At 38.4% G+C, this 144179-nt stretch overlaps 1 protein-coding gene across 2 annotated transcripts; it reads left to right on the top strand.

Annotated features, from left to right (window-relative positions):
* Positions 1-59109: 59109 nt before the first annotated feature.
* On the top strand, positions 59110-143839 carry LOC127440519 (thymocyte selection-associated high mobility group box protein TOX-like). 2 transcript variants are annotated; one of them, XM_051697151.1, is made up of 10 exons: positions 59110-59523; positions 108837-108902; positions 115387-115494; positions 125312-125557; positions 133437-133688; positions 134851-135081; positions 137042-137122; positions 137850-138206; positions 141927-142075; positions 142297-143839. In XM_051697151.1, the coding sequence occupies exons 1-10, from the start codon at positions 59425-59427 to the stop codon at positions 142331-142333; spliced, it is 1626 nt and encodes a 541-aa protein (XP_051553111.1). In that variant the 5' UTR covers positions 59110-59424; the 3' UTR covers positions 142334-143839. The 2 variants fall into 2 exon arrangements, with proteins under 2 accessions (XP_051553111.1, XP_051553110.1); XM_051697150.1 differs by having other exon boundaries at positions 125309-125557.
* Positions 143840-144179: the final 340 nt, after the last annotated feature.

The following is a 144179-nucleotide window of genomic DNA, read 5'->3' as shown; positions in this document are numbered from 1 at the left end:
CACACATTAACTATATTATGTCAATAGAATCGACTGAAGAAAGAGATGACTGTAGTTATCAAATCACTATATGGCTGGTAGATGCGTTTTATCAAATCACGTGTCAATAGTAACGGCTGAAGAGCGCTGTAGTTAGTTAAATTGAAAAGCGCTACAGCGCCCTCAGCTGTCTATGAAATAAATAGCAGCATTCAGTAACACTGATTTCTCATTAGATACATTTACACTTCAGAAATGAGTGCAACTTCAAGGCTCACGAGGTTCATGCTTGATGAAAGATAACACTGAGGCCAGTATATATATATATATATATATATATATATATATATATATATATATATATATATATATATATATATATATATATATAAACCACTCTATCACTTATGTAACGCAGATGATAGTGTCACATCAGAGAGCTGAATCATTAAGTCTTTAATGAGGATGAGAACATTTATCGTGGATTATAATAATTTAAAGCTCTGTGCCCTCATTCCACCGCAGTTACGCTGGGTGAAGTGAATAAGGGAAGCTTTCATCTTCAAAGGCACTCAGTGAGCAAATCGTCATGCTCTGACATCATGGTGAATGGTTAATTGAGGTAGTCAACATAGTGTGTCACGCTAAATGAAGTGTTTCACTCCGGTAATCAGCAAGAAGATGCGCACAATGCTCATCAGACAGCTAATTCCTCAATCCTCTTGTCGTTATTAAGTCTTAATTAGAGGGAAATTATGGCATGGCAAATAAACAAGATACAGATGTTAATATGTTAATAGCTCTCCCTTGGGCCTGAAAAGGCAGATTATAGCAATCATTCATATATCCTATCACAATAAAATGGAACAATACATATGTGCAACAAGCGTGCACTCATGCGCGCGCACACCAGTGTTGGGTGTAATGCATTACTAAGTAATTAATTACTGTAATTAAATTACTTTTTCAATAAAAAGTAAAGGATTACTCTTATTTTTTCAGTAATTTAATTACATCTACTTCTGATGTAATTGTGTTAAATACTGTATAGACTATAGAACAATTCAATATAAAACAATTGTGAATTTAAAATGTAAACTTAATGTCTAATGTTAAAATGTATGTTTTGTAATTTAATGCGGCCCCCTTTAATTCTTTGGCCAGTTCATGAATAATTTATTTGATTTTATATGATTTATTTGAAAGAATTAAAAGAACAGTGTAATGTCTATCCTTGTGTTTTTCATCTGGTCAAGGTTGATAATCATTTTAGAAAGTATTAGTATATTAGTAATAAGTGATGCAATTACTTTTCAGACAGAGTAATTAGTATAGAAATCTAATTACATATGTAATTAGTAGTCAGTAATTCATTACTTTTTAGAGTAACTTACCCAACACTGTCGCGCACACACATTTACTCACAGTGGGCGATTTCCAATCGAAAGTGATCATCCCTATGCCCTACTCACTCCAGAGGACAAAGCTCTTGATGTGGGTACTCTGAAGAGAGTGTGGCACTACAGTTTGAATATACCCTTCACTAAAAGTCTTGTAAAAGGGCCCTTTGTGAAAAAAATTACTTTCTTACTTTTGTTTGGAACAACACTTTGAGTGGTGTCCCCTTCCTTCAAGGGTACAAATATGCTGTTTGGAAAACACCTGCTATCTTAATGGGGGACATACCATAGACTTCTATTATAAATCTAATTACAATATTAGTTATTATTACACTATTCCTAACCTTACCCCTAAAACTACCCTTTAAACTAAAATTCACAATATTATGAATCCATTTTCCAATTGAGAATGTCTCAAAATGTCTACAAAGTTATGTTTTGTCAGATTAGCTCAATTTTTGGTACATTACTCCACCCAGTCCCGGTTCTACGGGGGTGCTTGAGGGTGCTAAGCACCCTCAAACGAAACTTAGAGCACCCTCAACTGCAGACCAGGGCAAACTACTGCCCGCGGGTCGAATTTATCATGAAAGTTTTTTTATTAGATCTTTCATTTATCTGGCTTTGGGACCTATCGTGCATCCATAAGCATTTAACATGCTCAGGTTGCCAGATAATAAATGCATCACCCCAATCAGGGATTTATACTTGCACAAATAGGAAATATTTCGCCTTATGTCATACTTAATTTATGCAATCTGGCAGCCATACACGCGAGTGCACGTGCTTTCTCAAACAAACAAACAACAATTTAGCGCTCAGTAGTGCACGGAGGGGACACAGGAGTAAAAGAAAGTGAGAGAGGAATATATTTATTCTTTGTGTTCTTTGTAAAATGCTGAAGTCTCTCACACCTGTATGTGAATGTTACTCTGGCAGTAATCATTTCAGTAATCATCAGTGTCATGCAGCCTGTTTTATTCAGTGGTGTGCTGAATGGGGTGCCAAACATTGACAAGACCCACATCATGACCCATGAGCGTGTAAACAGGTTGATAATGTTCTGAGAATAAAACAAGTAAACGGGTCCACTTTGCGGCCAACATTAAAATAAGCTTTTAGAATCTCTTTCCCGAATATTTTATTTTACTATTAAACCAGACTCCTGATGTAGAGTGTTAAATTGAATACTAAATTACCACTACATTGAAGTATGGTAAAATAAACAATTAATAATTTTATTCAGCCTTTATTCAGTTTTACTAACACATGATAGAAAGTATAGCAGTAAAACTTCAAGCAATCGCAGAATGTTCCCATCAGTTTACACTTCAGAAAATTGTGCATCATTCATTGAGTGCATGTCTGGGATTAAAAGATACAACTATGCAGAACTTTTTATCTTCTCTGTTCCCTGTTCTACTTAACGACTGATGTGGCCCCAGTACCAAAATAATTGCACACCCCTGCTCAATTGAAAATGTAAGTCTAATACTGTAAATTGGCAAGCAGATTTCCTTGAATACTAGCAAACACACAAAAAATCCTTGCATTTTGTGAATGCACAAAATGCTGCATCAGAACTTATAAATGTGTATGATTTTGCAAATAAGTATGTCATAATCTGCAGGCACAGAATTTTGCTGTCATTTTCAGTGACAGATCATGGGGGAAAAAACCCCGAAGCAATAAATGTTTTGTACATAAAAAAACAAACAAACAAACAAACAAAAAAATAAATTTCTTTATGTTAAGTAGCATTTAAACATGATTTAATCTATTTAAAAATCTGTAATTATGATACATCTCCACTTTATACAGAGCACCCCCACTATTTTCAGAAGCACCCTCAGTGACTTTGAACTGGAACCAGGCCTGACTCCACCCCCAATAAAAAAAAAAAAACTATGGCTAAGTACGTACAGTACATGCACACAGGCCCTAATGCACATGCAGAAACACATGTACACTAAAAAAACTATGGTTTAGATTAGGTTTTTAAATATTCAGAACTTTTCCATGTATAAAATTAGTTCTAAAGCGAATGTAGTCTCTTTGCCATTTACCAAACTGTGTTGTTTAAAACTTGTAAATTTAGTTTCAAAAGTTCAAACTCATTAATTGTTATTAAATACTTCACATTTATTCTGAATTCATAATATGCACACAATTTGATGATGACTCAATTTAGTTTGATGGAAATTTGTCACACCATTAAAATGTATAAATCTTAAAAACAGTTCGAAATACATTTTTTGAGTGTACACAAGCATGTTCTAATGCCCACAAACATTCCTCATTGTTCTCTTTGACCAACATTATTCTCATACAATATTCTTTTCGGTGACTTTACAAAGGCGTGCCTTAAATAAATATATGGATTCTCAATACCCTGCTGTACAGTTGCGATGCCATTGTTGCGCATGAATACTCCAAAGCTCTTTAATGTGACAATATTTACCTGTAAGTAAACAGACTGATTGTGAACACAGACGAGGATGCATGAGTGAGGATCAGACAGTGGAATACATCCCTTTTGCCCTGAATGTCACTGTCCCAAATCTGCCCAATCCTGTTTTGATCAAACATTGTGCTGCCACGCAGGAACAGAAACACTGAAGTGAGTAACCTGGAATAATTCTATCAGCATGGAACAAAGCAGACAGGAATCTAAAGTCTGAACTGGAAAATATAAAGTCAGTTGATTGTGCTTCTTGCTCTACTCTTTTTCTTTGAATGTGAGGAAAAATGTTCAAAAGTAGCCCTCCAAGTGTGGTGTAACATGGCACATACACTTGCAGGATGATCAGATTTCCTCTGCCTAATGGGATTTTTCTCTGATAAGTGCTGTTGTTGACATGATAACGGTACCAGAGGACTGAAGGCGCGCTTGTAGCTGCTTTAATGAAACAGCAGGGGGAGCTCTGAGCACGCAATTATTTATGTGTGATTGGTGGAAAGAAGCGTTTTAGACACGGGCCATCTAATTGAGTGATCTGTCATGACCTTTCACGGTCAAGGGGGATATATCAATGATAAAGGATTATTCCATTTGACATTTCTATCATTTTCCTACAAATATTCACAAGGATAGTTTTGTGTGTGGGCTAGGGCTTTCATTTCAGACATGGCTGATGAAGTTTTTATTTTGTGGATTTTGAACTGGAAAAGTGTTCGATAAATTTTAATGACTTGTTTTTCAGTTTATTATAGTAAAAAATACTATAAGGGCACACTGTATGGACGTTCAAAGCTGTTTTCATTGTAAGCGACAGGACAGCATTCATTAAAACATGGCTATATTAAATTCATCTCTTCATTGTTCAGATCAGACATAATTGTGGTAAATCTAATTGATTTGTTTCCACTGCAGAAGATTAGGTGGACCTAGATGTACCCTGGAGTGCAGAGGTATCGCTTCCCTTCTTTTGTTTTGCATTAATTCACAAGTTTATTGATGTCATTGCCAGAATGACCTTTTGCTATTACAGCTTTAATACAAAAGCCCAAACAGATGGTTGCTTCATGGGTTGAGGGACAACTCAACGCCCTTGTAAAGCTGGTGCGTTTCCAGTCCACATTGCTACTCATTTTAGCAACAAAAATATACTGGATCTGCCACGATGGAGTCAGAGGGGTCCTTTTACATTCCCTCTGCACAGATATCAAATCACTAGTGTCTTTCTTTTTTCTTTCTTTTTTCCTCCTTTTTGTCTTTCTTTCTTTTTTTTTTCTTTTTTTTTGCATGTGAATAGTGAAGGACCATAGTTTAAGAGAGAGAGTTAAGAGAGAGAGAGAGAGAGAGAGAGAGAGAGAAAGAGAGAGAGAGAGAGAGAGAGAGAGAGAGAGAGAGAGAGAGAGAGAGAGAGAGAGAGAGAGAGAGAGAGAGAAATTCCTGGGATGGAGTAAATCCCAAGGGTCCCCAATGCCCCAGGCTACTACACCTCCATAGACACTCAGATGGAGCAGTATAATGGAAAAAAAAGGAATTAATGATAAGGTGGTCTAATGAGAAAGAGAGAGAAAAAACAAGAGAAGATTGAAAGAGACTGAGAGAAATCAGTAAACCGCTATAGTATCTGTAGTTTATCCCTGTTTGTAGACAGTTTTCTGCGTATGAGAGAAAATTCTTATGTGGTGAAGACCAGCATTTCACTGGAATGGGATTCTGAAAGGGACATAATAACAACAGATATAAATCAAACAACAAAATCTAATCCATTTCACCATGACCTTTGTGCCTAAAAGAGAGAATGTGTGCAGGGAAAGAGAAAGAGAGAGAGAGCAACAGAGAGAGAGAGAGGAATGACTATTGTTCCATTAAGCTGCTCTAAAAATAACTACCATCTCTAACCAATGAGCTATGGGTTGCTATAACGTCCATATCTTTATGCCAATGAGGGAGATATAAATGTGCAGTATGGAAGAAGAGAGGGGGAAGGGGAGAGAGAGAGAGAGAAAGAGGGAGAAAGAGAGATATTGATCACTCAATGCCAAATGGAATTGAGTGTGCTTGACAACACAGTGCTGGAGGTACACACAAGAACATGGCCTTGTAATTCTGCCTATAGGCAGACACATCTTTTTCTGCAAAAATAATTTTGACTCGTCCCTCCTTTATTAAAAAAAAAAAAGCAAAAATCGCGGTGACAGTACAGACTGATCTCACAGTGAAATCAAAAACATTAGGTTGACTTTTCTTTAGCCAAAATTGGTCTGTGCTTACCGAAATTAGAAACACTGCCCCCAGTGGCCAAAGCGGTAAGTGTAGTGTGACACACAGTGAAGAGGAATGCATATTTTATAAACTGTACCCCCCAACCCATATCCCAAACTTAAACCTAACCATAAGTGGAGTAAAACTGTAATGTTAGAGGGGGAAAATGCAACCTCCGAATCACGCTCTTCAATGATTATGCGAAGACGATTACTTCTTGGTTTCAACACAGTATGCAAACCCTGGTCTCCAACACTGCTGATGCATCATGCTTCCGGTCACGCAATAGGGGAAGTTAAACATGTTGGAGCCGACGCAAACATGTCTGGCAGGAGATGGTGCTTGTCAGTGAGTCGGCATAATGTGGCCGATCCTAAGGTACCGGAAGTATCAGAAACAACATGCCAACCTCCCGTGTGATCATGTTACACAGTAAGACACTTAAAATGGGGCAGTCCATAAACAATAAAATATATATTGTTTCAAAGGTATTGTAATGATTGGCTGGCAATGACAGGCAGATGATAATGATGAAGTGTAGAACCCAAGTGCATTGTTTAGTTACATCAACGTGAAATCCAGAAACCGTGAACAGAAAACATAAACATGAACTAAACTAGACTTGACATGACTTGACTTGACATAACATAACTTGACTTGACTACCAAACAATGTTACATAAACAATACCTGACAAGAGACAATGGCAAACATGAGGGCTTAAACACACAGACATGGGTAACAAGTAAACAAGACAACCAATCACAAGACTGAACTAATAATAAGACAATGAACCTTTGAACCAATGACATAACAAGACTGATAATGAGATAACAAGACAATGATCCAATGAAAACAAGACACATGAACATGGAGGGGAACAGGATATCACATGACCAGGGACACATGAGGAAACAGGAAATCACATGACATGAAACCACATGACCTGAACAGGAACAGGAAATAAAGTTAAAAATAAAAGACATGAAAACAAGAACAAAACACATAAACGTGACATATCCCCCCCACTAGGGGTGGCTCCAGAGGCCCCAAAACATAAACACAAAGTTCACTGTGAGGGAGTTGGGGGGGGGGGGGTAGGTGGCGGTGGTGACTTGACGTGGCTACATGGCCTGACTTGGCTACATGGTACGACAGGATCCTGACTTGGCCATGGTAGGCATGGATGCTGACTCATTGGCCGTGGCAGGCATGAGCGTAGGCCTGGACCATGGAGCGGAGGCGGGCCTGGACCTTGGAACAGAGGTGGGCCTGGACCATGGGGAAAAGGCTTGCTTGTGACATGGCATGGAGCAGACTGAGGTTCGGCTATGACATGGCGTGAAGCAGACTGAGGTGTTATGTGATGGGCTCAGGCATTGCTGTGACATGGCATGGAGCAGGCTGAGGCGTTGCTGTGACATGTCATGGAGCAGGCTGAGAAGTGGCTATGACATGGCATGGAGTAGACTCAAGCGTGGCTGTGACATGGCATGGAGCAGACTCAGGCGTGGCTGTGACATGGCATGGAGCAGGCCGAGGCGTGACATGGCATGGAGCAGACTCAGGCGTGGCTGTGACATGGCGTGAAGCAGACTCAGGCGTGGCTATGACATGGCATGGAGCAGGCCGAGGCATGGCTGTGACATGGCATGGAGCAGACTCAGGATCCGGGGCAGAATGTGGTGCAAGCTCTTTGACCATGATGTGGGACCCTGGCTCGTTGACTATGACATGGGACGCTGGCTCGTCGACCTTGACGTGGGACGCTGGCTCGTCGACCATGACGTGGGATGCTGGCTCGGTGGCCATGACGTGGGATGCTGGCTCGGCGGCCATGACGTGGGATCCTGGCTCGGCGGCCATGACGTGGGACCCTGGCTCAGCGGCCATGACATGGGACCCTGGCTCGTGGAATGTGGCAGGCATGGGACTGGGCTCATGGAACATGGCAGGCTTTGTGGGAGTGCTGAGTCCCTCATCAGCCACTCCCACAGTGAAAGGTGAACCGCTCATCATGTTACACAGTAAGACACTTAAAATGGGGCAGTCCATAAACAATAAAATATATATTGTTTCAAAGGTATTGTAATGATTGGCTGGCAATGACAGGCAGACGATAATGATGAAGTGTAGAACCCAAGTGCAGTGTTTAGTTACATCAACGTGAAATCCAGAAACCGTGAACAGAAAACATAAACATGAACTAAACTAGACTTGACATGACTTGACTTGACATAACATAACTTGACTTGACTTCCAAACAACGTTACATAAACAGTACCTGACAAGAGACAATGGCAAACATAAGGGTTTAAATACACAGACATGGGTAACAAGTAAACAAGACAACCAATCACAAGACTGAACTAATAATAAGACAATGAACCATGAACCAATGACATAACAAGACTTATAATGAGATAACAAGACAATGAACCAATGAAAACAAAACAAAAGTGGAACAGGATATCACATGACATGAAACCACATGACCTGAACAGGAACAGGAACTAAACTTAAAAATAAAAGACATGAAAACAAGAACAAAACACATAAACGTGACAGGTATAGCCACAAGATGTTAAAATTATACACATTAACATGATTTTATACCGATGAATTCACTTAAAAACCTTATCTTTGTAAAGATAAAACCATGAAACCCGTATAAGGTTAGTAAGACAATTTATCACACTAAAATCATGCTAACATGTATAATGTTTACGTCTTGTGGCTATATTTTTTAAACGTTTATGGACTGGCCCAAATCACTTGCATTGTAAGTGCCTTACTGTAACCACCTTCTTTAATAAATGAGGGGTGAGTTAAAATTATTTTGTGGTAATCAACATTATGCAATCAGTCATAAATGCTATTGATTGAGCTTAACGTCATGGTTACTTGCGTAACCTCCGTTCCTTGATGGAAGGAATGAGACGTTGTGTGTCGCGAGGAGCGTGAGGTCCAAGAACCACGTCTGGGTGGGCCAGTAGGGTGCTACCGGGACGACCTGCTCCTCGTCCTCCCTGACCTTGCACAGGGTCTGTGCAAGTAGGCTCACTGGGGGAAACGTATTTTTGCGCAGGCCAGGGGGCCAGCTGTGCGCCAGCAAATCTATGCCGAGGGGGGCCTCGGTCAGGGCATACCAGAGCGGGCAGTGGGAGGATTCTTGGGATGCGAACAGGTCCACCTGTGCTTGTCCGAATCGACTCCAAATCAGCTGGACCACCTGAGGGTGGAGTCTCCACTCTCCCCTGAGGGTAACCTGCCGTGACAGCGTGTCCGCTGTAGTATTGAGGTTGCCCGAGATGTGAGTGGCTCGCAGCGACTTGAAGTGCTGCTGACTCCAGAGGAGGAGACGGCGGGCGAGTTGTGACATACAACGAGAGGTCAGACCGCCTTGTCTGTTGACATATGCTACCGTTGCCATGTTGTCTGTCAGAACTAACACGTGCTTGCCCTGGATCAATGGCTGAAACCTCCGCAGGGTGAACAGAATTGCCAACAACTCGAGGCAGTTGATGTGCCAATGCAGTTGCGGGCCCTTCCACAAGCCGGCGGCTGCGTGCCCATTGCAAACAGTGCCCCAGCCCATTTTGGAGGCGTCTGTCGTGACCACGACGTGCCTGGAGACCAGTTCTAGGGGAACACCTGCCCGTAGAAATGAGAGGTCGGTCCAAGGGCTGAATGACCATGCGATGTTTCCCATGGTGCCATGCCCATCTCGGGGCTCGAGTCTGAAGCCAGTGCTGAAGTGGTCTCATATGCATCAACCCGAGCGGGGTGGCTACCGCTGAGGATGCCATATGCCTCAGGAGCCTCTGAAAATGTTTCAGTGGAACCGCTGTTTTCTGTTTGAATGCCTTCAAACAGGCCAGGACCGACTGGGCACACTCGTTCCTGAGGCGCGCTGTCAAAGAGACTGAGTCCAACTCCAAACCAAGGAAAGAGATGCTCTGAACCGGGAGGAGCTTGCTCTTTTCCCAGTTGACCCGAAGCCCTAGTCGGCTGAGGTGTGAGAGCACCAAGTCCCTGTGTGCGCACAACATGTCCCGAGAGTGAGCTAGGATTAGCCAGTCGTCGAGATAGTTGAGAATGCGAATGCCCACTTCCCTTAATGGGGCAAGGGCTGCCTCTGCGACCTTCGTGAAGACGCGAGGAGACAGGGACAGGCCGAAAGGGAGGACCTTGTACTGATACGCCTGACCCTCGAATGCAAACTGCAGGAAGGGTCTGTGTCGAGGTAGGATCGAGATGTGGAAGTACGCGTCCTTCAGGTCTACCGCCGCGAACCAATCTTGATGCCGGACGCTCACCAGAATGCATTTTTGCATCAGCATCTTGAACGGGAGTCTGTGTAAAGCCCGGTTCAGTACTCGCAGGTCCAAGATTGGCCGCAACCCACCACCTTTTTTTTGTACGATGAAGTAGGGGCTGTAAAACCCCTTCTTCATCTCGGCTGGAGGGACAGGTTCTATCGCGCCCTTCCGTAGGTAGCAGCGCGCAAGGTAGCAGCGTTTTCGTCCTTCACCAAGGTGAAGTGGATATCGCTGAACCTGGGCAGGCGCCTGGCGAACTGAACTGCATAGCCGAGTCGGACGGTCCGGACCAGCCATCGCGACAGATTGGAAAGCGCAAGCCACGCATCCAAGTTCCGTGCAAGGGGGACCAAGGGAACAACGTTGTCAGATGTACCGGCAGGTGGGGCCTCGCGGCGGGGCGGAGCTTGAGGTGCCACACCATGTCATGGCCGTGCTGAGTCTAGGGACATATGTGACCCAGGGAAGAAGGAAACCGCTCTTTTGCTGAACTGTTGGGTACCGCAGCCACTTGGGCATGCGGCGAAATCAAACAAAAAGGCAACAAAAGATTCTCCACCTGGCCCTCCACCCAGCCCTCCACTGGGGGATGGAGTGCTCTTCTTACCAGCTCCAGGTGAGTGGGTTTCTTCGACCCTGGGTCACCCGTCTCAGGGGCACTTTGACGACCTCTGTGTGTTCTTAGCGGCCCACTGTGAGATGGGTGGCGTCTGCTTCCTGCGGTGGGCTCCACGCCAGGGCCGGGTCAAAGGGGTGGGCTGCGGATGGGGTGTGGGATCTTGAGCCGTGCCAGGGCAGGATATGCCGGATAGCCTCCGTCTGCTGCTTCACCGTCGAGAACTGCTGGGCAAAGTCCTCGATGGTGTCACTGAATAGGCCAGCCTGGGAAATGGGGGCAGCAAGAACCGTGTTTTGTTGGCCTCACCCATCTCACCCACTCCTGGACCACTAATGTGGCCATCGTCCGCCCGAGAGACCGCGCCGTGACCTTCGTCGCTTGGTGAGCGAGGTCGGTCGCCGATGGCAGTTTCTGCATCAGATCTGGGGTGGAACTACCCTCGTGCAGTTCTTTTAGCGCCTTGGGTTGATGGACCTGCAGGAGAGCCATGGCGTGCAGGGCAGAGGTGGTTTGTCCAGCAGCACTGTAATCTTTAGCCATCAGCGACGACATGAACCTACAGGGCTTGGACGGGAGCTTTGGGCGTCCGTGCCAGGTGGCGGTGCTCTGCGGGCATAGGTGCACCGTATAGCCCCTGGCCTCCCCACCATCGAGGGTAGTGAGGGCAGGGGAACTGAGGAATTGGGGCCGGGCAGTAAAAAGTGCCCCCCACGATTTTGTCAGCTCCTCGTGCACTTCTGGGAAGAAAGGCACTGGAGCGGGACGTGGCTGCTTTGAGCGGCGCCGCGAGCCCAGGAACCAATCATCGAGCCGTGAGGGTTCAGGGGAGAGCGGAGGGTTCCACTCTAGCCCGACGCTCGCGGCCGCCCGGGAAAGCATGTCCATCATCTCTGCATCAGCCTGTGACTGTGCAATCGTCCCCTAGGGGGGGAGCCCAGATGAGGCTTCTGCGTCCGACTGGACAAGCCCACTCTTCGATGCTGCGCTCGAGAGCTCATCATCTTCATGGGCTCCGAACAAGAGGCCAGACTCGCCGTGAGACGAGCCGGTGGACTGAAGGACCGAGGCGGGGAGCCGCTGGGGTGGCTTTCTTACGAAAGCAAGCCGCGACTGCAACGTTGCCATGGTCATGTTCTCGCAGTGAGAACATGAACCATCCACGAATGCTGCCTCCGTGTGGGTCGCGCCCAGACAAAGACAGCGATCATGACCATCCGAAGTTGAGAAATAACGACCGCAACCAAGAATAACACACAGTCGGAAAGGCATCTTTAAAAAGACGCATCTTTAAAAAGACGTTCCGTGTGTGCCGCTCTTTTAGAGAAATATGCTCTTTTTTTTCTGCCGAAGTGCCCAGGGGTGTTCTCTGCAGTGCACCAGTGCAGAGGAGGGAGAAGCCACTGAAATGCGCCATCAGATCCAGCAGAGGTGAATGAACAGTAGAAATTCAGTTCAATGAGCATGACCGTTCAGCTCTGAAGAGAAAATCTGAATGAGTGGTTGCATACCAGCTCCTTTTATACCCGTATGTCCGGGGGAGTGGTATGCAAATACCACTCGCCAATTTTCATTGGCCTTTTATCAAAGACCAGAGGTGTCTCGGGCTCCCAAGAGTGACCCCTAGTGTCACTACATCGACACAACGTCGAGTGAGTGACAGATAGGGAACTTGTATTGAACCCAGAATATTCCTTTAAGATGAATAATGATGTTTTGCTGAATTGCAAACAGGATGGCTGACTTTTCAAAATTTCATGAGGAAAATCACGTTTGATTAGAAAAAGATAATTATTTTCATAAACATTATTTAGGAATCATGTTTACATAAATATTCTTCAGTGCATGTCCCACTACACTGCATTGAAAGATGTAATTTATAAAAATTCATCTTTGGAAGCTAAAGGTCTGCTTTTAAAGTCCATGCTTTAATCTTTCAGTATACAAAAAAAGTCTCACACCATGACATAATGTTATAAATACAATCACAGTATGTATTCAATGTACATATACCAGTTTCTCCAGGTGACAAAATCTATCAAACCCACACCTTCACGACAGGGGGTATTCATTATCACATGGATTCGCACTCTGGCCAAAAGCAGTGGATGCAAATGGATTGGCACTAGGTTTTAGCAGCCATTCCATGCAGGCAGCAGAGCATTATGTGGACAGATTGGAGTTGATACGTGATTGTGTGAGGGCAGGGACCCAGAAAATGGGCAGTTATTGAGACTGGGCTCTGAGGGGAGGACAATGTCCCATTCAATTGGTGAATGTGACACAAGTGTTGATGATGAAATGTGAAAGGGAGAGATTCGAAACTATGGAATTTGCTCCATGGAGCCTCCCAAGTTTGGAATTTCATCACACTCTAAACTTGCATATAGGCTCAGGTTTGTTATAATGCTCTATACAAACTAGTTAACATCACTCCTGATGTTCCCATATGGATTAGAGACTTTGCAGATTAATGCCACAAAATGGCATTCCCAACTGAGTCTTCATAATGTTCATTCTTCGTTATACAGTATTTAGAACCTACCTAATTAAAAACAAGCATTTGAAAGAGAGTCAAGTGTAATTAAAGCCAATGAGTGGTTTTGGAAGTGCATCGATTAAACATCACTGAAGAATAACTGATGTTTCTAGCCATACAGTGTTACATTAAAAATTAAAATGAAGTTCAAACCTAAACGTCTGTACATATAGCACTGGAAAGTGATGGGGCCCTGACAGGTCCCTGCTAAAGGGGGTCACTGTGAGCCACACTCTAACAGAGGCAATGACCCAGCAGAAAGAGATCATCAGTGCGAACTAGGTCTGTTGCCCCTCAAGTGGGCTGTGACAGTGGAATCAAAGGACCATTAGGATGGTATAAGATCCTCCACTGTCCCTGAACTCTGTGTCATTCCTCCTAAACTGAGCTTCCGGAACTGACCGAGCATCACTGAACCCACTGATTAGCTCATAACAACCTCTGATCAGAGGACCACCAAGATTCAAGATTCAAATAGAATAATAAACCCAAATACTGCACCTTAAGACACTGATGGTCTGTGCCCAAATCCATCCATTTATCCTCAGAAAACACACTATAAATGTTATTATAAAATGGAAAACTAATGCTAACTGTGCTAAAATCTTTTAATTATTAATGATTTTTTTTTTTTTTTTGCAATGTAAATTTGTGTATAATATAATATAATATAATATAATATAATATTCCAGCTTCCATCTCAAGTATAGATTCACCTCAAAAACTATGAAATTCAAGTTTAAAACAACTGGTTGTTTAAAAATTTCTTCTGATTTATTGAAATCATGATCTTGAAATAATGCCAGTATAATGTAGGACATCAAAATATTTGATGGTATTTAAAATATTGATGTTCCAGATGATTTCCTTTCCAATTCAACAAAACCTATTGTGATTTGCATTTCAGTTGGTGGACAGATGAAAGTAGGTTATATCAGGTCCTTCACTGAGTTCTCTGCCTCTTTAAAAAGTCAATGTTGTGAAATGTTCGTGTTTATTTACCTGGCTTTGCAGTAACAGACTCTCTTTTCATTTTTCGAGAAGTCAGCACAAGCCTTTTGGACACGAGAGAGCAAGACTATGAAACTCCACCAGCATTATGTATATTTTCATTGGTGAGGTTTGAACCTTCATGGAGTTTCACACCTCCTGTAAGTGCTGTAAGTTATGCTTGGGCTGTATTCTGTTTCACGTTCATAATGAGAAGGAATGGGAAAGAGGAATGTAATCACAGCTGCCCCTTATAAAACCCTCCTTGTGTTCTGCAAACCACATGCCACACCGGACTAGCTGTGCCAAGTCAAATAACATGCATTGTATAGTAACATTTACTGCGAGACAACAGCTTGATTGAAGATATTCACTTTAGACACAATCTTCCATTAGGGTTCGAGGCTCCGGTGGCTTGCATCAATGTATTGATCAGCAATTTGTCATTCTTTGGATTTGGTCTAGGCTCTCTGTTCGCTAGTAAATAACGATCATTAAAAACGGTTAATTTATGACGTTCCTCATTTATAAAAAAATATTATATTGTTTGCTTGTTCTCCACTCTTGCACTCTCTCAGTCTATAAATGTCAATGCTATTTCAGTAACATTAACAAAAAGCCATTGAAAATTGACTGATATGCAAGAATGTCATTTTATATTGAATCCTCCACAGAGAGAGGATAAATATTTGAGCTAGAAATAAGATTGGGCCAAATCTAGGTCATAAAGTTCATAAAAACAAGGAATGCTTATATTGTTTGATCAAACTACTGTGCACCCATTGATGTTCCTTCTTAGCCTATATGTGGTTTATGAAAGACCACATTAAACAAATTTTCGATACATAGACACAGTAAGAAAATACATGTTTCTCTTAAAGAGTATGCATAGTATTAATGTTTTTTTTTTTTCCATGTTGAGTTACATCAGCACAAGACTATTTTGAAAAAGATTAAATACATTTAATGTAAAAAATATGCTTTGTCTCAACACCTGGTCTGAACATACTTTACTTATCCCTGCAAATTATTTCTTTAACAAAATTCAGGTGGCTAGATCTGTGCTCATTTTCTATTATACAACTGCTCCACATACCAACTCTGCCCTACCCCCTCCATCACAACACAAAAAGAAGTGTGTGTGTGTGTTGGGGGGGGGGGGGGGGGACAAAGTAAAGTATAAACTGAAATACAAAAAAAACTCATCTTACATTGTTTGCTCTATAACATTCTGAACAGAGGATATCAGATGCACGGCCAGAGTGTGCCCAGGTGGAGTGCAGTGCAATCACTCCAGAAGCAATAAAGAGCTGAAGAGATTGAGGTCTACACTGATCAAATCACACTGTTTCTTCTCATCAAAACGAGCATACTAATATTAATCTCCAACATAAAAAAGCGTGCGCACCTGAACTATTTTTCTGAAGTCGTCACAGGCTATTACCAAATTCATTTTTCCCCCCTATCTATTTTCCTTTAATTAATATCAAATTGAATTTCTAGTCGTGCCCTAACAACTTGACAAATCAAATCAAAGATTTTCTGGCTTGATAATACAATACATCCACATCTCAGGGCCAGCAATATTTCTTGCTTCTGTTGTGTGGAAGTAATCATTATGCTGCTGCTGTCAACAGCATAATCAGATCAAATTATACATGTGACTGTGTTTTGCCCGTTGTATTGAATTTACATAGTTGTTTACAGATTTACAGTGCCGTCAGCTCAACACCCTCCCAACGTAATTTTTAAAGCAGATTCCAGTGCAGGTGCTGTGAACACAGCAGCTCTAATAAGGTGAGCTACACTGGCTAAGGTTTTTCCAATCCCTAGAGCATAAAGAGGATGGATATGAGCTAAATTAATACGCTATAAACTACAGCAGCAACATAAAATAGGTCTCTCCATGGCTGCCATCCTCATTGACGTGGATTTACAAAAACTATATAGAGTGGGGTCCAAAAGTATGGAATGTGAAGTGTGTGATTTTTTCCATTTAAACCTGGGAATAAAAAAAAAATATTAGGATTTTGACCAATTTAAAACAAAGAAATTACAACAAGAAGAAATATTTAGGATTATGCACTATTTAGGTCACTAATCAAATGTAAGCAAATTAGTGACATTGACCATGTTAACTTTGTTTCAAAAGGTCAGATTTATTGAAGCACCAAGATGTTCTTTGGGACATACTCAAATCATGTTGTGATCCTGTTTTTGGATTTTATGCCACCTTATTAAATACTAAGAAATTCTCAAATTCATATATATGTTTCAAGTCAATTTAAACTTTTTACTGAAATTTTTATGACGATTGTATAATTTTGATACATTTTCGTATTAAATTGAAGAATGCAAAATCAAAAGCATTTTCACTTGCACACTGTAAAAACATGGTAAACAGAAATTATTACCTTAAAGGAATAGTTCACTCATCATTTACTCACCCTTATGCCATCCCAGACGTGTATGACTTTTTTTCATCTGCTGAACTCCAATTAAGATTTTTAGAAGAGTATCTCTTCTCTGTAGGTCCATACAATGCAAATGAATGGTGACCAGCAGTTTGAAGCTCAAAGAAATCACATAAGTCAGCATAAAAGTAATCCATAATGGTCTCCAATGGTTGAATCAATGTCTTCAGAAGCGATATGATAGGTGTGAGTGAGAAACAGATAACTTTCACATTCTTGTTCTAGTGTTTTTTTGGTGATTCACATTCTTCATACATATTTCCCCCTACTGGGCAAGGAGAAAAACAAAATCTTAAATATTGATCTGTTTCTCACCAACACATATCATATCACTTCTGAAGACACAGATTTAACCACTGGAGTGAATAAGTGAATTTTGAGAGAATTTTCATTTTTGGGTGAACTAACCCTTTAAGGAGCTATTTCTGCCTGATCTAACCCTGAAAAATGTGTTTTATTGGTGTAACCTAATGTATTCAGGTTGATTCAGACATGTTAAATAATATTTTTGATAGAATGAAGCCAGTTCATTTTGATCATCACATGAAGCACATTTTTTACATTAACTTTTTTCCAGTGTACTCTAAACATTCATGACATTTATGCTTTAATATGTAGTAAACTAGCACCAAACTGATTGTTTGTCACACCACATGCAGTATGCTAGCATATGTTTCAGAAATGGGAGCATTCTGCACTTCAGAGGTCCAGCAACACCTGCATTTCACAATAGCACAGCAAGAGCTAGGTACCTTAGAGACAGACAGAAGTCTGAAGTTTTGAACTCATCACACTGTTTACTTTTGTCCATATGCTCAGGTTCCTTACAAGTCACGTGCAAGCTTATATTGCCTTTAGGCAATTCTGCCTCACTGTCTAGATGTCGTCCTTTTTCAAAATGGATGATACTTCACTATTTGCTAACATTTGGTATGGATTTAGTCCTGTTAAGGATTAAGTCCTATTCCACATTTTCTACTTTATATATGTGTATGGTTTAAAGCCATCTGTAAAGATAACAAAAGATTATTATATGTCTTGAACAAGAATTACATATGAATGCAGGCATGTAACAAAATAAGTTTGCAGAACAATTGTCTTACAAAGCTATAGCCAGATTTTTATTTCAAAGTAATGTAGTCTGTTAGGACAAGACACAGTGTTTGCTGCATGCTAATGTTCTTTATATCGCTCTTTAGTGATATTAAAAAATCTTTGGCACAAAACAGCTTCTTACACAATGCCGATTCATTCATTTACATTTCTGACTAAACCTATCCAAACATTGTGGCGATCTGTTTGTGCATAGTTGTTAGAGAGTGATAGAGAGAGGCAGAGTTGGAGAGAATTTAAGAGAGGGTAGAGCGAAAGGAAGACCTTTGATAGCACACCATAACAGCTGTCAGATGCTGAGTTTTATGCTGTTCTGAACTTTTTATTGTAATAGTAAAAAATATCTTTTAGTTCTGACTCTGTAAATGCAATCAGCAAATATTATTATAACAAAGCAATGCACCAGTTCTCTTACTTATTTTATTATTTGCGGTTCTCATCACTTTAGATAACTCCATCTATGATCACATAAAGAACTACTCTGCCATATAAGAGCTGCCAAATAAAACTAGACATTTTGAAATTAATCAGTGACATATGCACATGACAATTCAGTCTCTCTGCCTTATTCAAAAACTGCTTAACTCTACATTCTGTCCATTCCAAGCTATGCGGACATTATGAAATGAGCCCATACATAGAGCCTTTTATTCTTGTCCTATATGGAGCTAATTTTACCCCCACAGGATTTTGTTCAATGACAGAAAGTCCCAGCTAAGTCTCTCAGATTTTTAGCAGATGTTGTGAAGTGCTGATGGAATAAAACACAATAAAACACAAGTCACACAGGTTTTTTTTCTGTGTAAATGTTTTCAGAGTACATTCCATTTTAATTAAAGTGATACTTCACCCAAAAATGAAACTTATGTCATAATTTACTCAGTGTTGCTCCAAACCCATATGACTTTCTTTCTTCCGCTGAACAAAGTAGATGTTAGGTCACCACTGACTTTCATTGTATCTTTTTAAATACAATGGAAGTGAATGGTGGCTGATGCTGTCATTCTAGCATTCCCGAAAGTCATACGGGTTTGGAACAACATAAAGGTGAGTAAATTATTACAGAATTCTTATTTTTAGGTAAACTATCCCTTTGCCAATAAGCCCTACCATGGTAATCATAATTTCTGCCAACATACCATAGTTACCACAATTACTGTTACTTAAAGGAATATTCTGGGTTCAATACAAGTTAAGCTCAATTGACAGCATTTGTGGCATACTGTTGATTTCCACAAAAACATTTTTGACTTGTCCCTCCTTTTATATATATATATATATATATATATATAAAAAAGCAAATATCTGGGTTACAGTGAAGCACTTACCAAATGGGGGCCAATTTTTTAACATTAAAATACTCACTTTTTCAAAAACATTTAGCCACAAAACATAAACAATATGTATGTTAACACAATTTTAGTGTGATAAAATCACTTACTAACCTTTTCTGTGTAAAGTTATAACCAATTTTACAACTTCGTTGCCTTGACGATGTAATGTCAACAAACCCTAAAACTCTAAAACCCTAAAACGATGGTAAAAATTACAGCTCAAATAACATACGAGTTTTAACAGAAGAATTAATGTAAGTGCTTTTATAATATTATAAGCTTCACATTTCTGTGTTTGAACCCTCCAAAAATTGGTCTCATTCACTTCCGTTGTAAGTGCCTTACAGTTACCTCCATTTTGTTTTTTTATTTAAAGTGACAAGTCAAACTTAATTTTTGTGGTAATCAACATGATGCCACAAATGCTGTCGATTGAGCTTAACTTGCATTGAACCGGGACATTCCTTTATATCTGTGGTAACTATCATCCACCACTGTCGTGAAAAAAGAGAGAAATCAAACAAAATGAAAGAAAGATTCTGACAGCTTCTTACACTGATTGAAAGAGATCCCATGGACTTGGTGGAAAATGTGGTTACCATGGTAATTTTCTGTTCACAGTTTTTCAGTGTTTAACTTTGTAGCATTAGAAAATTAGCTTGTGTTAATGCTAACATCACTTAGCATGTCTTGCACTTTTGCATATGCAAACCATTGAGTCAATATGTAATGTAATCATACTGTATATAACACATGGTAGTACTTGTAGGGACACAATGAGCTTTGGATTCTTCTGCAAAACTGTAATCTTTTCACATGTGCCCAATAATTTTCCAAATGTTGTGGTGGATTCAGTAGTCAGGGACACTCTCTGTCTCTTTGGTTGCAAATTAGTCACCTTTAGCTGTCTGCTTTGATTCCGGCAAATGCAAAGTAAGCTTGTGTTAAAAACACACCCTGTCGTGTACAATTACAGATCTCCATGGCCATAATGTTTCTGTTTAATGTAATAATATCATGCGTGTGGCTACCGAAAATGACCATGAGACAATGCCCTTAAAGCACAACAGCAAACCAACAGCAAATTAAGGGTCATTTCACCTGCCTACAAATTTCCTCCAAACTAATCCTGACTGACCTTCAAATCAATTGTGGATTGTTTTTGTATTTATCTTCATAAAAATTCCCTCATGAATGTGAATACATTCAAATGATAGATAGAGCCAATTTTCTATTAATTATTTTAGAGAGCAGGAAAAAATACAGCGCAATGGCTGCCTTGAGAAGGTTTTTTTCCCCTTATAAAACAAGTGTAAACAGAGACTGAATGATGTCTTTGAATGAAGAGGAAACTGTGCTGCTGGCTCTGATCCCAGAATTACTGAAAAAGAAAAGAGGAAAATGAAGTCATATATTAATCTTTGGTAATTGCAGGATACAGTGAGGTATACAGGATAGCCTTTGGACATCATTTGAGCTGAACTCAATGGCATGTAAGTAGAGCACCACTTTTGGTTTTGGCAGTGCACTAGACTGTTAGAAATCCTGGAGGAATGTAAAACCACACAGTTTCTCTTTCTGTCCATTTAAAAAAGAGAGAGAAATAGGATTACAACTCTCTGATAGGTAAGGTAAAAGGTATTTGAAAAATTATGAAGGCTCATCAACATAAATACAGACTTTTAGATATTTTATCATGATCTGCACAGCGTTCCAAAAGTGTTTGGACAGTAAATTCTTTGCCTGTCTAGAGTGCTTTGACTACATTTAAAAGGGAAGACTGGGTTTTAACTCTGGAGACCCAAAAAATTTGATGTTTCCAAATTATTCTCTCAGTCAGAAAATACTATTTCCAAGATGAAAAACGTCCTGGTTACTTGCGTAACCTCCATTCCCTGATGGAGGGAACGAGATCTTGTGTCGATGTAGTGACTCTAGGGGTCACTCTTGGGAGCCCGAAAGACCTCTGGTCTTTGATAATAGGCCAATGAAAATTAGAGAGTGGTATTTGCATGCCACTCCCATGGACATACGGGTATAAAAGGAGCTGGTATGCAACCACTCATTCAGGTTTTATGCTGAGGAGCCGAGACAAGGTCCGGCCATTTCAGCGGGTAGTTAAGCGTTGTGGCAGGAGGGACACAAAGTCTCGTTCCCTCCATCAGGGAATGGAGATTACGCAAGTAACCATGACGTTCCCTATCTGTCACTCACTCTATGTTGTGTCGATGTAGTGACACTAGGGGTCCCTATACAAAACGCCGCAACTGACTGAACTGTGTTATGTGAACTGCCGATGTGTAATGGGCAGACAACTGTGTGCCTCATAGCCAGCGCACCAGGCAGATACGTAACCTCCCCCAACATAGTTATGAGTGTCAAACGGCCCTTTGGGGGCAAGTCGACTACCCAAAAGATAGAGACAGGCTAACCCAGTCGTGGCCTCTTTTCCCCTTCTTTTTTTCCACTCCCTAAAAAACAAGGGGGATTATCCGACTGGGCTGCCAGGTCTAGTCGGGGGGTGTCCCTCCCAAGGGGAGGACACCATGTAGACCACACCTCGCCAAAGAGAGGGGGGGATATTTAAGTGGAAAATACATCACATGGTCTTGCCGACCATGTGGAGAGTCTCATGGTAGATCCTACCCAACGGGGGAGGAGTTGCTACAAACATGGAGACTGTGGCAGAGGGGGCTCTGCCCAAGTAAGACACAGTTTGCCAACAGGGAAAAAAATTAGCAGAAGATATACATTGCATCTGGTTACCTTACAGGGAATCGCCACATGTGGAGCACCTACTCTAGAACAGGGCTCTTAGTTAGCACGTGTACTGGGCTGGCAGTGAGTCTCTCTGAAAACTCGACTGCCACAGGACTCGGAGGAAGTCAACCAGGGAACATAGTTTGTGAACACTACTGGGGTAATGGCGCATGTCTTCAGCTCAGAGGAGGTGAAAGGCGCTATGTGCAAGCGATACACCTGGCCAGCTATCCTGGTCTTATCCGCTTGTATTGCATGCCAATACCTGGGACGAAACCGGTTCCACCTGGAGGTTGTAGAACCTTGCAAAGGTGTTGGGTGTTGCCCAGCTTTCTGCTCTGCAAATGCTGTTAGAGAGGCACCCTGGCCAGGGCCCAGGAGGCCGCTACACCCCTGGTAGAATGGGCTCGTAGCCCTACCGGGGGCAGCACGTCCTGGGCGTGATATGCTATAGCTATGGCATCATTGAGCCAGTGGGAGATCCTCTGCTTGGAGACAGAGCTTCCTTTCCGCTGTGCACCAAAGCAGACACAGAGCTGCTCAGAGATCCTAAATCTCTGTGTGCAATCCAAATAGATGCGTAAAGCGCATACCGGACACAGCAATGACAAGGCTGGGTCTGCCTCCTCCTGGGGCAGTGCTCGCAGGTTCACCACCTGGTCCCTAAAAGGGGTCGTGGGAACCTTGGGCACATAGCACGGTCGGGGTCTCAAGATCATGTGAGAGTAGCCCGGACCGAACTCCAGGCACGTTTCGCTGACAGAGAATGCTTGCAGGTCTCCTACCCTCTTGATGGAAGTGAGCGCAGTCAGGAGGGCAGTCTTCAAGGAGAGTGCCTTAAGCTCAGCTGACTGCAAAGGCTCAAAAGGGGCTCTCTGTAGACCCTGAAGAACTACAGAGAGGTCCCATGAGGGAACGAGGCGTGGTCTGGAGGGGTTCAGCCTCCTGGCGCCTCTCAGGAATCTGATGATCAGGTCGTGCTTCCCTAAGGACTTTTCCTGTCCACTGTGTCGTGGTGTGCTGCTATAGCAGCAACGTACACCTTCAAGGTGGAAGGGGACAGCTGCCCTTCCAACCTCTCCTGCAGGAAGGAAGCACGATCCATTGGGAAGAACACCACTTAGCGAACAGACGCCACTTAAAGGCATACAGGCATCTCGTAGAGGGGGCCCTAGCCTGAGTGATCGTGTCTACCACTGCAGGTGGTAGCCCGCTTAGGTCTTCTGCGTCCCGTCCAGGGGCCAGACATGGAGATTCCAGAGGTCTGGTCGCGGGTGCCAGATGGTGCCCCGTCCCTGAGAAAGAAGGTCCTTCCTCAGGGGAATTCGCCGGAGGGGGGAGGGGGCTGTCGCAAGGAGCGTGAGGTCCAAGAACCATGTCTGGGTGGGCCAGTAGGGTGCTGCCAGGATGACCTGCTCCTCGTCCTCTCTGACCTTGCACAGAGTTTCTGCAAGTAGGCTCAATGGGGGAAACACATATTTGCGTAGGCCAGGAGGCCAGCTGTGTGCCAGCGCATCTATGCCGAGGGGGTCCTCGTCAGGGCGTACCAGAGCGGGCATTGGGAAGATTCTTGGGAGGCGAACAGGTCTACCTGTGCCTGTCCGAATCGACTCCAAATCAGCTGGACCACCTGAGGGTGGAGTCTCCACTCTCCCCTGAGGGTAACCTGCCGTGACAGCGCATCCGCTGTAGTGTTGAGGTTGCCCGGGATGTGAGTGGCTCACAGCGACTTGAAGTGCTGCTGACTCCAGAGGAGGAGACGGCGGGCGAGTTGTGACATGCAACAAGAGTGCAGACCGCCTTGGCGGTTGACATATACTACCGTACCGTTGCCGTGTTGTCTGTCTGAACTAATGTGTGCTTGCCCTGGATCAACAGCCGGAACCTCCGCAGGGTGAGCAGAATTGCCAACAACTTGAGGCAGTTGATGTGCCGACGTGCCCATTGCAAACAGCACCCCAGCCCGTTTTGGAGGCATCTGTTGTGATCACGACACGCCTGGAGACCTGGTCTAGGGGAACACCTGCCCGTAGAAACAAGAGGTCGGTCCAAGGGCTGAAGAGACGATGACAGACCGCCGTGATGACCACGCGATGTGTCCCACGGCACCATGCCCATCTCGGGACTCGAGTCTGAAGCCAGTGCTGAAGTGGTCTCATATGCAACAACCCTAGCAGGGTGGCCACCGCTGAGGATGCCGTATGCCCCAGGAGCCTCTGAAAGAGTTTCAGTGGAACCGCTGTTTTCTGTTTGAACGCCTTCAAACAGGCCAGCATCGACTGTGCATGCTTGTTCGTGAGGCGCGCTGTCAAAGAGTCCAACTCCAAACTGAGAAAAGAGATGCTCTGAACCGGGAGGAGCTTGCTCTTTTCCCAGTTGACCTGAAGACCTAATCGGCTGAGGTGCGAGAGCACCAAGTCCCTGTGCACACAATATGTCCCGAGAGTGAGCTAGGATTAGCCAATCATTGAGATAGTTGAGAATGCGAATGCCCACTTCCCTTAATGGGGCAAGAGCTGCCTCTGTGACCTTCGTGAAGACGCGAGGGGACAAGGATAGGCCGAAAGGGAGGACCTTGTACTGATACGCCTGACCCTCGAATGCAAACCGCAGGAAGGGTCTGTGTCGAGGTAGAATCGAGACTTGAAAGTACGCGTCCTTCAGGTCTACCACCATGAACCAATCTTGATGCCGGACGCTTGCCAGAATGCGTTTTGCGTCAGCATCTTGAACAGGAGTCTGTGTAAAGCCCGGTTCAGTACTCGCAGGTCCAAGATTGGCCGCAATCCACCGCCTTTTTTCGGTACGATGAAGTATGGGCTGTAAAACCCCTTCTTCATCTCGGCCGGAGGGACAGGTTCTATCGCACCCTTCCGTAGGAGGGTAGCCATCTCCACGCAAGGTAGCAGTGTATTCGTCCTTCATCAAGGTGAAGTGGATACCGCTGAACCTGGGCGGACGCCTGGCGTTGCCGAGTCGGACGGTCCGGATCAGCCATCGTGACGGATTGGAAAGCGCAAGCCACGCATCCAAGTTCCACGCAAGGGGGACCAAAGGGACAATGTCGTCGGATGTACCGGCAGGTGGGGCCTCGCGGCGGGGTGGAGCTCGAGGTGCCACACCATGTCATGGCCATGCTGAGTCTAGGGACATTGAAGCACTTACCTGGCTCCTTGTGACCACCCCCGGAACAGCCTGGGACGGGGGAGGAAGAGGCCTGTCCTCGCAACCCGTGGAGACTGTCACATCGGGGGTGGATGTGTGCCACAGCTGGGCGCGTGGGGGGGTACCGCTGCTGGAGTGCCAATCCTGCAAGGGAAAAAAGGTGGACGGTGGTTGTGATGACGACTGCGCACACTGGGTATGTGACCCAGGAAAGGAGGAAACCACTCTTTTGCTGAACTGTTCGGTACCGCAGCCACTTGGGCATGCGGCGAAATCAAATGAAAAGGTAACAAAAGATTCTCCACTCAGCCCTCCACCGGGGGATGGAGTGGTCTTACTACCTTACCTGCACTTTGACGACCTTTGTGGGTTCTTGGCAGCCAGCCGTGAGACGGGTGGTGTCTGCTTCCTGCGGTGGGATCCACGCCGGGGCCGGGCCGAAGGGGGACGCCCTTGGTGACGAGTAGACAGGGTGCGGGATCTTGAGCCGCGCCAGGGCAGGATATGCCGGATAGCCTCCATCTGCTGCTTTACCGCCGAGAACTGCTGAGTAAAGTCCTCGACGGTGTCGCCGAATAGGCCAGCCTGGGAGATGGGGGCAGCAAGGAACCATATCTTGTCGGCCTCACCCATCTCGACCAGGTTGAGCCAAAGGTGGCGCTCCCATTGGGGTCCCCAAATCACCCCCAGTGCTAGCCACGCTGGCCTCAAACTCATAGGTAGAAGGACCGAGGCAAAAGCAAGCCGCGACCGCAACGTTGCCATGGTCATGTTCTCGCAGTGAAAACATGAACCATCCATGAATGCTGCCTCCATGTGGGTCACGCCCAGACACAAAAGACAGCGATCGTGACCGTCTGAAGTTGAGAGGTAACGACCGCAACCAGGAATAACACACAGTCGGAAAGGCATCTTTAAAAAGACGCACCTTTAAAAAGACGTTCCGTGTGTGCCGCTCTTTTAGAGAAATATACTCTTTCAGGAAAATATACTCTTTTTTTTCTGCCGAAGCACCCAGTGGCGTTCTCTGCAGTGCACCAGCGCAGAGGAGGGAGAATCTGCTGAAATGCGCCGTCGGATCCAACAGAGGTGAATGAACAGTCGTGAGAATTCAGCTCAGTGAGCATGACCGTTCGGCTCCGAAGAGAAAATCTGAATGAGTGGTTGCATACCAGCTCCCTTTAAACCCATATGTCCGGGGGAGTGGCATACAAATACCACTCGCCAATTTTCATTGGCCTTTAATCAAAGACCAGAGGTGTTTCAGGCTCCCATGAGTGACCCCTAGTGTCACTACATCGACACAACGTCGAGTGAGTGACAGATAGGGAACCACACTTTCACCAGAGACATAAAAAAAGGTTTTGATGTGCAGAAAAATTAGGGCATTTATGAAATAATAAGATATTTAAACTAACACAGTGACACACAAAATCATCACAGTTCAGTGACACTTTCCAGGAAGGTTGTAGTATATGGTAAGATTAGTTAGTGCAATAGTTAACATAAACTATCAATGAACAATACAATTGCAGCATTTATTAACTTTGGTAAATGTTAATTTCTACATATACATTTTTATGTTAATATTAGCTAATAGACTTTGATTGTGTGTGTGTGTGTGTGTGTATTAATAAATGCTGTAAAACAATATTGTTCATAGTTCAGGCATTAACAAATCTTTTTGCAAATCTTATTGTGAATCTTATTGTAAAGTGTTACCACAGTTTCTTATAGGCTTATTTATTTAACTATTTATTGAAAATATAATTGAAAAAAATCACTATATATAAAGAGTAGTTTGGATATTGCAGTTGGATCATTCATCATTAACATCACCAACAGATGTTGCTAAAAACTGCTTTCATAACATTCATGTTTAGCTGTGTGTGTGTGTGTGTTGTGTGTGAGTGTGCGGGTTTGGGTGTGTGGGCAGGTTTAAGTGTTTTACGAGGACTTTTTTTTAGGTTACAAACCTGGTAATTACAAGGGTATTATGCTATAAATGTGGTTTATGAGGACATTTCTAGTGTCCCCATAATTTAAATCACTTAAATAAGCATACTAAATGATGTTTTTTGAAAATGTAAAAATGCAGAAAGTTTTTTGTGAGGGTTAGGTTTAGGGGTAGGTTTAGGGGATAGAATCTATAGTTCGTACAGTATAAAATCATTATGTCCATGGAGAGTCCTCATAAGGATAGCTGCACCAACAAGTGTGTGTGTGTGTGTGTATGTGTGTTTGTATGTGTTTTTCAGATTAAAGCTAATCTGCCATTTGACTGGCAGTAGGAAGTAGAAGTTCAATGTGCTTGCTGGTTTAACCCTTCAAATGAGGAGTCACAGCACAGGAAGAGGAAAAGGAGAAGTGAGCATGCATCCTCATTACTTCTAAAAGCAATTAATTATTTATCAATTCAAATTCCACTTCACATTGTCCTTCCTTTTCAAGAGAAAAAAAGGGAATTTTGTATAATATTGAGAGGGCTGTATTAATAAAACATCAACTCTTTGCAGTGTAGTCATCTTTATTCCTTCCATCTTCCACCAGAATATTCTCTTTTAGTGCCACAATGCACTCTATTGAAAAAGAGTGACAGGGAGAATTGCTTTTTATTCAGAGAACCGGGATGGAGTGCACCTCATTTGAACACACCTGGAGGCTGCAGAGCGAGGTTAGCGTCATTGATCAAAGAACAAACCGATTCGTGAACGTGAAATCTCTGACACTCTGTAGAGCCAGTGTATTCTATTTCAGGGACAAGGACTGCATTATAGCCTTTCCTCTCCAAAAAACACGACACAACAAACTGAGGAGCCCATCTTAGCCCAAGACTCAGCAAACAATATATATGCACTGATGAAGGTGGAGCGTTCAAATAACATTCCTGTCTGGGGTTCAACAGTACCAAAACCCTGCACAGGAAATGTCTATCTCAATTTTTTTTTTTAATCTAAAAGTGTTGTCGGGAGGAGAGAAAAAAAAAGAAAGAATAAGAAACCAAAATTAGCCTGTTGACAATAGGACACCCTGATACACAGATCCACTCTTCATGCATCGCTCTTCTCTTTTCATTGTACTCAATCAAAGCAACAATCATTCTGGAATATCAGTGTTGTAGGATCTCACTTAATTCTTTGAAGAATTACTGTAGTGAGCTGTGTAAGTTGAAAGTGGTGACTTCAGTAAATGAGGGTTAATACGCAGACTAGTTTTAACAGCCTTGAAATTTTGCCCAGGGCATTCAACATTTCAGAGCTCTCTGTAATGACATGACTGCTGCCAACATGAAAATTCAAACTACAATTTATTGGTGCTGACAGATGGAATAGACTGAGAGGAGGATGAGTTTCACAGTTCAGGGTAGCTTCTCTGTGCTTAAATTCATTCTCATCTTTTAACACTGTGGATTGCAACAAAGATAACAGTAGTGCACTGGAACAGCATTTATAAGCTACTGTGATGTGTTTCAGAAGCATGCAAGTTAAACCACAATCATGAAGACAAAGCTCATTGTGGCACAAAACGGTAGCCTGATTGTAGCATTGTAGACAAGCTGTTAGGAAATCTGGCCATTTGTGACTGTAGATGTTAAAGCAACTGCTGTGGTAGTCACACTTTTACCAATTTGTTTCTAAATAATAATAAAAAATAATAAAAAATAAAAAAAAGCAGATAAACAAATTTATGAGTGATACTATCAAGGCCAGGTTACACGCAACATTCATAACTGTGAAATAAGCGGGAGCCCAGGGCCACCCGAGATTAATAACATGTCCTGTAGCATTTTCAAGAGTTCACAAAGTTGAAAATAGTTTCTTGCTGTTTACAGAAATAATTAAAAAAGAGAAAAGACCATTTCATGGTTATACACATCATACTGTCAAGTTCATTTTGAAAACAAAGCCTGCAGAAGTAATGATCCCGACCATTTGTGAATTTCTCAAATCCATTTTGGTGGTCGAGAATTCACAGGGAGAAATTTAGGAAGATGGCCATTAGGGATTATGGGGAGGCTTCATTTATGTGTTATTGATTATTCTGGTGATGTTCTTTTCCTCTTTAAACATATTACATTCACATGAATTCGCCATTTTGATTCCCCCCTGTCTTTTATGTGTTCCTTTTTCCACAGCTAGCATTTTATGGTAACAATGTGGTGAATTTGCCAACTGAAAGGAATAGTTCACCCAAAAATGAAGATTCTCTCATCATATACTCACCCTCATGCCATCCCATGTGTGAATGACTTTCTTTCTTTTGCAGAACACAATGAAGATTTTTAGAAGAAATGTCACCTCTGTAGTTCCATACAATGCGAGTGAATGGGTGCCAACATTTTGAAGCTCCAAAATCCACATAAATGCAAAATGAAAGTACTCCAGACGATTCCAGTGGTTAAATCAATGTCTTCTGAAGCAATATGATAGGTATGGGTGAGAAACAGATCAATATTTAAATCCTTTTTTAACTATAAATTCTCCTCCCTGCTCAAACAATCTCCACTTCTGTTTCAGTTTCCCATTCTTCTTCTTCTGTTTTTGGTGATTTACAGTCTTAATGCTTATTGCCCCCTACTGGGCAGAGAGGAGAATTTATGATAAAAATTACTTAAATATTGATCTGTTTCTCACCCACACCTATCATATCGTGTCTGAACACATGGATTTAACCACTGGAGTCATATGTATTACATTTATCCTCCCTTTATGTGGATTTAAGAGCTTCAAAATGATGGCACCCATTCACTTCCATTGTGAGGACCTACAGAGCTGAAATATTCTTTTACAAATCTTAATTTGTGTTCTGCAGAAGAAATGAAATCATATACATCTGTATGTTGGTGCAGAAAGATTACAAGACAAAAAAACAAAAAAAACAAACCGGCAATGGCGAGTGGGGTAGCCAGTGGGGTGGCCAGGATTTGGTTCTACCCCTAGCTCCGCCCCTGGCCAGGAGGGTGAGTAAATCATAAGAGAATTTTCATTTTTGGGTGAACTATCCCTAAAACCAGGATGTGTTGGTGACATGAGTTCCAAAATCTGAGACCACATTGAAAGTCTGGGATTTAAAATCTGATTTAAACCTGGAAATAAACCAAAAGGTTATATTATTTTGAGAAATGTAAAACAAAGAAATGTTATGATGTAAAATGACGAAAAATAAGAACTATTTAAGATTCTGCACTACTTCTAAGTCACAAATCATATAAAGAACTTTGGGCATGTCAACTCCTTTGTACCAACATGATCAAACGGGAAATCAGCATACTGTTTCCGAATGTTCATGTACCCTGAAATTAACGCCATAGTGCCAAATTACTGACAAGTGCCATCCCCATCAGGCATTTTTGCATCTATTCAAATGTGATTGATTACCTTTCCTCACTGTGCTACTGATAGCATGTTGCACGTGCATTCTGAGACACAGGTTCTCATACCATGGAAACCAGGAAGTAATCAAGTCAAGTGAAGTGGCTCAAGTAATCAAGTAATCTTGCTCACTGCGAGACTTGCACTGCATTCGAATATCCATACTTCCCTACTATACTGTATAGTCTGACAAAAACAGAATGCCAATGGAGTAGTATGTCCGAATCCACAGTATTCATGAAGCAATAAGTGAGAAATACTCGGATGACCTACTATTTCTGGCGAGATTTTGAAGTGCGGATCAACTGGACACTTAACGATCTCATAATCCATCGGGAGCTGAGGTGACGTCATGTTCAAAACGCTGGATTTAAAAAAACAGCGGTGAACCGTGAGTCAGACGGCTCTTCTCAACTGTAAGTGCTATATATACCAAGATAATTGTACCTTGTGCTTAAATGGTGCTTGTTTAACAACACCAGAGCAGATAGTTTTCGGGGTTGTTGTTCTTACGTCATATGAGCGGGTCACGGTCAATGCCCACGTCTCTGGATGAAGTATGTCCGAAATCTATTCATATTACTCGCATGCATTCCTAAAAGAATGTACTGTTTTAGTGGCAGAGAAGTGCTTCCTTCATCAAATACAGTATATACTGTTAAAGTACGTGGTTTCGGACACAGCTATGGGTTCTGATCCCATGGAAACCAGAAAGTAATTGTGTTCACATAAATAATGTTGAGTGCGATTCAGAGGTTGCATTTTTGTTCTAAATTACATTTTCACTCCACTAATGGTCAGGTTCAGGGCTGTTTTTTTTTTTTTAGGGAGTAGGGTTAATAAAATATGTATTCTTATGTATTACGTCATTTACAATAAAATATGCAACTCTCTTTTGGTGCCATCCTGTGGACATTTCACCTCAACAACACTTCCAGCTTCGGACACTAGGGGCAATGGTTTCAGATTTCGGTAAGCACAGACCAATTTCAGCAGCAGAACTTTCGACCTCCTGTTGCTGAATTTACAGTGTGATCAGTCTGTTTGTACTAAAGGTCAGACTGCTTCCAGTGAAGCATAAAAGATGGTCTTTGGAACATTCTCAAATCATGCTGGGATAACATGGACCATCAGGTTTTGCATAAACTTGTGGAGTCAATGCCAGCTTGAGTGCATGTTGTCATTTAAGTAAAAGGGGGCATGCCAAATGCTAAAATATTCTGAAATTCATGTAATTTTTTACTCAAATTGTTATTCTGATCATATAATTAAAAAATGGGGAACAAATAGTGTTCCACACAGTTTTAGACCCCACTATATATTCCAAATTATCAGTACAATATCCTGTTTTCCATAAAAAGATGTTAAGTTAAGATTTGGATATTGTAATTGAAAACAAATTGTTTGTTAGACTTTTCGGTCACAATGGAGACAAATTGTGTGTGTGTGTTGGGGGGGGGGGGGGGGGGGGGGTTGATATTGTTCACTCATCTCATTTTAAATGCATGCCGCAAAGTAAACACAAAGCAGAACCACCATAATTTGAGCTATTGCGTATCCTGAGGGAAACTTTTTCACATAATCACTTAATGATGTAAAAAATAGTTCCTAAACTCATTCAAATTTTCTAATGCCTTGCATTTCTCTCTTTAAAGTTTTTTATGAAATGGTGATATGGTAATTTTAGGGTTTCTGTGGCTCAGTAATGACTTATTGTTAATGCTCTGTATAGTGGGAGTTCTCTCCCACTATAGACAAAACTGGCTTATGGGGACATTCATGCCATTGGCACCTTGTTTCTGTTATAATGAATAGAAGAAAATTAATGTCATTCTTCTCTTCTCTTCTCTTTCTCTTCTCTTCTCTTCTCTTCTCTTCATGCAATTCAACTACAGTGAAACAAATGCTTGAAGGTAGACAATTTATTTATTGTTAGTAGAGCTGCCTCTTTTTGTTATGAGAAATATAAATAAGTGTTGTTTAGATGGTCAATAAAAATGAGACCATGTGGCTGTCCTTTTGATGAGAAATTATTTTTACAGTAATATCACTTCTAGCACAGTTCATCAGTTATTAAAGTCCAGTTGTTCCTGTAACCATCAATGCTGCTGCACCTTGCATGTATTGACATTTGTTAAAGCTTGGGTTTTCCATTCATTTTCCAGCCATATATATTTTTATATACAGTTTAGTAAGTAGTGGAACATATGCAAGCCGGTTTCCGTCACACTTGAATAAAAAATGTGAATCTGTAATCTGTAATTAATGAGAAACTTTCTCTTAATTTTGATTTAGTATCCCAAAATAATGAAAAACATTCTCAGGATATTAGTTAGTATCTTGTAATTATGAGTTAATATGCCATAATATTGAGAAAAAAATCTCATAATAATGATTCAGAATCTCCTCATAATGACTTATTTCATAATAATGAGAAACTTTCTCATAATAAAGACTTAGTATCTCACTGTAACATTGAAGGAAGTCACGAGAGCAGGATCTAGATGCAGCTTAATTTAATGAAAAAATAGACAAAGTACAAAACAGGGTAAACACTGGAACACGGAAAGACTAGGAACTGGGAACTAAAACAAAACTACATAACACAGGATCAAAACAAATAACATCTGACATTGACTGGGTAGAAATCAGGGTATTATATACACAGGGGTTAATGAGTGAATGAAACACAGGTGAGAACAATAGGGAACAGATGGCCGTGATGAGGGCAGGGAATTATGGGAAGTGCAGTCCAGGGGAAACATATGATAGGGGAAAAACACAAGGCAAAACAACAGTGAATCATGACACTCATAATAATAGCTTAGTTTTTCATAAAATGAGAAACCTTTTCATAATAATAACTTAATATCTCATTATAATGAGAAACTTTCTCATAGAAATCACTTGTATAAGAGCCTGCTTCCATATAGCTTCCCTCACTTCTGTGACAGTTCTTCCAGAATCTCTCCATCTTTATATTTCATAATGCCTAAATCAAATCTCAAAATTCTGTTTCTTTGCATTATTCAGATTGTACAGGGGAGAAAGAGCTCAAGCCCAGTCCCGTGCTTGAAGACATGCATATCCAGAACTCTGGATCAACCATACTAATGCTAATCTGAGATTGAGATAACTTTTATAGCAAACTGTCAGCTCCAAGACACAGCAACATGTGTCAGGCTCATTAGAGTGGTTTGTTCAGGAATCGGACTACACTGGTTGCGCTGTTTGTTTAGCACTGTAAATGTGTTTTGATTCATTAATTAGAACCGTTTAGTATTCAGTATTTTTTGTATTCATTTTTTTTTTATTCTTGAATGAATCACTCTTATGAGCTGGACACATGTTGTTGTGTCTTGGCGCTGTCACTTTGCCATTATAGTTATCTCGATCTGAGATGAACAAAATCATAAAATCTGTTGCATAGGTAGAGTTTGAAACAGAGATATGTCTATGAAGCCATGAAACATTTTTAATGTAACGGAGGGGCTCGCACTCAGGACTAAGCTTGAGCTCTTTCTCCCCTTTACAATCTGAGTAATGCAAAGAAACAGAATTTTGAGATAATAATTGATTTATGCATTATGAAATATAAAGATGGAGGGATTCTGGAAGAATTGTCACAGATGAGAGAAAAGCTATGGAAGCAGCCACTTATACATCCTTGAAATATGACTGGCAGGACTAGATCAAGCTCCTCCCTAACTCACATTTGAAACTTCATTTAGTAGACTATTATGATGAAGTCATTATTATGAGAAACTAAGTAATTATTATGAGATACCAAGTCATTTTTATGAGATACCAAGTCATTATTATGAGAACGTTTCTCATTATTATTAAATACTAAGTCATAATTACAAGACACTAAGTCATTCTTATGAGATACCAAGCCATTATTCTGAGAAAGTTTCTCATTATTATTTAAAACTAAATCATAATTATGAGATACTAAGTCATTATTATGAGATACCAAATCATTACTATGATAAAGTTTCTCATTATTATGAAATACTAAGTCATTATGAGATACTAAGTCATTATTATGAGATACTAAGTCATTATTATGAGATACCAAATCATTACTATGATAAAGTTTCTCATTATTATGAAATACCAAGTCATTATGAAATACTAAGTCATTATGAGATACTAAGTCATTATGAAATACCAAGTCATTATTATGATAAAGATTCTCATTATTATGAGATACTAAGTCATTATGAGATACTAAGTCATTATTATGAAATACCAAATCATTACTATGATAAAGTTTCTCATTATTATGAGATACCAAGTCATTATGAAATACCAAGTCATTATTATGAGATACTAAGTCATAATTATGAAAAAGTTTCTAATTTTTATGAGATAGTAATTCGTTATTATGGGATAATAAGTCATTCTTATGAGATATTAAGTCATTATTTTGAGAAAGTTTGTCATTATTAAGAGATAAGTCATTATTATGAGATACTAAGTTATTATTATGAGAAAGTTTCTCATTATTATGAAATACCAAGTCATTATGAAATACTAAGTCATTATGAGATACTAAGTCATTATTATGATAAAGATTCTCATTATTATGAAATACCAAGTCATTATGAGATACTAAGTCATTATTATGATAAAGATTCTCATTATTATGAGATACTAAGTCATTATGAGATACCAAGTCATTATTATGAGATACTAAGTCATTATTATGATAAAGATTCTCATTATTATGAAATACCAAGTCATTATGAGATACTAAGTCATTATTATGATAAAGATTCTCATTATTATGAGATACTAAGTCATTATGAGATACCAAGTCATTATTATGAGATACCAAGTCATTATGAGATACTAAGTCATTATTATGATAAAGATTCTCATTATTATGAGATACTAAGTCATTATGAGATACCAAGTCATTATTATGAGATACTAAGTCATAATTATGAAAAAGTTTCTAATTTTTATGAGATAGTAATTCGTTATTATGGGATAATAAGTCATTTTTATGAGATATTAAGTCATTATTTTGAGAAAGTTTGTCATTATTAAGAGATAAGTCATTATTATGAGATACTAAGTCATTATTATGAGATACTAAGTTATTATTATGAGATACTAAGTTATTATTATGAGATATTAAGTCATTAATATGAGATATTAAGTCATTATTATGAGAAAGTTTATCATTATTATGAGATCCTTAGTTATGATTCTGAGAATTTTGTTTAATGTTATGATATGCTGTATTAATTCAATATTATGAGAAAGTTTCTCATTCATTTGAGATACTATCTCAAAATAATATATTAGTATCTCATTGTTATTGCTTACAGAATAAACATTTTTATTCAAGTATTGTGGAAACCTGCTTCCATAGGGAACATGATAATAGGCAAGCTAGAGTAAAGTAGTCCATTAGCAACACAAATAGAAACCATCAGTAATGAACATAAAGAACCATTAGTAAAATAATTAATAGTCAGGAGATGTAGAACAGTAGTGAAATAAAAGCTGCCCTGTAGTGTATTTGCTGTCTCCAGGACAGAAGGAATAATTTAGCAAGATTAAGAAGATAACCATTTCACAGAAGCATCCTTCACAAGCCATTACGGCTGACAGCCTATTACATTTCAGATTGAGGAGGTGAAATGATTAAGAACATTGTACAATGTTGCCATGACAGCGTGCATTTTTTTCATCTTAAGAGTGTAATCACTATAGTTTCAATAATGTACAATCAAACCAGATGATAATAAGCAGTGGAGACATGGAGAAATTGGGTTTGGAGGGATGTTTCCATAGCAACTGAAATAATAATTCCCATGATTGATGTTTTCTTTTGCGTTTCCCCTTTGTATGGCTGTAAGATTCAAAGCCTGTTTTTTCCCCCTGTTTTTCCTCCTCCATTGCAGCTTCATATAGGTTTATTAGTCTGTCAGAATAGTTTATGAGATGTTGTTGCAAAGGAAATAACCAAGTTCTCCTGCTTAATAACATACCGCATTTTCTGTTTACATACTCTTTGGGTATAAAACAAACATCAATGGATTCATCTTTCTCAAATAGATTTTCCAGTTGCATCCTGGGTAAACAATTTTGCTGTCTATTAGCATCCAGGTCACACATAAATGTCAGGCAGATTGGGTAGAAACAAAAATAACAGACACAGAATGAGTTGCCACTATTTGTTTATGAAAGATGTTAAAAGTGTGACACCCAATTACTCAAACAATAATTCTGCAGTCAGTTATTCTTCATAAATAAAAATCAATTTTCTCTTCATAATGAAAATGTGATCAACTTGAAATAAGGTTAGATAGTGAACATGTTGTAGAATTAGTTATTTGCAAGTGTAGTGCTGTACTGGGACTTTGTAAATAGTACAGTAATTAGATACTGTATGTATTTGTTGTGTGAAGTGTGGGAGCTGAGATATAAAAGAACAGATGGCTCTTTCAGTGTTATGCATGATGGTATATTCTTGGTTTTAGGAGAAGATAAAACTCACCTGGCATGGAACAGATACGGGGCCATAGTGAAAGACTTCTAAGGGACCTCAATCTGAAACACTCTTTTAGATTAATTCTATTACATATTATCTTCAGTTCATTTCACTGTAGTTTAAAGGGCATAGCTCTCCAATGTTCAGCTATGAATTACGTATGTTAGAGTGAACGCTGTGTACTCTGCACAGTACTATATGGCACGCTAACATACATAATGCAGCATGCATGTTATCATTAAATTTGGTTAGATATTTTATATTACTCCTCAACAATATAAAAATGTAGCATGCAGATTAATGTACAGTTACAATAATTTAATCAAAAAATTTAATAAAAAGCATCATAAAAGTAGTCAATTCAACTCATGCGCTACATTCCAGGTCTTCTGAGGCCACATGATTTGTACAAGGAACAGAGCAAAATTTAAGCTGTCATTAAAAAACCAATGGCATTTTATATAATTAACATGACCACACTGATCTCACTGTGAATTTGGTGATAGGTCAGGGCTATTTAATTGGCATCCGCGGGCCAAATATGGGCCTCCAATCTTTTTTATCTAATTTTGATAAAATGCCCTCCCGGTCTAATCATCAGAATACTCTCTGTGCAAAACTCAGTGGTAATTTAACAACAATCAGTGGCTTGCGCACCGGCATTTGGCAGTGAGTTTAACAACATTCAGTGGTGCGTGCAGCAGCATTTAGCTGTTGTCAGAGCACAGATTTGGACCGGAGCACGCTTGTTTACGTTTCCCTGGCCATCGTTCAGTGACACTACATTCCAAAACATGAACCAGCACAGGTGAGCATGTTAGATTTTGACTTAAATGCATTTATGCAAATTACTTAGCTGCGGTGCTATAGACATAAAAATATTCACAGCAGTTGTTACAAGTGCCGTCAGCTCATATGCACAATCATATTTAACAAATGAGAAATTGATGATCAAAAGCAAACCTTCAAAGAAACTGCACAGAAATGTTGCTTTTATTCTCCATGCTTCACGTGTTAAGTCGGCATGAAATGAAAATTCACCCTATCTATTTTCTAAATGCTTGTTATTGATCTTATTGTGAACAATTCATCCATGCATATGTTTTTTTTTTTTTTTTTTTTTTTTTTTTTGACCTCGTAATCTTTAATAAAAATGTCATAACTCGATCTTTCAGTGAAACGACAGACTTTTCACTGGTGACGTATGCAGGACTTCTCCAATCATTTCGTTGAACGAAGCGTCAATCGCATGTTGGTGAAGATGGCAAGCAGTATTTTCGTCTGCTTTGAATTTCTTCAAAATTATCATTCCTTAACCCAAAGTTCCTTAGCTACGGGTCAGCTGGCTTAAATTTACATTTAAAATGAGGAGGAATAACGGCGAATTTGGTTGTGTTTGAGACATTTCACGCCTGAATTGCTGAGGTGATCACTAATGAGTACAATGCTTCGGATGCCTCTGGAGTTTATTTATATTTTTTGGGATGCACAGCACGAGTAAGTGCTTTTTTCATTTATATTTAGTGTATTGTGATTAAAAACATTTAAATGTGGTTATCTTTTACTCACTCGTTTTTCAGCGACTTCAGCCTCTTCGTAAGCAAAGACCGCGATGTGCTCGTGCGTTTATGTTGTCAGTTTGATCATAAATCTGTTGAGATTGCTCCTCAATTTCACCGATAACAGGCTCTGACATGAGCAACACGGTGGTAGGGGTGTGTGTGTCCACTGCAAACTTGCATTCACAATCCATATTTCACTCGGAAATACCTCACAATATGGAAGTAAAGTCGTTTGCAACTTCCGTTTCATGCCGACTTTAAACAGGCTTGTCTCATTTGTTCATAACCTGTAGAGCTCGTAAAAAGTGTTAATGAATGGGTTGATATTGTCAAAGATATGGGCTTTAGCAGATCTTAATATTCCTCATCATTTTCATAGTTTGTAAAACAATAGCCCTGATATGTTAAAATAATCAATATGTTTTTATTTTTAAAGTAACGTTGATCAAAATGTATTTGTTAGTTAAGGTTATTAAGTCATGTTTTTTCTTCAGCCAGATCAATAAGTAGGAACTTATGGCCAGACCTTATAAATGTTAACTGAATATCCCTAAATATTTAAATGTTAAAACACATAGTATTAATGGTGTTTAGTTTTGTTTTATATGTTAACATGTTCATTACAATAACAGTGCTGGATAAGATAAATATAGAAAAAAATGTTTGGACCCCATCAAGTTTTAATTTGGATAATCTGGCTTTCTCAAGAAACTAACTTAAGAGTCCTGGTGTAGGTCAAAATTTCTTCAGCTGAAACTTGTCTGTGCTTATCGAAATTTGAAGCACTGCCTCAAGTGGCCAAAGCTGGAAGTGTTGTTGAATGTATGGGCATGTATGAGCTCGAGTTTCCAGCTAAAATGTCAACAGAGTGGCACCAAAAGCTTATAGATTTTAGTTTCAAATCATGAAATAGTCACCAGGAATGCATATTGTATTAACATATGCACTAATCCAAACCCAAACATCTCTGCATTCCACAGACATGAAGCAATTGGTTCTTTCAACCCTATACAGATTGCATGAGAGAAGAGGGGAGGGAGACTTCTTAAACATTTATGACTAAATGGAAGAAAAATGTGTTGGGACATGCATTGGAAAATAAGAAGCAAATGGTTTTGAAAGACTATTAAAGAGTCTCCTCAACCCAAAAGACATCATGCATCATTCAAAAGCAAAAGAAAACAATTATTTTAACTGTAAAACTTGTATTATTTACAACTCTAAATAGATAATGCTCAAACCATAGTAAAACACTGCTTCCAAAATTGAATTGATCTTGATTATGATATATATTTAAATAGACTTATATATGAGATTTATACTTATCTTACTTCTATATATATATATATATATATATATATATATATATATAAACTCAGCAAAAAAAGAAACGTCCCTTTTTCAGGACACTGTATTTTAAAGATAATTTTGTAAAAATCCAAATAACTTTACAGATCTTTATTGTAAAGGGTTTAAACAATGTTTTCCATGCTTGTTCAATGAACCATCAAAAATTTATGAACATGCACCTTTGGAACGGTCGTTAAGACACTAACAGCTTACAGACGGTAGGCAATTAAGGTCACAGTTATAAAAACTTAGGACACTAAAGAGACCTTTCTACTGACTCTGAAAAACACCCAAAGAAAGATGCCCAGGGTCCCTGCTCATCTGCGTGAACGTGCCTTAGGCATGCTGCATGGAGGCATGAGGACTGCAGATGTGGCCAGGGCAATAAATTGCAATGTCTGTACTGTGAGACGCCTAAGACAGCGCTACAGGGAGACAGGAAAACAGCTGCTCATCCTCGCAGTGGCAGACCACGTGTAACAACACATGCTCAGGATTGGTACATCTGAATATCACACCTGCAGGACAGGTACAGGATGGCAACAACAACTGCCCAAGTTACACCAGGAACACACAATCCCTCCATCAGTGCTCAGACTTTCCTCAATAGGCTGAGAGAGGCTGGATTGAGGGCTTGTAGGCCTGTTGTAAGGCAGGTCCTTACCAGACATCACCGGCAACAACGTCGCCTATGGGCACAAACCCACCTTCTCTGGACCAGACAGGACTGGCAAAAAGTGCTCTTCATTGATGAGTCGTGGTTTTGTCTCACCAGTAGTGATGGTCGGACTCAATTTGGAGGTGGAGGGTCTGTCATGGTCTGGGGCGGTGTGACACAGCATCATCGGACTGAGCTTGTTGTCATTGCAGGCAATCTCAACACTGTGCGTTACAGGGAAGACATCCTCCTCCCTCATGTGGTACCCTTCCTGCAGGCTCATCCTGACATGACCCTCCAGCATGACAATGCCACCAGCCATACTGCTCGTTCTGTGCGTGATTTCCTGCAAGACAGGAATGTCAGTGTTCTGCCATGGCCAGCAAAGAGCCCGGATCTCAATCCCATTGAGCACGTCTGGGACCTGTTGGATCGGAGGGTGAGGGCTAGGGCCATCCCCCCAGAAATGTCCGGGAACTTACAAGTGCCTTGGTGGAAGAGTGGGGTAACATCTCACAGCAAGAACTGGCAAATCTGGTGCAGTCCATGAGGAGGAGATGCACTGCAGTACTTAATGCAGCTGGTGGCCACACCAGATACTGACTGTTACTTTTTATTTTGACCCCCCCTTTGTTCAGGGACACATTATTCCATTTCTGTTAGTGAAACTTGTTCAGTTTATGTCTTAGTTGTTGAATCTTTTTATGTTCATACAAATATTTACACATGTTAAGTTTGCTGAAAATAAAAGCAGTTGAAAGTGAGAGGATATTTCTTTTTTTGCTGAGTATATATATATATATATATTTGTGAGTAAAAAAAAAAAAAAGGTCTGTCACGTTTGCAACAGTAAAATCTCAAGTTCAACACCAGAGGTCATTGTGCCCTTGAACTGTATGGCATAATGGTTTCAGGTACTGCCTACACATGTTGCTCGCTGTGTTTAATGATATACTTTCTTCAGTACTCAGGTTCTTTATGATATCTTGTATTTGTGTTATTGCATCTAGATTTGTCTTCTCCATGTGCTTTCTATTTGCTGTTCCACATCCTTGTTACCTGATTGTATGTTTGTACATTGCGCATAGATTTGCTCTACATTCATCGTAATTGGACCTATTACCTGTGTTGCAAATTTATGAGATTTAGATTATACAGTATGGTCTGATAATTAAGTGGATCCTGCTGTCACAGAATTGTAATTGTTCAAAATACCAGATGGAAGTGTGTGAACATCAATACACAAATCATATATTTATTTTTCCTGCATATGCATGGTCACATCATCAATTATCACAGCTTTCTGATGGATCTAAGTACATAGACCATACATCTTATTGTCCATAGAAACATCAGAATTTTATTAGAACAATGAGAATAGACAATAGAGTTTTGAAAAATTCAAATGGATCTTAACTAATAGGCTATCCTATAGGTTTTTTGATCAAATGATCTCATTGATATCTCACTGTAAAATTATCTCACATGGTAGCTTATCTAGGAATCTTCTCTATCTAATATCTGGGTAATTCCTGTAATGCAGTACATTTCAGCTCTGTCTCTTGGGTTAAGAATGAATATGTCTGTGTTGTATTTAAAGGGAGTATTTCTATGAAAGGGTACACCTGACATTTAGAGCAAATATACTTAAACTTTTTTAATTATAACTTGATTATTTACACAATGGCAAGAAAATTAACAGGATGCCTAACAGGGAGGAAATAAAAAGCTTAAGTTAGCCACAACTTCGCAATGGATTGAGAGTTAGAGGGTGTACACATCAAGTTAATTTCGATATGTTTAGCTATATTTTGGAATTTTGTAGTTTAAGGGAATTTTACAAAAGACTAATAGGATGGGAAGTGAAACTGAGGACACATGAAAAGTATATGAAAAAAAAGAAGTTAAGTTTGCTTGTTTTTCATGTTAAAAGTTGTTAGTAGAAGGCAAAAATTATGCCTTCACCACTGTGTTCACTAGATTGTGATAATGTGATCAGAGAAAACTAACTAATATGTTTTACATCTTTAAATTTGTCATAGCAATATTTTATCCCAACTCATCTCAACACATTAATTAAATAACTGTGCTACTGTCAAATTGTTGTTGTTTTTTTTTACTTTTTATCTGTATATCAACATTTGTGAAATGTATTTAATTGAAACAGTTTTGCTGTTAATTGATCTAATTTTGTGTTATTGAAAAACAGTGATCTATGACATTCTATTCTATTGGATATTAAAAGTTTTTGTGTCTATTTGTTAAAGGGGGATTGCAGTAATTGCAGTAATTTAGATTTGTGGAATACAAAGTTTGTTTTTATTTTTTTATTGAAAGTAAAAATCTAAAGTTGGCCCATTGGGGTAAGATGCCCCCCTCAGAATTGGGGTGGAAGGCCCCTAGTGCCAGGTTGTATCTAGTGTTATTATTATTATTTTGATTTTTTATAATTAATATAATTAATGGGATTATTGCTGAACAATTCCATGCATTAGATGTACATTTCAAACATCTTCACTTTAATTTTTATTATAACTTACAGGCTAATTAATTATAGTCTTAATTCATACTATTGCTATTTTGACACCCCTTCAATAAATAATATGAGTGTCTAAATATATATGTATTCATAGACCTGGACATTATAATTCAGAGAATAGGTTTACCTTATAGAGGAATCTCTTTGACTGGGATTCTGTTATTTGATTTGTCTGTTATAATTCAGCTATTCAATTATTCAACTAAATTGTGAAAATGCATAATTACACAGAATATTTGATTTAGTATTTGGGGGGCATTTCATTTCATGCTATGACAACTAAAGCAAAAGTTTCTATTATTTCCTGTGATAATACATTCTAGGCTTAATCTAAATATGCTGCTTTTTAAAAGTAAGTGCACATTGTTATCAAGGGGGCATCTTCCCCCTATGATGGGGACATGAAAATGTACTGCAAAACAGAATGATCCGTCTATCTAATATCTTAGACCTCTGTATAAGGTTTTATGGAGTGTATTTTTAAAATGGTTGAAATACACGAAATAATTAAGCATTCTATCTAAATTTGACTTAACATTACACAGAAATTCAGAGATTTTGTTCTACACTGAGAGGTTTTTCCAGTTTTAATCAAGGAAGAGCACCCAGAGAGGACTGGGAATGTATTTGAATGTATTCAGAGGAATGTATTTGGTTTGAGACTGTGAATGATGAAGAGAGGATGCCAGACAGAATCTATTTTCCATGAGTCCCTGTGACATTATTTAATTTAATGATGATGTGCCCGCTTTAAGAGGCTGAATCAATCTCATTGTGTCATTGTGTTAGAGCGTTCAAGCGTTGAGTGTGTGTGTGGTGTACCAAGTTTATTTGTTTGTGTGTCTACATGTGTGTAGTCACTGTGCTGTGTATGTATGACTGTATGAAATGTGGTCTGATGTTTGTGTATATGTGGGTTTGTGTGTGGTATGCTCGTTTTATTGGGTGTGTATGTGTGTGTGAGTTTGACAATGGGGTCAAATCAGACTGTAGAGGATGGAATGAAACCCAGTGGAACAAACTGCTGATGAGGCCATGCTACCTCCTCCCCCTGCACAGTGTAACTCAAACACTGGCTATCATACATCAATACTAAACCCACACCTCATGCATACTTTCATTGTCTTTTCATTGTGAGATATCTTTAGAATACAAGATAAATCACTTCAAGAATTCCAAATTAGCTTACTTATGTCGACTTAATCAGGAATTGTATATGAATGAGGACCTACCACAGAGAGCAATGGTTGATAATGCAGTCTATCTATTAAGAGCAAATGAACCAATGACAAACTTCATCTCTACAAACTTCATTATGCATAGGGTGCTCCACTGGGCTCTGATTCCTAATGTGTGAAGCTACAGCTACTGACCATGTACACTGTAAGAAGTAACCTGCAATTGTTACCTTGCTGAGCTATTTTTACCTCACCTAACTCTTAGATTAGATTGAAGTCAGTTTGATCACGACATGCTAAATAACACTTTTTGACTTGAGTCAAGCCAGTTAATTTAGATGTTATCACATGAAGCACATTGTTAAGTTATTTTTTATATATATAGTGTAGTACATTGCAATTACACAATAAACAAAGAGCACAGCCTCAATTTTCCAATGTTTATAACAATGTATATATATATATATATATATATATATATATATATATATATATATATATATATATATATATATATATATATATATATATATATATGTATATATTTCACTTATATTACACTAAAAAATTTGCTACATGTGGTCTTAATTAACTGGTTTTATTCAAGTCAAAAATATTATTTCAAATCGCTGAATCAACCTGACTTCGTGAAGTTATTACAATAAAAGTGATTTAAATAATTTTTTGATAATTTTTACCACTAAGAAATACAGTTATGCTCAAAAGTTTGCATACCCGTGGAGAATTGGAAATATATGTACTATTTTTAAAGAAAAAATGAGTGAGCAGGCAAAACACATATCTTTTATTTCTTATGGGATTCATATTCAGCTGTAGGTTATAACAGAATGGCACAATCATAAAACAAATCATGGCAATAAAGAAAAAAAATGAAATGACCCCTGTTCTAAAGTCTGCATACCCTTAGTTCTTAATACTGTGTATTGCCCCCTTTAGCATCAATGACAGCGTGCAGTCTTTTGTAATAGTTGTCTATGAGGCCCCAAATTCTTGCAGGTGGTATAGCTGCCCATTTGTCTTGGCAAAAGGCCTCCAGGTCATGCAAAGTCTTTGGTCGTCTTGCATGAACCGCATGTTTGAGATCTCCCCAGAGTGGCTCGATGATATTAAGGTCAGGAGACTGTGATGGCCACTCCAGAACCTTCACCTTTTTCTGCTGTAACCACTGGAGGGTCAACTTGGCCTTGTGTTTAGGGTCATTGTCGTGCTGGAAAGTCCAAGAGCGTCCCATGCGCAGCTTTCATGCAGAAGAATGCAAATTGTCTGCCAGTATTTTCTGATAACATGCTGCATTCATCTTGCCATCAATTTTCACAAGATTCCCCGTGCCTTTATAGCTCACACACCCCCAAAACATCAGTGAGCCACCACAATGCTTCACAGTGGGGATGGTATTCTTTTCACTATAGGCCTTGTTGACCCCTCTCCAAACATAGCACTTATGGTTGTGACCATAAAGCTCTATTTTGGTCTCGTCACTCCAAATTACAGTGTGCCAGAAGCTGTGAGGCGTGTCAGTGTGTTGTTGGGCATATTGTAACCAGGCTTTTTTGTGGCATTGGTGCAGTAAAGGCTTCTTTCTGGCAACTCGACCATGCAGCTCATTTTTGTTCAAGTATCGTCGTATTGTGCTCCTTGAAACAACCACACCATCTTTTTCCAGAGCAGCCTGTATGTCTCCTGAGGTTACCTGTGGGTTTTACTTCGTATCCCGAACAATTCTTCTGGCAGATGTGGCTGAAATCTTTCTTGGTCTACCTGACTTTGAATTTTCCACTTCTTAATAAGTTATTGAACAGTACTGACTGGCATTTTCAAGGCTTTGGATATCTTTTTATATCCTTTTCCATCTTTATAATGTTCCATTACCTTGTTACGCAGGTCTTTCTGCTCCCCATGGCTCAGTATCTAGCCTGCTCAGTGCATCCACGTGAGAGCTAACAAACTCATTGACTATTTATACACAGACACTAATTGCAATTTAAAAAGCCACAGGTGTGGGAAATTAAACTTTAATTGCCATTTAAACCTGTGTGTGTCACCTTGTGTGTCTGTAACAAGGCCAAACATTCAAGGGTATGTAAACTTTTGATCAGGGCCATTTAGGTGATTTCTGTTATCATTATGATTTAAAAAGGAGCCAAACAACTATGTGATAATAAATGGCTTCGTATGATCACTATCCTTAAATAAAAGACAGTTTTTTTTGCATGATCAGTCATATTTTCAAAATCAAAGCCAAAATTTCACAATTTCTGCCAGGGTATGCAAACTTTTGAGCACAACTGTACATCAGAATATCCATTTGATATGCAAACAAGTGACATTTTTGTGTTGCTTTCTTCTTTATTACATTATATGACCAGCCACTGTTGTTTTTCTAATACAGGAATGGGATGTGAAACAGAGTTGGCCTGTGAGGGGTACACATACACACAAACATGCACACATTCTTAAGCAAGCACACATACAGACATGTACACACACACCCACACACTTACACACAGTGTGGTTTATGCCGACAGCAGTGCACACATAAGTCAGTCACCAAAAACTGTCAGTGACATCATGTCATGGAAAAAAAAGTCTCATGAGCTTTAAAGTGGTATCTGAGCAATGTATGATAAAATGATGTGGAACACGTGAACAGAAATGCAATGGAACTAATGATCACAAAAAACATTTATAACAGAGATAATATTACAAACAAATGACAAATAAAATATCTGAAGTCTAACTTTTCTTATGCCACTTCCTTCCTGCTGTTTTAGATATTATTTTAGAAATCCATTAGCTCTATATATATTACTCTATGCCTTGGCCTCAGGTTTTGAAAATACAAGAGGACCCCAGAAATGAAGTTCCCACTCTAGTGTAAAATAGCAGCCCTGTCATATTCTTAAGTCTCCAGGCAGTATCTCCAGTCTACACCATGTGACAGGCAAGAGACTTCCCAATCCAAAATCAAAAGCAAAATTGAATTTGATCTGATTGATTCAAAATAATCTGGTTGTCTTGGTGACGGATGTGAAAATCAGAAGCACAGGAGTCAGAAAGTATTGATATCAACAGAGAACTGGACAGCCTGTCATTCCTGGCAATCAATTTTTATCTGACACACTACACGCACACACGCACGCACACACACACAAATGTATGAAGTGCTTGCAAAATCCAATGGACTTCGGTATTCAGAATTTCCCTGCTTTACATGCAAAGGTAACTGTCATTGATGTCATGAGGCTTGGTAACACAAACTTCATAAAATACATTGTAACATGACAAATAGATTAATGAATAAACTAAATATTCATCACAAAAATTATAAATGATTTTGTCAGTTAATTCTAATTTGAATGTAATGTAAGTTTTTAAGTCAATAGTTAACATTAACTATCAATGAAAAATACTTTGACAGGTATTCATTAGGCCTGATTAAAGAGAAAGTTAATTCAAAAATGATAATTCTGTCATCACTGTTCCATACCCGTATGACTTTCTTTTATTCCCAGAGCACAAAAGGAGATGTTAGACAGAATGTTAGTCTCAGTCACCATTCACTTTCATTGCATCTTTTCCCATATAATAAGAGTGAATAGTGACTGAGGATGTCATTCTGCCCGCCCCCCGAGAAACACAAAAAGGCCACTAACACAACACAAGCCTCACATGCATTTTGCAGGTCTGAATGAGAGAACTGGTGTAGCACTAACAGCATATTCAGCAAGTTAACTAAAGTGTTCGGGAAATGGACCAAATCAAGCTTAAAATAATATGATGTAAATATGTCACTGAATTTGCGAGAAAATGCTCTGGCAACAAATGCATTAAATAATGATGAGATTTATGGAGAAGGAAAAGGGTTGAAATTCCAAATGCAAAATGACCCCTGAGCAATGAAAGCGCAAATGTATTCAATGTATACTACTTGACATTCATATATTGAAAGACAGAAAAATCACCATGCAAGTGTGTATATGTGTGGGTGGGTGAGGGATGATTACATTTGGTGTTAGATAAATTTTTTTTATGTAACAGAGCTCATCATAAACAGGAAAATAGAAAAAGAAGAAGGAAGAAAGGAGAGAATACATTTGAATGTGTGATATGATGAATTCAGCCTGATGCAGTGATGATACACATGCCAGCAGGTGAGATGCATACACTGTTTCAACGGATTAAGACGGTATCATTATGAAAACAGGATCCTACATAATATATCTGCAGCAGCACACATGCATTCTATGATTTCATGGTGAAATTTTGACTGTCAGTGATTGAATGATAAAATGCTGATCCTGCCAATTCAGCTGAATGACACTGAGAATTCATATGCAATTTTTAGTGCATGATGCGCACTTTTAAAAGTATGTGTTATGTATAAAGGTTAAGATATCTAAAATGTGTCTCTGTATTATGTGTATAGGGAAGACCGGGGCTAGTTGCTACGTGGTTGTCTCAAGGGCTTTATCTTAGTAACTAGCTATAAGGTTTAGAGTCAAAGGTCTAATTACACAAAGGTGCTTTTTCTTAAGCTGTGGTTTTGCATGTTGGTTTGTATGTTTTATATTGGTTTTTTCTATGTTGGTTTTCAAAAGTGTCTTCAATTAGGATAAAATTAGAATTCAATATAGATAAAACTCAAAATAAAAAAGAGTCAGTATCATCATGTTTTTGTTATAGCGGTTGGGTGAATGTAATGTATTTATAATAATAAAGTAAATATAATCAAGCCACACTAGCATACATAATATGGGTATTTTTTCATGCTTTCAGCTTGGGGCAAGTTGTCACATTTTTTTTTTTTTTTAATCTCATAAATAAAAACTGTTTAATAATCAAAATATTTGTTGGCCAAAACAATGTTTTGATATTCTTATGTTATTGTTATTTGCTATTGCTATATATTTTTGCTGTTTCATTATTATTTTGTATGTGTGTGTGTGTGTGTTTCATAATTGTTATTTTTTTTATTTTATTTTATTTTTTAAAGAAAAAAAATGTCTAGGCTGTTTAATGGCAGGTTTTATTACCTATATATTGTGACCAGTGCTGGTTGTAATTTAATTATAAAGTAATTAATCACTGTAATCTTTTACACTTCTGATTCACTTTTTTCTTTTTTTTTCTTTTTTGTTTTTACAAAAAGTAGCGCATTACATTTTAAAATTCTTGTAATTAGATTACATTTACTGACATTTAATAAAGTTAACTACTTTTAATTAAGTAACATGAATTATTTTAATATGTACAACTTGCACTTTGACAGCGATATGGTGTGCACCCCATTACAAGTCAATGAACAAGGAGGAAAAACAAAAGCTTTTCTGTGAAGTGTTTTGGAAAGTAACCTGAAAGTATATTAGAAATGTGATTACTTTTTCGATGAAGTAATCAGTTAAATCTGTAATCTAATTAGCATTACAATATTAGAAAAGTAATTTGTAATGAATTTTTTTTTTTTAAGTATCTTACCCAACACTGATTGTGACATCATGCCCCTTGAATTTGTACATGAACATTAAATTTCCAAAGAACACTTTTAGATAAGAGATACAGGGCACTTAAAGGGATAGTTCACCCAAAAATGAAAATTCTCTCATGGTTTACTCACCCTCATGCCATCCCAGATGTGTATGACTTTTTTCTTCTGCAGAACACAAAAACGATTTTTAGAAGAATATCTCTGCTCTGTTGGTCCATACAATGTAAGTGAATGGTGATTAGAACTTTGAAGCTCCAAAAAGCACATAAAAAAGCATTAAAGTAATCCAAATGATTCCAGTGGTTTAATCCATGTCTTTAGAAGCAATCCAATCATTTTTGGGGAAGAACGGACCAAAATGTAAAGTCTTTTACACTGTACATCTTGTAATTGCAGTCTCTTGGCACGATTTCAAGCTCGATTACACTTCCTAGAGCTTGACACATGTGCAGAGTGCTAGATAACACTAGGAAGTGTGATCAAGCTTGAAATCATGATCGCCAAAGAGACTGCTGATTACAAGATTTATTAGGCAAATAAATTTTTTTTAGGCAAAAAAGTCGTCACATTTCGGTCTGTTCTCAACCCAAACTTTATTGGATCCTTTCAAAAGACATGGATCAAACCACTGGAGTCTTATGGATCACTTTTATGCTGCCTTTATGTGCTTTTTGGAGCTTCAAAGTTTTGGCCACCATTTACTAGCATTGTATGAACCTACAGAGCTGAGATATTCTTCTAAAAATATTTGTTTGTGTTCAGAAGAAGACAGAAACTCATAAACATCTGGGATGGTATGAGAGTGAGTAAATGACAAGAAAATGAATTTTTCGGTGAACTGCTCCTTTAAAATCATTGTTTCACTTAGATAGTTTTCCATCTTTCTAAAAAATGTTAAAGATCTTTTCTGTCAGGCATTACCAATTCATTTTTAATACATTCCCCTGCATCTCACAGATAATTTAAAAACTGTTTGAGGTTTTTAAAAAGCGTTTTTCTAAAATCAGCAGTTCCTCGAAATCAAATAGAAATGTGCTATGTGTGAATGTATGATTTATTAAAGAAAGAAAAAAGATTTCTGTGAGTGTGTGAGCAAAGGTCTGTGAATGTGCCTATGAAAAATAATTTAAGATAGCAGTTAGAATAGGTTTGTGTGTGAGCGTGCGTATGCGTGTGTGATACTGTACATATTTTTGACTATATATATTTTCACATAGATCAAACTGCACAGTGCATGGGGGAAGGTGAACATTTCTATAGGGGGAAGGGTGTGTGTGAGGGGGTTGTTTGAATGTACTTAAAAGGCAATACAGTGGGGGATGGGGAGTTGACATTCAGAAGATGGCTGTTTCTGAGGTAAAGTTATGATTCCTAGTACATGGAATCATAACTTTACCTCAGAAAGGTCAATTTCTGAACGTCAACTTCTCATCCCCCCACTGTATGTAATGTATGATAGGCATATGGTGTCTTATTCATTGTGAAACTGTGTTTTCTTAATGGCATGAATCGTACTGAAAGACATGTACAAAACCCCAAACATCAGAGAACCCTGAATGTCTGTACAATTCTGCTGTGCAGGCAGTATGGTGCAGAAGTTTGTTTAACACTGGTAGTTATATTTGATGCTACAGTATTAGATAGTATAGATACCATTGATTTTTGGTTGTGTATACATCAGTTGAAATAACATATCGACAACAAAGGAACTTCCCCATGGACACAACCTCCAACCACTCCAAATTCCCTGCCCAAACAAAAGCCACATTGTTTTCTTCCACAAATAGTTTGGGAATAAAATTTAACAAATTCTTAAAATAATGTGCTAGTCATTTTGCATTGTTCACCTCTTGTCCTACATTTGATTAATTACTGTAACACTGTGTCAACCAATTAAGTCTATTTAAGAACTCTCTCGTGATGTGTGTGATGGCTAAGAGTTAGTCTACCAACACAATGCTTTAAATGCCAGCTGATACTCAAAGGTTAATGGAATAGAAACCTCATTGTACATTTATTCACCCAATGTGGGCAATGAATTGTTCTTTAACAAAATGTCAGCATAGCTCAAATGTTAATGATTTCCAGAAAATCTCTTCAGTTCTGAAATTGTTCGCTGTATATGTCAGGCTACATTTTCACAAAGTGGTATCTGTACTGATTAGAATTTCAATGTGTATGAGAACTGAACATACAGTACATGTTGAAATCATCTACATTGTAAGGCCTATCGATGATCCCCACAAAAAATGTTATTATTACTATATGATGTCTTAATGAAAATCTAAAAATGTAAAAAAAGGCTTTTGTAAGGGTTAGCCTAAGGGGCAGGTTCAGGGTTAGGGGATATTATAAACTTGATATAAAAACAGTTGAAGCCAATGGATAGCCCAGTAGTGTAATCCATCTCTTTAATTATAAAATAATAAACTTATGGCTGACAATGCCAGGATAGTCTTTTTTTTTTTTTTTTTGGCTGCCAGTCACACATTGTTCAGAGATTAACAGCCTTTGGGGGGGAAATGCTGACATGAATTTGACCACAAAAAAAGCGAGCTGTTGTGTGCACCAGCATTCAGCGTTCAGAGGGTCCACATCAAAACAGAACCAGAGAAGACTTTGTTTTACTTTGATGCAGAGAAGGCACTATAATGATACATTCTGATTTGGTACATTTGTTACCAAAAACATTATACCAATAGCAACACAATGCCATCTCTATCATCATCAACTCACCATCATCATCATAATCATCAATGAAAAATGATGAATAATGCCAATTTCTCCAATGTAATTGACAAGAAATAGGACCACCTGCACCCTGTTCCTCTGTCCTCTTCTGCACTCTTTCATTTCCATTTGTCTGAGGAAAACATGCTCATTTCCCTCCCCGAAAGCTTTATGCTCTGTCATGGCATTATTTTTGTATTTCTCTGAACTTTTGATAACCTAGTTCCCCAAGAAATGAACGAGAGAGATAATAATCTAGACAGAGATATAGATATAGACATATATAGATAGATAGATAGATAGATAGATAGATAGACAGAGAGACAGACAGATAGATAGATGTGGTGCAATAGTGCCAGTCAATGTTTATTTAAAGAGATGTAAGGCAGGCCTGTAAAAACTGCCTGTGAAAGAATGCAAATCTTGAATACTGAGTGCAAAACTAGAATCCAGAATAGCTCAAGCCCATCTAATAAGCCTGTGCACAGAGCTGCTTAATAGACTGTGAGCTGAGGTCCGAGAGTGAGTAAAGCCTGTCAGCTTTCTATTTTAATTCTGTAAAAGCAGCTTTGGCTATAGCTGCCTGTGCTATGAATTGCTTTGATTCATCTTGATTGATTAAGCATATTTCTCGAGATTGCCTGATATTTGAGACACTGCTCTAGACTGCATTAGAACAAACTATGTAAGGAACTATTATTGATGTATTTTCTGAAGACCCACACCCTACCGTTATATCTCAAAAACATAAGTCACATTCACAAAGTCAACGAATGTTTTGGCTGGTTTTTTAAGGTAGAATCAACTGCTTGACTATTTTTACCTGATCTACTCCTTAGTTTTGTTTTTTGTAACCTAATGTATTCAGGTTGATTCAGAAATGTTAAATAATAATTTTTGTCTTGAATCAAACAAGTTTGTTTTTAGATGTTACCATAAAGCACATATATTTTAGGAAGAAAAATGTCAGGGCATGCAGGCATGTCAACTGTTTAATACCATATGAAACATAAACCATTTTCAAAGGCTGAGATCCACATAAATATACACAATTCCAATTTTAACCTACAGTAACTTGATTCAGCATTGCCATTGCTACACTATAAAAAGTGGTAACCTGCAATTGTTACCTTAACCCTCCTATTGTCTAAAGAAACTGCACCCTCCTTTTGTCCTTCGGGTCATTTTTGACCCATAATGAAAACCTTTCAAAATGCATAAATTTTTTATTAGTGTACAATGGCACTTAAGTCCCCCCTAACAAAAATCTGTTTTGTTGTGGTCCCAAAGAGTATAATGATAGGGGGAAAAAAGACAAACTGTATATTGAATATTAATAAGGTAACATCATTATTTAAGAATTATATAAAATTAACATTTTTAATTATTTCATTAAAAATTGAAAAAAGGATTTATCAATTTACATTTATTCAAATCATTTTTAGCATTTTATAATATCTTAACTATTTTAACAAATTTCTGATTCATTCTGCTTGTACATTTGTACATTTTAGGGTGTACCATTTTTCAATTTTAGTATATGCCTATTTCAGAAATAAATCTGTGTTGCCTTTTTTCAATGCAGCAGTCAAAATGGTACCACTTTGCAAGTCCATTGCAACAAATCCATTCATTCCCACTATTTGTAGCAGTTTTACAGGGGTTTAGGAAGGTGCCATAATTGTTCTTTCTGCCATTAATGTTTTAGGAGAAAATTACATCCAACAGGTCCAAAGGTAAAAGGTCACAACACAATACAGGTCAAAATCTAACCGTTAAGACAATGGAAGGAACAATTTGTTAAAAATGGTTATTTCTCTTAAACAGTTATATACATTATATATTATATATATATATATATATATATATATATATATATATATATATATATATATATATATATATATATATATATAAATTTCATTTTGTTTTGATGATTTTGACAAATTACAACATTAAGTTCCAAACTATTAGCTATTTATAATGTATATTACCTGTTCCAGCTCCAATACAAGTTAAGCTCAATCAACAGCGTTTGGATCATAATGTTAATTACAACAAAAAAACAATTTATACTTGTCCCTCCTTTTCTTTAAAAAAAAAAAGCAAAAAAATAGGTTATAGTGAGGTTCTTACAATGAAGGCAAACAGGGCCAAAGGCAGAAATGTGAAGCTTATAATTCAAATGATTAAAGCACTAAAATATATTCTTCTGCTAAAACTTGTGTATTGCTGTAAATTTGTTTAAATTGTCGTTTTTCCTGTCGCTTTATGATATTAGAGTTATTGTGTTATGCCGGCAACAAAGTTGTAATATTGGATATAACTTTACACAGAAAAGGTTAGTAAACATTTTATCACATAAAAAAAAAAAAAAAAAAAAATCATGTTAATACTTATAATGTTTACGTTTTGTGGCTATTGACCTGTTTCAGTGACGTCACATGACCATTAGCAGGAGAAAGTAATGACGGTCGATGGAAAAACACTTGTAAAGCAATATCAAGAAAAAACATCAAAACTAGCTTTTGATCCATGCCAAGTCACAGGAAAATTGTATGCAGGTCTCAAGTCAGTGCAAATACCACCAAATTTGACTTTTGCGGACATTCAAAGGGTTAGTTCACCCCAAAAAAATTAAAATTCTCTGATCATTTACTCACCCTCATGCCATCCCAGATGTGTATGACTTTCTTTTATCTGTTGAACACAAAGATTTTTAGAAGAATATTTCAGCTCTGTAGGTCCATACAATGTAAATGAATGGGTGGCAAAATGTTTAAGCTCCAAAATCCACATAAGGGCAAAATGAAAGTACTCCAGATGACTCCAGTGGTTAAATCCATGTCTTCAGAAGTGACATGATAGGTGTGTGTGAGAAACAGATCAATATGTAAGTCCTTTTTTTTTTACTATAAATTCTCCTCCCTGCTCAGTCAATTTCCACTTTCACTTTCTCCTTCTCCTTCTTGCATATCACCCCCTACTGGGCAGGGAGGAGAATTTATGACAAAAAATGACTTAAATATTAATCTGTTTCTCACCCACACTTATCATATCATGTCTGAACATATGGATTTAACCACTGGAGTCATTTGGATTACTTTTATGCTCCCTTTATGTGGATTCAACATTTTGGCACCCATTCACTTGCATTGTGAGGACCTACAGAGCTGAAATTTTCTTCTAAATAGGGATGTCCTGATATCGATACTGGGCTTATGTACTGGTACTCGTAAAAATGCTCCGATACCAAAAACCGAGACCATCTGATGAACGAACGTCATTACATAAACATTCAGCCCACAAATTAAAATCACATTATGTCCTAGTTAGATTATTTAACCGCAAAAGCTGCGATTTAATGAGAGAAATATATAGTTTGCATGTAATTTAAATGTGAGCGTTTGTGAATGCGTGGAGACAGTGTGGTGATGATGCCAGCTTCTCGTACATTTTCAAGCTCCTCCAAGGCTCATACAGGGAAAACACCATCATGAGCATCGATCGCTCTGTTTGTAGCAGATGACAGTAAACAGAGTGCAAATTCACATTGTAACGTGAGGCAAATAAAGAGTACATACTTATTTAATTAAATAGCAGCCTTATGCAGTTTTATAATCACTTTGGGTCATGTAGCGACCAAATTTTCCAGAGTGGGAATCTGCCGTCATAATGTCAGAGCTCCTTGGTCAAAACAACACAGAAACACTTCAAAATAAAAGCTCCGTCAAAATTAAAGGTAAATTTATAGGAAAAAAGTATGACAGAAATATATCATTACTGTAAAGTTATGTAATATTCACTTTAATACTACTACTACTACTACTACTACTAATAATAATAATAATAATAATAAAAAATCAGTAGTAATTGTATTATACTTTAGCAGTATCTAACATCTGTGATGCTCTGTTCTGCTGCACTTTATTTGACAAACTATAACTCCAATGTTGTATTTTGTATTGTGCTGTGAGGTTCTGTACACAGGCAATTTATTTGATAAAAATAATACAGTATTATGTTGAAAATTGTTGTATTTTCATTTGATTAAAGTTTTAATAAATTCATTTATTGAAACATCATTTTGATGATAACATTTAAATAAACTGTTGATAATATAATAATAATAAAAAAACAGGTATCGGACTCAGTACCGGCGAGTACCAAAAATGAAGTATCGGTACTCCCCTTCTTCTTAATATCTTAATTTGTGTTCTGCATAAGAAAGAAAGTCATACACATCTGGGATGGCATGAGAGTGAGTAAATCATGAGAGAATTTTCATTTTTTGGTGAACTATCCCTTTATATATATTATTTCCACAATTTATCTCCGTATGCTGTGAGTCTGATGTGTGACCCTGGGTGAGTACACACACGCCCCACTTGTACATCATTGTAAACATCTCTCATTAAGAAGTTACAAATGTTTTTGTGTTGTTTTCTGGTCTGATTTGGTCAAAATATTACAAAACATCTGTGATGATCATGTCTGTATGAATGTAAGAGCTGCTTTTAACTCATGAAGAATACACAGAAAGCAGCCGAGGCATTATCAGGGGTTTTCAAACTGGGGTCCGGGGACCCCCAGGGGACCGCAAGGAAGAGCTAGAGGGTCCACAAAAAAAAAAAAAAAAATCAGAGAAAAAAATTGTACAGTTGTTGACATTATTTGACATTATTACTGTTTCATTCTGAACTTGTTAGATTGATCACAAATATTTTATCATTTTGACAGCCATAGCAAGAAATAAAATACTACTATAAACTAGTATATAATTTCATATATTATGATAATAAATCTTATTTGTAAGAAATTAGTGTTGTAAGGCACTATTCTCTGTAAAGCTGGTTTGAAATGTGTTTGCTTTGTTTTTAATACTTTTCCTGATTAATTTATAGCACTTTTCACAATTAATATAAATAATTTCATATTATATATTGTTCTTTATAATATATTTACTTGAATTGAAAATGTTTCTCTTTGGGTTTATACATCTATTACTCCAGATAAGAAAGATACACTGTCACCTTAATAAAAAGTAATTATTTTCCAGATAATATTTTAACAAATTATTTTGGCTTCAGAACAATATAAAAGCCAATTATTTAATTTTGCAAGACAAACTCTTCATAATATCATGTTTACTAGTTTTATCAGGGGGTCCCAAGCAATGGGATCATTAAATTTGGGGGTCCTTGGCACCAAACATTTGAAAACCCCTGGTGTATATGATTAATATGTTTACATTGTAGTCTAGTGGTGTGAATAAAGTCTGCCTTATAATCTTTGAATGTGATGTTTATTGTTGTTTATTTATTAAAAAAACATCTTCCTATGTGCATTTCTCATTTAATTGTATCCGACTCGATTATGTTATAAACATAACTGACACGTGTATAGATAACTGACATGTCTGAATAAATGAGCATCACTGCTTGACTTTATCTAAATGAATGTCACTTAAAATATATAACTTTATTGAAAAAAAGGAAAAATTTGGCCTCTGGTAATTTTGCCTCTTTTTATAAATAGAAACTTAAAAAAAAAAAAAATCAACCTTTTGTTGAAGTATATGAATATGGAAATTTGGTTACAAACATGGCGGCAAATTCATACAGTGAATTCACATGAAACAGACAAATACTTCTGAAACAGTGTGTATTTTAATGCTTATGGATTGGCCCCATTCACTTACACTGTAAGTGTCCCACTGTAACCCAGATTTTTTTTATTTTATTTTATTTTTTAAGAAAAGGAGGGACAAGTCAAAATTAAAAATTTTGGTTATCAACATGCAACAAATGCTGTCGAATGACCTTAACTTGCATCGAACCCAGAATATTCCTTTAAGGAGACACATTTCTAACCCTCTATAATTAGTTTTGTTGGTGTAACCTACAAACCTAGTTTTGTTGTTTTAGTCAGGTTGATTCAGCTATGTTAAATGATCTTACCGAGTTGTACCAAACTAGTTAATTTAGATTTTACCACATCATGCACATTTGAAAGAAAACGTGTTTGTAAGTGTGCTCAGTACACTCCTTTCTGCTGTTTTCTATCATGTAATCCATTCTAATGAGGTGAAAGAAAACTCTGTCAAAAAGATGATTCTATCGACCAGAGACAAAGGCACAACTAAACGGACTCTTTCCGCCACCATATGTTCAGACAGTATCATACGCAAAGTGATGCAAATCCAGAAGTAGATGCGCACATCACAGCGCCACCTATATGCCGCTCACAGCCACAGCCGCGTGTCTTGCGAGTCTTTTGTGTGTGTGAACACTGGCAAAGCGCTCGCTTCTCTCTATAGTCCATACAGCAGTTACACTGAGCTACAGCTGCACTGAAGAAGATACACATCTCTACTCTCAGCAGTTAACACAGACTCACCTGAGCGCTTTCTTCACCGGTGTCTCACTATTGTAAGACGGCTGAGATAGAGGTTCATATAAAAGTTTTTGTGAAAACCGCGGAACGGATGTGAGGCGCAATAGAGTGCCTCAGTTAACACCTACTCTTATTTGCGTTGCGATTTCTGAGTAAGCGAGGAACACGGTTTCAAGTGGAAAGGCAATAGGGACCGGTTGATGTTTCTTCTGAAATGGACGTGAGATTTTATCCTCAACCACCACCACCATCAGCAACAGATCCTTCCCGACTGGGACAGTCGCACTATTCGGACTCTCCGTATTGCAATAAGGTAAAGTCTTTCATGATGTTGTTCTTCACGAGCGTGTTTGTTTGAATGTAAATTGTTTGTGTTTTGCTTGGCTGAACTTGAATGAAGACTACTGTTTAGGACTTGAGCAAAGTTTGTCCTTAACTGACTGTCACAGTAACTCTGAAAAAAGAAGCGAATGAGCGCGGGACCAAAAACGTTTCTAAACTGGGATCAGTTGGTGACTATTTCGTTATTTTGTTTTCGTTAAAGTTCTCCAGAGAAGCATTTAATTGTTAAAAGCGAGCATCAGCGCATGTTCACGTGCCTCTAAACTTAAAAGCGCTGTTATGGGATGTCACAGCCAAGCAATGCGCGCGTATAACGTGATAATATGGCAACAATTAAAGATCACTGTAATGAAGTTTGTAGCTAGTACTGGCGCGCGCGCTTACTAAGCAAGTACACCTGCTCATCACAGGCCCAAACTCAACATGGGCATCAGCAAACATACACATACAATAACATAAGCAACAAATGACAAATGTTTGTGTATGTGCATTAATTGGTGGTGCACATCATCCTTCACATTTGTGTTTTGTACCAACAGCATCATTTATTCTCCAGTTCCCTGTGGAACAACAGAGATATTTGGGGTTTGTATTCCGCTATCTCTCCTAATGATGGTGCTGTTACTGTGTGTATAGTGCAAGTGGGTAGGAGAAAGAGAGATGGGGAAAAAGTGTGTGTGTGTGTGTGTGTGTGTGTGTGTGTGTGTGTGTGTGTGTGTGTGTGTGTGTGTGTGTGTGTGTTTGAATGAGGAGGGGGGTAGGGTTACTCTGGGGTGATAGAGTGGGGGTTGGGGTTGTATTATTCCTTTCAATGCTTCTTGATTTACTGCCATAGGTCTTATATCTATGTCTAAGTGTAGTTACATACACAACGAAATGTTTATGTATGAATCACACATTTTTGGAGGCACTATTATGACAGCCCTAATTTAAACAAGGGGGAAAAATACTGAAAGCCCCATTTCACCAGCACTGTTTCAAGGATTCATTTGTTAGATGTAATTTTGATGTGCAGCAATAAATTGTTAATATCTTTGCTGAGTTTATAAAACCTTTTCAGTAGAAAGACGGAGAGGGGTAGAGGTTGGTGGGGGTAGGGGAGGAAAGGAAGAGGGAGGGGAATGGCTTTCAGATATAATCTATATAGTGTAATTTTACTGCAGTGGCAATAACTCCACTCGAGACTTTTCATCTTAGCAATTCAGAAACAGTGGGAGGAGGGGGAGCAAGAGTTTGGAGAGTGAGAATGGGGTGGTGGTGGTGGGGACACAGCAGAGCAAACAAGTGAGATTGTGACAGTGGTGTGTGGTATCTCTAGAACAAATAGACAGAAATTGATGGTTTGTGGCTAAACGGGGTTCACACTGCCACTGGGGATGATTCAGTCTGTGCACATAGCCCCCATCTGATTACCTTTCTCCATACCTGCTGCACTGCTCTCCATAGATCCCCAAAGACAGGGGTCCGCATGGCCCCATTTGAAGCGTATAGAAAGATATAAAAAAACAAACAACATACTGTATCTTTATTATTCATATGGTATGGATTTGAGTTCCTCCCAGTTTACAACTCTGGCTTGGAGACGGATGCTGGTTTAAAAGCTTTCAGTTGCCGTACACTTTGTTGTGGATTTTCTGCAGTTCAGCAAAACGTGTAAATGCAGGAAGGTCTGTGTTTGTGTAGTGTGATGCTTTTTGTGCTGTGAAAGGTACATGTTTCACACCTGAAGTTACTCTACTGGAAGATTCTCTGCGCTATTGCTGCTTGCAAGGAGAAAAAAAACAAACTCAACTCAACTTTGAACACACTCACTGTCTAAACTTAATGCTCCACACTTCCCGCACTATACAGTATGATCCTTATCGCTTGGTAGGAAAATGTGTGCCAAGCAACTAAATGCAAAAAAAGCAATTTAAATGTGAAATTCAGGAACTTGGACCCCATGGAGGTGGCACCACTGATATATGTTTTAATACAACAGTCACTGCTGTTGAGGAAGTCAAGAGTGGTCTTGAGGAGTGCTTAAGAGAGGTGCTCCGGAGAGAGAGAGAGAGAGAGAGAGAGAGAGAGAGAGTGCGGCATCATGGGTAGGGTCAGATTGGATTACAGTCTGTTTAGGATTATGAAAACCGGCAGAGATGCAGCCCCTGACCATTAATAGCCAACAAAACAACTTGGCTGAAGCCGACCCATATCAAAGTCAATGATTTATTTCATGCTTAATGACTTTCAGCTGGTGTTCACGTCGCTGCCTTAATGGAGTTTGCAGGCTTGACGTTATTACAGCCAATGAGATAATGCAAGCAAGCTGTTAACACTACACATGACTCATTGTCTTGTAAGCTTGTCGTTGATGTGGTTTTAAGGAGTTGTGAGACAAGGTTTGTTCTCATACGTGCCCAAATTTCACAGTCTTTGCTAATTAATGACCAAATAGGAGTATAGAGCTTGGTATTGATACAGATTTCCCAATTCAATTCAATTCAATTCAATTCAATTTTTTTTTTTTTTTTTTTTTTTTTTTGTGTGTGTGGATTTTTCCCCTTTTTCTCCCAATGTGCTTTTAAGTCCTCATGGTCGTGTAATGATTCTCCTCAGTCCGGGTGGCGGAGGTGACGAATCCCAGTTGCCTCTGCCTCTGAGACTGTCAACCTGCGCATCTTATCATGTGGCTTGTTGAGCGCGTTGCCCCACTGAGAACGAACCACATTATAGCGATCACAAGGAGTTTTACCCCATGTGACTCTACCCTCCCTAGCAACCAGGCCAATTTGGTTGCTTAGGAGACCTGGCTGGAGTCACTCAGCACGCCCTGGGATTCAAACTAGCGAGCTAGCAAACTCCAGGGGTGGTAGCCAGCATATTTTACCACTGAGCTACCCAGGCCCCCCTCCCAATTCAATTCTGATTCACAAGCTCTCGGTTCGATTCGATTCTGATTTCAATTTGATATTGATTCATATGGGTACATTTCAGTTACAATGTCCCTTTTGCTTGCATATGAAAGAAAATCTCTCCCAGCTAATGTTGTTAATTATACAGGGGACCTTCTAACTAGGTACATTACAAAAATATTAATTTGACTAATTCAGTTGTATTTGTTTTTTGTTATTTTGGTCACATTTTAGCTCTTTAAAAATGAACAAACTCATGTATTCAATCAATAAATATATGATATTGTATATATAATTTTTTGTATTAATAAACCTGTTTATTGTTTAATTGCATTATTTTTACTTTTTACAGGTATTTAAATTGATTTGTTGAACACGTGCTAAAAACCAATACCGTAAACATAGTCCGTGAATGGGCGCATATAATTTGTTCAATGTATGATTAGAATTAAATGTTTATTTTTTGTTGTTTTTGATCAACAATTGACTGAAAAGAACAGAAAGGGTATTAAAAGAGACCGTATTCAATGACAAATGAGATGCATTGATCTCGTCCTTGAACACAAATTACACGGAACAACTTTTACTCTCAACGCACTGTGAAAGGATCTTGCAGCTGAATACTCCACCACTATACTACACTATCACCGGTGAGTGAAATCTAAACATTTACCTGCCAGTTGCCAAATATATTCACTTTAGTCGCATAGCATGAAATTTGGTTGCAAATGCGAGTGATTTCCTCTCATTGTATTAGAGGTTTGAGCTTAAAGTAAAAGACTGATCTTAGGATTTAAGAATCGATATCAAGATATTGAGTTCAAATGAAGATCACGATGCATCTGAAAATGAATATTTTTTACCCACCCATATAGGAGTAGAAGCTGTCCTGCACACAGTGCAATTATATGCTCATTTATAATTGAGGTACTGTGAGTTTTTGCATAGTTTAGCAACAGCCTTCATCTGTCTGTCCAAGTAGACATGACGCAGATATTTTAAGGAGAACGTCAGCTGAGAAAGTGTTCAATACACTTTGTCCATCACCTCTATTTTTCGGAGCATGTGCGCAATGCAGAGGCCAATTGTGGTCAGATTAACGTGTATACATGCTGGACAAAGCCTAGCTACAATCACATTATCTAGTTCTCTTCGTCCAACTTCTTTGCAAATTATTGGTGAGTTATTATTTAGTCCGACGGAATTTGTAGAGAATTTGTAACCATACTGACTGTCAGTTCTATTTAAATAATTGGGCCTGTGTCATATAAAAGAGGTTTATGGGTATAACTTATATCTTATTTTGTACCTGCAAGGTAAGTGATGTATGAGTAAAGCTGACACAAGAGGATTTAAAGGAATGTTCTGGGTTCAATACAGGTTAAGCTCAATCGACAGCATTTGTGGCATAATGTTGATTATCACAAAAATAATTTTGATTCATCCCACTTTTTCTTTAAAATAAGCAAATATTGAGGTTACTGTGAGGCACTTACAATGGAAGTGAATGTGGCCAATTTTTGGAGGGTTTAAACACAGAAATGTGAAGCTTATAATTTTATAAAAGCACTTACAATAATTCTTCTATTCAAATTCATTATTTGAGCCGAAAAGTTGTTTAAATTGTAATTTTTACAGTTATTTTAGGGTTTTAGGGTTTGTTGACATGACATCGTCATGGCTGTAACTTTCCACAGAAAAGGTTAGTAAGCGATTTTATCTCACTAAAATTATGTTTAAACACATATCCTTTATGTCCTGTGGCTATACTTTAAAAAAAAGTGAGTATTTTAACGTTCACAAATTGGCCCCCATTCACTTCCATTGTAAGTGCCTCACTGTAACCCAGATTTTTGCTTTTTTTAAAGAAAAGGAGGGGGAAGTCAAAATAGTTTTTTGTGGTTACCAATATTATGCCACAAATGCTATCAATTGAGCTTAACTTGTATTGAATCCGGAATATTCCTTTAATTGTGAAACAACAGCACATAGGCTAATAGCTGACAGTCTGGAATTATTACATAACAGACATCTCTGAACATGTCATTTGTCAACAGAAAACCAAAGCAACTCGAGATGAAACTAAATTCAAGTTTTTGAAAGTAAATTTGAATTGCCATTCGCAACCCATTTAAATTTTGTAATACTCTATGACATTTTTTTCTGAGTGAAACAGGATATTCAACAAGAAGGAATTTTAGGTTAAGACTTTATTTTATACATCTGGGATTGATTGGATGGTTCAAAGTGATATTGCACACCAGAAAAGAGCCAGACATGAATGTGAGTTTGCAAAAACAAACAAACAATGCAAACACATAAGAAAAGTTGTTTCAGATGAAGAATACATTTTTTGAATAACATGCACCAATCAATCATTCTCAGTCTGTATAGGTTTACAATTATAATCGAGCTAGGTTTTTGCGTAGTCGTGCTGCAGTTTTCCTCTGTCTGTCCAAGTATACATGACATAATGCATACTCAAATATTTAAAGGAAGGATGTCATCTTAGGGAGTGAAATACATGCTGTGCATCACCTATGTCTTTTTAAGCAGGCGAGCAACGCATGCTCTTAAACATGGAGCAACACGATGGTCAGCTGTGATCCGATTAATGTGTATACATGCTGAACAAAGCCAAGCTACAATCAAATTATCTTGGTCTGTTAATCTGACTTTGCAAAAATCGGACTTAAGTGTTTATATGATATTTTAAAAAGACAAATTATTGGGGGCCTGGGTAGCTCAGCGAGTAAAGACGCTGAATGAAACTGCTATCTACCATTTAAAATACAATATTATTTGAATATTTTTTTTTTACAAAGTTTTGTGTGGAATTGAGTGCTAATATAGTGCTAAATAAGGATTTTTTTAAATTAATTTTTTTTTTTTTTAGCAATTTTATGTTTATGTTATTTACTATATTAAATTGTGTGATATACTGGCATTGCATCGGCCTATTGGCCACCCGCTCTCTAGATATCGGCATCGGCTATTAAAAAACCCATATTGGTCGACCACTATTTTAAAGTGCATGTATACAAACTCGATAAGACCAGGAACATGCACTAAGACAGTAAGTAGGGTCCATTTTACATTGGTTTGAAAAATATTGACAACTGTGTAGCCTCCAGAATAATTTTCTATGTGTGTTTGTGTGAATGTGTGTGTGTGTACATGTGTATACTACATTGTGGGGACCAAATATCCCCACAAGGACAGTAAAACCTGAGACCACCTACCTTGTGGGGCCCAGCTAGTGGTCCCCATGAGGGAAATGGCTTATTAAACATACTAAACTATGTTTTTTTTTTTTAAATATAAAAACGCAAAAAAGGTTTCTGTGTGGGTTAGGGGATAGAAATTATTGTTAGATCGGTATAAAATCCATAAAATGCATGGAGAATCCCCAAAATGATATAAAAACAAGTTTGTGTGTGTGTGTGTGTGTGTGTGTGTTTGAAATAGTCAGAAATGACTCTGTGGAAAAAAAAAAAATGGAAGACTGTTAATACATTCCAAATGTGATTCCTGGTCTTAAGCACATTACATTAAAAACGGATGAGAAATTAGATATCTCAAATTTGTATTGCTGTCATGGACCATACGCCATAATATAAAGTCTGCAGTGTGTGTGTCTTAGCCACAGGCATTTTCAATTAAGTAGAAATTACTGAGATTTTTGGTGGTGCTGGATGTCAGAGGGTCTCATGTTGACCTTGAAATAATAAGCTGTCTTTTGTGTTTGTTAGTCAAGCGCAGTATTTAAACCCCACTCTGAAACTGCCCAGCACCCCCAAAGACCTTAAACTACAGCTGCAATGAACATTACATGCTAGAGGTCGACCGATAGTGGATTTTACCGATACCGATAACTAAGTTGTGCAGTACCTGCCAATAACCAATTAATCAACCGATAGTTTTTAAAATTGATACTGAATGAAAAAAATAACATTCAAAGTAAAATAGTGCTGAACTTTTTACAAAAATAAACAGTACTGACTGAACCATGAAAATGCATTGTACTTTTTTTAAATGAAATAAATATGAATATATATGAACTAATATTTAAATTTTTAAGTCAGATGATTTTTAAATTGACGTTGTTTCTTTAGTCCACAAGAGGGCGCAATAAATACAGAAACCATACTACACCATTATATTATTGCATAGAACATTCCTATCCTGACTGTTAAATAAAGAGCATTTCATTTTAACTAATGTGCATGAAATAAATAAAAAGTTTTAGTCAGTCCATATTCTCAAATATTAAGTCAAAAGTAAAACGAGGGGGGAAAACACTTCAATTGACAGTTCACATGGTGTTACACTTGCACTGATTCCTACTATTCCAGACTCAAGCTTCATAATAACAGCGAAATAGCACATTGTTTTTTATTCAGTACAGTTGTATGTAGGGTAGCAATATTCACAGATAGCAGTGTTATTCGGCTGAACTCGGTGGTGAAGCGGCTCAGACTATGAGCCCAGGCCAGGGGCTGTTCAAACAGATGGAACATAACAGACTGGAACCGAACGCGAGGATCTCGAGACACATTTCCAAGTTGAACATCTTTCCTGAAAAAGAATTTAAACAACTCATTGCATAATCTGAGAAACGCTTATAAGAGAGCAAGACGCAATGGCCAAAGACCTCCACCAACTGTATGGGGCTGTTCACACCGAATGCTTTTGCAACCATCCGTTTGTTTTTCTATGTAAACGCGTGCTAGACGAACATCTTTGTTTCCCTTTGTTTTTGTTTATTCAGCATCTCATGCAGGAGTGCTGTTTTTTAGATGATGTGTCTAATTAAAAATAACTTTAAAAGCATATTGAGACAACTGCTTTCTGTTAAACTGTATTTGTTGCGCTGTGTCTACCTTTTTTATCGCAAGAATTTGATCTAATTTTGCAAGTCATTGTATTACAGTGAGGATAAAAAAACTGAATTGAAATCAGATGCGTTTCTGATTTGTTTATCTCGGCTGCATGAAGATATTAATTTGCTTTCTCACGTCACTAGCTTTAAATATGCAATAAAGAATGCATAAATGTGACCAGCTGGATATAAACTAATGCAAATAGATGGTAATAGATGGTAACAATCCTGACATTTAAACATTTGGCTAGGACTTGCTTGTATTTTTGTCACATTGTTCTAACCGCTTGAGGTTAGCTTTAATGTTAGCGTCCTCTCATCCTTGTCGGCAAACATACTGCTGTTCTCTACTAATGCGGCATCTAGTCAACAAATGAATGACTTTATAATGATATGACAACATGTACTGTAGTGTACTGTATACATACCTTTTTGTTGTTGATGTTTTAAGTCTTCATCTGAAGTGTTCCGCTCCATGCAGAGTGTAGTCTCGTGTGTCAAAACAAACACCACAAGGCATCAGTGAAGTGATAGTTTTTATTTCGTCTCTAGAGGCCGCTCTCATACTGTATAATGACAGAAGACCCTTCCCAGCCGCTCCAGCACTGGACGCAACAGGGAAAAACAGTGTCAGTGTAGATTTTTGCCGAAAACGATAGTTACAGAAATCTGTTATCGGTGCCTATTAATCGGCAAAACCGATGTATCAGTCGACCTCTGTTTCATGTATGTGCATCTTTAACAACGGAACTAACGGACTTATCATCAGAGCACTCAAAGTGGAAGCTGATTTGACTCAGAGGGAGAAGGAAAGAGGAGCTTGCTCTGGTAATCTCTGTTTACCAGGTCACTGCTCCTCAGAAAGTGATGTGATGACAGGATGAGACTTGAGTGGGCATTTCATTTCTGCCCCCTCCTGCCTATGCCTTTAGAAGACTGATCAGACCACACTCCTAAATGTGAGAGGAAATCAATGCATGCAGTAGTCTGTTTGTATTTCATAGTGTATCGGTCACATGATGTCATAATTGTAAGTGGTTTGGTGTAAAAAAAAACTCTGAAATGTTTATTGTTCTGGGCTCAAACAAAGTCCCTTTCAAGGCAAGTCATTTCATCTTTGGAATGCTCCCGGGCAAGCTGGGCTGCTATTTTCTATGGATACAAGTGGCAAATAAGTACAGCTCCTATCTACTTGAATGGGGAAAGACCGAAATCTCCAAAATGGTTGGTCAAGATTATGATCAAACAACATATTTTATGTTGTAAAATCTGACAACAATGGTATCATAAAATTGTGCTTCTTTAACTCCTGTGCCGCTAATAAATGCTAATTTTCAGGCTGGTTCAGCTAATGTGCAAGCATGTTGATTGACAGGTGATGTCTATATCTATAAGTTAATTGGCTCTTTTACCTGGAAGGTGGGACTTCCTTTTCTACATCCATTGGCTGTTCCAATTTCTCCCATTCATTTTAATACCAGTGGTCCATCTCGGGCTGAAGCAAAAGTTATGTATTGTTATGAAGAAGAGAAGTAAGCAATAGGAGTTGTATCACAAAAATTGTATCCCTTGTTGGTGTTTAGCACTAATATTTTGATGCAATGGTCATGCAGGTATGCACATGTATGTTTTCCCCAGTTTCCTAAATACTCCCCTATTTTCCATTGGTTGGACAAACGGATAGTTCCAACCCAAACTCACGCCATTGGTTGAGCCAATGTTGCTATGTCAGGCTAGTTGGGATGCTCAAACAAACAAAGGAATGTTTAATAGCACCACAGAGACACAGTATTTATTTTATTTATATTTTGTACTTTTGGGTTAATCCACCTACAGATTGTTTTTAAAGTAGTTTCTGCATATTAAACCTGGATACGAGAATTTATTTTAACATAAAAAAAATAACACATTACCTTTAACAAACTCAACTGTAAGACCTCCATGTTTAATACTTTTGAAAGCATTGTACTGTAGCTAACACTCAAAATGTCTTCTGCTTCGGCTTTAAAGAGCGATGCTCTTCCTGTGACGGATATCTGGAAGTTTTTCCTGTGTCAACAGCTTATGTCAATATTACACTGGCCAGCCACACATGGGTGGATTGTCATAAATGTGAGATGTTTACCAAGACTGTGATCTTTGCTCATGTTTTGCCTAGGTCAAGATCCAAGCACAACAAGCCCCAGGCTGCACATCATGGATGTGTCTTTTTGTTTTCCTGATGCTTTTCCATATGATATCTTATGCATTGCAGATATATTTGTAGGTGACTGACATTTTCTGTTGTTCATAGATGTGGATGTCAGAATGGCCAGCAGTAGTCACAGCAGTGTCTTGTGACTACAGATGCACATTTCAGCCCTAGAACAGCAGTGTAGTTTACACATGGCCAGTAGCCCTTATGTCTTTAGAGAAAGCCTGCTGTGGTCATAGATTAGACTAAAATCGTATTCAGTAAATAAAGTGCATTACCAAATAGAAAAGCTCTGAGTTAGTCCATTGCATAGGCATAAGCATGACAACTAATGTTGCATGTTTGAAACATAATGCAAGTATTAGGTAGGTTTGTATTTGCACGATATAGGTGTAGTTTCTAATATTATTAGGTATATTTTCTGCTGTTATCATTGCAGTAGGTGAAAGAAAAAGCCAACACCGCAAGATCCAATTAATATCCAATATGCACAAAATCCATATATTCTCATTTAAGTTCAACATAATTGCATCCAAATTTGGTCTTGCTGGTAACAAAAGCCATTACTGTTTGAGTTCCTGTTCACTGGCTAGCTGGCACGGTCCATTGGCTACTGTCAAAAAGGATTTGCTTCTAATTGACAGCCTCACTGGAATGTGAATGGAGTTTTTAATTGCATATCATGTTTGCATATCTAAAAAGACAAGCTCTGTGGTTCATTACTACTCAACAGGTCAACGTACAACTAACTAATACACAAACACACTCTCATTATATGAGAGCATTTCATAGTGGCTTGTTTCACCTCACATCCTTTCGTGTTGTCCATTATGTGGTATAAAATCTACTAAATTTGTTTGGTTTGTCTTTATGGACATGTCCAAGTATCATCTTCCTCCATGTGGAAATCATATACAAAATATACTGTACAAACACACAGACTGGAACTGTAGCACAGCACCAATTATTTGCTCACCACATTTCATTTTGTTCTTAAAGGTGCTCTCAGTTTTTTGTTTATGCCCAGCTAACAAAAAAAGGTCCTCAGAACATCCCCTAAATGGCCTCTACGAACGTCCCAGGAACGTCCATGTGTAGGGTCCTCTTGCCGTCCTCCGGATGTTCAAGGGGACGTTCACAGGATGTCCATTCTGGACGTTTAGGGGACGTTCACAGAGGCCATTTAGGAGATGTTCTGAGGACCTTTTTTGTTAGCTTGGACTTTCACTTAAAGTCCTTTGAACATCATTTTATTTTACTTCTCGGCTAACCAAAGAAAACAGACACGTGAGAAATTGTAAGGAACAAAGTACATTTATTTTATTTTGAACAATTGTAAAGGTGCTGTGCTCTTTCTGTGTGTGTGTGTGTGTGTGTGTGTGTGTGTGTGTGTGTGTGGCATCCGCCAGCGAACGTTACAAAGCGGACCAAATGCGGACATCCTCGGAATGTCTGCCTGCGAACGTTACAAAGCAGGCCAAATGCGAACCTAAGTGGACGTTCGCAACGTCTTGGGGACGTCCCCTGTTTGCTGGGTGTTGGGCTGGCCAATATGAAAGTCGTCTTAGATTTATAATGACATCTAAAAGGAAGCTATTATTAATTTATTCTGAGTGAAAGTGACTGATAATAAGGGGGATATCATAATAATGCAAATAGTCAGCCTGATCTCATTAATATACTTAGCTATTTGTACGTTAATATTTGTAACATTTAAACTTACATTTTGTACATTTGGATAGATAACGTACAATATGTAAGATTTGAAAGTATCTAAATTGTAAGCATTTTTACCTATTTACAGCTTTAGAAACGTAAAATATTTACAAATCCATTACAAATATATTTGAGTACATGAATCCATTATAAATATATTTGTACATTTTTACTGTTTTATAGATATTTTAGATCATTTAGATCATTTAACCCTACCCTGACCCCTAAACTCAATTTTCAAAAAAATAAAAAGATGTAACAGACAGATTAATGTACAGTGACAATACTTTTTGTTGCAATATATTACATTAAACATATTGTACAGCTGGTAATCCCACACCTACCTCTAAACCTAACCCTAACAATTTCTTAACCATAGAAATAAAACGTAACAGGCAAATAAATTTAATCACAATAATTTATTCTGAAAAATTCAGTACAAAAGTAGTCCAAAGGGTGATGCGCTGCACCGATGTGCTCCCTGACGGCATACAGTAGCTTTATGTGAGGTAGAGAGTAGAATTTAAATTATTAATCGCTGTAAATTCTTCTCCTGATGCACTCCATAAAGGCACAGTCATTTCTCATTCAACCATATACATCGCAGAATACAGCATGTCGCAAACGGTCACAAGAGAAGTGAGAGCCAATAAACATTCGACATCACTGCCGTAAAACTTGTGTCATAATGCTTGTTGAGTCTGCAATTTTTTTGAAAATAATTTGGATGTACTCCTCATACAAAACTATCTGAAGATTTGGATTATAGCAAACAAATAAAATGGAGTGCTTTTATGATTGTTTTATGGTGCTTTTGTGGTTTATTTTGTTTTTGTTTTTTTTGGCATATTCTGAAAACTCCTTTTGTGTCCCTTGGCAAACAAAAATGAAATGCTTAGTGAATGATTAAATGGTTACAGAATTTTTATTCATTTTAACATGTTTAAAGTTTTGTCTTGGTTAAAGTGATATAAACCTTTAAAATGTTGAATAGGGCAGCACAGAACCGAATGAAACCGTTATAATGTCAAATTAGATAAATGCATCAGCTGCGTTAAATCTGATGTAACTTTTTCAGCATTAAAATAGTTTCTTTTGTCTCATCTTAATATGTAGAGACAACTATAAGTAAACCATTCGTAGGTTAATTTTCTCGAAAAATGTAAACACTGTGTCTCTGTGGTGCTATAAAAATTCCTGTGTTTGTTTTGAGCGACCCACATAGACCCGCCCCAACAACATAACTCAACCAATGGCCTTGAAGGTGGGTCATCTGACTGTTTGAATAACTGCAGGCGAGGGACGTATACAGAAATCTGTTTTGAAAACACTGTTTATTTTTGCAATTCTGGTCAGGGGCGCTAGTGTCACAGAAATTACACACTTCAGCTTTAAATAAACATGATTGCATTTAACTAATCTCATTGAATATAAATGCAATGACATTAACTGATTCAGTATTCATCGATTTAAACAGTATGCATAAACATTTGCACATTTCTAAAGGTGTTAATACTTAAAATGATGATGTTTTAGATGCTGTCAATACAACATTATTGTATGTTTCAGTATCGAAGCAAGTGTAAGAAAATGTACGTTTGCTAGAAGCAAACTTTACTTAAAGGAATAGTCCACCCAAAAACGAAAATTTTCTCATCATTCACTCACCCTCATGCCATCCCAGATGTGTATAACTTCTTTCTTCTGTAGAACACAAATTATGATATTTAGAAGAATATTTCAGCTCTGTAGGTCCATACAATGCAAGTGAATGGGTGCCAACATTTTAATGCTCCTAAAAGCACATAAAGGCATCATTAAAGTGATCCATTCGACTCCAGTATTTTAATCCAAATCTTCAGAAGTGATATGATAGGTATAGGTGAGAAACAGATCAATAAAGTCCTTTTTTGCCAGAAATCCCTGCCCAGTAGGGAGCGATAAGCATAAAGAATGTGAATCAACAAAAACACAAGATGAAGAATGTGAAAGTTAGCAGGGAGCAGAGAGAAGAATTTATAATAAAAAAGGACTTAAAGATTGATCTGTTTCTCACCCACACCTATCATATCGCTTCTGAAGACATTGATTTAACCACTGAAGTCATATGGATTACTTTTATGCTGCTTTAAGTGATGTTTGGAGCTTTAACATTTTGGCACCCATTCACATTGTATGGACCAAAAGAGCTGAGAAATTCTTCTAAAAATCTTGATTTGAGTTTAGCAGATGAAAGTAAGTCAAGCAGATAAAAGTAAGTCATACACATCTGGGATGTCATGAAGGTGAGTAAATGATGAGAGAATTTTCATTTTTGGGTGAACTATCCCTTTAAGTATACATATGAATTCTCATGAGATCACGTTGAAACAGTATTAGTGATCTCAACATGTTGGCCAGCATGAGGCAACCTCTAGAATGTAACACCCCGGTTGCCGAAAGTCTAGCGAGAGTTGCATGCGATATTCACACACTGTGTTTATTTGGAGTCCCACAGAAACCCTACACCTACCCCTAAACCTAACCCTAAACTTGACCCTACCGTTACAACTAATCCTAAACCTTACCTTGTTAATAGCGAATGAGTCTCTCACGAGACTTAGGCTTCTAGACGCTGCCAGGCAATGTGCTCCATGTAAAATAAATAAGCAGAAATTCTGGCCTGAGTTTTCATCTTTTGTGAGAGAACATTCTTCAAAAGTACTATTTATTTCAGGGGTAAATGTATTAAAGAAAAGAGGATGACAAATACTGTATACTGAGTGCACCTTTAAAAAAATTTCAGTCTTACCTAGAATGATCTCTGGCCATTATCTCCAAACTCACAAAAATATGTTTTCTTTTAGTGTTGTTAATTTATGCCAAAAGAATGATTGTTGTTGTAATTGCTTATTCCACAGATCCCAATGAGGAAAACTTGAATAACAGATTTGAGAAAAATAATTTGGTAACCGCAATCAGCCAGGGTGGCTTGGGAAATTTTTCAGGAATGCTATTACTTGTGAATGTCAAAGTAAGATCTGCATAAGTGAAGTATCTTGTAAAGAAGTGAATTTTTTTTGCCTAAGTTAGATAGAAGTGGTGCTAGGACTGAAGTGCTAGGACACTTTGTGAAATCAAAAAGACGTCACTTACTGTCTAGGGATGAAAAGATGTAATTTTGCTTGGTTATTATGCTCCATTTTTGTCAGTGTGGAAAATCTGAGGCTGTACACATGAGCATTCCTGCGAGAAAGACAACATTCAGTTGCGTTTTACAGGCTTGGTTTTTAGTGACATGTTTATGTCGGTGTCTGTGTTTACGATGTTGTTCGTCAGTCCCAGCCCTCTCCAATCTTTGCATCTGCCTTTGCGTGTAATTCAAACAAATATGACAGCATTGCAGCCATGATTGTTACAGAATAAGATTATTTTCTCAATATAATTAGCTTTCCGTCTCTGCCACCGTATCAGCCAGTGCAGTGTGTTGCATAAAATGCCAAAAGATCAACTCATTAAGTAGCTGAACATAATGATAATAAAATCTGGACATGTGTTCACTTTATTTTGGCTGGGGGATTATATTTTATTTATTTTTTCCAGCCTGCCATGTGCATCGAGAAACTCTGGCACAAATCTGTGATTGCGATTCATTGGAGGCATCTCATTTTTTGGGGGTTTGCTTTGCCCAATGACAGTCTATGAATAGCTGATTAGGCTCCCAGTTTGAGGAAACATCCAAACAGATGGCTCTGTGAAAACCAATCCAGAATAGCTTAATTGTTTGGTTTAATCTCACTACGAAACATATTGCAATCATTTTCACATAAAGGCTTTTTTTCTCATAATGTAATGAAAGTTGTGGTGCAGATCCAGGATTTTTGGAGCTGCATGAAAATATTCCAAACCTTTTCTTTTGCCATTAGTCTAATTGCTAATATCTTCAAAGTCCTCTCACCATAATAATTCATTTTCTGCTGTTGTTTGTAGCATTTGAGTGCATTAACAAACAAAGCAAAACTGTTTTCCTCTGTTTATGTATTCACTGTCAATTGTTTTATGGCATCCTTCTCTGTTTTTGTATGTGTAACAGAGGCCAGCATCTGTTAAATACGTATTTGTGTACGAGTGTTTGTTTGCGTGGTCTGTGTTATTTTGGACACAACAATAGTGTCAGCTTCTCCATTGTGTGGTGCTGTTGCGTGGAGTGATTTCGCCCCATTGACTCCCAGCCACACATCAGGACTGAGACACACACTGCAGCTTTGAGAAGGAGCACACCCTGGCCTTTGTGGGCCCATCTGTAGGTGAACTAATGGCCTGTTGCGTTTCCTCTCATTCAGCTCAGTCTTTGGTGTTTAAGTGGCACCTGTCAGCCTTTTGATGCCTGGCCCCATCCTCCTGTGATCAGGAAGGACACACTGCGAGTTCCCGATCACTGTCTTGTGACAAGTGTGAGATCGCATTTCAGCGGCAGTAGAACAGGTGGGCCCCACACCTTTCTCTTCTGGAACATGATCATCAAAATGGACTCCACGCTCTGAGGCTTATCATTAGCTGTAATCAAAACCTATAAGTGCAGAGAGTAGGGTGCTGCTCATAACATCAATATTGCACTAAAAATGATGTGGTTTCAACATGATGGGAGAATTGATGAAACCTTGTTTTATATTACTATAGCTAAAAATATTTATTATGATTATATGTGATATCATGTTATGTTATATTAATAAAAGTGAAGTGTATATTTTCTTCGACTAGTTTCACCAAACGGAATTGTAAAAATAGTGTCTGTCAAGTAGGCTTATGCCACTGGTTGGGCCAGTGTAGTCTCATGACTCGACAAATCGCAAGATATTGTACAACTTGGCTCATATGAAAAGGGACAACTTTTATTCTCATTGAGACCAACCATTTAAAAAAACAGAATTTCAAATCGATACAATACAAGCATAAAAGTTCAGCTAGCGTCCTATCCAGTACTGAAGAAAGGAAAAGCCCTGATGTTTTCTTTTTTTTCTGTGGCAAACAAACAATTTATTTTCCTAATAAAATAATGCTTAGGTTTAGGGTTTAGGTAAGGGGCTGGACTTAATAGTTAAGTTTGGGGTTTGGGTTTGGGGTTAAACTTGGGTGAGGAAAAATCATAGGAATGCTCGTTCAAAACCCTGATGTTTCCCTTTCTTCCAGTGATTTGCATATTAGCATCATGGTTATATTTAGGTTTGTGTTAGGGGTTAAACTTTTGAAAAATCGTAATAACAACGTTCGTTGGTTCGCTTATCTTTCTCCATGGGATTAAAAGTCGTATGTTTCTGTATAAGCCAACTCCTACGATTTCACCATCTCAGAGACGGTTAAGCCAATTTTGCTGTGTTGGGCTGGTTGGGATGCTCAAACAAACAGAGTAAGGTTTTGAAAGCACCATAGAGCCACAGTGTTCGAGGAAATAAACTTACAAATGTCTTGTGGTTGTCTTTGCATTTTAATCTGGTATAAGAGAAAGTATTTTAACATTGAAAAAATACTCTTCACCTTCAAATATAGTGTTGATGTGAGTCATAGGTTTATTAATTTGGAAATGATTCATAATAAACACTTGGGTCTGTCTTTTTTTTGTTTATTATATTGCAATATGTATTGTTTTGTAAATTACAATTGGCATCTGAGTTGTCTGACGAATTTCCCAAGGTTAATACACATTATTACAGTTTTGTATGGTTGGGACTTTAATAAAGTCATAGATACATGCTTTAATTGAAATGTAAAAAGTTTGTGTGCTTATTCTTGAAAGTCCTTTGGACGTTACTCTTACATGCAAAATTCAAGAGCAAAAAGCATGAGATGTTTTCAACAAACATCTCTTTTATTTTTTCGCTTTTTTTGTCCTCACTGCGAGCAGCTGTGTTTGAGGTCAAAATCGACCCAAAATAACAGACTGAAAAGTTATAATTGCATGCTTGACTTTCAGAGAAACTCCCCTCAGTGCTTGTTCATGGTCTGCTGAAAAGCTTTGAAGCAAGTCATTTACCCAAGTTATTATTTGAGGGGTTGAGATTGATCGATGTTCCATATTTTGGGTGTTTACACATTCTGCCAAACGGACTCCATGCACCTAAAATAAGGCATGAAAATATGCGTTGCTCTGACTTCAACGTACAAAAGGACCATTAATTTTAGCATGGCAAGTACGTACACTTCAAGCCTATTCTGCATAAGAGTGCAAATGAGCCTGTCATGACAAATATTACACCAGATCTATAAAACAATTCATTAATTTTAGAGGCCTCGAGCCATTCAGTTTCGTGCCTTCCCTGTTTGTGTAAATGCAAATCAGTATTACACAGGTGTTATATGTTTTTTAAAAGATGGAAATAGGTCCTTTGTCATTTTGATAACCTCACAAATTGAAAGGTAGAGGTAAGCTGAATCACAAAATCGTCCCAATTTCAGCACCTCTGAAAGCGGTGGACACAGTATTTTGCTCTCTGCAAACAAGACCCTGAAGAGAGAGATAAAGAGAGAGAGAGAGAGAGAGAGAGAGAGATACACGTACACACACACACACACACACACACACACACACACACACACACACACATACACATACACACATTCAAATATATGACCCCAGTGTAAATGAGGAACAGCTGCACCATTGTAATTAAACATGGGCAAAGAAAACTACAAAAACAAATGAAGCTCACAGCCGTAGGTCCTGAGGCACATTAAGGGGATTGGAGAGAGGGAGAGGGAGAGAGAGAGTGTCACAAAGCTTCCTACAGGTGGTTAAAACGAAATTGCTTCTTGGAAGACAAATGAAGCACCCTATAAATTTGTCAGATAGGAAGTTAATGCTTTTAGTGCTGTTAACGGAGATCAGGCAAGCGCACTAGCATTTGACACGTTTAGTTTCACTGGGTGGTAACACAGTGCTCAGCTGTAGTGAGATTAATCTAAATATTATTTTAAATCATTCTTATCTCTCAAAATGCTGTTGAACATCATAACAGTAAAAACTGAGATGCAAGCAATGTGAGCAGATATTTTTCTCTTAGTTAGGGTTATTTTTAATTAATTGATTATTAAATATAAAAGAGATTGAGTGAGCATGTATGCAAGAAATACTCTTCCTACAAGACAGATGGAAGTGTTCAGATGAAATTACTTTTACTTCTGTTATGGTTGTAATTCAGCAAGAATGAATGTGACATCAAGGTTTTTGTGAGCATTACTCTGTTTGATTAATATCCTCATACATCATGTTTTCCTTAGGAAACTTCTAAGTAAATTAGGAGCTCAAGTTCACCAATCAATACTGTAAAATGAGAGAGATATTTTTGTCCTCTTAGTAAATACGCCAGCTATTTGCAGTCAACAGTTCAAGAGATGACTTCCAAGGCACCATTATCCAAGTAAGAGAAGAACGAGACAAAAAGTCAGGTTTTGTTCTTAGGTTTACTCCTAATCAATAGTTTTATATACAAAAATACAATTGCAGAGCTGCTGTTGGCATGGCTAATAGGGAAACAGGCCTGTGGATGTCATGGAGACCCGTATGATGCTGATCAGTCCAAATCTCATTAGCCAGGCCAGATTTGTGCAATTGCTCAGGATGCTAAAATCTCACACCAAACGGATCTGCTGGATGCTTGTCATGGCAACAGCATGTATTAATAAAGCAATCCTTATTTCCTGACAGGGAACAAGACCTGCATTCTAATAGAGGAGCTGTTGTTGCATCGTAGCTCAGGACCACGGCATAACCGCTGTAGTCAAACTAGATTTAACCCATGCATTTCTCTGTTAATGTGTGGACGTCGACAACAGGCTTGATTGACACATAATGGGATGTTTGTGCCCAGTAGCATCTGAGCTTGTTTTTCCGTGTATGTTTTTAGTGGCAGCTCATTGGTCAGGCTTCATTAATTCCTATGTGTTTTCCTAGCAGGGGAGGTAATGAACAGGAAGTGATTGTGGTCATGAGTTCAGACAGGAGAGCTTGTGTCCCAGCATCCCTGATGCTTATCACCCACCACACCAGGGCGGCAGCTGCAGAGGAAGTACAAAGCGGCATAGCAACAGCCCAAGAGATGAGAATTCAATTTTTTAAGCATCAAGGCTCACAAAAATTTGTCTCAGGTTCAGCTTTAGTTTCGCACAAAACAGGGCAGTCAAATCACTCATTTGAAACTTTGGTAACATTTTACAATAAGTTTGTAGATTTTAACATTAGTGAACACAATAATTAACATTAAATCAAAATTAACAATACTTTTACAGAATTTATGAATCTTGATTAAAGGAATATTCTGGGTCCAATACATGTGAAGCTCAATCAACAGCATTTGTGACAAATATTGATTAGCACAAAAAAATAAATTTTGACTCGTCCCTCGTTTTCTTTAAAAAAGCAAAAATCTGGGTTACAGTGAGGCACTTACAATGGAAGTGAATGGGGACCAATTTGTGAACGTTAAAATACTCACTGTTCCAAAAGTATAGTCACAAGACATAAATAATATGATTATGTAAACATGATTTTAGTGTAAAAAAAAAATCACTTATGGTCCCTTTCTGTGTAAAGTTATAGCCAATTTTACAACTTTGTTGCCATGATGATATAATGTCAACAAATCCTAAATCCTAAAACGACGGTAAAAATGACAATTTAAACAATTTTATAGCTCAAATAATACATGAGTTTTAACAGAAGAATTAATGTAACTGCTTTTATAAAATTATAAGCTTCACATTTCTTTATTTAAACCCTCCAAAAATTGGCCCCATTCACTTCCATTGTAAGTGCCTCACTGTGACCTTGATTTTTGCTTCTTCTTTTTTTAAAGAAAATACATTTTTGTAGTAATCAACATTATGCCACAAATGCTGTCGATTGAGCTTAACCCGGAATATTCCTTTAATGCTATTTTCTACATATACACCGATCAGCCACAACATTAAAACCACCTTCCTTATATAGTGTAGGTCCCCCTCCTGCCGCCAAAACAGCTCTGACCTGTCGAGACATGGACTCCACAAGACCTCTGAAGGTGTCCTGTTGTATCTGGCACCAAGACGTTAGCGGCAGATCCTTCAAGTCCTGTAAGTTGCGAGGTGGGGCCACCATGAATCGGACTTGTTGGTCCAGAACATCCCATAGATCAGGGGTCAGCAACCTTTTGACAAGCACATGTATGTGTAAGTTTGAGTCCACACATATTTTGAATTTTTCCTAATTTAATTATTTTTCATTACCAATGATATTATCAGCATAACAGTTTGAGTTAAAAATGTGTGCAAAGCCTGATGATTATGATAATAATCCTGCATGTGAATTTTCACAGAGCATCTTGTAAAAGTGCTTTAATGAAAGAAAACCTGTCCTTTTGTACAAAATGAATTTGATTACTGATCACAAAACTGTGTGGAATCTTAAATATTTCTTATATTATGTCATTGTAATCTTGTAATCACTAGCACGCAAGCAACAGTGAGAGAGGATCGGGCTATTTATTTATATTAATTTTTTCGCACCTGCAATCCAGTCTACATCTTGATGTAATCCTCATGATCACGCAGCGTGTTTTCATCAGCTGAATGGAAGACTAAACACTATTAAAATGTGACGAAACTCACGCTGCACATGCAAGCCATTCACGCATTACAAGCCAATCAACTATTTAGCCCTATTCGGTGAATTGCACCTGCAAAATCCTAAAACTTTATTTCCAGGTTTCATTTATATTTTGAATAGACTCTGATTTTTGAACCCCACAATGTGAGTTTATGTTTTCTCTTTTAAACGTTTAATGTAACTTTGAGTGTGACTATGGTTTAAGGCCGGTGGACCTGTGTGCTGGGTTGGAAATCTCAAAGATTAATAGTGACATTTTCCGTATTACATGACTTATTCTTCTCCTTATTTGTTCTGAAAGCAAAAAGAAACAAATGAAACACGGAATATAGGCTGTCATCCGCGCAGTCTGACCGAAGCAAAGCGGACACGTTTACTCGCGTGATTAACTGAAAGTGAAGCGCTGCCAGCATGTGATGCGTGAATGGCTTGCATGTGGGTGTACTGCAGTCTCGTCAAATTTTAACTTTTTGTTTAGCCTCCCATTCAGCCATTAAAACATGTTGTGTGATCATGAGGAAGGATTACATCAAGATGTAGATTGGAATGCAGGTGCGGAATTTATATAAATAAAATAATCTAGCTCTCTTGCCGTTGCTGTCTTGCCAATGTTGGCACACGTGCCGTAGGATGCCGACCACTGCCATAGATGCTCAATCAAATTGAGATCTGGGGAATTTGGAGGCCAGGTCAACACCTTGAACTCTTTGTCATTTTCCTCAAACCATTCCTGGACAATTTTTGCATTATCCTGCTGAAAGAGGCCATTGCCATCAGGGAATACTGTTGCCATGAAGGGGTGTACATGGTCTGCAACAATCTTTATGTTGGTGGTACATGTCAAAGTAACATTCACATGAATGCCAGGACCCAAGGTTTCCTGGCAGAACATTGCCCAAAGCATCACACTGCCTCCGCCAGCCTGCCTTCTTCCCATAGTACATCCTGCTGCCATCTCTTCCCCAGGTAAATGATGCAAAAGCACATGGCCGTCCACATGATCTAAAAGAAAATGTGATTCATTAGACCAGGCCACCTTCTTCCATTGCTCCAAGGTTCAGTTCTGACGCTCACGTGCCCATTGTAGGTGCTTTTGCCGGTGGACAGGGGTCAGCATGGGCACTCTGACCAGTCTGCGGCTACGCAGCCCCATACGCAGCAAGCTGTGATGCACTGTGTGTTCTGACACCTTTCTATCATGGCCAGCATTAAGTTTTTCAGCAATTTGTACTACAGTAGCTCTTCTGTGGGATCAGACCAGACGGGCTAGCCTTCGCTCCCCACGTGCATCAGTGAGCCTTGAGCGCCTATGACCCTGTCGTCAGTTCACCGGTTGTCCTTCCTTGGACCACTTTTGGTAGGTACTAACCACTGCATACCGGGAAAATCCCACAAGACCTGCCGTTTTGGAGATGCTCTGACCCAGTCGTCTAGCCATCACAATTTGGCCCATGTCAAAATCGCTCAGATCCTTACGCTTGCCCATTTTTGCCCTGCTTCTAACACATGAAATTAAAGAACTGACTGTTCACTTGCTGCCTAATAAACCCCACCCCTTGACTGGTGCCATTGTAACGAGATAATCAATGTTATTCACTTCACCTGTCAGTGGTTTTAATGTTGTGGCTGATCAGTGTATAGCTTACATGTTTAACATTGAATGTGGATGTGTTAACATTAGTCATTCACCCACCCTCATGTCATTCCAAAGCTTTATGTATTTTATTTCTTCTGTGGACCACAAAAGGAGATGTTATGAAGAACGTTAGGAACTGACAGCCTCAGTCACTATTAATTTTGATTGTGTGGAAAAAAGATGCAATGGAAGTGACTAGTGATTGAGGCTTACATTTTGCCTAACGTGTCCTTTTGTGTTACACTGAAGAAAGTAAGTCATAGGAGTTTCGGAATAGCAGGAGAGTGAGTAAATTAAAACATAATTTTAATTTTTGGGAGAACAAACATTGAAAAGTTACATGAACTAAAAATATTACAAATAAAAATCAACCATATTTAATAAATGTTATAATAGTGTTTAATGTTAATTCATGATACCTAATGCATTAAAAAATGTAAAGAAGCTTATCGTAAATGGGAACCAAAACATTTTCTAAAGCTCTCACATACACGGTAAAATGTGGTAACTTCCAAATGTTACCTAAATGAGCTATTTTTACCTGTTCTAACCCTTAAAATAGGTTTTGTATTAAGGTTGATTCAGGGACTTTAAATAATGCTTTTGTCTTTGTTTGCATGTTACCACATGAAGCAAATTTTTTAGGTTAATCGTTTTTTAAGTGTAGGGTTGTAAACGTAGCACTGACATAGACTAAACAATAGTGCACTGGTATGAATCTAATGTACGAGCCATAGATTGAATGGAACAAATGTGGAGGAGATGCTTAGGATTTTTTTCTAAATATGTCCACTGCTGGTAGCATTGCTTGTCTCTCGTGTTGTGTTGCTGTAATAGGCAGGCCGGCGCTGGGGATGCGTAGCACTGCTATGCTGTTGACTGAAGCCGAGCTGAGAATGAGAGCACAGTGGTCCATTGTACAGTGTTCAGATACTGAGTGCGATGTGTGAATCTGGTCAGCTTCTGCGGGGAGCTTTTGTCAAGCTACTACTTTCCCCCTAAATACTTGTGTTTCTGTGGGAGATTTGGGGAGGGGCCTCTCGTAATGAACATGCCTCTTTAGATTTGCCATCGCTGCCCGCTATGAGCTGCACGTCGCCACATGTGTCGGCGTAGTGTCAGGTTAAATGATGGATTAGTGGATTGATTTTCTCAGTTATTCCACTTAATTGTCTTTCATGTTTTGAAAATTAGCAGGAAAATGACTGAACATGACTCTCTTTGTGGCTTTTTGTGTTTTCAGCAGATGGTAAGACCTCTGTTATTGATTACAACACTAAGTTAGACTAAAATTAATGCAAACAGCAGAGTTCATAAATTTTTCAAAAAGTGGCATGTGTACATGATAAAAATAGCTTGTTAATTGTGCCCAAATGCGATGAGTTACCATCTCCATGTCAATCAGGTGTGATAAAGTTGCTTCAGAATTCAAAGTAAGGCAGATTCATATTTTAATAAGCCATGTGCATGGCATTCAGCCATGAGGTAAGAGAAAAGAAAAAAAGTAAACCTAACAACTGAATTAATCGCGTTGGAGTTTCAATTCAATTTCACGTAATGGGACTTGGCACAGGATTTTTTACCCCCTGCACAATAGCTGAAATTGCAGCCCTTTCAGCTGGTTCTTGGCAGCCATCCACCCAGGTCATCCTGACTCCTGCCTTCTTGTTTTCTTCTTTTTCCCCTTGTGTATAAAGATACAGGCAGAAAAATGTTAATCCTTTCTGTGTATCGCACCTGTTGACATTTTTTGGGGTCTATCTGTTTGGCGATTACCTTGATTTAGTGTAGCTTACTGCTCTGTACCAAGCAAGGCAAGACAATTCTGGGGTTTTTTTTGTCCATTTTCTTGATGCACAAGGACAAATTCTTCAGCCTGTTGAGAGTGATTAGATTTCTCAAGGGTCCTTGTCTCAGAAATACTACCCTACATAAATTACTCATGCTCTTCACTCATGTGCTCAGAGACCGCCTGCCAGCACTGGAACATATCAGCCATTTGCCTGTTGTTTGTTCAAAGGTTTGGTGTGGTAAATTTAGTTAATTCATACAAAATTTACCACTTGCCTTTAATGCACAACTGCCACTAACACAAAAATTATGCCTGAAGATATTCAAAGTAGTAGTAGAATATATTGTGAGTTAAAGGTGAAGTGTGAACATTTATAGATGTTAAAATAATTGATCTTGTCCCACCTTAATATGCAGCTAAACTACAAGTAATTTCAGCCTGATCTCACGAACATTACATGACCTTGTGAACATTTTTGCAAAGCGAAATTACGTGCTTTATTACACATTTTGCTGCAGTTTCCCAGTGAAATGTCCAGCAGGAGGCGCAAAGCGAGTGAAATGATGTGGTAATCAGACAAGATTTTTACGTTTTTCTATTTTTATTAGATAGAGGTTTTAATGAGTAAAACATACCTCCCTAACCTAAAACTTTAACCTAAACCTTACCAATAGTGTCCTAAATGCAAATGAGAGGTGAAAAACAGACATCCTTACCCTAAACCAACTTTTAAGTTAACCAATAGTGTCCTAAAAGCAAATGCAACATGAAAAGCACATTTTCTGAAGCAACCATGTTATTTCATGTCACTTCTATGACACTTTCATCAACTTACTTGGCTGGGCTTGAACTGCGGTCTTCCGAGTCTGAAGTCCAACACTCTATAGGACGAGCTACCGCTAAAGATAATCACATTGGAGTAAGTGTGTAAATGTAGGTGAGTCTGTAATACATGCGTTAAAATGTGTCATTGTTTAAATGATGTGTTATAGTAAAAGTGTTTTGACATCATAACATGGCAGTGTGTGAGTAATAGTGTAACAATTAAGTGTTTATAAAGTCATGATCAGCCATTGTAGTCATGATTTGTGTGAAAGTTTATAAAACGCACAGTTGTTGAAGCGCCTCTAGTGTTCAATTCATTTCACCTGGAAACTGTGGCGAAACGTTAGAAAGCACCATGCAAAGTCACTTTTTTCCCACCAAAAAAGTAAACACTGTGGCATTGTGCCGTTAACAAAACATTGCTCTGTTTGTTTGAACATCACGATCAGGACGACACGTCAACATTGGCTCAACCATTGGTGTGAGTTTGGGGCGGCACTATCAGTTAGTTCAACCGATGGAAGAAGGGGGAAGTGTCGCTGAAAAGTCATTTTTACTATTGTTTGGTGATGCTAGTTGAGCAGAAACTATACAGTTCACCTTTGTTTTTGTTGTTTCAAGACATTACTTTGCTACCTGAACAACACGTCATGACTTTGATGTCATGTACAACACTGTGTATGTAATGGTCTGTGCTGGTGACAGTGGTCTGGTCACTATGTCATGAAGAAGGTTTCATGTCTATCTCTGCTGTGGTTGAAGCATTGAGGGACATTGGTGTAGACATATGTCGGACTACATCCCAGACACCATTGCAGCCTTAAAAGTAGCACACACACACACACACACACACAAACACACACATTCACACACACCACTCCTGTTGAGATAAAAAATAACTTGACCTACCTTACAGCTGCAAACATCCTCAAGTGAGCAGATACAGTTAAACACTCTCCCACACGAGTTAAACATTGTTGACCTTGCACAGCTACACCAAAATCTGCACCATTTATCAAAATATAGAAATGAAACCGACACCAAAGACAAACAAGGAGAATAAATGTTGTCTCTGGGCTTTCGATGCTGGAAAACACTTGTTCACACAGCCTTATCAAACCAAATTTCCCCCTCAACCAATCGTAAAATATAGCAATTAAGTGGTCATGTCACCATCTATTGGTCTCTAGTGAAATATTCCTTAATTTACCTCCATCGGGATTCCTGAGGCATTAAATTATGATACACTGTAATTTTGTCTCACTGTGAAAGGATATTTAACAAGCCACTGGCTGCTCACTCTGAAACTTAATCATTTTTATCCCCCATCCTTTTTTTTTTCAGGTCAGCTCTGTTTTTGATGAGATTCAGTGTTGAAATATATCTAAAGACCCAGTTAGAGGAAACAGACATTAAAGTTCTCTAATGGTTTAAAAGCTAATTGATGGCCCCTCTTTAATTGTGTTGGCACCAGTGAATAAGACCATGAGCTGTACAAACTTGTAAAGCACTTAGAGTCCCCATGAAATCAAAATGAAAGTTTTGAGGCTTTAGTTCTTGTCTGTTAGCTTTGAGGCCATCTACAGTATATGCTAGTGACCTCCAAAACATTGATAAAATATATTAAAACAGGAAAGAACATTTGTCAAGTGATTTCATGGGGTTTTAAGAAAGAAAAAAGTCTGGCCAAAATGTTTGTTTGAGGTCGTTGCAGTTGTTTGTAACAGCTTGCCAGTGCAAACTCTCAGGAAAACTTCGTACCAGCTGTTAAACACCTTCTTACTGCCACTGATCCACGTCATCTGTGGGTGTGACTTGGTGCTCCACCTACTTTGATGCCAACCTCTTTTTTTTCTGGTTAAAGGGATAGTTCACTCAAAAATGAAAATTCTCTCATCATTTATTCACCCTCATGCCATCCCAGATATGTGACTCTCTTTCATCTGCTGAACACAAACAAAGATTTTTAGAAGAATATTTCAGCTCTGTTGGTCCATACAATGCAAGTGAATTGTGAATTTCCAAAAAGCACATAAAAGGAGCATAAAAGTAATCCAAATGACTCCCAGTGGTAAAATATATATTTTCAGATATTATAGGTGTTGGTGAGAAATAGATCTATATTTAATTCCTTTTTTACTATAAATATGCTGAGCTGAAATATTTTTTCTAAAAGTCTTTCATTAGAGAGAAAGTCATACACATCAGGGCTGGCATGAGTGTGAGTAAATGATGAGAGAACTTTCATTTTTGGGTGAAATCATCCTGGTTACTTTCGTAACCTCTGTTCCCTGATGGAGGAAATGAGACGTTGTGTTGATGTAGTGACACTAGGGGTCACTCTTGGGAGCCCCAAACACCTCTGCTTTTTGAAAAAAGGCCAATGGGAATTGGTGAGTGGAATTTGCATGCCACTCCCCCGGACATACGGGTATAAAAGGAGCTGGTATGCAGCCACTCATTCAGATTTTGTGCTGAGGAGCCGAGACAAGGTCCCGGCCATTTCAGTGGGTAGTTCAGTGTTGTGGCAAGAGGGACACAATGTCTCGTTCCCTTCATCGGGGAACGGAGGTTACGAAAGTAACCAGGACTTTCCCTATCTGTCACTCACTTCATGTTGTGTCGATGTAGTGACACTAGGGGTCCCTATACAAAACGCCACAACTAGCTGATCTGTGTTACGTGTACTACCGGTGCGAGACGGGCAGACTGCTGTGTGCCTCGTAGCCAGCGCACCAGGCCATCACGTAACCACCCCCAATGCTCTTATGAGCGTCGAACAGTCCTTCGGGAACAAGTCGACTGCCCAACAAATAGGGACAGGCTAGCCCATCCATGGCCTCTTTTCCTCTTTTCTCCCCAAAAAGAGTGGAATTTGTTAACCGACTGGGGGCCATAAATATCTATGTTGGGGGGGGGGGTGTCACTCCCAAGGGGAAGACACTGCGGAGACTACACCCTGCCCAGAGAAGGGGGGGGGGTATTTTGAGTGGAAATACATCACATATTCTTACCAAGTCTTGTCAGAAGTATGTCATGTGGAGAAGTCGCATGGTAGGTCCTACTCGAAGGGGGAGGAGTTTCTACAAACATGGTGACCAAGGGCAGAGGGGCCTCTGCCCAAGGAAGATGCAGTTTACCAACAGGGAAACGATTTAGTGGAAGATATCACATGGGGTCACCTACAGTGAACCAGCACATGTGGAGCACCTACCCCAGTACAGGGCCTAATTAGCACACGTACTGGGCCAGCAGCGAGTTTCTCCGCAAACTCGTCTGCCACAGGGCTAAGGAGGAAAGTTATCCAGGGATCACAGCTTGTGAACACGACTGGGAGTCAAAAGCGCACATCTTCACCTCAAGGGAGGGGAAAGGCACTAGGCGCAAGTGGTACACCTGGCTAGCTGTCCCGGAAATACCTGCTCGTACCTGACAATACACAGGACAAAACCGGCTCAACCCGGAGATTGTAGAACAAAGGTGTTGGGTGTTGCCCAGCCCACTGCTCTGCAGATGTCTGCCAAAGAGGCGCCACTGGTCAGGGCCCAGGAGGCCGCTACACTCCTAGTAGAGTGGGCTCGTAACCCCACGGGGGGCGGCACGTCCTGAGCGTGATATGCCATCACGATGGCGTCAACGACCCAGTGGGCAATCCTCTGTTTGGAGACAGCGCTTCCTTTCCGCTGTCCACCAAAGCAGACAAAGAGCTGCTCGGAGCTTCTAAAGCTCTGCGTGCGATACAAATAGATGCGTAAAGCACGTACCGGACACAGCAACGCAAAGGCTGGGTCTGCCTCCTCCTGGGGCAGTGCTTGCAGGTTCACCACCTGATCCCTAAAAGGGGTTGTGGGAACCTTGGGCACATAGCCCGGTCGGGGTCTCAGGATCACGTGAGAGTAACCCAGACCGAACTCCAGGCACGATTCGCTGACAGAGAACGCCTGCAGGTCCCCTACCCTCTTGATGGAAGTGAGCGCAGTCAGGAGGGCAGTCTTCAAAGAGAGTGCCTTAAGCTCAACTGACTCCAGGGGCTCAAAGGGAGTTCCCCGTAGACCCTGAAGGACTACAGAGAGGTCCCACGAGGGGATGAGGTGCGGTCTGGAGGGATTCAACCTCCTAGTGCCTCTCAGGAACCTGATGATCAAGTCGTGCTTCCCCAAATGCTTACCATCCACTGTATCGTGATGTGCCAAAATGGCGGCCACATACACCTTCAAGGTGGAGGGGGGCAGCCACCCCTCCAGCTTCTCCTGCAGGAAGGAAAGCACCGATCCGACTGCGCATCTCTGAGGGTCTTCGCGTCAGGAAGAACACCACTTAGCGAACAGATGCCACTTCAAGGCATACAGGCGCCTCGTAGAGGGAGCCCTAGCTTGAGTGATCGTGTCTACCACCGCGGGTGGTAGGCCACTTAGGTCTTCCGCGTCCCAGATAGTGCCTCGTCCCTGAGAAAGAAGGTCTTTCCTCAGGGGAATTCACCAGAGTGGGGCTGTCGCGAGTAGCGTGAGGTCCGAGAACCTCATATGGATGGGCCAGTAGGGTGCTACTAGGATGACCTTCTCCTCGTCCTCCTTGACCTTGCTGAGGGTCTGTGCAAGTAGGCTCATTGGGGAAGCAAACAGGTCTACCTGTGCTCGACCGAATCGACTCCAAATCAGCTAGACCACTTGGGGGTGGAGCCTCCACTCTCCCCTGAGCGTAGCCTGTTGTGACACCACGTCCGCCGCAGTGTTGAGGTCGCCCCGGATGTGAGTGGCTCGCAGCGACTTGAGGTGCTGCTGACTCCAGAGAAGGAGACGGTGGGTGAGTTGTGGCATGCAACGGAAGCGTAGACCACCTTGAAGGTTGATGTACGCTACCATCGCCGTGTTGTCCGTCCGGACCAACACGTGCTTGCCCTGGATCAACGGCCGGAACCTCCGCAGGGCGAGCAGTACTGCCAATAACTCGAGGCAGCTGATGTGCCAACACAGCCGCGGGCCAGTCCAGGAGCCTGCGGCTGTGTGCCCATTGCATATGGTGCCCCATCCCGTCTTGGAGGCGTCCGTCGTAACCACGATGCACCTGGAGACCTGCTCTAGCGGAACCCCTGCCCGTAGAAATGCAAGGTCGGTCCAAGGGCTGAAGAGGCTGTGACAGATCGGCGTGACGACCACGTGCCATGTCCATCTCGGGACTCAAGTCTGAAGCCAGTGCTGAAGCGGTCTCATATGCATCAACCAGAGCAGGGTGGCCACCGCTGAGGATGCCATATGCCCCAGGAGCCTCTGAAAAAGTTTCAGTGGAAACGCTGTCTTCTGTCTGAATGCCTTCAGACAGTTCAGCACCGACTGTGCGCACTCGTTCGTGAGGCACGCCATCATCGAGACTGAGTCCAACTCCAAGCCGAGAAAAGAGATGCTCTGAACCAGGGAGAGCTTGCTCTTTTCCCAGTTGACCCGAAGCCCCAGTCAGCTGAGGTGCGTGAGCACCAGGTCCCTGTGCACACACAACACATCCCGAGAATGAGCTAGGATTAGCCAGTCCTCGAGATAATTGAGGATGCGGACGCCCACTTCCCTTAGCGGGGCAAGGGGTTCCTCTGCGACCTTCGTGAAGACATGAGGGGACAAGGACAGGCCGAAGGGGAGGACCTTGTACTGATATGCCCGGCCCTCGAAAGCAAACCGCAGGAAGGGTTTGTGTCGAGGTAAGACCGAGACGTGGAAGTACGTGTCCTTCAGGTCTACCGCCGCGAACCAATCTTGATACCTGATGCTCGCTAAAATGCGTTTTTGCGTCAGCATCTTGAACGGGAGTCTGTGCAAGGCCCGGTTCAGTACTCGCAGGTCCAAGATTGGCCGCAACCCACCGCCTTTCTTCGGTACTATGAAGTAGGGACTGTAAAACCCCTTCTTCATTTCGGCCGGAGGGACAGGCTCTATTGCAACCTTCCATAGAAGGGTAGCGATCTCTGCACGCAAGGTAGCACCGGTCCGGGTCAGCCATCGTGACGGGTTGGAAAGTGCAAGCCACGCGTCCAAACTCCGGGTGAGGGGGGCCAAGGGGACAATCACGTCGGATGTACTGGCAGGTGGGGCCTCACGGCGGGGCGGATCCTGAGGCGCCACATCGAGGGGGCTCAAACCCCATGGCCGTGCTGAGTCCAGAGACATCGAAGCACTTACCTGGCTCCTGATGCCCACCATAAGATTGGTCGAGAGGGGGAGGAGGAATATCGTCCGCGCAGTCCGTCGGAACCAACCCAGTGTGGGCATGTTTGTGCCACAACTGGGCGCACAGGGGCAGGGGGTCCGCCGCTGGAGCGGCAAACCTGCCAAAATGGGACGGTGGACGTGACGATGGCCATGCGCACCTGACATGTGACCCAGGGAACAAGAAAACCACTCTTGTTGAAGTTTTGGGTACCGCAGCCTCTTGGGCATGCGGCGAAAAATGAAACAAGATTCTCCTCTCGGCCCTCCACAAATGGAGAGGCAACTTTAAAAAGATGCTCTCTGTTAATGCCACTCTTTTAAGAAGGGAAAATATACTTTTTAGCTGCTGAAGCACCCAGGGCCATTCTCTGCACATCACCAGTGCAAGAGGGGGAGAAGCCGCTGTAATGCGCCGTAAATCCAACAGCTTTTCGAGATGAATGGATCGGCAGAGTAATTCAGCTTGCTGAACACAACCGCTCGGCTCCGAAGAGAAAATCTGAATGAGTGGTTGCATACCAGCTCCTTTTATACCCATATGTCCGGGGGAGTGGCATGCAAATTCCACTCGCCAATTCCCACTGGCCTTTTTTCAAAAAGCAGAGGTATTTGGGCTCCCAAGAGTGACCCCTAGTGTCACTACATCGACACAACATCGAGTGAGTGACAGATAGGGAATTCTTTAATAGTTTATCCTTAAATATGGCCAGCAAATTAATTTTCACTTTCTGCATTTTGGTTTTGTCTTGAATGTTATCCCACTTTCTTAAACAATTTAGAAACAGTGCAGGCCTAAAGCATGAATATAAACATGCATTTGTAGAACTAACCCTTTCATTTCTTTACTCGGTTGAGATGAGTCAACATGAACATACTGGAGTGCAGAGTTGCCGAGCTGGTGCAAACTCACCTACATCTGTACAATTGTTCTTGGAAAGACATTTTCCAAGAACATGTTATGTGATTTATTTATTTTTTGGTGAAGACCAGGGACTAAAAATGGTTCAAGGAACAAAAACCGAAAACAAATGGAATTTTTAGCAGAACGTAACCGAAAACGGGAACAAAGTAATTTTCTATTGTTCCAGAGTGAAAATTTTATTTTATTTTATTTTTTACTAATTTGGAATGCCCAATTCCCAGTGTGCTTTTAAGTCCTTGTGGTCACGTAGTGATTTGCCTCAATCTGGGTGGTGGAGGATGAATCCCAGTTGCCTCCACGTCTGAGACCATCAACCCACGCATCTTATCACATGGCTTGTTGAGCGTGTTGCCATGGAGACATAGCGCGTGTGGAGGCTTCGTGCCATCCACCGCGGCATCCGCGCTCAACTCACCACGTGCCCCACCAAGAACGGACCACATTATAGTGACCACGAGGAGGTTACCCCATGTGACTCTACCCTCCCTAGCAACCAGGCCAATTTGGTTGCTTAGGAGACCTGGCTGGAGTCACTCAGCACACCCTGGGATTTGAACTAGCGAGCTAGCGAACTCCAGGGATGGTAGCCAGCGTCTTTTATCACTGAGCTACCCAGGCCCCCGAAAATGTTATTTTTAAAGTCTGTTAACTGGTTATAACCGGATAATTTCTTTCCAATAATTTTTTTCATTACAACATTATTTTACATGTACACGTACGGCTAATCCAGATGTAAAAACTACATTTCCCAGTTCACTGAATTATTGTTAGATATGATGCATTAATACAGGTTTTGACTGAGAAGCAAATCTGTAATAAAAATTATACTTGAATTAACTGAATGATTTTTATTATTTAAATGCTGATAAATTCATCACACCATAAAAAAAATGTAATGGCTTATTTTTACTTATTTTGGTGAGGAAGGAGGCTTATTTTGCGCTTTTTCCAGACAACATTGCTTGTTTCTCTTGCTAGATCTGGTGACACTGGTAATGTCGCAATTTAAATTATGAGCAAATTCAAGTGTTTTTTGACCTTGGATGCATGTAAATCTATTGTATGAGACCTTTAAAACAAAATTAGGCACATTTAAAAACCATATTAGCTGCTCTTTAAAATACAATAAAAGATGGTAACTGCACATTATGGTAATGTGCAACCCGATCTCATGAAAATTGTTACATAATTTATGAGTGGGCTATTTCGTATGGTCTCGCACGATGTTGTTCACATAAAGTCGTATGACTTCATCACGTGCAAATTCCCGGATGTCTAATGTGGAACTAAGCGCGACAGAAGCAAGTAATTGTTGTGTATTAGATGGAAACGATGTCCATTGACGTCATTGGCTGTAGTGAAAGTCATAGGAATTAAAACGTGTGCAGTCGCACGATATCATACGAATTAGCCAAATTTAGAAAAGTGGTACAAATCCTGATGATTTCGCCGTGAGAGTGTGTTGCAGTGTGTTAGCATTAGCGCCATGAATGCATATTATATACTGCATTTATTTTACTTAAAATCATCATCAAGTGGTTAAGACAGCTTTTAATCATCTCATGTGTATTCTGTTCATATAATGAGACACATAGTAATTGATAACACATTTTATGTCACATTGCTTAATGTTTTACATATAGTCTGTTGACAGGACAATGAGCATCTCAAATCTACATGATCCTCTAAACGCCCGCCCCAGCGACATGGGTGGTGTCCGAATATTCGCAAATTGTATTCCGTTGCTCAGCTGTTTTGACCATCTTTCTAGCTCTAAGCGAAGAATGAAGAAAAACATCTTGAGTGTATTGCAGCCTTTTGGCTTCATAGCAACAATAAGCATCAATGTTAGCAAGCTGAACATCACCCAAACGCATATCAACAGCAGAAGTAAGCGAGGAGAAAAGCAATATGTCATCATTCGTGAATCATTAAACCAATGAAGTCAAAATATCTTCAGCTGCCAATGTGCCCGTCCCTCGTCTGGAATAAGGGAGCTGCGTCATCGCGCCATTCCCCCCTTTTACAAATTACCATTCAAATATAAACTGCCATACTTCACAGATCTATGTCGAGCCATTGTGAAAATAATTGTAATATAGGAGGGTGGTTTCTCATCAGCATTTGTCTCTCAGCATGGAGCTTTCACCTATGTTCAATCAGCAATCAACTGATAGAAATGAATACATGCATTACGGCGTAATATATTCTAAAATATATCCGCACAACAGCTTGGAGGCAAAGCGCAGGGGAAAAGCCCAACACGGTTTCTCAGCTTGACATGAAATCGTACCAATTCAATATGAGCTAGGCAGTGATTTATACTTCATCCTCATCTCTGGGCCTAATATCAGAGTGCCTCTATAGGTAGTCATGAAAGTCACTCTAGCTCCCTGTAATAAATTACAGTGGTGAAACATGGAGGAAGATGCTTTCAGTTCAGCTTCAGGCTCTCAGAAAATTGCCATTTTGAGGGGTGGGGGGGGTGAGAAAAAAAAAATCACTTTGTGCCGTAATGCAGTACAGACAAAGGTTATTCATCAGAGGAATGATTTGAAGTCAAATATGACTGCCACTCTTGATATTGAATGCTAGGGAGCAAAGAGAGAACCCCCCCCCCCTCTCTCTCTTTTTCTCTCTCTTTTTCTCTCTCTCTCTCTCTTTGCCTCTATTTCTCTCCATGACGACCCTGACCCACTTTTGTGGCTGCTTATTATTCAGACTACGGTTTATCCATGGAAAGAATGTGTGTAATTTTGTTTGACAACAAACCCCTGCATGTTCCTCTCCGAGAAGTGGTTGCTATCGACAGTGCCTCCTATAGAGTAATTTTTACTTTCTTTATTTTAATAGAAAATAAATCATAATGTACTCATAACTGGGGAATAAGCTATAATTTTCGACACAGGAACCGTTTGAGTATGCACCTCACTTAGAACTATTGCTTTTAGTAACTGCATTTGACCTTTAGATTTCAGCTGAAATGAAACCACAAGGAAACCTCTCCGTTTTGGCGATACAGCCGCTCTGCTGCATGCCATTATTTTCAAATTTTTCTTACCCCCTCTGTGTTTTATAAACGATGACATGTTTAGAAAGTGAAGTTTTACCAGTGACTAATTACACCAGGGAAAGCGAAGGTGTACATGTGGATGTTGATACTATTCATTGCACCAGCATCTGCTGATCAGAAATGAAACGGAGAGCATTTCTGGCATGTCTCCAAGAGAGCATTAGCATCTTGTGAGAAGGGAGAGGAATATTCTTTATTGACTTACATAGTGGGGCTTTTAAGGTCCGTCCATGTTGACATAGGAAGGTCGACAAAAGGTTGGAAAGGCCACGTGGGTGCAGACATTTAAGTTTAAGCTGATACAGAAATGTAGATAACGAGACAACATCATTAATTATTTCCCTCTGTTTCCCAACAGTCTAATACAGGAGTAAAATGGTATTTATGTAATATATCATCCCCTTTATGTTTTGAAAATGGGGGGTTGGGAATAGCTCTTCAGAAGGAGGATCTTAAATATAACCAACTTGGAACAAAAGACGTTTTGTTTTCTCTCTTGGTTTAAGCTCAGACAAAACAATATCCACCACCATGTAAAAATATTGTTTTTTTGCTGCACAATTGTAATTCTTGCCACCCTGCTAGTTTTAATAGACTCATGCTACTATTGTGTAAAATTAATTTGGATGCTATTGTGTTTTTACTCAAGTAAGAAACTAACAAATTGCATGAATAATAATTACAATATCATGTTTGCAAGTCCACATTTTACACACACACAAACAAAATGTTAATGTACCAGATGTGCTTCATGTGGTAACACCTAAATTAGATGGTTTGATTCATGTCAAAAATATTAATTAACATCACTGAATCAACCTGAATAAATTAGGTTACACCAACAAAAATTATTTTAAGGGTTAGATCATGAAGAAATTGCTCCTTAAGGTAACAATTGCAGTTTACCACTTTTTACAGTTTACGTGGATAGCCTACTTTTTTCTTTCTTTTTGTTTTTTAGATGATTCACATTTTCTTGCATTTCATTTTGCCTTTAACCAAACTGAACTTCAGTTATACTTTTTATTTCATCTTTATATTAGAAATGTTAAAAATAGAGCTTAAACTCAAGTTGGTATTAAAGACATTTTTAGCATTTTAGATGTTCCAAGGAATAAGACCTAGACATAAAACACAGCCCTAATATATTTCACATTAACATGTTGAAAAATGCATTATATCCATTTCTGTCAGTTCAAGAGCTTTTTATAATATACATTTTAGGGAACCTATATATTCCAGCAGCTCAGAGTCCAACATAAAAGGCTACAAAAATGAGCATGGTGCTGAGTAGTGAGTGCATTTAAACCACAGGGTGTGGAAAGAATACACACTCGCAGTTTGATTTTCCCATACCCTGACCTTCCATAAGAAACTGATGAGGAATGAAATTGGTTCCAGTCTCCTGAAAAAAAGACCTCTGATTCACATCTGGACATCAGAGAGAGAAAGACACACAACCACACACACTCAAAATGTCCTAGTTGGTGCAGCAAAAACGATTCCTTACTTTCAGACAATGTGCACTTGCGATGTGAGAAAAGCTGTCTTACTAACAATCAGGACCTGTTCCACATTCCTGCCGAACAACTGCGTTTAATGACTAAAAGCTTTACTGTGCTAAAACATTTGCAGGGAAAAAGATGATGCCATTCACATCTGCATCACATGGAATGAGTACAGCACAGCAATAAAGTCTGAGCACAGGTGCAATGGCAGAAATAGGATTCGTTCTATTTGATTACAGTATGTATCACTGAGCAGGAGATATGTCACTTCTAGACATATCATCCAGTGCCAGAGAAGCAAATGCATAAAGCCAATTTGACAAAGGGGTCATTGTACGGCATCCAATAAAAAAGAAATCTACACGATCTGCCAAGTGCTATAAACATCAAAATAATGGCCCCACTGTTCAACAAATATATTCAATTGGCTCCTCTTTTCTTATTTGTTTCTTGGGTCATTTTATATTTTTTGCCATTTACAAAGTCGTAGTAGTCAAACATGATACATGATGGTGAAAAGTATGAAATTTCTATGATGATACGTTAGCCAGGTCTGTACAGCAGGCAATCACAGGACATGATGCGGGGCTTATTGATTGCACACAAGTTGCATGATTATGTTGCACTCCTATCTCATTACCTCTCTTCCTGAATGGCAGCCATTTTGATAGGGCGCCACTATACCAGATACATATACCATCTTTATATGTAGTTTCACCAACATGGAAATCATGCGAGCTTTGAAATTAGGGATGGGGACGGCTTTAAAATGCCCTTTGTTTATAATGCCTTGTTGCAGTTAAACCTATTCTGTCACCAGTACGTCTGCAGCATCATATTTCTCTCCCTGGTTCCCTTCCCCCTCTCTTATGATACAGTTTCTGTTTATATTGGATCTGTACAATATGAATAATGTAGAGCAACAAATCTCATTACCATGCTCAGATATAGAATACAGATTATTGTATAACATTTGCATATAATTATGGCTCTCTTGTTGAGGGAGAGAGAGTGTTTCCTTCAGGAGTTGATTTATTGGGTTCATTTATGATGAGAAAGATTAGGTTTGAGTCACATAAAATTGGCTTGAATGTGAAATTTATGACACTTAAGTTGAAATTCAACACTTTAAAATTGTAAGATTTTAATTGTGGAAAATTTTAGACACATTTCGGTCAGAATTACTTCATAGGAGAATAATGCACATAGAATTTAACCATCATTAGCACTTCCAAAATGTAGTTGTTTCATAACTTAGCACATGCTTATATTTTGCAGCACCTTCTTTTGCATAACGCACGCATTTTAAAAAGCCTGACACAGGGTTCCCTTGGATCCTTAAAAAGTCTTAAAACGTCTTAAATTTAGTTTTCCAAAATTTAAGGAAATAAAAAGTCTTAAATATCTTGATACAAGATGATACAACAAAAGTCTTAATTTTTATTTAAAGAGGTCTTAAATTTGGGAACAGAAAGATAGGAATCGTGATATGACCTAATGTGATTATCAAACTTTAAAAGAATACGATTTAATTAAATAAATGCATGCGCTGCGTCCTTCAAAGTGAAAACGTGGAACTGTTGTATTTTTTCCAGTTGACTGTTTCCAGCTGTTGCAGAGCAGTTCACAATCATTAAGCCATATTGGAAATTTATGACAAGGGATTACTAATGATCAACTGTTGATGATGATGAAGTAGTGTTGATGAAATATGACAGTGTTTACTTTTAATTGTTTATACTGTAGTGTGTTGTAGATTATTGTAGGAGTACACATTTTATATCCCTTATTTGTTTGAATGAGCAGCTGAAAGCAGTGAAGCGCAAACATTTCAAAATAAGGGTCCCATGTGTATTTCAAAGTTAAAGTGTCTTTAAAGTTAAAAGTTCCATGCTATGAATCAATGGTTTGTTTTGGTATGGGGATACGGTAGTCATTTTATTTGTTCAGGTCTTGAAAAAGGTCTTAAAAAGTCTTAAATTTGATTTTAAAAACTGCAGCAACCCTGTGACAGATGATGTATGCTTCTCATATAGCAAATGCAACATTTTATAGCTGTTATAATATTTTACACAATATAAAAACATATCAGATGGAATTCTTCTGGAAATGCAATATTTTGATGCCTTTATAGGTGTTTCTCTGTCCAATTATGTTGTGTCTGCTTTTCATATTTTAGTCTGCTGTGCATAAATCAATAGCATATCATGTTGATATTACAGCCCATAATTTTGGTTTGGAAAAACAGAGCCACACTGTCAAATACATTTCTCTGGATGGTTTGGGACAGTTTTACATGAATGCAGAACAATGTAATTAGGTGGAGTAGCCATGAACTTCACTCAGGGGCATAGACTGGTTATAACATAAAACAAAAGGGTTCAACCTCATCCCAGCTTCACAGATTGTTTTCATCCCGGAGCCTTTCAGAAGTCCTTGCCCAGCTAAGTACAAACACTTAATATTTGAAGATCAGAAGTTCCACATATATTTTAATAGAGAGTTGTGCAGAGCTTGTTTGTGCTTAGTGTTGGCAAGGTGCTCTGATACCTTCCTCTTCAATAGCTGGTACTCTTATATAATGGTGGATGCCAGAAAAAGAGTTTGTCAGTGAGCAGGAGAGCTTGGGGGATGGTGTACACTTATAGAAGGGATATATAGGTTTAGCCAGAACATTTCCATTTTATCTGTGTACACACTATAATTATGAGCAAGGCAGGGTTTTATTTTTAAAATTTTTTTTTTTTTTTTTTTTCTGTTGACCTCTAGATAGCTCATAGTGGAATACACTGATACTAGCTGCTCTCAGACTGCAGGTGCTGTAAGGTATTACTCTCTAGAGCAGATGTCTCAAACTACCAGCCCCTTGGGCAAATTCATGCAGTCCCTCAAGTGTTAAAGGGATAGATCACCGAAAAATGAAAATGTTCTCATAATCTTCTCACCCTCATGGCATCCCAGATGTGTATGACTTTCTTTCTTCTGCAGAATACAAATAAAGATATTAAGAAGAATATCTCAGCTCCGTTGGTCCATTTAATGTAAGTGAATGGTGACCAGAAGTTTGAAGGTCCTAAAAGGACATAAAGGCAGCATAAAAGTAATTCATTCGACAGTGGTTAAAACCTTCTCAAGCAATATAATAGGTGTGGGTGAGAAACAGAAACATTTATTTTATCTGTCCTTTTAAAAAGTCATTTAAGTGTAAATCAACACTTTTATTTTCACTTCCACATTCTGGTGTGGAAGTGACTTTCACATCCAGCTACCTACTGGTCAGGGCTGGTCAAAGGTGGAGATTTATAGTAAAGAAAGGACTTAAATATTGATCTGTTTCTGAACCACACCTATTATATCAAATCTGAAGATATGGATTAAACCACCGGAGTCAGATGGATTACGTTTTTGTGCTGACTTTATGTGCTTTTTGGACATTTGAGTCACAATTCACTTGCATTGTAAGGACCTACAGAGCTGAAATATTCTTTTAAAAATCTTTGTTTGTGTTCAGCTGAAGACAGAAAGTCATACACATCGGGGATGGCATGAGGTTGAGTAAATGGTGAAATATTTCTTTAATAGTTTATCCTTAAATATGGCCAGCAAATTAATTTTCACTTTCTGCATTGTGGTTTTGTCTTGAATGTTATCCCACTTTCTTAAACAATTTAGAAACAGTGCAGGCCTAAAACATGAACATAAACATGCATTTGTAGCCTACAGTAGTTGACAACAACAAAAAAAACGTGTTTGCTCACATCCGTCAAAAAAGCTTGTGTATAAATAAGGGTGGGCGATGTAAGCAAATAATTATATTGCGATATACTGTATTTATATATTTGTTCCATGATGATATGTATCATGATTAGGGCTGCCCCCGACCAAAGATTTTCCTAGTCGACTAGTAGTCGTTAATTTAAACCATTAGTCGACTAGTCGCACGTTTATGATATTAATTTAATTACTTAAATATATATATTTTGGGGGGCATCAGAAAATGGTTTGAGTTCCAGGGCTTTGAAAGAATGTTATAAGTAACATTGCTAACACTGTTCTACATTAAAGAGAAATACTAAACCATAATAATGAGCCTTTCAAATATACATTTTACAAGTGCACGCACAAAGCGAACCGCAGCGACACTGGCAAAAGCGCTAATGATTCTGAATGTGTCAGAAAAACCAGCAAGGAGACTGTCTGAACATTTTTTTAATTTATAGAGAGAAATGCATATTAAGTTAAACATGCAATGAGCGAGGTACTAATTTAGCTAACCCACTCCCCACGAACACTTAGCATATTTATCTAGGTTATCTAACGAGCGAGCAGCTATGCTAAGTAGCTAATGTTAGGCTAATTACATGTTTCAAATGATAAGCCATGTTTGAGGTCGGTGAATGATAGGCGAACGTTTGCCTGCAGAATTTGCATGTCACCTTCTTGGGGTCATCCTTTACCCTCTCGAAATGATCCCACAATTTGGATTTCCTACCTGATATAATTAATTACCTCATGGACCAGCCATGTAAATGATCTTGTCTGTCCATCACTGACTGCGTGACTTCGCCACTTCCTGTGGAGTTTTTTTTTTTTCTGCGACCAACCGACCAATCAAAACTTGGTCGACCAAGAATCTTCTCATTGACTAATGGTTGGTCAACTATTAGGGGGCAGCCCTAATCACGATATACACATTTGATCAAAAGTGATTCAAAAACTTCTGAAAAATGTAATGATTTAAAATAATGTCCAGAGTAATGGTCGACCTTTCATGTTCATTGCAATGAAACAACTTTATTAATAATGGCAATAATTGGCATCATTTAAAAAAAAAAAATTAGGATTCTCTTTTTTTAGTTGAACATACATATAGTATAAGTGTTTACTTTGATTCTGAAGCAAAGCATGCCATCATTTGTTTGTATTTGTAGCCTTCATTTAGATACTGGAAGCTTTTTGTTGACTATATAGTAGATATAAATTGACATTTGATAAAGGTGTTATTTAATCATTCCTAAGATAATTTAATCAGTGAAGTCACTTCTCTCTCTGTGTTTGCAGCAGAACAGAAAAGCTACAGTATCAGTTTTATTCTGTATATTGCCCACATATGCACCAAGGTGTATGCTAAACTGTCTAGCCTAAGCCGGTTTTCTGGTCTTAGCTGTTTTAAACTTGTCAGCTAGCTGGTCTTCCTGTCTGACCAGCTGGAAGTACCCAAATCCCTTCTAAAACCATCAGCCAGTCTAGGCTGATTTAAACCATTTTTGTCAGCAGTGTGCCACTAAATTTAGCCTATATAGTTAAAATTCATGGTTGTAAAATCACTTTTACCTGGCCACCAATGGAGAACACCACCTTGCTTGTGGCCTCCAGGTAATTTGAGTTTCAGACCCTAGCTCTAGAACCAACCCTGATCCTGGAACAGCTTACTGTATCCCATACAGTCATCTACTGTACATGTTAATTAATTGAGGAATCTTGAAACCACTCTCAGGTCAGAATCAAATACAACTTTTTAAACACCTCGCTTCAACTGAGCGTCAACACTGAGACCCTCTGGTGTCACTAATTAGAATAAATTAACTGAAAACGCCTAAGATAAATACGGGTATTAGCAAATGAGCACATTTCTGGCCACAGTTCAGTCCCCGCACACTCTATGGCCCTTAGGCCTTGTCGCTCTGAACCAGGGGAGTCGTTTAAGGATGAACAGTTTAATTACAGCACTAATAAGTGTTGCCACAGACTTTCTAATATTATTCTGGAGAACACTAGCATGTCATTACCCTCCTCCCCTAGAGAAGCGTTTCCTATTAATCATAATGAGGGATTTGTTAGCATGTGGTCATGTCAGTTGGGATCAATTTCTTTTACCTAAGCTTCCTGTGAAGCTGCCAGACGCTAGGGGCGGAGTGTGGAAGGGATCGATTTACAGTCCCACAGCCATTAGACCCTGTTTTGTTTTTGTTGTTTTTGTTATTTGATATCTCATTTGCATCACCGCAGCAGCTGCTGAACGTACATTGTAGTCATTTGTTGACCTGCTTGCACAGATACCTTCTTTCTTTCACACTAAAAGTGTTGTTTATTTTAGGATGTAGCTGATTTCCGTGGCCATGCAGCTAGATGATGGATCTTGTTTTTCATCAATAATGTAATAATTTGTGCAAGTAGCTTATGCAATCAAGCTGTCAGATTTGAGAATCAGAATCTACACTAGGTGTGGTTTTATTGGTCGTGTAATGGCACCTCAGGCGTTGAATGAAATGCTACAGTGACATAAAATGGCTTCCAGCTTGCCACAAGATTGAGAGATGCTAGTTCACACAAATCAAGGAAAACTTCAGTCACAATCACCTGTACAGCTCGCAAAATGGAGTTGCCAAGGTTTGCTCTGAAAGCACATTCGGCATGAAGGTGAGGAAGGGTGTTGGCCAACTGTTGCTGGATGGATTTGTTGTCAATTTGTTAGGTTTAGCTCTGAGGTTTCACTTTTTCAGCTAAGACTGCCTCACACTTTCCACTGGCACATTCATATGCAAATAGTGTCTGGTAGAGGGTGAGAGCTAAGCAGAAAGAACAGTGCATGGACACAGAGAGAGATATGTGAAAGTTCACGACAGTGTGAAAATAGAAAGAATCTTTATATAAATAGATATGGTATGAAAGATTCTCAAACCTTCTGCTATAAACAACTGGCTGCCATTTGAGTGGGAGACAACGGCATTGAAATGAGGCATGAGGTTTTATTAATCAACATAACCCAACATAGGCTGTTGTGTGCTTCTGAAATTACTATAATCGTTTGGCAAATCGGGGTCAGTTGTTTCAAAAGTATAGCCACAAGACTAGAGCCCGACCGATATTAGATTTTTGAGACCGATACTGATTTTAGAGGGGGAAATTCATCGATTACTGATATGGTGGCCGATATAGTTTATTTTTGAGCTGGAATGAAAACAGACCTTTTCTATGTGGATTGTTCACCGATTTTGCACCAATATGACTATGCAAAGGTAGACAGTAGGCTGCTTTCTTAAACAAATATTTTTATCAAAGAATATTTGACATTATTATTATACATTGTCAACAAATTCTAGAAATGAACACTGAGAAAATAAAGAATAAATAAAAATATAATAAATAGCTTAAAAAACATCAGTACTGTTTAGTATGTCAATTGCTGACCATTAAAATAAAGAATAAATACAAATAAAATAAATAGCTAAATAAACATCAGTACTATATGTTTAGTATCAGTCAAATGCTGACCATTAAAATAAAGAATAAATAAAAATAAAATAAATAGCTAAGTAAACATCAGTACTGTTTAGTATAAGTTAATTGCTGACCATTAAAATAAAGAATAAATAAAAATAAAATAAATAGCTAAATAAACATCAGTACTGTTTAGTATAAGTCAACTGCTGACCATTAAAATAAAGAATACATAAAAATGAAATAAATAGCTAAATAAACATCAGTACTGTTTAGTAAGAGTTAAATGCTGACCAATAAAATAAAGAATAAATAAAAATAAAATAAATAGCTAAATAAACATCAGTATTGCTGTTTAGTATCAGTCAAATGCTGACTATATTAATACTGCCAGTCAATTATTGACAGGTTGTAAAACATGAAGCATTTACACCTGCTGAGACAAGAGAAAAACAGTGGCAGTGGTGTTACACCATATTCTGCTATACAAGTTCAGGGGAAACTTTCAACAGTGGAAAACCAGACTTTAAAACATTATATTTTATAAATGCAACGACTGGAATTGTTCGGTTGAAGGGGGTACCAAACTGTGAATCCTGAACAAAACAGTTTGGTGAATACATGTTTACACATTAGCTTCCACTCAGCTGATAAGCAATGAAAGTAGCTACGTGGTTAGCTAGTTAGCTATAAGCTCGTTGTCACGGAGAGTAAAAGATGGACCAGCATTGCGTCTCACCAACTAGGCAACAGCAAAGCAAGAATTCAACACTCAACAGACACAATCCACCACTGCACCGTTGTCTGCTGAGCTGCAAAAAGATGCTCTGATGTTTACCTTTCAATCTGCTACATTACTGACAAACTATAGCTGGCTAACAGCAAACAGACATGAGTGACATGTTTGTTAGGGACAGGGTTAACGTTATATTAGTTATTTTGAAAAGGGAAAATGATGGGGTTATTGTTTATTAACTTTCCAGTATGTATTTCACAAACTAGTTAGCAACAATCGGCCGACCGATATTACAACTTTGTTGCCATGAAGACAGAACGCTGTAAACCCTAAAAATTACTTTACAGCTCAAATGTAAATGTAAGTGCTATTAAAAACATACAGTACTGTGCAAAAATTTTAGGCACTTGTGAAAAACTTTCAAAGTGAGGATTTCTTAAAAAAATAATGCCATAAATAGTTTTCATTAATCAATTAACGTCATACAAAGTCCAGTAAACAGAAAAAGAGCTAAATCAATATTTGGTGTGAACACTTTTGCCTTCAAAACTCAAAAATTGCCCCAATTCTCCTAGGTACTCCTGGACACAGTTTTTCTTGGTTGTTGGCAGATTGGATGTTTCAAGCTTCTTGGAGAATTCATCACAGTTCTTCTATCTATTTAGGCTGTCTCTATTACTTCTGTCTCTTCATGTAAACCCAGACTGACATGATGTTCAGTAGGGGGCACTGTCAGGGCCATGCCATCTGTTGCAAGGCTCCCTGTTCTTCTATTCTAATCTTTTCTATTTGCAAAAGTAATGTTTGGGAGTATAAAATGTATATTTCCTATTGACACACTAAAGTAGCAGATATAAATAACCAGCTTAAGACAAATGCTTTTGTTAAACATCTTATGTGCCTAAGACTTTTGCACAGTACTAAAAGCTTCACTTTTTTGCACAAAAAACCCTCCAAAAATTGTCTCCATTCACTTTTATTATTAAATGTCTCACTGTAACCTCGTTTTTGGCTTCTTTTTTTTTAAAGATAAGGCGGGACGAGTCAAAATATTGTTTGCGGTAATCAACATCATGTTACAAATGCTGTTGATTGAGTTTAACTTGTATTGATGCAATAAGCCATGAGAGAGTGTGCGTTTCAGTGATTTTACCATGGGTAAGGGGTGCACGACGTGAAACAGAGTGCCAGAATCCCCCTTAACCTTGGTAGAATCACAGTAACGCACAGCCTATGATGACGGAAACATCAATATGATAAAATGTTCAATAATCAGCTACTTTTATTATTAATTGGGCCTTATTATCTGAATAAATAATTACTCCGCCAAATAATATGGTTAATTATCCCAACTGTAAGCTATTTGTGGTTGCCCAGCAACATAGCAATTTGGCTAATTTTAGTATGTGTGCTCACAGGTGTGTGTTTATATTCATTTTACAACAGCTTTGAACGTAGCTCATCATATCAGAATTTAGAGTTGGGACTATCCATTTTATAAGCTAAATAAGAGTATGTGCCTGTAAGATATTATCATGGGTCTACACAAATGATTGCAGCTTGGTTGAAAAATGATGACACGCACTTTCAACATTTTTACAGCAAACATTTTTACCAACTTATGAACAGAGTCTGTTACACTCATGCCATAGGTTGCAGTAGTGTTTCAAAAAGAAGCACATTTCAAAGTTTAAGAATAGCCACATCTTAGATCAACCTGATCACATTAATCACAATCAATAAGCTAGCATGAAATTAACTGTCATCCCTGCGCAAAAACCAATCATATCGGGCCATCAACTTGCACACTTAAAAGGTCGAAATGTGAAATGCCATTTTATTTTTTATAGAATTATCTCGAGCAAGCATAATTAAATGATGTGCTGCTCAGGTGAACAGAAATACAAACATTGAGCCATTGACAGGCCTCAGCCATGTGTCCCTGAGTCTGTCTCTCTTCCTTCATTTTGATGCTCTCTCTCTCTTTCATAACACTCAAAAAATAGTCATGGATTTGCATTAAAGACAACCCTGTCCAGGAGAGTCCAACTTCAATGACACATATATATTTTGCTTAAATGTAGTGTGTCAAATAAACATCATACATTCAAGACTTCATTGACACACAACCCTGTTTATATATTACACATTAAAACTTAAAACTGTACTCACTAAATTCTGTGACAGTGTTTTTGCTGATGTTTTCTATTGTCACTTTTAAGCAACTAGTTGGCCTTGAAAAACAGATCTAGTTTCCCATACCTTGGTCCTCAATATGCATTAGATGATCCTATTTTAATAAACCAAGCAAAGTTGCAACTCCATACACTAGTGGATATATAACAGGAGCAGGGCTCATTTCATTCCATTTTAGTTAGTGATTTCACTGACTTGATTAACTTGACCTCAAATCAATGTTGAAACTGACCTTTTCTGGGAGGGTTTGGGGCTCTGGGACCCATCCGCCCTTCAGCCTCTGCCCCCACCACCACCAGTCGAACACTTTGTCCAGGACCTCTATATAACTGAGCTGAGAATGCCTGTACGAAAGTCCCCCATTCACTCATAGCCAACTGAAAACATATCTGATTTTTGCGTTTCATATTAATCAGTCATTTTTCATGGGTTTTAAAAAAGTGGAGCAGATATAAATTGGTGGCTATTTGCCAGGCCCTTTTGTTAGGCATGCGCGTCAGCAGAATTCGCTCTGTCTGCGTGTGTGTGTGTATGTGTGTGTGTGTGTGTGTGTGTGTGTGTGTGTGTGTGTGTGTGTGTGTGTGTGTGTGTTGCTGAGTGGACTGTAGCAGGCGGGCAGTGTGGGCTGCTGTAATTTCCCAGGTGTGCTGCACAGCTGGGTCATCATGGGCTCATCCTTTATCACACAGTTAACATGCACTGACTCAGCTGAAGCTGGTTATGTCTAGTGTGAAAGACACATGACCGTCTGTGTATGTAGGATGAGCTGATTTTGCTGTATGTGTGTAGGTTGTTGATTCATGCTGTCAAAATCACCAAAATACTGTATACAAACATAAAAAAATAAAAATGTAACCTAAAAAATTTGCTTCATGTGGTAACATCTAAATTAACATGACTGAATCAACCCGAATAATTTGGGTTGCACTAACAAATTTGAAATGTCAGATCAAGTAGAAAAAGCTCCTTCAGGTAACAATTGCAGGTTACCACTTTTTACAGTGTACATGGATTTGCAGCTGTCATACAAAAATACAAGAAAATGCAGTTAGTTTTTTATCTATTAAAGCTGAAGTTTGTCATTTTTTGCGACACTAGCATCACCCAAAGGAGCTGCTAAAAATAAACAGGTTGCGAACACTCCCCATGTCTGCCATTGGTCAGAAAAAACATAGTCCTGCCCCAAACTCATGGCATTGGTTGAGCCAATGTTGCTGTCCTGGGCTGGTTGGGATGCTCAAACAAACAGAGCAATGTTTTGATAGAGCCACTGAGGCAGAGTCTTTAAATGTTTCTGGAAAATCAACCTATGAACCTACGGCTTGATTATAGTTGTCTCTGCAGCTTAAACTGGGATAGAAAAAAAATACACACTTCATCTTGAAATTTGGTGAGTTTATAATAAAATGAGTCTAAAATTGTATGTTGATTTAACAGGCTAATCGTATAATGAGTCAAAAGGGTGATCTAACAGGCTTTTGTTGGTTTAGATCCAGTGAGTGTAAGTGCCACCTGGGCCCATCCTTCACTCTCAGGTCTATCCATGTGTGGGCTCATCAAACTCACTCATGACTCCCTCTCTGTTTTGTTCCACTGCTCACATTAAAGGATTTCATTCATCCCCCTTCAACCAGCCACTTTAATTACCACTGTACTAATTACATCAAATCACTGACATCTCCATCTGATACGGCAGAGACTTCAAAGAATAATTGTCTTAAAAAAGAGGTCTGCGTTTTGGGGAGAAAGCAGTGAACGGCAACACAAACCACATGTTCTGTCACTCTGCCTTATTCTACGTCTGGGATTGTGGGTTAACTGAACTTTTTGACTGTTTATTAATTGTTTCTTCCCTTCTCTTTCTGTCTGTTTGCAGTACGACAGTGACAACATGTTTATGAGTATGCCAGAGCCCAGCCAGGACTTTGTGCCAGGGAACCAGGTGGGTTAATTACTGCTCTCTCCTTTTGTTTTAAGTTGTAATTAAACAAATTGAAGCCAGTGCATCGCAAATTAGTGCCGCTATCAGTCGCCACTGCAATCAGGGACTATTATAACATGTAAACAAAGCATTTAAAGCTTTGTCTAGGCTTAATGAAATGATGCTTTAATGCATATTGTTACCAGCTTTCATTTCCTCCATTTACACGTTCATTAAAAATCTGCTCACAGTATGGGCTGCAAACAAGGCCACAGGTCTATAAAAGGCAGCTTCTGAGCAACACTCCTCTAGTTACGGTCGTTACTCACTGAAGGAAGTTTATTTCAGGATACTTGCACTTGTTTCGTGTTCGAAGCAAGATAAAAGGCTGTTTCATCAGTGACTCAAGCTTTGCTCGCTGGATATTTCAGCACATAGATTTTTAAAGATGGCTGTCTTGCTATAAAAAGCACAGCTTCTTTAAATATTTAAAGTAAAACATGGAAGTCAGTGCATTAAGGTCAAGGGTGAACATGCCTGCTTGAGGAGAGCACATTGTCTTGGGGGACCTTTTACATGTTTGCCTAATGAATTGAGGCTACAGATTAATTAGCGTCCCTGAGGACACCTGCTGTGTTCTGTGGCATGTAAATGAATGTGGCAGGTGGTCGGATTCTCAGTAGATGGACTGATCATGTGTGCATGTGTGTTTAATCAAAGCAGTACATGTAATGCATCACAGTAGAACAGTAAGGGGTGTAAATAGAATTTAGATATATCACAAACCAAAAAATATTACGAAATGCAAAACTCTATATTTCGAAATTTGCAACATTGTTTTCTATCCATTTGATCGTGACTGAAATGACCCACCAAACATCATAATCTCTCTATCACTTGATTTTACCCATACTGCGCTTTTTTCTACACTGATACAGGTTCGCACAAGGTCCTTGAAGTGCTTAAAGCACTTGAATTTAGCTTTTAGAAATGTAAGTACAGGAATACCTTGAAAATCACCTTGATTTGTTGAAAAGTGCTTGAGATTAAAACAGAACATTTCTTCTGTGTAATGTGTGTCCATCAAAGATGAGATCCACACACTCCACTTGAATTGAATAATGTCTTTTAATATTCTTTCTGTTCTTTGCTGTCAGATACAAAAGTAATTTAAAAATATACTTAATAGTATATTAATAATATAAAATTATGAGCACACATACAGTTGAAGTCAAGTTTACATACACTTAGGTTGATGTCATTAAAACTCATTTTTTTTAACCACTCCACAGATTTAATATTAGCAAACTATAGTTTTGGGAAGTCGTTTAGGACATCTACTTTGTGCATGACACGAGAAAATTTCCCAACAATTGTTTACAGACAGATTGTTTTACTTTTAATTGACTATATCACAATTCCAGTGGGTCAGAAGTTTACGTACACTAAGTTAACTGTGCCTTTAAGCAGTTTGGGAAATTCCAGAAAATGATGTCAAGCCTAATTTAGCTTCTGATAGGCTAATTAGAGTCAATTGGAGGTGTACCTGTGGATGTATTTTAAGGCCTACCTTCAGAATCAGTGCCTCTTTTCTTGACATCATGGGTAAATCAAAAGAAATCAGCCAAAAACTGTGGACCTCCACAAGTCTGGTTCATCCTTGGGAGCAATTTCCAAACTCCTGAACGTACCACGTTCATCTGTACAAACAATAGTACGCAAGTATAAATACCATGGGACCAAGCAGCCATCATACCGCTCAGGAAGGAGATGCATTCTGTCTCCTAGAGATGAACGTAGTTTGGTGTGAAAAGTGCAAATCAATCCCAGAACAACAGCAAAGGACCATGTGAAGATGCTGGAGGAAACGGGTAGACAAGTATCTATATCCACAGTAAAACGAGTCCTATATCGACATAACCTGAAAGGCTGCTCAGCAAGGAAAACCCCCATAAAAAAGCCAGACTACTGTTTGCAATTTTACATGGGGATAAAGATCTTACTTTTTGGAGAAATGTCCTCTGGTCTGATGAAACAAAAATTTAACTGTTTGGCCATAATGACCATCAATATGTTTGAAGGAAAAAGGGTGAGGCTTGCAAGCCAAAGAACACCATCCCAACCGTGAAGCATGGGGGTGGCATCATCATCTTGTGGGGGTGCTTTGCTGCAGGAGGGACTGGTGCACTTCACAAAATAGATGGCATCATGAGGAAGGAAATTTATGTGGATATATTGAAGCAACATCTCAAGTAATCAGCCAGGAAGTTAAAGCTCGGTCGCAAATGGGTCTTCCAAATTTACAATGACCCCAAGCATACCTCCAAAGTTGGGGAAAAATGGCATAAGGACAACAAAGTCAAGGTATTGGAGTGGCCATCACAAGCCCTGACCTCAATCCGTTAGAAAATTTGTGGGCAGAATTGAAAAAGCATGTGCAAGCAAGGAGGCCTACAAACCTGACTCAGTTACACCAGTTCTGTCTGGAGGAATGGGCCAAAATTCCAGCAACTTATTGTGAGAAGCTTGTGGAAGGCTACCCAAAACATTTGACCCAAGTTTAAAGGCAATGCTACCAAATACTAACAAAGTGTGTGTAAACTTCTGACCCACTGGGAATGTGATGAAAGAAATAAAAGCTGAAATAAATCATTCTCTCTACTATTATTCTGACATTTCACATTCTTAAAATAAAGTAGTGATCCTAACTGACCTAAGACAGGGAATGTTTTCTACAGATGAAATGTCAGGAATTGTGAAGAACTGAGTTTAAATGTATTTGGCTAAGGTGTATGTAAACTTCTGACTTTAACTGTAGCACAGATTCAATAAAGAATCCGAAGAGACTTCTCTCTCGTTTTATAAACTGGAACACTGTGATGCAATGTTTAAAGTGACAGTACCATTTTAGCGCTTGTTATTCAAATGAATGTAAACTCAGTGTTATTACTTGTAAATTGTAACACATTAGATCAGTGAGAGCCCATATCATTATTATATATACAGTTTCATGATATAATATAAATTGATAGAATGTAGAATTTTCATATTTTTAAAAAGTTAAAATGTGATTATAATAATTATGACAAACATATATATATATATATATATATATATATATATATATATATATATATATATATATATATATACACACACACACACATTTGCATATTTTTAGGGACAGGTTCTGTTCAGTTCTATTTAGGGTTGCAGCGGTAAACTGGTTTCACGGTATACCACGGTATTAAAATTGACAGTTATCATACCATGTACATTTGCTTATCTATGGTATTGAGAAAAAAAATGCAACCGGACGGAGAATCTCACCTGCGCATTCGCATCTCCTTTCCTGCTTGACTGCCTGTCAGACTCGTCAACTTGCGCCACACACACATGCAGCGGAGAAAATGTCAGAGAGAAGCGAAGCGAGGGGTCTGACATGAGTGTGTGTGGTAGTTAAAGCAGTGTTTCTCAACTGGTGGGTCGCAGGTCTATTCGGACTGGGTTGCGGACAGCAGGGAAAGAACAATGACATGGTTCTCTCATTGAAGATATTTCGGCGGCCGCCCAAATGATAGCCTATTTAGGACTGCCAAGGCAGATTTAATGATAATCTCGCAATCGGCTAAAGGCTTCTCATCTGCACTTTCGCACGAGTGTAACGGAACCAGCTCGTGATCATGATCTGCTCTTCTCTCTGGTGCATACGTGCAACAACCGGGCTTCCCTCGATATTGCGGAGCGCTGACTTCAAAACTGATGTGACCCATTTCAATTCTAGTGAGACTTTTCTAGTTTAAAGCGTTACGGAGGAAGTCAAGTCAAACAGTAGGCAGCCCTGACATGCCAAACAGCACTGAGGAGGAAAAGAGCAACAATGTGCTCATTACACATCATCACCTTTACAAAATTATTTCACGATTTTACATGAGTTAAAGTAACTGTTACATTTTGACAAAATGTTAGAGTTTCTTATGAAATAATCTAAAGGTAAAATCTATTAGACCTCATTTTATATCAACAGTGGCAGTTATAGTTCAAGTTTCAAGATGTTTCAGCTAGCACTTATTTTTTCATAAATACTATTTTGTATTATTATTATTATTATTATTATTATAAGACTAGCTACACTGACCTAACCATGGTAATGAGGAGCCTTTCCTCCTGTGTAATATGTATGTTCTGTTTGAATTATGTTTGAAATTAGAAACAAACGGGATAATAATGGGCTCATATAAGTAAATATGCTCTTCCGTTTTTAAAAGGGGGGAGAGAAAACCTCCAGCTGCTTTTGTTGTTGACGTCAACAACAAAAATAATGTCACTTGATGCATGTCCTTGTACTTGAAAACCATGAACAAAACTATGCAACATAAAAGGAAATGCGACCCAGGATACATTAAATATAGGTTACATTTTTACTATGGTAGGTCGCCACTTGATTCCAATGTAAAATCTGTGTCCTGAAGCAAAACCAGCTGAGAACCACTGAGTTAAAGGTACAGACAGGAGCAGTCTGGCTGCGCTCTGGCGCACCTACAGTATATGTTAATGTTAAATGTTAATAATCACAGGACATTACTTTAATAGCTCATTTCATTTAGTAGTTAATTTAACATCCTATGCTAACATGTAAACTAACATGCTTTAGTTATATAATTATGTTATAGTTACATGCTATTTTTATCATGTTTATAATTCGGTTTATTATTATAATTCTGTTAGCTTTCTTATTTATTCAATTTATTTTATTTATTTCCAAAAGGGAGATTTTTTTACACATACTTCAATAAAAAAAAAAAAAATGGTTTCAAGTTTAAATTATAATAAAGTGTTTGCTCAAGCAAAAAAAAAAACCCCCAAAAAAACAACCTTCTGTTTTCACTCCTTTAAGGGTCATTGTAACTGATAATAGTAATTGTGTAATACCGTATACCATGAAACCATGATATTTTCTGAGACTCGTACCGTGAAAATCTCATACCGTTGCAACCCTAGTTCTGTTGCATGTTCATACACCTGATGAGCCTGAATGTAGCCCACTATTTTTGAACCATTCTTTGTTTGATCTTTTCTCATAGAAAAAGATTAATGAACAACATTTATTTAAACTTTGAACATTTAAATTGTTTATAAAAGAACTTTATTTTGAGAAGAAATTGTAATGTGCATTTTGTTCAAAGATTTTTCAAAACATAAACACAATTTTCTGTCATACTTTTTCATTTAAGTGTTGTAATCAAATTAAGATGATTTAGAATCGTAAACCTCATATCGTAGATCGACCCGGATCATGAGATATCGTCCAATTCCCACTTAATTGTGATATTGTGATAATAAACAACTAACTAATGTGATTTCTATCTTTAAAAATGTAGTTGAATATTTTATTGAATATATTAAGACTATATGATGGGGACTTGAAAATGTGCCTCAACAAAATAAGCAATTAAATCTCTGAATGTGTTTATGATTCACAGAGTTTGGCCTTTAATGTTAGGCATGTAGATGTTATTTAATAGCTCCCTCTCTAAAATAACTCCCCCACTCCACCCCTCCATATCTCACTTGTGTTTTTCACATTGCAAGTTACGAAAGTGTTATGAATAATAGTTCCATTTGTAAAAGTAAATGTAATAATAAAACAATAATAAAAAATAAAACAACTGTCCAAATGGTTTGGCACCCTGCTCTCTGGTCTCTGGCCTGGTCTTTTGGTTTGACATAAGTAACGTTTAGTAGGTCTCTGTTCTCCGGAAACTTGCAAGGTGCAATTCACACCTTTCTTACGCATGTCGAAAATTTTATATTTAAACCTAATCAGAACACATTGCAGCTCTTTATGAACTGGCAGAAGTATAATCAAGTTTGTTGGGCAAAGACCTGCCAATCACATCATCTTGGGTTATGCTTTTTAAAAACACTGCATACTGATCAGCACATGACATATACATAATTTTATGTGATTCACCCTAGTCCTAAAAGCTATCAGATAAGCATTCACAATGTGTTGTGATATAGAGAATTAGTGGGAATTACAGTTTAACCTGAAGGCAAGGATAGAGACTAAGCCCAGTGGTGTTATGGCTCTCAATAGCAAGAGGAAAAATAAATAAATGATATTTGAGTCATGTATTATTCAGCATGTTCTAGCAAGGAAAGAGCACTAAATTACAGGTCACTTGTTTGTTTCAGAGAGTTTATACTAATTTAAGCAGGAAAGACTGCACACTGTCCTATTCAGCCACCCATTACACGGCCAGAAATTGATTTAAAATGTGCATTGTCTGCATTGCAAATCTCTGGTCACTTTGCTCATGCTACATGTTTGCTGTAGCTTTAATGCTGGTGGAGATGAAAGATGCGTTGAGAATCTAATGCAGCGCCGAACCAAAAGAAAGGATTGCAGAGTGATGAAAGTTGAATGGAGTCTAGCATGTGCTATCGTTTCTTGTTACCCTGCTTGTGTCAGTTGACCCATTGGCCTTGCATCCCACTGTAGTTCCGCGTGCCTGCCAGTCCCAGCCAGATGCAGCTCAGCAACAAACAGGCCGGCGGCCACTGGAAAAGAGAGACCCCAGCTCACACGGACGGCCCCCGTCTGACATGGGTAAATAATCCCACAACAATGCATCAGACAAGCGTCCATCAACTGTATGTGTGTCTCATCCATATTGTGCTGCATACAGTCTTTAGACTTTGCCTTTCCTTGCATCAAACTTTTATTTGTCATTGATTGCCGCATTGATTTCGGATGGATGAATTGGATTGCTATAATCTTAGAAGGTCTTTAAGTGTAACACTTCTTTAATGTTTCTCTTTGAATATTTAAAGGAAAAAAATGATTTACTCACCTTCATGTTGTTCCAAACCTGTATGACTTTCTTTCCTCTGTTTGACACAAAATGAGATGTTACTGTAGGCAGAATGACTGCCTCAGTCATCATTCACTCTAAATGTCTGAAAAAAAAAGAAGCATTGAAAGTGAATGGTGGCTGAGACTAATATGCTGCCTAACATCTAATTTTTTGTTTCGCGGAAAAAAGAAAGTCATACAGGTTTGTAACAGCATATGAGTGAGGAATATATGACAGAATTTTCATTATCGGGTGAACTCTTTGATGATCTCTTTAAGCTTTTAATCTTAATACTTTATGACATGTACTGTGTGTGATATGCTACACTCCATCTAAAACAATTTTTTTTATATCAGTTACAGGACCTAACAGATCTAATTTCCCTGATACATGCATATACATTTTAACCTAAAATCCTGATGTTGATACATAAAAGTCTGTGGACAATTTATGTGTCAGCTACTCACATATTACTTCCTCTGGCTTCTGTTCTGTGGTCTTTATTTTCTACTGTTTTATCGCTTCATCACTCTTCCATCTTGTTCTCTCTTTCTCTCACACACTTCTCTCTCTCTTTCTCAACTTCCCTCTCTCCTCTGTTGGGAACAGGTAATTACTTTTATTGGCAACAACAGTTGAATTCACCTTGACCTGTGTGGTGCGCAGCCACAAAGCTTTTTCTTGCTTTTAAACACACATTAACCAAATTAGAGAGAAGCGGACCCATGTGTCTATTTTAAACTTCACATTCAGGAAGCCAAAACTGAATCTGAAAACCGAATTCAGCTCCACAGTTGAAGGCAAAACATGATCTACAACAGTCTATCTTTTAATCTCCTCTACTGTATATTACAAACCAAAGGCAACCTGGAGATCAACCAAGGCCAAGTGCAAGGATCTTGACTATTATATGACCATTTAGGGAAGAGTACTATTGGTTTGGGCTGATATTAAATTTGGTTCTTACCTCAAATTAAAAATCTTAAGCCTGCCTTGGTTTGTGCACTGGTATGAATGATGCTGTTATTTGCATTAGGTGGTCGTTACTGCGATTGGAGAGATCAGTCACTTTTAATGTATTGTTTCAGATGTAATATGTGCAGAGATAGATCACAGCTATAATACAGAGATATATAAACTAAAAGTGGTCATGCTGCAGTTGCGAAGAGCAAGGCATTGTTCACAGAATTTGCAGAGGTTAAATTGGGATTTTGAAGGAAGATCTGGTGTTGATCCTGGCACCACTTTAAAGCTTGCATATGCTCTCTATATTGGGCCGAAATGTGTCTAGTGGATTAAACAAAAACTGGAGCAAACACTTACAAAAATAGATTAACAAACGAAATGCCTTACAATCAAACAAAATCCTTTTTTTTTCTTCTTTAAAAAAAAGGTGGTGTAACTCCGTTTCGGATCGTTCCAGCCCAGTTTTACACCTGAGTATTTGATACATTTGTAAAGCAAAATATAAAAATTAGGCTACTATATAATTAATAAAAATAAATACAAGAAATTTAAACAGGTACATTCCAAATAAAATTTACTTTTGAGTGTATTTGGTTTAAATAATGTAAAAGATTTAGTGGTTGGAAATAAAACTCGACAATGTGTTAAAATGGTGTTAATCTTGGCTTTTCTCCAACAGAATATTCCCTCTGACCGACAATATTTTTTAAGCCTCAATACTGCTTTAAGTGACAAAATGTGATACTGTTATCCATCAGAGCATCTCTGGACAGCTGATCTCATTAATATCCGTAGCTATTTGTATGTTCATATTTGTAACATTTAAACATACATGTTTGTACATTTGGATAGACACTAAAACAATATGGACGTTTGAAAGAAAAATATTGATGAAACTATATTTGAATACACAAATCGATTATAAATAAATTTGTACATTTTTACTGTTTTATAGATATTTTAGATCCTTTAACCCTATGCCAGCCTCTAAACATAACCACATTTCAACAATATAAAAACATGTAACAAGTAGATCAATGTACAGTAGCAATAATGTTTGTTACAATATATTTGTTTATATATATTTTACAGCCGCTAATCCCACACCTACTCCTAAACCTAAACATAACCATTTATTAAGCATATAAAACACATGTAACAGGCAGATAAATTTAATCACAATAATTTATTGTGATACCTCATTAAAAAATATACATTGCAGAATACAGCATGTCGTAAATAGTCATGAGACACTTGAGAGACATAAAAAAATTAAATGCATTTTAAAAAACGAAACCGACGCAGGTTGACAGTTACAGCGGGCGCGACGGCGCTGCGGCAGATGGAGACGGAGATCGTTGAATAAAAGGTTTGAATTTGGGTCTGTTCTTCACAGAAAGCAGTCTGAAGATTTGTATTATATCTAACAAATGTATGGATTCATTTTATTATAGTTTTATGGTACTTTTTGTGTTTTTTCTTTTGTTTGTTTTTTGGCATATTCTGAAAATTCCTTTTGTGTCCCATGTAATTATTAAATAATTACAGAGTTTTATTAATTTTAACATTTTAAAGTTTAGTCTTGGCTAAAGTGATATAATCCTTTAAAACATTGCATAGGGCTGCAGAAATCACACTGAACTGAATGAAACAATTAAAATGTCATTATAATGTCAACTGCGTTAAATAAATGGCATTTAACTAATCTCATTGATTATAAATTAAATGTAATTAACTGATTAATTCTTTGAATTATTCAACATTAATCAATTCAAACAGTACACGTAAACATTTGTACATTTCTAAAGGTGTTAATGTGTAAAATTATGATGTTTAGATGCTGTTAATACGTCAATATTGTAAGTTTCGATGTCTATGCAAATGTAAGAGAATGTACAGTACGTTTGCTAGAACCAAACTTTACGTAAGAATACATACGAATTCTCATGTGATCACGTTGCTTTGGACATGCAGATCCGTTCCTTTCTGTGAGACATAACAATAATAACAGCCCAGAAAAACTTAATCAGTAAGATGTTAAAATACACAGTGCATTCATTTGCCGGGTCGCAGACTCCACCTCAGAACAGAGCACGTCTGTTGTCTGTCTGCTCACAGGTTCTCTCGTATCTTACCATCTCTTCTCTTTCCCCCTTCTTCCAACCCAAACCATGTCTTTCTTGGCCATTAAATAAAAGCCACATTTATTAGCCCAAAATGGCGAAGTGCTGAGCGCATGCCAGCCCACAAGCACTCTGTATCACAGTTTATTTATTTTAATGCGGCAGCAAGAAGTGGTGTGTGCCAGAGATGCAAGATAAAGCCGACTACAGCATACATTCACCGAACACTAAAAATATACACAGTTCTCATATTTCTGGCGTACGCTCAAAGACACTATTTTACCAAGAAGTGAAAGTGCTCACTTTGACTCATAAAGCAAGCAATGATCGTTAAACAACTGTTGGTTTTTGGTTGAATATGATAAGATAATTTTTGATATAATGTTTGATATTGCATTGAGTTTTTGGTTGGCTAAAATCATCTGTTATAGATGATGCAATCAAAGCAATGTACAGGAAGGGTATTTGATGTTAATTATATCCCTAAACTACATCTTTTGGTACAGACTTATATGGTATGTTATTTGTTTGCTTCTTGCACAGAATGTATTTGAACAATGTAATGGTTTTTGACATGAATACAGACACTGATGAGGGGGTTGTCAGATCGGTGTGTGGGTTTGTATAGAGGTACTCAAGGAATCTCCATCCCCCACCCCTCCCCCAGATGTTGCAGAGCTCTTAGGGGACCAGGAGAAAGCTGTGCATTTTAAACATGCATAAACTAACCTTGTGCTCTCTCCTGAGACTGAATAGGCCCATTCTTATATATGTTTTTTAGTGTGTTTCAGACACAAGAACACATGTTCTCTTGAGCCAAACTAATATACATTTAGAACTTAATAGTATTCATAGAATGTTTTGCCAGGTTTAGATACGGAATGGTGAGTTTTAATCAGTCACATAATCTAGCAGCATAGCATATTCATGCATGCATAAGCCTTAAGCCCCTCAAAGGCATTGATGCAGTGGACAGGGGAGTGGTCTGTCCTCACAGTTCCTGGACTGCACTAGTACTGCTTTGATCCCGATCGGGGGCTAATATTATAGTAGCTGTTAATATGATCTTAACATTATAGCACTCATGAATGTCCACACAGCGCCATATTGTAGGGTAAGATGGGGGAAGACGCCCCCCGGGCTAAGATAACTCTTGACCATAGATGGCACTAAATCTCATCTCAACACCTTTATTAAATATCTATGCTCCTATTAATCTTGACATTTCATCTGAATATCAATATCTGTGAGATTTATTCCATCCAAACAGTTTTGAGGTTAAATTATAGAATTTTCTGTCATTGGAAAATAGTGATCTGTGACATTCTGTTATTTTGGATATTAACAGTTTTTATGTCTATTTGTTAATGGGGGATCTGTAGACACAGTAAAGTATTTAGATTTTTGGAGTGAAAAATGTTGTTTTATTTTGAAGTGACAAGGTAAAGTTAGACCCTTGGGGTAAGATGACCCCTTTTCATCATTTTAAATCATGCTATTCATGCTAAAATTCTATCTATGTATGTTACAATTTTAAAGTAGATGAACATTGTTCAGGGGGGCGTTACCCCATCTTACCCTAAAAAGCAGCATTTTTTTCTGAGACTGGAAATTTGGTGTCAAAATATCACACACACTGTTACTTTTTGACCAAAAAGTTTTCCTTTGAAATAAAGCATAGCGAAATGTGACATACGGTAAAAAAATTGAAAGGCATAATTCAGAAACAATTGTTATAGACACCAGAAATATCAATTGAAACATTAACATAAACTGAATTTTTTGGATTGATTTTTATTCATGGCTGCATTTAGAGTCATATTTTTTGTTTCCTGGAACAGAATTGGGGTCTGAAAGGGTTAATAAACAAGTAAAGGTGATGTGCAAATTATTGTGAATGGCAGGCATGCTCAGATTCCATGTAGGCTTGTCGATCGGTTTATAAGAGACTCGGGGTGTATATTTTCTCTAATGCCATGGCTCAGGTCAGACAAGAAGACAAGGAGGCTTCACACGCCCTCATGTCACCCCCATTAGACAAAGTAAAAACCTCCTCCAAAATGCTTGACCTTGATGCTTGCACAAGACAGACAAGCCCTTCTCCATTTATCCAGAAGCTCTCAACAGTAATCGGCAGCTCAGCAGGTCTGAGGTTGTTTTGGGGGCCTAGCCAAAGAATGTTGCATTCAAATGATCACCGCCCCTTGCTCCCAGAGGTATTCATTACAGGCTGAATTGCTTTCGTTGCTTCTCTCTCACACAATCTCAGCCTAGATGGCAAAAGAAAAGCTGGTTAAGAAAAAATGGGGCAGCTTATTAAGTTTAACTACTGTAGCATTTAACCTGACATCTTTATTATTCAAAATTGCATTATGAAAAGGCTGCTTCATCCGTGGGCGCAGGTTACTGTTGTTTAAGCTTCCTTTCTGCTGTTCTTTGGCAACTTAATTGGCGGAAGGGCATGACAACATTTTATAGCACCACTTGTGCCGCATGGAGCTCTGGGTAATGATCCACAGCCAATCCTGGAGTGGTCATTTAAATATCCTTCAGAAAAAGTCTCATAAATCATGTTTCAGCAACAATCAAGACCATTCATTAGAAAAGCATCTTCCAAACTTGTATAATGCATTATGTTGTACAATAATGGGGCATATACATTTTCAATTTAGTACTTTAGTTCTTTATCGACATGATTGTTGTACATATTACATTGCCAAAGCATGAACACACATAAAAAAGAGAAATATATAAATATAAGGTGTTAGAAATGTTAATTATAATAATATAAATGTAAAAAATATTTTTATAAAATATTATACAATTGTTTATTGTATATATATATATATATATATATATATATACAATAAACAATTGTATAATATTTTATAAAAATAAAATATATAAATCAATAAATTTAATAATATTTATTATAATATTTATTTAAATATAATAATATATAATATAACATTAATTTAAATAATACAATTAATAGAATAAAATAAACTTTCATTAAGATATAAATGGACATTAAGGCTACCCTATTGTACAGACAATGAATGAATATAGAGTATAGATTGCAGTGGTTTCTGGTCATATCTCTTATCTCAAAAATGCACATTTCACATCCACCTCATCCAGAGTGTGTGCGCCTCTTTTTATAATGACTAGCTGATTTATGCCTGTCAAGATGGAAGGCTTATAAACAATCTACACCTCCATTGTAAGACAGCAGTAATTGAATGCATAATTTCTGCTGCTGAAGCATTTCTGCCACTCACTAAAACATGTTAAAAACACAAGGGTTCTGTCTCTCATTTCTTTCCTTATTTTTAGTATAAACCACATCAGATACATGACTGTTCACCCACTTCATTCCTTTTCCCCCCTCTGCTGTGAAGCTTTGATTGACTGCTGACTGTGAAGTTGCCCATAGACAATGATTCCATACAGCCATCATGACCATCATCAGTAATTGATAGTAGATTTAAATGACTCTCCTGCTCATTTGCCATTCATCTCCCACCAGTCCCATTACCCTTGTGCAATCTGACAGGCAATCACCTCCCTGTGAGATTTGTTGTCCAGTCAAAATGATGTCACATGAAATGGAAGAGGACTGGCACATTGTGTATCTCAAAAGTTTTTTTTTCTCCTTTCCCTTTGCATGTCTTGCGAATGACAGCCGTTGGGAAACTATGTGTCATGCAGAGTCTGAAGAATCAAAAGCAAAAGATTTGCACAGAAATGGCAGTTTTGTTTTCAGTTGTTTCATTTATTGTTAAATGAAAAGCTAGGTTTTAGAGACAAAGCGCACATGGTTTGGTTTTCAAGCTAAATTATGGATGGAAATGATACATAGCGTTAGATCTGAATGTACAGTAACTACATTTTAAATTGTAAACACAGAACTGGAATGTACAGACATTGGTTGGGGAATTTTCCACATTTTTGACTCAATATGAAAACCGGTTTATTTAGATTCAGTTCATTTTATCTGATTCAAATCTGCACTTTCTGACCCTGAAGGTTTTTGATTCTGTTTTCTAAGATGACACAAAAATATTTCAATTACCACAGACATTGCTACAGAAAGAAAAAATTAGCATGTTCAAATGTTTCTTCTTCAAGTGCAGTTTTAAGCTTGGAATTAAAAAAATAATAACTGACTCATGGCACAAGTCATTCATTCAGGGAGAAAATGTATTTATTCGGATAAGTTGGAATGTTTTTGCATAAGCAGATCTGCATCAGATGACACTATGTTTGTACTCACAGCCTCATCTAAAGTATTTTGCCTTCAGCCTCTTTTTCATGAAAAACACGCTGGTGCTAGAAATGTTTGCAGTGCTCTTAATTTTTGTGCATTACACTTGTTTTTTAGAGCCACACACCACAGTACAGGCTTATTTATTTCCTGTGTTCTCTTTTATGGCTGCCTGTTTATGCATCTCAGTGGCACAAAAAACAAAAGTGTAAAAAAAATAAAAAAAATAAATAAAAAAAGGATACAAATAAACCCCAAAACATTGCGAATAACATTTAAAGTACATAAACATAATTTCACCTTGACTCATGTGGGCAAAACAGCCATCCATCTTCGGCTCTTATTTGTTTTTCTTATTTTCACAAGAATATAATAATTTCTTACAAAGACAATAATTACAAAAATAAGTACATTACTTGCATGGAAGCCACTGCTAACAGTCATCTTGTTTTATGTGATTTATTTTTTTTAATTTGGCAGTAGAAATATTCCTCTAAGGGCCTTACTGTATGAATTATGCCAGCATATTTCCCGCAAAACAAACGCAGACATCTGTGAGGCACAACACAATCAAATATGCAAATGAGCATGATACATTGGCTTTTGGAGGCAGAAGTAGGAAGCTCATTAAAATGATTATTGCAATCCTTAAAAGTAACAGTTGGACTGTTATTTTAGTTGAGTTTGAATATGGAACAAATTTCATACCTAATTGCCTGTAGTTGGCTGTATGACAGGTTCATTTAGCTTGCTGCAAATAAAAGCTATGTATTAGAGATCATAAAGCACCCAAAAAGAGGAGCCCCTTTGAAGGTAAAAAAAAAACAGAGAGGAATCATTTGAGTCATTTCGAGCTGAATCAGAGGCATATTTGCTGTTAGCGCTTCCGGAAGTGTACTGCAATTAGAGTTAAATTAAAAATAGATGGCTGTATACTGTGGGGGAAATATGGCTTGATATGTTCTCCGACTAGCCTTTGGTAGAGATCATTTAACTTCATACATGCAAGTGTATCTCTCTCTTTTCTACAGTATTTTACTCCCAGGGAGTGTTTACAGAATAATTTTTGATTTTGCTTGGATTTGTACAGCCTTTCATCTCCTTATCTGCTTTACATCTTTTTCATCACAGTCTAAACTGACAAGGGCCGCAGGAAGCAGTGTGCAGGGCAGACTGTTTGAAAGCAGGCAATATTCCCAGCCAAAGCGAACTTCACAGCCAAGCGAATGGGACCGTTCAGCCTCATAAAATCAGCCTTTTGTTATAGTCTAAAGAGACTGATTGACCATTTGCATATAATTTGACTTCCTCAAAGGCTCAAATAGTAGGAATGAATCATTGTAATGTTCAACATACTCTGGTGTGCTTAATTCACTGTTTCATTTGCTCTGTATATAGTTATGATAAGTCCTGTTTCTGTTATTGATACAGCGTGAATCATAGTCGTAGCTGGATCGCTTCAGTGGCGGAATGTAGAACATCAAAGAATGTTGGTTTTCAACAAGAGTGTAGTAGCTATTTTTCTGTTCATGTCATAACCCATTTCATTCTCTTATTTATAAGTGTCAAATGGACAGTCTGTCCTTGTTCTAGCCTACAGTTCACCCCCGTTGTGCAGTATTTCAAACTAACTGTTTGGAGGGCCTTTTCATCCTACCACTGGAGACACTCTGACAAGAATGTTCATTGAATTTCATTCGGTTTTCCATTTAGAAGTTGCAGTATGATTTTGTTGTGGCAAGATTTACAATGTCAGACCATTTTTATTGTTATTTTTTACTCACCAATAAATGAATGATAGTAGACATGAAAAATGTATAGTGCCTTGTTCTTTATAACTTTTATTATCACTAATAGCAAATCAGTGCTTACATAAGCCATAAATTAAACTTTTGAAAATTCTGTCATCATTTGCTCACCGTCATGTTGTTCCAAATCCATTTTACTTTGCTTCTTCAATGGAACACAAAAGGAGATGTTAGGCAGAATTACATCCTCAGTCATCATTCACTTTCATTGTATGGAAAAAGATTCATTAAAAGTGAATGGTGACTGAGGATGTCAGTCCCTAACATTCTGCCTTAATATCTGTGTTCTGCAGAAGAAAGAAAGTCATATGAATTTGGAACGACCTAAGGATAAATGATGAGCAAATTAGTTTTCTGACAGATCACATAACCGTTGTCTTCTCTGTGTCTCTGTTCCACTCAGCAGTCCTATCCAGTGCCCAGTCTTGGGGACGAAGACTTCAATATCCCCCCCATCACTCCACCCACCCTTCCTGAACACATGATGGCACACTTGCCCGAATCTGAGTCTGGAACATACCATCCCCTGTGCTCCCCTGTCTCCCAGAATGGACTGCACCACTTCCACCTGCAAGGAATGGACCTGCCCGGCATGGCAGTCCCCAACATGCTGGGCCAAGATGGCGGCTTGCTCACCAACTCCCTTTCAGTGGTGAGTACTGTGGTCCCTGTCTCTGTTTGGGCCCTTAGGCTGTGGAGAATCTTTCTTGAGTATGGAAAGTGACCAAGAATACAAAGTTTATTTATTTGTTGAAGAACCTTCATTGTAATATTGACATCTTACAGCAAACAAAAAGAGCAGTGTGTATGCTGTCCTTTGAGATGTCGTTAATGCATTCCGCATGGCGAAATTATGCAACACCAAAGTCGTTTCAGTGCCCAAACAATTATTTAATTGACACAAATTAAATACCTCAACAGAGATTATAAAACATTGAAGCGGCATATAGAATGATTGAGATAGCACCCAGCAAATGAGAGCTAATGTGATTTAACGCACAGTGAAACAATGCCAAATTCCCCTTTGGATTAAGTTAATTAAATATAATTAAGCCTCAAGGCACTGCTCCTAATGCATTCTGCTTGCCTTGTAGCTGTACTAGATAGTTATACAGTATATTCAGAAACAGCAGATAAATAGGAAATATACTTATGAATTTTTTTTAGGTCACTTCAAAAAAGGATCACTAAGAACATGTATTTTAAATTATTTTATTTAAATTAGTAAAGGTTTTTATTCATTTAATTTATAATTTATATTTAAATTTAAAATAATAAAATGATTTATTAACCCCCACTATTACCCCTCCCCCTCCCAATCCCCAACCCCACCCTGACTCTCAACAACATCCCTAAACAAATAAAAAAACAACAACAACAAAAAATATATAATAATCACACACATTTAAAACTAAACTTCTCTCTCCACTGCCCCTCCCCGAGAGCCATCCAAAAACGCCAAATAGCTGCCCCATTTCCCATCAAACGAATCCCAATTCCCCAGCCTTCTACATGACGCTTCCTTGAGAGCCACCACCCTCCCCATCTTGAAATGAGGGCGGTCCAGCCGACTTCCATCCCCTTTTTTGTCTGCCAATCATAACACTGGTTAGGACCCAATTTTTATGTGTTTATCCCCTATATTAATGACCGCCCCATCGCCTAAAATACAGAGTCTGGGGCAAAATGAAATCTGAGTGCCCAATACATCACATATAAAACTCTGAACCCTCAACCAAAATTCTTGGATCTTAACACACCACCAAAAAACATGGGTTGTGCCTCCATCTTCTGATTGGCATCACCAGCAGGTGGGTGTGTCTTTAAGACCAAGCCTATACAATCTAGAGGGGGTCCAATAGAATCGATGTAAAATCTTGAATAGCATAAGGTGCACCCTTGCATGTCTAGATGTAGACTTTATATTTTTAAGAATCCTAGCCCACACTCCCTCCTCCAATACCAAGTTTAAATCTTTCTCCCATAATCTCTTGAGAGAAATTGAAGCTCTGTCCCCCAGACTCTGAATTAGCAGGGAGTAATACACTGATGCATCATGACCTTTTCCAAAAGCAATAATCACAACTCCCAGAGTATCTGCCACTTTAGGGAGGTGTATACTACTCCCAAAAATAGTACAGAGCAGGTGGTGCAGTTGTACCTAAAGAACTGAGATCTGGGAATCCCAAAATGTTGAACCAAATTTTCAAAGGATCTCAACACTTTCCACATTATTTATTTATTTATTTATTTTTTGATTTTCTCCCCAATTTGGAATGCCCAATTCCCAATGCGCTCTAAGTCCTCGTGGTGACGTAGTGACTCACCTCAATCCAGGTGGCGGAGGACAAATCTCAGTTGCCTCTGCATCTGAGTCCATCAATCTGTGCATCTTATCACGTGGCTTGTTGAGCGCATTACTGCAGAGACATAGCGCATGTGGAGGATTCATGCTATTCTCCGCGGCATCTGCGCACAACTCACCACGCGTCCCACCAAGAGCAAACCACATTATAGTGACCACAAGGAGGTTACCCCATGTGACTCTACCCTCCCTAGCAACCAGGCCAATTTGGTTGCTTAGGAGACCTGGCTGGAGTCACTCAGCATGCCCTGGATTCAAACTCATGACTCCAGGGGTGGTAGTCAGCATCTTTACTTGCTGAGCTACCCAGGCCCCCACTTTCCACATTCATTTTAAAGATATTTTTATTTTGAAAATAATTTTTTTATTTTTTATGTTTTCATTCATTTCATTTATATTTTATATTTAAATTCAAATTAATGCAATTATTAAGGCACAGGTTTTTTCTCAAAATCCTTTTTTCTACATTATTTTTAAAGCTTTTTTATATATATATATATATATATATATATATATATATATTACAATTATTTTTTATAACTAAACTATTATTAAAACTAAAAATATAAAATAATAATAATAATATATTATATTATATGAAAAGTAAATATTATAAATGAACAAGCATAAAATAAATAAGTAAAAAAAAATCACCTCAAACCTTTCTTGTCTTTTTACAATTGTTTTGATATTGGTCATCCAAATTATTGCTTCTTCTGGAGAAATGAAACTCAGACCTTAAATTTTGGTTAAGTGCAAGAAACCACACTAATGTGATTCTGACACATATCAGGCGCTGGTGAGCTGTTACTGACTGTGGTTAAAGATGGATGGGAGATGTGCTTCTAATCTGATGCTTGAGTCAAACTGAAACTTCTCCTCTTCATCTCTCACCTATTGTTTTCCAACCACTCCATGTTTGGGGCCAAACTTAAATATTGAGCATTATTTTCTTGTATTTGTTGCATGATAAACCACAGAACAGCCCTGCTTATTTTGCTTTTTTTATTATTATGACCTTTGTTTCACCATTGGAATGATTATGTTTGCACAAATGATTTGTCTTTAATGGGGCTGCTCTTTTTTTATTGGAAATGAGCAAATAATACTGCCACATATTGGCCGTAAGAGAAATAATAGTAAATACAACTGATATTTTAGATTCCCATGTCCAATGGAACACTCTCATATACCTTCGTACTGCCCCACTTAAACTTTTGTGTACATCAAACAGATTTTTAAAGAATAAAATACACATGGGTGACTTAAAAACATAGAGTGACATGCACACTGAAAGATATTGAGATTCACAAAGGCATTTGTTCTTTTCACCTTAATGTTCTCAGTGCTTGGTGAACATCCATTTAGAGCGGCTATGAATTATGGTTGCCAGGCAACGGGACAGAGAGCTTGTAGCTGCAGTGGAGAATGAAAGAGCTAGCTGATGGAATTAATTTTCTCCCAGCATTAGCCTGTTGGAGCTGCCTTCTCTGGTGGAACAGAGAGTGCATTTATGTGTCTCCTACATTTTGCATTCATTTATAAGTCTCACAGCTTGCATTGTTTAGCCAGTGGAGAGAGTTGAGTGGAATGTGCTTCACTTTAAAAAATATTGGATTAAAACTAAAATTATCTCATAAGGTTTCACGGTCCTTCTTCGATGCATTAAAAAGAATGGAAATAAATGGAACAGAATAGCTAAATGGATCTCCCAGTCCAGAGGAACGGTGAAAGGGTACTTCTGTGCTGCATTCAATCAAGCAGCTTTTTAAACACACAATGTGAGTGATGAGATCTTCTATTCTGATGAGCTCAATAATTCACCTAAAACGTAACAAATTTATTGGAAATGCTCAGGTCAGGTTTGCTTTCCACTTTGCACCGACATGTCCACTTAAATAAGCACATGTTGATGTGTGTAAAATGTGCAAATCTAAACAGAGCTGACAGTGGAGAAGAGAGAAAGAGAGGGAGTGAGAGCGGTAAAGAGGAGTAATATCGTCCATCATCAGCTCAAAAAGCCACTAAATCCTCATCCAGCACTGGCCTAAATAAAAAAAAGAGTTAGTAATGGACATAAATCTCCATTTATTGTAAATTTGCAGCAAAGCCTACAGTTTGCAGCACTTTGCTGCACGCTGCAAAACTACTACATTTGAAACCTTGAAAGTGCATTGTGACATGAAACGGTATGAGTTACTTCTAATAGATTGCTTACGCATTGATCATTCACAGTTACATTTAACAAGTGACAAGTATTTGCATGCACTGACATACAACATACACTTTTGAATCTTGGAGAAAAACAAACAAATCAGAAGCATTACATAAACCATGTAGTTAAGATTAATTAATAAAGCCATGCTGTATAATAGGTACTTCTAATAGACTGCTTATAGATAGATCATTTACAGTGAAGTTTAATAAGAGACAAAAAGAGATATTTGCATGCAGTTATATGAAATTCATCCAAGAGTAATTAAACTCTGGCATGTACAAATGACAGATGGTGTTATGTGCCTTTTGAGATTTTATATTCCAAATTACCACACTTCTCATATGTACTTCTGCATGCCATAAATATTGGGTGTTTTCCATCATACAGACTTTGACAAGCTATTATTACAAAAAATTCACAGCCTCAAGGGGAAAGAAATTAATAACCAAGATTATGCAAGTATATCAAATGAATCATTTACATTCTAATGATAAAAAGTGTAAACGAAAATGTTGTGTAAGCTCATTTTAGCTTACTATATACATAGTACAGTCTAACACAAGGACATGAAATAAAGTCTCATTATTCTGCCTGAAAAGTCCTTATCATTGGGCTATGGTTTTATTACCCTGAGCAAACAATTGGCTCTGATCTAGTCCAGCACTTAAGCTATTTATACCTTTTTAATGGAAACAGAAGGACATGAAAGTGCCCCTGAAGTGACAGCCAGCGTAAAGTAGACATTATTTTCTTCCGTTTAAAATGTCATTGGAGTCCATGGAAAAGCTGGGGTTCTCTTTTCTCTTTCATACATCTCTGTCCCACACTATAGGAAGATAAGCATGCAAATATTCCCCTACTGTAAGTGTGATTACAATTTGCCCCGTGATTTAAAAGAAATTGATATCAAATGAGTATGACCTCCTTGCAGCATGGGTCAGTGGCTCTGATGAAAAAATGCATCCCAGCCAGGCATTTATTTAAAACTTAAAAAGTGCAGAACAGGCAACCTTTAAGGCTTTTGTCTGTGACCTCATCACATGACCTCTATTCATCCCTGGCAAACCTTTGTCCTCGTGTAGTTGAGATTAATGGTGAGCTCAGATGATAAATACCATCACAAGCTCACTCTGACAAATGCAATTCAGTATTGTCCAGCAGCCATGTTGATGCTCTTGCCGTAAAGTTATTATTATACATTTTAATATATTATTATTATACATTTCTTATTGGGAAATTTAGATTGGATTTAAGAGTCTCGCAAGTGGTCTTTGATTCACTGCCTTGATAAAATGTGATGTTGTATTTGATTTCACTCTTTCTGTGAAAGTTACCTCAGAAAGCTTGTCTTGCCGCTATGTTTCGTTTTACCAAGAAAAAGAAAAATGACCTTTATCAACATGAGTGGTTTTTAAGTTTGTGTTCTCTACCACAAACTGACCACATTATCTTATTACCCTATTTGTGACAAAAAGTGTGTATTGCCTGGTTAACGAGAGGAAAGAAAAAGCCCCCCTCAACAATATACAAATGTTTCTCAAGAAACTGAGTGGGAAGAGTTTGAGTACTGCAAACAGAGCATATTAATGTGGTGTGTATGAAGGTGAACGCATTTCATAGAAAAATGAAACTTCCTCCTGTCCATAAACATCGTAATGGAACCCCTGAAAAGTTCTTCTATTGAACCGTTTTCCATTGTGAGCTTTTTTCCAACCATTTCATGAGAACATGACATTTTCACCTGTATCAGTTTATGATTAGTCATTTAACCTCTAAAACAGCACTGTTTGGAGATTTTCTGCTCTATTGCTGGTTAATGTCACATCATTAACCGTACACATCCAATCAACATGGCATCTGTCTCATCCCAGCGTAAATACCAATGGAATCTCATAATACTAACTTTTGCTTTCAGAACTGAATTAACTTTAAATTAATAGAGAGTCTTTCAGACACCTCATGACATGTCTTTGAAAAAAACACTTCATGTGTTCAGTTGATGAATCAAGTTGACAAAATGTTCCTTTTGCCAACTTAAAATAAATGGAAATGAAATGTACCATAATGCACAAATACTAAAGTGAACTTAAAATGACCATGAAGAACTGGTGAAAGCTAAGGCACCATTACTATAAAGGTAATCATTGTTATCATTGCTCATACATAGAGTAAGGGTTTTTTCGAAACCCCTAATTGTACATATTAAGTAACTTGTAACTTTGGCATGTAAATGAATAATTTTTGGATCAGAATGAATCAGACGATTTTCGTCAAGTGGAAGAAACATCCACAACACCCTAGCATCGTGGCCACAAATTTTGCATGAGCAACACCACACACATTTTCTACTGAAATTGCTAAAATCATAATTTTTCATTTATATTTCGATTGATTCCTACATGTGATGGACTTTCAATTATTAGACATTTTCCTCCAAGTTACTATACACTTGAGAGTAAGAAATATGTGTCAAATCTTACCATTTGCATTCTTCAGTGCTCTCAAAATCTTTCTTAGAAATAAGAGGCAGTTCGAATGAAAAAATTTCAATATGCTTTGTTTAATTAGTGTCCAGTGGCTGTGAAGTGTTGAGTTGGGGAGGGAAAGTCACCTGTCCTTCAGTTAAATGTCTGTGGCCTGTAACCCCAAAGCTCCACCTGTTGGGGGCATTGTGTTCAATACAATGGTGGGCGTGGGGTACATTTCAGGTCACCTGTTGCTTCAGACAGTATCAGGTGACAGACTACATCTACAGGGCTTGTCCTTGTCGGAAGTGATTAATCCCCGAGATTCAGTGTTCAAAAGCAATGTATTCTACTCCCTACTACAACAACTGAAAGGTGACATTTCAAACCCATCACAAGGAATGGATGCAGAAATTAGTTCTAGTTAAAGGGATAGTTCACCCAAAAATAAAAATTCAGCATTATTTACAGTACTCCCCCTAATATTGTTCAAATCCTGTGTGACTTTCTGTCACCTGTGGAACACAAAAGGTGAATTTTTGAAGAATATCCTGGCCATTCTTTGCCATATACAGTAATTTACCTTATAATGAAAGTGAATGAAGACTGGGGTTTTCAAGCTCCAAAATGACAAAAATACACCATAAAAGTATCATAAAAGGAATTCATGTGACTTTTATGACTATATTCACTATGTTCCAAGCCTTCTGAAGGCGTAGTGTTAGGGTCTGTTCCAAAACTTAGTGAGCTTCTTTGCTGTCTCCTGCCTACTTAGGCAGCTGTCGTCTGTGGCAGCAGCCTAACTTAAATGGAACCTCATAAGAGAGCGATTTGGAATGCTCTACATAGGAGGCAACTCTTCGCGTCATTCAAAAAGCACTCCTCATGTGCAGCGCACGGGAGACTTGACTTGCAACTGATTTCAAAACAGAAACAACACAATCCTCTAATCAGCATAAATATACATGGCAGACACACATTTTGGGTAAAAAAGTCAGTTTTCTATCATATTAAACAATTTGTTATTGATATTTTTCAGTATTGAGTGGATTATAAGTATATTTATAATCAAAATTTATCTTGATTTGTCTGCCATCTTAGATTTATTTTTCAACCAAGCTCATCGTGGTGCATTTTGTGATTGCCTACCAGGGGAAGGATACATACGATGATACCTTAGAATTCGGCCAAAACAAGATATCTTATGAGGCAGCATAATTAAGATACCCACCTTTTCGAACTGCCTTCGCCTACGATGTCTTAAAGTGCTGCCTCCGGAGGAAACTCACTAGGTTTTGGAACAGAGACATTGTATGAGGAAAAGACCAAAATTTAATCGGAGCTTCTTCTGTAAAATTTCAGTGAGAATAGGGTCAGTTCTTCAAGATTTTTTAACAAACAACCAACAGAAGTTCCCAAGGTTTGTTTTATTTGAAAGGTACAGTTCATTCATTTCAAGTCTGGATTTGTTTTTATCTTCTAGATGCAGCAAATGGTCAATTCAGACTCCCGTTATGGCGGCCACCCTCAGATGGACACGCTTAGACCAAGGGTCCAACCAGGCATGGTTTCGCAAGGTCAGCTGACCACAATCAACCAATCGCAACTCAATAATCAGTTGGGGCTGAACAACAACAATGGCACCCATGGCTCCCCATCTCCACCAGAGAGCAAGTCGGCCACACCCTCCCCCTCCAGCTCAGTGCATGAGGACGATGCAGATGATGCTGCCAAGGTGAGAGAGGGAGCGTTACGGACTCTATGATCTCATGAATATAAAAGCTTATCTTCATCTCACATACACACATGCACACTTATGCACTATGCAGTGTATTAAATTGTATGAGTCACTGCTGACCTTTCAGCAAGTTGTATTGCCATGTTTCCTAAACATAGATTTCGCTAAGATGCTGCCTGAAGTCTGTTCTCCACAGCCCAAATACAGCACATTTTCTCCAAAACTCCACATCGAAACTGATCTTCTGGAATGTGTGGCTGTTTTGATATTTATGATTCTTGTTTCGTAAGACATTGCAAAAAATCATTTCTTGGGGGCTGTTCTGACCGAAAACGTTCTTGTGAAGAAAAAAATCCAGAAAAAAGCTTGACACAGCATAAAAACTATAACAGAATGCAGGTGTTGTTTATAAAAGTTGACGTTCTGTAAAGAAATGCCATCTATAAAACCTTGAAAATCCTGCACGAAACAACAGTGAGTAAAATCAGTGAGTCGTGGTGCAACAGTCAAAGAAAAATGCACTCTTTCTCGTAATTTTTTATTTATTTTTTTCTTGTTTTTCAGTTAAATATATTTAAAAATCCTTAAAGCAAGACTCTGAGAAGCAAAGTGAGATAAGAAATTAAGCCTTGTTTTCAGAGAAATCTGACAAAATATTAGAGAGATTTATCCTTAAAACTAGAAAAACTAATTTCAGTGGAGTAAGAACAATAAATTGAAAGAGAAAACTAAATAGTAATTTTTCTTGTTTTAAGCATAAACCTCTCGAAATGTTGTTAGATTTCTATGAAAGAGTTAATGCCCCATGTAATTTTGCTTCTCAAGTAAATATGTCTTGTTTTAATGCTCTTTAGATATTTAACTGAAAAACAAATCTAAAATACTGAGCAAGAAAATGATTTTTTTGCAGTGCACTGAAAAATTGGTTCAGCATAAAAATGTCAAGAGTTCTAAACACACACCATTATATATCAATTATGAGTTGCCCATGCTTATATACAAATAATGCACAGTAGTCATTAAAAGTTGGAAATAGCTCCAGCATTGGAGACTAGGCTCACTAACTATAACTTTATGAAGATGATTCATTCATAAAGCTGCTATTATAGCTTAATCTAATTGGATAGCTATTGTTTACTATAATGAGCTCTTCTTTCAGATGAATGGGGCAGAGAAGAGAGCAGCCTCAGACATGGCCAAGAAGCCCAAAACCCCCAAGAAGAAGAAGAAGAAAGACCCCAACGAGCCACAGAAGCCAGTGTCTGCCTATGCCCTGTTCTTCAGAGACACCCAGGCAGCTATTAAAGGTCAAAATCCTAATGCCACATTCGGAGAGGTTTCCAAAATAGTGGCCTCCATGTGGGACAGTCTGGGGGAGGAACAAAAACAGGTGACTATCTCTCTTTAAAGGTGTACTGTCATTTTATGTTTATGTTTGACTGGCCAATATGGCAGTCATCTTGGACTTGTAGTAGTGTATCAAGCAAAAGTAACAGTTTTTGGTTAGTTTTGGGGAAATGCGCTATTGGCAGTTGCTATATAATAGGGGGATTACCAAGATAGCAAGAATAAAAGTATACGGTATGCAAGCGAGTAGTATTTGGCTGGTCATGTGATCTAAAAATGGTGTCCCCTATGAAGAAGCCCAACTCCATGTAGAATAAAACAGCTTTTGTTAGGCTACTGAAAAGAGTGCACATGTTTTTAAACATAATTTTCAAAAATATTATTATTGTCTTAAAAGGTAAAACTTTTTAAAGGAGGAACAAATTACTGAACACTTTCACCACACTTTTAAACCACACTCACATGCAAACTTTCCCTTTATCTGTTCAATCATGTGGTTGACACATAGACTGAAGTACAATGCCACAGTTAGGGCTGTTTCTGCAGAACAAGCATTGTGAGTGCTGTTCTATCCATAGTAATATTTATATAAGGTATTACCTACAGTGTACAATGTGTATTGACAATTCAATTGTTCATTGACAATGATTTGTTATGGCAGCAGATGTGATGACGCACATGTTGGTCAGAACATTTGCTGATTTCCCCTTGTGCAATTACACAGTAACATTAACTGTGCAGTCTGTGTGCTGTGGTCTGACTTCACCGTGGTTGTGCATGTAAGGGGAAGTCTTAAAAAAGCTAGGTGTGAAAACAGTGCAATATGTGAGATTTTGTTTTATAATGAAGCATGTCAAACAAAGGTTTTGTGGGGTCTGGTAATCAATCAGATCACTGTTTCGGGACATATTTAGCAAGAATACAAAACTGTGTGTCATGTTCATATTTGTTTTCAATCATCAAATGACTATTTACAACAAACTTGCCCAACAGCATTTTTATTTATTGATTGATTGCATTTTATAGATTTTATGTGTTGAAGGAAATTTTAAGTCACTTATGGTACAAGGTCATTTAAACTTATAGTAACATACTGAAAATTTGTGTATCTTGAGGAATGAGAGATACAATTTCTCAGTAGTTTCTTGTACTATTTCAAGTATTAAATGTAATTAATATTAGATTATATTAAATATTTTAATATTAGATTTAATAATATATAAAGTAAATAATATTAGATGCTACAACAACATTATTTTCTGTGAATTACAACAAAACTAGGCACAAAGGTATATCAAAGTGTATATTGGACCTTATGTAGCCTAAATTTGTAAATGTACGTTTTGATACCCTCATTCATCATCAAGGCTTCTTTTAATATTGGAAGCAGTGACAACAAAAATTATTAGCACTACTTTAATACTTTTTTTTTAATTTAAGTTTTGTAGAATGTCATGACTACCAGCCATCTGTAGCTTTTAATTTCATGCCCATCTCTCTGTCTTACTGAAGCCACCAGACAGTCATAAAAAGCTAAATTAGTCTCTTTTATTTTACTATGGACAACACTCAGCCAGTGAAGCTGATGAAAACACTTAACAGTACTTTTACTCAGGAGAGGATGTTTGCCTGATAAAAGAACATCATATCTCTCTGCTGTTTTTTTTTTTTTTTTCCTGCTTGTCTTTTTTCACCCCTCTTTGTAGTAGAGGTCTATTGGTCGAGATAATAACAGCGCAGATGTATTGATGGGCAAATAATTACACATATGGCCCAACACAAAGGGGAAATATGGACAGTCCATAAAAGCAGAAGAACAAGCGATGGATAAAGAGGGCTGCACTCAAGCACCTTTTCAGTGTTCCACCAACAATTACACATTATGGCTCATAAATGGACTGCCATTAGATAGATTTCTAAGAATAATTGTGCACAGGAACATGGAGAATGGCTGTGGCCTCTTAATATATTTTTTTCTTTGTTTGTTTGTTTTATCATGACAGATGTACAAGAAAAAAACAGAGACTGCAAAGAAGGAGTACCTCAAACAGCTGGCTGCCTACAGAGCAAGCCTTGTGTCTCAGGTATGTAAATGACTGTGGGTTATTGTTTTAGAATGGTCATGTTTATTGATAAGGCACATTTTGAGATCTTGTTTCACTGGATAAAGAACATGTATAATAAAATAATTCACTTGAATCAGTGTTTTTGTTTTGTTTTCTAGTAAAAAATAAATAATCTGAATATCCTTAAAAAGAAGGATGCCAACTTGTGTATGATCGACTTGTTTTTTACACTGTAAAAAGTGGTTACCTGCAATTGTTACCTTAAGGAGCTATTTCTACTTGATCTGACCCTTAAAAATGGGTTTTGTTGGTGTAACCTAATGTATTAAAGTTGATTCAGACATATTAAGTTTTTTTTTTAACTTAATTTAGATTAAGTTAATTAGATTAATTAGTTAAATAGATTAATTTAATTTAGATATTACAGTACCACATGAACCTGTTTAGGTTCACTTTTATTTTTCCTACACCATTGGCAAATTGTTTGTTTTGTTTTGTTTTCATGTTTTAAACAAAAATCTAAAAACATTTAAAATGTAATTTGCCAATCGGGTAGGAAGACTCAAGACTTATTATCTTGCACAATTAGCTTATCGAGTAAATGTATATTCTTTTAAGGATGTTAGGATAGTTTCACTGGAAAACAAGACAAAAATACTGATTAAGAAAATGACTTTTTGCAGCATTGGCAGTTTAGAGATATGGCAGGTTGAGTTTCAATGTTTCTTTCATTCTCCCACTCTAGAGCTACAATGACCCAGGGGATGTGAAGGTATCGCAGGCCTCTCAGATGCTCGGACCCAAACCATCAGTGTTTTCCGGGGCAGGCCAGTCTCACCCAAGTCTCTACATGGGTCATCCATACCACCAGCAGCAAGGGCTCAGTCCCCACCTGCCCCCAATGCAGCCAGGCCTAGCCCGATGTGGTTCGTCCCGGCCCAGCACATCCATGCCAGGAGCGGTGAGCATGGGCAGCATGACGGGCTCATCCCCACCTCCGCTGCAGATCAGCCCCCCCTTACACCAGCACCTCAGTCTCCACCAGCAGCAACAGCAGCTCGGCAGTCACCCTCTGCCCATGCACTCCCCCTCCATGGCCCAGGTGAGACACACATTAATTACATAACACTACCCTATAAATATTTACTGAACATCAATGTACAAAAGAGCTTTGCTAGTGTTACACCAATAGATCGACCAGGCCGACTAATTTTAAGATTATCGGCATGTGCCGCTAATGCTGTCTGCTTGGCCAGTTAACAAAAGTGGAAGTTCTCCTTGTATCAGTTCCAATTTGATTTCTTTTTAAATAATTTTGAGTAAATTTAGAGTAAATATTTAACTAGCTTATAAATAAACTCGTTTCAATTAGTTTAAATTAAATTAGTTTAAGCAATTTTAGATATCGGTTTATCATTAGTCCTCACCCACACATCCAAAAACCTAAATATTTAAAAGTCATACTGTCAAACCCACAAACCACGAAAACATAAAACCAAAATTGACCCTATTTACATGCTTAAAACAATTCATAAGTGCATATCATTCCACAGAAATAATGCTCAGTCTCTCTAACAACTATATTTTTCGGCTGATGTCACCAAGCCCTCTTATTTTTCAACCCCTCCATGTAAATTACCTGTCATATAGAGACCATTTAACACAATCTAATCAATTACCGCTGGATAAAATCAAGTCCTACCCTGCAGTATTTAATATCCTTTTTCACATTGAAATACTTCACACTACTGAAGTAAAATGGGTTGTGAACAGAGTTTCATGTAAACTTAAATAAAGGGAGACATTACCAGCCTTTTCAGTATTATTAAGCCAAGACCACAGAGAGGTATGACAGACAACGGGTTGGGCCAATTAAAGGGTTTGCTCCTCCGCCAGTCTATTTTCCATAAACCTCTTCATGAAACCGGCTTGTCTGATGCTCTCCAATTTCCACTCTACATTATGGTAGAACAGATAGCAGAGTGTATGTGTGTGTGTATGAATGCGAGAGTGGAGGAAGTGCTGTTTATGCAGCAGATGCTGCACCGTTTCATTTTTCATCATTTCCGGCCCCTTCAGCCTATCTCTCGCGCTGGCGAATGAGGTCAAGAGAGAAACCATTAATATCTGCCAGCTTGTTTTATGTCCACGCTGTGCAAAAAAAATCCCAGCGTATCACACAGACAGATTTTCAATTTTCTCCCTGTAATAAACAGATGCATTAGGATTTGGATGTGACTTAAGGTTGCACAAAAAAACCCTCATTGAGATTGATGAATACATCAGTGTGGAAGACAAAACACTGCAGCTATCTGATGAAAACAGTTTTTCAGACTGGGCTAAGGAAATGAAATTAGTTTAAAATGAAATCAGCTAAAGTGTATAGGAGAAGGCTTTTCTTTAGTTCACCAAACTGGGTTTCGTTTAGCTTTTTAAGGACATACCCCATTGGAAAATCCAGCTTAAAATGATAGCTAGTTTATAGCTGGTCCAACCTTGTAGACTGTCTTGAACCAGCGACAAACCAGCAACCAGCTAGTCATACGTACCATCTTAAGGTGGTGAAGCTGGTGTTTTGAAACATGGAAGCTGATCAATCAGCCAGCTAATAGACAGCTAATAACCAGCTACAGTGTTCCAGCTATCAGCTTAAACTGGATTTTTCAGCAGGGTAGATAATGGCATAGAAGTGAAACTAACTAAAAGCTCTACCCATTCACATACATATTCACATACAAAAAAATCTAATTAAAGAGAAAATTACCTCCTCTGAAATAGCATTCACTGGGTTTATTGCCTCCTCTGCTTTAACATGTGAGGAGAGAGAAGGTGTTTCAACAGCTGGCTTGTGTAAGCAACAGCCCGCACTCAGTTTTATTATTAGCACCAGTGCTAATTAAACCCTTGTTCCCTTAATAGAGATCTCAAACAGAGGTGGTTAAGGAGAGGTTTGAAGCCTAAGTCTCCATAAACACTCACTGTGATGGTGAGAATGTCGTTAAGAGTTCCGTGTTGATTCGTTTCACATCTTAATAGTGCCTGAGTTGTGCTGGAACTTCAGTGGGATTGAGATGAGGTTGTAATGAGGTCCTAATGAATAGCACCCTTGTGCTTTGAAGCTCTTTAAGAGATGAGCATCAGCTGGGAGGCAGGACTGGCTGGTGCTGGAGAAAAAAGAGGGAGGGAGGGATAGAGAGAGGGCGGAGAATCGCATTGTCTTGCATAAAAAAAAATAGTGTTTAGCTTCATAAAGAGAGAAGATTCAGGTGGTAAGGAGAACAGGTGACGCACTTATCCTGTGACAGGAGTTTGATCTTTGAGTGATGTGCTGCACTGACAATGCCGTTGCATTGTTAAACAAACAATGTCAACTGTTCGTTTGGATTGTTTTGGTTATTTTTGTTGGTGTTTTGTTTTACTTTTGTTTTTTGTTGTTTTGTTTTTTACTTTTGTTTTTTGTTTTGTTTTTTTTTCTTTCATTTTTGTTTTTCTTTTTTGTTTGTTTTACTTTTGTTTTGTTTTGTGGAATTGCATGACAATGTATTGATTCCATCAAAGACCAAATTATGAAACATATTTCCAATTGAAACTGTTGCCGCGAAAAAGTGAAGCATCTATATTTAAATATGAAAGGCCTACTGTTGCAAGTTTGTCTTCCTGAGCCCGCTGGGAATTCTGGGAAACGTTGTATTTAAAAGAGCAACTACTTGATTGAATTTCATGTGCTTCTTTTTATCACTCCTCAGCAGGAAAATTAACTAACTAGTTCTGTGGATGATCATTGTCATGTAGGGGGGGGTTCTAATTTTCATGTAGATTATAGTGTGAATTTGACTGTAGTCCAATTTTAGATTACCACAGGGCTCCTTGTATGGGTATGTCAATCTTTTGGAGGAGAGAACGAATGCTTAAACTTGGCTTTTCTCTCCTCCGTGTGGGGAGTTCTTAAGCCTGTTCCACAGATTCTGCCTTTATGGGAGAGTTTTAAATGCAAAGAGGAGTAATAATCCTCGTTCATTTTTGCATATTTGTGGAGAGCAAACAAAAACGTGCAGTTCAACTTTTTCGGTGAGCCGAGGCATGGTGGGGGGAGGTGGGGCGGTGTTGGGGGGGAGGGACACAAAGGGGCAGATGGAGCCTTTGTGATCGAATGAAGGAGAAGAATTTGAGGAACAATTCATGAATAGGTAGAATCTCTGGAGGGGGAAAAACGCAGCCACCTGCTGTCTTGCTCTTTCAGGCATATTCTCTTGTGTACCACTGAGATTAACTTCCCGTTCACATGCAGTCTTTCTTAGGCTAAGAACAGAGAAGAAGTCTTCAAATTAAAATATGTGCTTCATTTATTTTCGTCTACCCCCACCAGCCTCACTCCCCGCATCCAACCACCGAATGCAATTCCTCATTAATGCTCATTTGTGGCTGGTTGCATTACACTGTCATCATGTCCACTTCACATCGTGTAGGATGTTTGCTACGTTGAATTATATTGGACGAGCTGGTTTGTGGTTTGGTCTGGTTTCTCACTCACTCTCCAGAAAAACAGGCAGGCTGGTTTAGCATTCAGATCCCAGAGCTTGATTCAGCTCAACATACTGTTTTAATAATTTTTCACTTAACACTGTGCTAAATACAATGATTTTCAAGTTTATGTTAACACTAATTAAACTAATTTTGTTACCAATTTCTGGAACACAAGTAATTATTTGTACTAAACAATTCCAATTTGTTTTCCAGATTTCTGCACTATGAGCCTAGTCTCTGTGGGACCTGCAGTATGTAATATCTAATATGTAATTTTCCATTGTGTTCTCCCTCTCAGGGTTTTCCTCTTCAGGCAGAGTATCAGAGCATGGTAAATGTCACATCCTCCGCTGGACCCGGTCTATCTCCTTCAATGGACTACCGCACCGGCTGCAGGAATGGACCGACCCAGGGTCTGGACTGGACCTCTGACTACTGCGGCAATGGGTGAGTGCTCAAACCACCCCCACCCATTAAAATATTCCACAGGCAGTAATGCCCATGTAAATCGTGGATGCTTAATTCAATCATCCAGAAAATAACCGAAATTCATTCATAAAATCCTTTAATGCAACCTTTTTTAAGGTGTCTTCAGAAACCTCTGTATCACATAACTGCTTCTGAATTTTGTGGCAGCCATTTTGATGTGTTTATATTTCCCTCCGTAGAGCTCTGCAGAGGGACAAAGCCCTGTATCTGACCTGAGACCTTCACACTCCTTCATGCTCACAGGACCAAGGCAGTTCCTCATCCCAGTACAGCTGTTCAGGGCCTGATTATTCAGGCCCTATTTTAGACTAGACACAATCCACACATCAGCAAAACATTGTTTGAATGTTTTCTTTCTCATAACTAACACTTTAGTGCACCCTACCGTGGTGGGTTTGGAATTTGTATCTCCTTTTAGCTTCTGACATTCAGACATTTTGGATCGCTAAAATAGAATTTAAATCATCAAAGCATGAACATGTAAATTGTATGCTAAAATGTTGTTTAAATGCAATCACCTCTCTCTAATGATATTGTCTTTTAATGCCCTCCTATTGTTTGGTTCCTTGTTACATACCTAATAAGAGGCAGTGTATAAAAAAAAAAAAAAACTCTCTAGATGTGTGTTTTATTGGAGATTTCTCATGGTTTTAAGAAAATAGCATTGGTCAGTTTGCCTTGCAGGACGGTTGTGTCAATCCATCGGTTTCTAAGCACTTATTGCTGTGTGTCAGAGACTCCAAGCTCTCGCTGACAAACAGCGGAACGAAAAACCAAAACAGAACTCCTTTTATTGTATAAAGAGGAAAAAAATAGCAATCTGAAAAATAAAAACCCACAAAAAAAGAATGTGGATGATATGACTCCTGCATTTTACACTCTCCGACCCCTCCTTCCTCACACTTTTTCTCGTATCATTCTTCCTCGCTGTAATGATCTTTTCTAGTCAACTGCCTTAGAAACAGAGTTCTGTTGCAAGTATAAAACAGTCACTCATAGGAACATTATGAATGGCCAGATGGGTTGTTTTAGCCCTCATTTCAAGCTGTAAATAGAATCTGTGTTACTCCTAGAGTAAAATAATTACACTTTTTTTTCTAGTAACTATGTGATTTTGAATTGGACCACACCAGTTCGTTTAAAACTCGAAAAGGGATAATTAGCCAAGAGGGGTCATTTCTTGGCATCGGGAGTCCCCATTGATTAAAATGAAAAAAGAGACTGAAGAAGTATTTTTTCCCAAGTTTACTGAAGTAAAGGTTGATTCCATCAACCTGCGAGGTAGCATGAAATGATTCATTAAGGAAAGTCCTAAAGAAAAGTTTATTTTGTATTACACAAAATACTTCTTTTGTATCACTTCTGGCATATTGATTAATGTCATCCAAACTATGTGTATGAAACTGTCAGATGCTTATACGGTGTTAATTAGAAGAAACAGTGGCAGATTGGAGAGTTGCTGTATAACCCTGGCATATGGCTGATCATTTACTATTCCTCTACACTGTGTCTATATGAGATCTTTTTATGGTACTTGTTTGCGCCTATTTATGAAGGAAAACAATAACTGTTGGTGTTTTTGAGTAATTATTTTAGAGTTCCAGGGATATTTTTCTGTTCATTTGTTTTGACAGAATTGATCCAGGCAACAATGTGAATAATTCTTATTTAGTTTTTATTGTGTTTGAAAATAAATAAAGGCAAACCTGCATTTTTGTGCAGTAATTAATCAGTGTGTGTCAAGTGTGATCATTGCTAGGAATTCAAAATATATGTATTGAATTTTATTTGAAACATTTATATTCTTGTAATTGTTTTTGCACACAGAAAGAAGAGTCAAGTCTAAGTTTATATATAATGAATAAATGAATTCTCCTCCTCAATTATATCTCATAACTGGGTCACAGCACTGTTGCTACAGAGTATAATAATTGATCTTCCAACCATGAACACAGCACAAATAAACCACCCAATGTCAAGACCACATTCCTGCCCTGCCATAGAGATTCAGAGTGAGACTAAACACTGCATGAACTAATCTAGCTTTAAAATAAAAGTTTAT

This window comes from Myxocyprinus asiaticus, chromosome 5 (genome assembly GCF_019703515.2).
Source record: "Myxocyprinus asiaticus isolate MX2 ecotype Aquarium Trade chromosome 5, UBuf_Myxa_2, whole genome shotgun sequence".
In the NCBI taxonomy this organism is placed as follows: Eukaryota; Metazoa; Chordata; class Actinopteri; order Cypriniformes; family Catostomidae; genus Myxocyprinus; species Myxocyprinus asiaticus.
The sequence above is the reverse complement of the archived record's forward strand: the minus strand, read 5'-3'. Positions and strand labels throughout refer to the sequence as shown.

Coding starts and splice junctions, on each gene's coding strand:
- LOC127440519 (XM_051697150.1), top strand. CDS start 59,425: ATGGACGTGAGATTTTATCCTCAACCACCACCACCATCAGCAACAGAT. Junction 137,123..137,849: donor GAGCAAGCCTTGTGTCTCAG/GTATGTAAATGA, acceptor CTCCCACTCTAG/AGCTACAATGACCCAGGGGA. Junction 138,207..141,926: donor ACTCCCCCTCCATGGCCCAG/GTGAGACACACA, acceptor TCTCCCTCTCAG/GGTTTTCCTCTTCAGGCAGA.